The following is a 126,892-nucleotide window of genomic DNA, read 5'->3' as shown; positions in this document are numbered from 1 at the left end:
CACGGCATACAGCTCCTGACGGGTCACACAATAGTTCAGTTCGGCCCCGCTCAGGGTCCGGCTGGCGTATGCGATGACCCGTTCCATCCCATCCTGCACCTGCGACAACACGGCACCCAACTCACTGCTGCAGGCGTCGGTGTCCAGGATAAAATCTGTGGAAAAGTCAGGAAAAGCCAGGGTGGAGGTATGGGTGAGGTGGTCCTTGAGGGTGGTGAAGGCCATCTGGCAGGCCTCCGGCCAATGGTTAGGGTTCTTAGGGGAAGTGAGTTGGGTTAGGGGATGTGCAATCTCACTGAATCCCTTTACAAATCGATGATAATAAGTGGCTAGCCTCAGAAATGACCTGATCTCCATCAGGTTCCTTGGCCACGGCCATTCCACTATGGCACATGCCTTTTCCAGGTCGGTACATACCCCTGCCTCGCTGATGCCGTGTCCGAGGTACCCCACCTCGTGCTGCGCAATATAACACTTACGTGGTTTGAGCCTGAGATGGGCTGCTCGCAGTCGTTGGAACACCTCCCGTAACCTGGACCAGTGTTCAGACGGGGACCTACTGAACACTTATCACGTCATCCAGATAAATCAAGCACTGTTCCCACTGCAAGCCCCGCATCACCAACTCCATCAACCCGCTGGAACGTCGCAGGCGCTGTTAGTGAGTCCGAACGGAAGCACTCGGAACTCGAACAGTTCCATCAGGGTAGTAAATGCGGTCTTCCCCTGGACAATAGTTTTGGCCCCCACCAGTGCGTGGCGATCCGTGGCAGCTGACGCCGGAGACACCAGGATGGGTGAGTTCAGGCCGGGCTGTCACGAGGGAGGACCAATATCGCAGCGGAATCCGCATCTGGGCTGCCGGGGGAATGGAGACAGACTCACTGACCAGAGCCTGCACGAAGGGTACCCCCCGGCCGGCCCCCTCCGCCTTTAGGAAATGGAGATGAGTTCCCTGGACTTCCACCCGCCCATTGGCCAGATCGATTTTAATAGGCATTCGCCTCAGAAAGTCCGTCCCCAACAGGCAAGGTACGGGCAGCGTTGCGGAGACAAGGATGGGTCCTGCTACCGAAAGCTGTCCAATCTGTATCGGGGCTTTAACCTGGCCCAGGAACCCCGACCAGGACGGTGGAGCCCGGGGCCCGACACCGATGGCGCCCACCCCGAGGAGGCCCCCGGTGAGGTCGCGGTGTCGGGAGTGTGGATTTCCGGCCCGGCTGGTAGGCCGGGCGGGACGGCGTCACTCGCCTGGTTCCTGTCTGTGTTCGGCCCCGGCGGGTTCCAGGTGGAGTTGGCTGCCTCTGGCTCCGTGCGGCACCCCCTCGCCACATGGCTCCGGTTCAGACGCTGGAGGTCCGTTCCCAGCTGCCACGTAGGCAGCCTGCGGCGACGGTGCAGGTTCGGCGGTTGGCTTCGCTGGTCCTGGTAGCGCCGCGGTAATGGCCCGGCTGCTCCCCCCCACCACGCCAGCCACCTGGCCCATGGGTAGCGCCCGGCCCATGACCTGTTCATGGACTTGGAGGATCCGGGCGGCCCACAGCGAGGTACGTTCCTCCGGCGTCACCACCGGCATTACAACACTGGTGCGGCAAGCGTAGGCGATGAGGTGCTCGACCACGAGGTTCTCGAGCGCCTCATCAGCCAGGCGACGGAAAGCCCTCCTCGCCAACACGAGCAGCGCACCCCTGTAGGCTAAAGGGGACTCTCTAGCTCCCCGCTGGCGGTCCTGGAATTGTCTAAAGGCGCCCTCAGCTAGGCAGGCAGTAGATCTCCCCCAAAGCCTCGTAGGCCACCTGTAAGCGTGGTCTTGCTGTGCGTGGAAGGGAGGAGTAAGAGGTGAGCGCATCGTCGTCTAGAATGGATGGCAATCCTCGCAGCGCCTCTTCGTCCGACCACTCGAGAGCGTGGAAGGCAGCCTCGAATCGGCGGACGAACGCCTCCCAATCACCTCCCTCGGCAAATAAATTTCTCGACGGGCCCCAGCCGGCGCGCCCGTCCTGCCACCAGCTCCCCCCGTTGGGTGTTTAGCCCTGGCGGCTTTGGCGGTGGTGGCTGACGTGATAAGGCTGGTTGTGGCTCCTGCCCAGCTGGCTGGTCGGCCTCCGGGTCCCGTGGCACCTCCTCCCGTAGTACGAGTGGGAGAGGGGGTCCCGTTGCCGGCGGGCGGAAGGCCCGCCACAGTAGCTCCCTATTGGGGATAGGGAGCTGCTGCAGTAGCTTCTGGATTGCCCTCTCCACGCGGGCCATGCGGTCCTCCATGGGGTCCTCCATTGGGTCCGGGCCCCCTGCTGCTGCTCCTGGTAGCAGGCCCCGTTGTTGCCCTGGATGTGGAGGCTCCCTGGCCCCTGCTCCTCTTCTGTTGGCTCTCTTCCACGGAGGTTCTTCCTTGTAGCCATTGTCGATCCCACCGCTGCCACCAGATGTAAAGGAAGAGCCGACACAAGGTTGCAGGGGGTTCGTCTTTTATTCCTTCCTTCAGTCCACACTTGTCCCCAGCCGTCTCAATCCCATTCCCGCCAAGATCTTCCCTCTTCCCGCCCGTTCTCTCTTATATCTCCTTGCTTGCTCCTCCCCCTTCTCCTGTCACCGTCCCACTCCCCCTCCTTTTGGTGGGAATCCTTCCCGTGACATCCCTTACACATATATTATTATAAGAGCATGTTTGTTTACGTGTTTTTTTGCCACAAGTACGTGTGGTTAATCCATAATTGATGCCTTGCAAAATGTATCTATTTGGTGTTTGAATATCTTAACTGTTGTATTGCAATAAGGGGCGTCCATACATGATGTCACGCGATTTTGGACGATTTTCGACCCCCCCCCCCCCCCGTCGTCACACGGCGTCACAAAAAGTAAGACCCCCCCTGAAATATGACGTCACAAAGCTCTGTCTCCCCCCCCCCCCCCAAAAAATAAAACCATGCAATTGTCATTGTAGCGCGTATTGTCTATATTTATTTAAAGTTGCACATTTTTACGTGACGTCACATTTCTAACCCCCCCCCCTCGTCACACATCGTCACAAATGTCTGACTCCCCCCCCAGGTGCGTGACGTCATTTATGGACGGCACCTAAAGGGTAAACCCTATTATTTGTAATCATTCAGGTCGCTCGTGTAAGTGAATGTGACTATAATCCCCCAGTATATCGAGTTCTCATCTGGTGAATGAAATACCACGAAGCCAGGTGGATGAGGTTGCCGAGGAGGGGGAGGAGGAAAATGTGCGATACCTGTTAGCGGATCAAGCGGGGTGGAGGCCCCATCAGCATCATTATTGTTACCCAGGAAAGCTGCTTCACAATCTCTTTTCAAGGATCCTGCCAAGTTTTCGTAGTAGGAGGGTGGTGTTGCCACGTCATATCCCAGTTGAGTGATGTGCAAGTAAGATTTCAACTTTGAAATATTTGGCCAACATGAGTTACGTTTTTTTTATAGCCATGGGAGAAAACTGTAAACCCACGCAGAAAAGCCCCCCCCCCCCCCCGCCAAGTCGGGATGTGAACCCAGACCATTGTTGCTGTGAGGCGAGTGTTACCACTGTGTAGTGGAGTAACGCGCGTGGGGTTTTGCAAACAGTGTGTATGCACGTGTGAGCCGCGGAGAGTGAAGTCACATTAGGGCAAACAGGTGCGGTGAGAGAGTAACTAAGAGAGACGACCAATTAAGATGCATAGCGGTGATTGGCTCGCTGCAAATGCAGACACGGTGTAGGTCTCGGAGTCTGCAGATTGAGGCGATAGCAGCGGCAGCCACGTGCGAGAGGCGACGGGAGGACGCCAGCTTAATTAGGGCATTTAATGAGCAGGATAAATACGGCAACGTGTGAGGCAGGGGGTGGAGTTGGTTGAAGTGAAAAGAAGAGTGAACACAAGAGCTCGCTCGCCACACCTCCTCCTTTCCAGCGGTGATGGTTGACCCCCCCCCCCCACCGGAGGCAAGGGCGAGGTTGGAGACGTGAGAGTGGACAGGCTAGCAGTAGAGAGGCTAGCGGAATCCTAAGTGTGAGTGCGCGAAGACTAGCAATAGAGAAGCTAGCAGAGTATATAGCGGAAGGCTAGCAGTGGAGAAGCTAGCAGAATATATAGTGAAAGGCTAATAGTGGAGAAGCTAGCAGAGTATATAGTGATAGGCTAGTAGTGAAGAGGCTAGAAGAGATAGAGAGCGAGCGGAGCGTGGCAGACAGGCTAGCAGAGTGAGAGAGAGCAGGCTAGCAGTGTGAGAGAGAGCAGGCTAGCAGCGGAGAGGCTAGCAGAGTGAGAGAAAGCAGGCTAGCAGTGGAGAGGCTAGGAGTGTGAGAGCAGGCTAGCAGCGGAGAGGCTCTGAGAGAAAGCTGAGTGAGCTAAGCGAGCGGAGCGAAGCAGGCGAACAGCGCAAGCGAGAGAGTTGCGATGGAGTTACGTGGTGCTCAACGCGAGGAGTTATATTTGAATAAAAGTGACACAGGAGGAAAAAAGTTGTCCGCGTGAAATAACACCACTACAACTGCACATACACAACCCTTCTGCATTGGTCATGATGACCTTGAGATGCCAAACTATTTTTAATTATGAGTTCACCAACCTCATAATGGGATGTACCAAATAACTCAGTGCACTTCAAATTAGGGCATCACGGTGGTGATTAATGATTCAACAGGCAGCTGAAACACCCATTAAATAAAACATGGAAATTGTGTATTCAGTCAACACATTACAGTCCAAGTTAAGTTCAAGCACTCTCCTTTGCAAGACTGCAATATATTGACTTGTTCTTTCACCAATGTCAAATTATCCAACAGGCTAATGACAAAGCAACAAACGTCACACTGAGGAACGACACGAGAAAAATGTTTTAAAAAAATCCTTCAAGGGTCTATCCACAGAAAAGTTGATCTCGGTCGACTTTGCACACACGTTAAACATAAAACGTTGCCAAAGATGACAAGTGCAAATCCAAATGTAGTTTTTCTCCACAACGGAGAATGCTTTTTATTTTTTATTTTGGGTGGCTGTGTGGTGCCACGACCGCGGAGCCACTCCGCAAGCGCCGACACTCCCCCCCTACCCCCACTGCTGAACACACAGATGCCGTGCACACACACGTAGTGTCCCGGCGGGGGATCGCCTGGCACCACGGGTTTTCATCTGAAGGGCCCCTAGGTGGGAAGTCCCACGGTTTCCCGCTGCCAGATTGGCCGCCCCCCCCCCCCCAGGGCAAATTACATTGCGGCCCCCTCTAAATTGGCTTAAAATTGTATGGGCGCACAGAAGCTCACTGGGCTAGCCACAATGAGTCACTCACAGCACCGGGGAGGGGCCAGGGTGAAATATTAAGTGAATAGCACAATGAGGTCAGAGGGAAATCCCAGTGCACACCCGTGGGTGTGAATTCGCCAGCCGGGCGGCCTCCCAGATTAAACCGGCTGAGTCAGGGGTAAGGAATGCGGGCGCAGAGACAATGGGCCGGAAAATAGCGGAACGTAATGCTCTAGGTAACGGCAGCGAAACGTTTGAAAATCAAAAGGGAGGCGCACAACTGGCTGTGCTGGACGATGTAACGTAACTCTGGATTTTCGAAATCACAGGGTATAAATATGGGAGCTAAAAACGGTGAAGGGTCTTCTGATCTCCAGCCACTTGGGTGACCCAGACCAGCTCCCTGCCAGCCTGCCTCTTCGAGCCGCTCACAGCGTCCGTGAGATGCCAGCGAGTGCCGCCACGAGACAGCAATAGGCAAGGTTCTCTCTCATCTCCATCCCTCCGCCTCTCTTCGCGTGCGTGCGTGCGATGCCGTGAGAACGACTGCGAGGTTCGTAACAGGGCACATAAGTATTTGGGGAATTGGATACTGATCGGATAGGCTCTGCTCGCAGAATATTTCCTCCGGGCAGTGCAGAGTTTTTTAGCGGAGGTGGGGCTGGTAACATGCTAATTCATGTTAACTCCGCCCACACAGCGAAAAAGACGCGGTCCTCACTTGACAATTTGTTCATTCAAGCTCTGTCTTCTGGACAGACCTGTTTCTTCACCTGAAGGTCACTTGTGTTGTGGCCGAAACGTCGTGAGAATTTTATTGTTTTATTTTTATTATTTTATTTCCATTCTACGTGACTTTACCGAATCAAGAAGATGGGTCAGTTTGAATGTCGACATTTTGTGATGGATTCACATTAGCAGGATGGCTGTCTTGCACAGCCCACAAATCATGCTCCTCTTGAGCATCGGATTCGAAAGTCTCGCTGCTCTCAAGTCCTGGCTCAACGTTGTCAATTGACGAAGCTGCGGATGGCGCAGTCATATTGTTCATAGCGCTTTCTTGTACTGAGCATAGAAAGTTCAGAACCACTTTCTTCACTGCCACTGCCTCCTGCACATTGAAATCCTTGAAGCGTGGGTCAATCAGCGTCGCAGCAAGGAAGGGTGCCGAGGAACTGATATCAGAGAATCGACAGCACATTGCTGTAATGTTGAGCATGTTATTCAAATTTGAGAAGAGCGGGATTACAACAGAAATGCATGCATCATCAGCACAAATCTCCAGCGTTGCAGTTTAAAATGGTTCCCATTCTGCGATTGAGAGACTGTCGATCTGCACACTGTACAGATTAACCGCCTTGCGCTGTTCGACCAGCCGCTCCAGCATAAGATACGCACTATTCCATCTCGTATCGACGTCTTGCAGTAGGGAATGTTCTGGGGATTTAATCGTTTGCTGGTGTTCCACGAGATGACGGCAAGCCTGCTCACTATGCTTAAAGTGAGTAACAATCTTGCGAGCCTTCTTGACGACAGCTTCTACCGATGTCGGCGTGAACAGGGCATCACGCAGAACCAACTGTAATGTGTGGGAGGGACATGCAGCCAATATCAGTGATGCCTGCGAGTCTCATTGCCATTTTCATGTTGGCAGCATTGTCTCGCACTCTAACATTAATCTTCTCCGCAATCTCCCATTTCGTCATGGTTTCCATCATGCTCTTGTTTCAGCACCGTCACACTCAAGATAACTTTGCGCCACACAGCATCATGAATGATATGACCCGTGAAGCTGAGTAATGAGCATGATTTTGCTGGATTGCTCCATCTGTAATAAACGATATGCATGTGGCCTCCTGCAACAGATTTGTCACGTGTTTCACGACTTTGTCATGTGGCAGGCATCAGCGTTGTTCAGTAGTATTTTTCGCTTTTCACCTTATAGCGATGAGCACTGAGTGGATCACCAATGTTCAGTCTTTTGAATGCTTCACCTTAAACAACTGAGTAGGGTAACATGTGGACAACGATCAAGTCCATGATGCACTTATCAATTCGCTGAACTGAAACGTGGTCATCAGGCCAGACCATTCTGCTCTCGGCCATTGATGTCAAGGACGTCTGCACAAAATTTGGTAATGCATGTTTAGTCGCTTTCTCTTCTATCATCTTTTTCTCGGCACGCTCTGCTCTGTCGTTCATGGCCCTCTTGAGGTACGTACCATGGAGCTCCTTGTGGCAGCCTGCCAGTTGAACTTTCAAGTCTGAAACTGTTTGAAGTCTTGGCTTATCGCTGCCAAGTGATAACAGTTTGTTGCATTGTTTGCACTGCGCCTTGCTTGCATCAGAATCGACTTTAGTGAAGTAATCCCACACCGCATATTTCGACATTCTTCATGGTGATTAACTGCTCCGTTTATTAACTTTAATTTTCTACTTCACTCAGATTTGTAATTTCGTTATCACTAATTCGCTACGGAACTATTAACTAACTGAATATCAAGTCAGACTTCGAATCTCGGTATCAACCGGCGTGTAGACTGAAGCGAACGCAACACATAAGCCAAGGCGGGCAGGCGGCTGAGAACAGACAACAGAGGCACTTTGTTGTCTTCCCACCAAAGAGACTCCACCCACGGATGTAGATGCAGGCTGCCGTCTGTTGACCGGTCGTATATTCATCAGCAGACCATGGTTGCGGCTGTAACCTCGCTCCCAAGCTGCTGCTGCTGACGCGTGTGTTTGCAGCCAATCGCATAGGATTGCCTAGCGCGCTGACTGACCGGCTGATAGTCGTAGCACTAGCGTTATATTCTAAAAATAAATCTTCGGTTGACGACCGAAAGTCAATATCGGTTTCGGCCGAAAACGAAACCAAACCGAAAGTTAAAAATTGCCAACTTTCGGTGCTGAAACCGAATTTCGGTCGGCCTCTATTTTTCTACCTACGTGACTTTACCGAAAGAAGCAAAGCGTATGGATTCCTGCAGTCACGAAAACTTCAAATCAACATAGTTAAAACTTTTTCAGAAACCAAAAAATTATTTATTCTAGATTTAAAGCTTTCGTGACTGCTAGGATCCATACTCTTTGGGTCTATTGGGTAAAGTCACGTAGGTGAAAATAAAATAACAAAAAATCACGACGTTTCGGCCACAACACAAGCGGCCTTCATCAGGTGAAGGGGCGAGACTGTCTGGAGGACAGCGCTGGAGTGAGAAAAGCCACGCTTAGATCACGACCTTTAAGCTGTGTGAGAAGAAAACAAAGCGCCTTGACAAAGGAATTAGCATATAATTTAGCATTGAAATGGCTCATTGAAATAGCTAAGTTAAAGTATACACATCCGCAGAGGTACCCCTTGACAAAGGAATTAGCATAGAATTTAGCATTGAAATAGCTGAGTGATTAGCTTGTAACTGGTCACAGAAATAGCTATGTTAAAGTCAGAGCATATACATTCACCGAGGCACCTAGTACTCATCAAACAGGAGAATTTAGCGAAACACAACCACGCTCAGACAGCGGACCTTTAAACTGTGTGCGAGCAAACAAGGTGTTCTGACAAAGAAATTAGCATAAAAAATAGCATTTGATTGGCCGATTTTAGAAAAGAGGTGGTGTACGTGCCAGTGGACTTGCCGTTTGGCGCGGGGGGGGGGGGGGGAGAAGGGGGTGAGGGGGAGTTTACCTATTGATGGTGTGAAAAGGGAATTTATAAGAGCTGCGAAAGTTTGGGGTACCACTACTTGAAAAAATATACTGTACCATTGAAATTAGTTTAATGTTTAGTTCGATTTAGAACATCTTTCCAATGGTTGCTTAATTTGAAACCATCCTCTCAGTTGAAATTGTGTCTGTGTTTGTAGATCTGAATTGCTTCATGAACAAATCTCTGATAAAAGCCCGTGGGTTTGCAAAGAACCTTGGTATCGGAGAAAATTATATCGTGATCCCCCACGGCGTTGTAACAGTGATCAGCCACGGCAGAAGAATTTGTTTTGCCGTGTTTCAAATCTGATTTGTGCTCGCGAATTCGGTCAGAGACATGTCGCTTTGTCTCCCCGATATAGCAATCACCGCAGGTACAACTCAATTTGTAAACCCCGGGGTACTGTAAGTCAGGAATGACATCCTTCACGGATGGGATCAGATCACGAATTTTGTGTACTGTATTGAACCGGACCTGGATCTTGTGTTTGTTTAGAATTTTGGAAATCTTTTTAGTAACGCCTGCTATATATTGAAGTGTGATGGTTTTGACCGGAGTATCAAGTGGTTGTTTCTGTATGGAGGGAGAAACAGCTTGGCGGATGGTACGGTCAGAGTAACCATTCCTTTTGAGGGCCAGGTTTACATGTTTTAATTCACTGGTCAGGTTGTGTTGGTCTGAAATGCAATGAGTGACCAGTGAATTAAAACATGTACACCTGGCCCTCAAAAGGAATGGTTACTCTGACCGTACCATCCGCCAAGCTGTTTCTCCCTCCATACAGAAACAACCCCTTGATACTCCGGTCAAAACCATCACACTTCCATATATAGCAGGCGTTACTAAAAAGATTTCCAAAATTCTAAACAAACACAAGATCCAGGTCTGGTTCAATACAGTACACAAAATTCGTGATCTGATCCCATCCGTGAAGGATGTCATTCCTGACTTACAGTACCCCGGGGTTTACAAATTGAGTTGTGCCTGCGGTGATTGCTATATCGGGGAGACAAAGCGACATGTCTCTGACCGAATTCGCGAGCACAAATCAGATTTGAAACACGGCAAAACGAATTCTTCTGCCGTGGCTGATCACTGTTACAACGCCGTGGGGGATCACGATATAATTTTCTCCGATACCAAGGTTCTTTGCAAACCCACGGGCTTTTATCAGAGATTTGTTCATGAAGCAATTCAGATCTACAAACACAGACACAATTTCAACCGAGAGGATGGTTTCAAATTAAGCAACCATTGGAAAGATGTTCTAAATCGAACTAAACATTAAACTAATTTCAATGGTACAGTATATTTCTTCAAGTAGTGGTACCCCAAACTTTCGCAGCTCTTATAAATTCCCTTTTCACACCATCAATAGGTAAACTCCCCCTCCCCCCCTTCTCCCCCCCCCCCCCCGCGCCAAACGGCAAGTCCACCGGCACGTACACCACCTCTTTTCCAAAATCGGCCAATCAAATGCTATTTTTTATGCTAATTTCTTTGTCAGAACACCTTGTTTGCTCGCACACAGTTTAAAGGTCCGCTGTCTGAGCGTGGTTGTGTTTCGCTAAATTCTCCTGTTTGATGAGTACTAGGTGCCTCGGTGAATGTATATGCTCTGACTTTAGCTTGTAACTGGTCACAGAAATAGCTATGTCAATCACTCAGCTATTTCAATGCTAACTTCTATGCTAATTCCTTTGTCAAGGGGTACCTCTGCGGATGTGTATACTTTAACTTAGCTATTTCAATGCTAAATTATATGCTAATTCCTTTGTCAAGGCGCTTTGTTTTCTTCTCACACAGCTTAAAGGTCATGATCTAAGCGTGGCTTTTCTCACTCCAGCGCTATCCTCCAGACAGTCTCGTCCCTTCACCTGATGAAGGCCGCTTGTGTTGTGGCCGAAACGTCGTGATTTTTTGTTATTATATTTTCACCTACGTGACTTTACCCAATAGAACCAAAGAGTACGAAAAATTATTACATCTACATGTGAATACAGTGCATTCCCGTGAGCTCTTGCATATTCACATACGCTGTTTTGACCTTGTTCGAGCAACGTGTTTTAAATCGTCTAATGCAATATACAGCCGTCAATTAAAAAATACCACCATGGAAAAAAACGCTCCAAATACACTGCTCATCGGCACAATTGAAAGATACCCAATCAGATATTTTTTTTCCCATACAAAAAAGTTCCAACGGAAATCTGAAATTTACTCGAACCACACTGTAAGAAGTAAAACGCGATTCCAACGCAGAAAAAAACTCTGAATGGCACAAAACCTAGCTGGAATATGTACAGTATTTAAACATGCATTTGCATTCCCTAGATATCTACACTTCAACAAGTACACGAGTACCGTATGTGACACTGCAATCATTTTGCAGCATCGGCAAAAATAAACTCTGCACTTCAAAGCATAAAGTGCATTACGTAATCGACTTTGTACGTTGTTAAAAAGTCCTCACCATGTATTGGCAAGCTATGGCACAAGATCTGTGGCACTCAGACTACCCATGTTTTGATGGACAAATTACGACGGTAAAGCGTTATAGGTACAGCAATCCCTTGACAACGGTTTTGCCAACCGCGATTTCGAGTATCCACACATATTCCGTATACTGTTTTGCCAACCACAGTATACAGTTTTGCTTAACCACGGTTTGGTTTTCCGCTACCCACAATTTCAAATCTCCAGCCGTATTCAAGCAATCCACCACCAGTGGCACGTAAAGCGCGTGTACCCACCACTTTTGCCCGCATACAGTGCTTGCCTGCCTCGTTCAGTGTTGTGCAGCAGTATCTTCAAGCGTAGCAGTGCTGTCATTTATGCTTCATGAAAGTCTACCATACTTACTGTCAATGCCACTATTTTTTTTACCTTAATCATGGCCCCTAAGTGTCGAGCTGGTGAAGGTGAAGCGGTGAAGCGTAATGTGAAGAGGGCAAGGCAAGTGGTTTGTCTTTATATAAACAAGTTCTGAGGAGGGGAACAGTCCCGCATCCCTATAACCCCCTCCTCCACTAACATCATCATCGTCATTGTCGTTGATATCTGGACTTCACTACAGTATCAATATTAAAGGTAATTAAAAGTATTTTTGTTCACTATTATTAAAGTTATTTTGTTCATACAGTATAATATATATTTTCCACGTTGACTGAATGCATCGGATGCATAGTTAGGCTTCGATGAGTGTTAACCGTGGCCGCGGAACGTAACCCTCTATTTTCCATAAGCCTTTAGCCTTGTCAACCACGGTTTTATCAACCATGGGGATTTTTAAGAACCTAACCCCCGCGATTGGCGAGAAATTAATGTAGAGCATTATAAATAAAGCATAATCCATACAGCATTATACGTACACTTCCACCAAAGTGGAATTAAGCAGGGCACTTAATTCCCTTTACAGGCCAACTCAAATTTCCTGTCGTTGTAGTGATGATTTTGTGGTTTCAATTATTTAACCAGAGAATGCAATAGGTGCTGTCTCTCTTATTACAAGCACAATCAATTACAAACTAGCCGGATGCGATAGTGCGAGCTTGAAATCCGGCATTTTGGAGGGGAGGCAGGAGTGGATCACACAAAATTTGCCAGGCTCCCCAAGGCTACTGGGCTGCGAGGTGGCCAGGAGATAGCAGTACATCAAGTAGACTGAATCCATCTGTGTGAAGCTTTGAGTTTTATCCCCTCGTATGTGTGGGTTTACTCCAGATAATTTGTCTTCCTCCCATATGCCAAATAAGGAACTTCCTGAGTCTTAAAAACTGGCTCACTCAGTCGTTCCTGGGTAAACAAAGGGCAATGTTAATCATAACATCTTTCCAAGGTGCCAAGATAAAATCTTGCCATACGAACAAATACCTCGGCGTAAGTGGTGTGAGTCACACTTGTTCACATTCCGATTGATCATTTTAGGTACTGTATTTACCATAGAAGGCACATCACAATACAGATAAATTCGAATTTGTATCGAGGAAATGGTTAACTACTTCCTGTTTTTAAACGCGAGTGTGTACGAAAGTGGGGGAATATCAGTCGTGCACAGTTTTGTAACGGAGTTCTTGTTAAATAAAGACGTTTAAATATCTGAAAGATTTTTACACCTGGTTTATACATAAAGCTCCCACGTGTGTAATCCTTTTTATGGGGCGGGACAAGCTGCCTTGAGCAGCCCATGATGATTTTAATACTGGCAGCGAGCTATTCTCCTGCATCCTCAAAGGTGGAATTAATATCTACTGCGTTTTATTACCTCGTGTCTACTTTTTCAAAACATGGTTTAAATCTGAGCATTCCATGACCTTGTGAACTTGAACTTCTGTTTAAATGGTGGATGTCAGCTAGCTCCATTACATATGCACTTCTGCTAGAAATCTCGACGTTATTGTATTAACGTTGTGGGAATGGTTACACAAAAAGATTGTCGTCAGTACAATCTATGGTCCTCTTCAACCTTAAAGCAGAGTTTTCAATAATGCCACTCCCCTTTGTAGATGCAACAAAGCCACTTGCGTGTTTTTTTCACTGGAACACACGCAATTATCAATAAACGTATCTTGTCACATGCGATCATTCAACAAGCGTCCCCTGATATCGGCTGGCGGTGTTCAAGTTAGACGTTTGCCCCAAAACCTTACACTCGAGTTGAGATGCGAGTCCGCATCACTCGTCGGCCGTCACTCCCGGATCGCGGTCGCACCACATATGCATGTCGCAGCGAGCAGGCGGGCGGTGGGGCGCTACTGCGAGAACAACATGCGGTCTTCCAGCAGCACGGCATCGGAGTTCCCTGAGTCCATGCACTGCTGCACAGTCTCCAGCACCAGCAGCAGCCGGCGATCCATGGCGTGCAGGTGGGCCTCGTGCAGCACGGGGGCAATGGGGTCCTCGGCCAGCACCTTTGCCATGAGGGTTCCCAGCAGGCCCTTTCTCAGCAGGTTCAGCCGGTTCCACGTCGACAGCCGCACTCTAGCGAGCGCCGAACAAACGGAATAATTAGAAAATAGGCTCTTACATAGCCTCGCTTAGCTGCCTCGGCAACTCAAAGTGCTGTATATCACCCCCGGTGGCAGTTGTCCTGTGTGTGTGCAGCACAAAGTCACTAGGCACAGGCCTCAGACTGCCAGTAGGGGGCGATTTCGATGTGGAATCCCAATCAAGTGATTTGTCAGTAACTGCACATTTTTCGAATGACGTTGCACAGTCTTTAAATGTCCACTTTCAAGCAGATGGCACATATTTTACGGTTAATACACCCGAATTGTTTACCAGGACGGCCTGCCGGATTCAAACTGCATATCGGTGCAACAACCAGCGGCGAATGCGCTATGGCCAGGCCGTGTTGCCGGCCAAGGAGATCACGGGGATATTCCTCCATCAAGTTTACGGAAAATACAAACGACTTTCTAGTATTTTTCTGTTGAAACGACCAAAATATCGCGGTGCGTTGATGTTGAGTTCAGTGACGGGACGTCTGTAGCCACCAGTCACAGCAGGTGGCTTCACCATTCAGAACCTCATCGACGTTGGGTGGTCAAGGGTTAACAATGAGAATTTAGGCATGAAACTACCACATTCCCTGAGCCAAATAAAATACCAGTAATGTTGGGACAACTCCAACAACAGCGCCTACAGATGCTGATGGTAATTAGCTGCTGTCTAAATTAAAATCGTTCTGATTAAAATAATATATTTTGGAACATTCTAAATTCATATTCTTTGGGTCTTTCGGTAAAGCCACGTACATAGAAAAAATAAAAAAAATATCACGATGTTTCGATCGCAACACAAGCAATCGTCATCAGGTGAAAAAATAGCGAGAGAGCTGCTGAGGCAGGATGTTATAAAGCTTTGAGATGGGTATAGCGCAAGGGTCATAAGCGAAGTAGGGGGGCTAGTGAATACATTTGCATGTAAATGTAAGATCGGAGAGCTGAGCTACCTCCACGGCGACGAAGCTGCGGAGGTGGCCATTGTATTGTGTATAAGCGAAGTGGGCGGGGCTAGTGATGAAATTTGCAAGTAAATGTAAGATCGGAGAGCTGAGCTACCTCCACGATGACGAAGCTGCGGAGGTGGCCATTGTATTATGAGAGATAGCATGTCAATGTAATCGTAGAGCCACCACCACATCAAGGAAAATAAGCAACAATGGCTGTGTTAGTGAGACATTTAACCTATTAATGTAAAATACATTTAACCTGTTAATGTAACACTAGAGAGTCAAAAATAACTACTAAACATCACAGCCAGTTATGACTTAACCTGGTTAATAACGTCCTTCTCAGTTTGTACCCATCTTCTCGGTTGAAATTGTGTCTGTGTTTATATATCTGGATGGCTTCATGGACGAATCTTTGCTGATAGCCAGTGGGTTTGCAGAGTATCTTCGTTTTGGAAAAATCAATTGTGTGTGCCCACAGCATTAAAACAATGATCAGCCACGGCTGAGGTATTGGTCCTACCGTGTTTCAGATCTGCCTCATGTTCATAAACACGGACCGAGACATGTCACTTAGTTTCCTCAATGTAACTACTGACGCAGACGCAGCTTAGTTTGTAGACGCCGGGGTATTGCATGTCAGGGATCACATCCTTCACAGATGTAATCAGATCACGAATTTTATGGACTGTGTTGAATCGAACCTGGATCTTGTGTTTGCTCATGATTTTGGAAATATTTTGGTGACCCCTGCTATGTATGGCAAGGTGATGGTTTTGATTGGTTCCTCAGATGGTTATTTCCCAACGGTTGGGGTGATAGCTTTACAGATTGTGTAGTCTGAATATCCATTCATATTGAGAGCTTGGTGTACGTGTTCCAGTTCACTGGCTAGGTGGTGATGGTCAGAAATACATCGAGCTCTATGGTGTAGAGTTTTGATGAGGGAATTATTCTGGGATGGATGGTGGTGGGAGTCAGGTTTTAGGGAGGCATCCGTATGGGTGGCTTTCCTGTAGACAGAGTGTCCCATTGAGCCATCTGGTCTCTTTCAATTAAAACATCCAAGAATGGTAACTTGCCATCTTTTCCACCTCTGTAGTAAATTTGATGGCTGGGTATATGGAACATATCATCTGCGTACCTCTTCCAAAAGGACGTAGGGTGGATGCCTGGATGGCATCTGTCTCAAATTTTTCCATGAAAACATTGGTTACAACTGGAGATAAGGGAGAACCCATTGGGGTACCTTCAACTTGATTGTAGAATGTTCCATTCCAGGTGAAGTAAGTGTTGGTGAGGCAGTGTCTAACCAGGGCCGGTACATCAGCATTCAGTCCTTGTTGTACCAAATCTTCCATGATTCCAATGGTGTCAGGAACAGAAACTTTGGTAAACAAATATACTACATCAAAACTGACAGGCAAATCACCTGGAGATAGTGAGATGTCCTTAATTAAGGATACCAAGTGAGCTGAGTTAAGTACAGCTGAGGTGGTCTTACCAGTGAATGGTTGTAAGGTCTCAGACAGAAATCGGGCCAGTCCGTAGGTGGGTGAGTCAATGGTGGAGATGATAGGCCAAAGTGGTGTACCTTCTTTATGGATTTTTGGTAAGCCATAAAATCTGGGTAGTCTAGCAGTAGAGGGTTTTAAGGAAAGCCGCTTGGTTGGTTCGATAAAAGATGTCGAATCTGTGATGATATTGTTGGTTTTCGTAACCAGGCGGTTGGTGAGATCTTAATTGATTTTGGGAAAGCTACCATCATTAAGTAGGTCCTGAATTTTGTTGTTGTATGTGGTTTTGTCCATGATGACAGTGGCATTGCCCTTGTCGGCTGAGAGGATGACTATTCATCTCTTTTTTTTAGTTGAGAAAGCTCAAAGCGCTCACCCTTACTGATGTTGCTAATAGGTGTCTTAGCGTTTTTGAGGATTGCAGCGATTTTTTTTCTTGCCACGTCTGAAGGAATGTGTCCCAAACCCTTAAGGGCTACATCGACCTGGGCAAGATATCATCAACAGGGATGTGTTTAGGGGTGACTGCAAAATTCAATACTTTAGCTAGAATCAATTTTAGGCTGTCGAAAATTGCGCTGTTACTCTTGATAACAATATTGTCACCGTCTAACTTTTTAATGTGTGGATCTGGCTTCTTCTTGGACAGAAGGTTGAACTAGGAAATCAGGTTATCTTTGCATGTAGCTGACATTGAGGCGGCTGACGAGGCAGTCATGTTATCTACATGTTCCCAATCAGATGTAGACATTTTTTCTGTCAATGTTAGGTGTGACTGCAAGAGAGTCTTGCCTAAATTATCTAGTTCAAATCGGAGCAATCGTATTCTTTCTGAGATCAGGGCTAGGCCCGGCCTGAACAAGATCCGTTTAGCATTAGGATAAGTGACAGCAGCAGATGTCAGTGTGAAGGCGATCGGTGTTACCTTAGTGTCGCAGCATCTCTTCAGAAAAGTGAGTGACTCGATCAGATGAACCTTCTTGTCTCGAAGTTTGTTTAAAGATCTAATAGTTGAGTGAAAACCCTCCGCGTAGAGGCGGATAAATCTTGACTTAAAGCTTTCATGATTGCAGACATTCATATTCTTTGGGTCTTTCGGTAAAGCCACGTAGATAGAAAAATAATAAAAATATCATGACGTTTCGATTGCAACACAAGCAATACTATTTTTTCCAGGGGTGTACATAACTCCGCGACTGGGGTACCAATCAATCCGAAATCAGTGCTACTCCGCGATGTCGAAACGCATTGTCAAGATGAGTCGATTGCCGCATCGCCGACCATCAACAGGCTAAAAATGACTGCATCACGGACATTATGTGAGAGCCGGGGTACTATGGTACTCCGCGGTACCACCTTAAGGTTCATATTATGCTTCCTGTTTTGACAGAAATGTAATTCCTATATTCGATTAACAGTTATTTTGGTTAAAAGTAGTTTTTGTCGAACGGATTAACCGAGGGACTACTTATAGTAATGATGTTATATCTGCACAAAATAAACAAATATAAGTTTTTGTTAAGTTTATGATACATAAATCTTGACTTAAAGCTTTCGTGACTGCAGGAATTCATATTCTTTGGGTCTTTCGGTAAAGCCAAGTAGATAGAAAAATAATAAAATCAAAATCACGACGTTTCGATCACAAAACAAGCAAAAAGACCTGAAGACAATTGCTTGTGTTGCGATCGAAACGTCGTGATTTTGATTTTATTATTTTTTCTATCTTCGTGACTTTTACCAAATGACCCAAAGAAAATTATGATACATACTTACATGCAACATTGATAAAGCGGGGCAAGAATACTTCTTTCATCAAGATCAGGGTTTCCAAAACTGTAAATGTGAAAACCAAAACCAGAAAGCAGGACATTTTAGTTCACAGTTTTAAGTTTGAATTGACAGTTTTGATTTTCAGTTGAAATATTATCTAAAAAAAGATTGCCAAATATACCTTCAGCAATGTACTCAACACACACATTCGGACAATCAAGTTGCCAACCACTGAGCTGATATGAATTAATAATGTGAATAAGCAGGCAACACCACTTGCTTCCCATGCTGGTTTCCACACAGCCCCCTTCTCGGAGTGCATCTCATTAGCAGCAATGATTTACTGCAGGAAACACTGGATAGGTTTTGATATTTCGTGTCTCATCAGCAGTCAGGCCGGCTTAAACCAATGCTGTTGAACTGCCATATGTTTATTGGCAAGGACCCACTGTTAGATATGGTTTTTAGTTTGACGCGATACTGTATAACACACAAACACGAAATTATCATCAGTGTCCATACTCTTTGGTTCTTTCGGTATAGTCACGTAGGTAGAACACAATAAAAGATCACGACGTTTCGATCGCAACACAAGCGACCGTCATCAGGTGAGACAATCACAGAAGGGAAACTGATGTGATTACTGCTGTGAAACTGTTTCAGCAGTTTCCCTGCTGTGATTGTCTCACCTGATGATGGTCGCTTGTGTTGCGATCGAAACGTCGTGATCTATTTTTTTTCTACCTATGTGACTTTACCGAAATAAGCAAAGAGTATGGATTCCTGCAATCATGAAAGCTTCAAATCCAGATTATCATCAGTGTCATTGTGGAGATCACATGACAATATACATGGAGGCAATATGCTTCCTTTCCATAAGGCTTAATGTCTGCTTATTTATTTAGTTCCTTGGGCGCCACATTGGCGAGATGTTGACTACCTCTCCTGGTATACAGGAGGCCGTGGATTCAATCCTGTCCCTGATGTCTGCTCTATATTTGGAGTTTGCATGTTCTTTCCCCGGCGTCGCGTGGATTTTGCTCTGGTTCCTCCGGTTTTTTCCTCCATATTTAGAAACATGCATTACTCATAATTAATATATTTTTTGCGATATTAACTAGACATGCTTAGCGGACACAAGAAACCAACGTGTGGCGTGTGCCGGAGCATCGAGCCTACCTCTTGGCATTGTCCAGTAAGATGACCATGCTGGCACCGCCATCATCCTGGAAGCTCTCATAGTGGTGCCTGTCCGCGTTCCCCATGAGGAAGTCGAAGATGGCGGTGTCCACCACATCCAGGAGCCGAGGGCCCGTGTCGTACGGGGGCGTCTTCTTCACCGCCTCGCAGTAGTTGTTGTCGTACTCCCACCTAAACGTTCGACAGCGGCGACCACCAGCGCAGCAGCCCTCATGCGGGGCTCATCGACAAAGCAACGCCGGGCATGGGGAGTGGCGTCCCAAACAAGAACCCGCATGAAGACTCAATGAAGGAACAGCCTGTGTCTCTCTCTGCTGTCCCGATGGCAGTGGGCACCGCTCTCAACCGCATCCCAACAACAACACCACGTAGAGGAACGACATGTGGGGATATTTCCTCCATTAATTGAACGACCAAGGATTCACCCAGCTGCGAATGCGGCGAGGTGCAAACCATCAGCCGTGCATAAAACAATGACTGCCCAATAACAACGCGTGTGTTCTGGTGGAAAAATCTGAATGTCTTAAAACATTGAACATACAACTTGATTTGGTGCTTTCGTGACTGCAGGAATTACTCTTTGGTTTTTTCGGTAAAGTCACGTAGAAATAAGAAATAATAATAAAATAAAATTACATAATCGCATACGACGTTTCGATTGCAACGCAAGCAATCATCATCAGGTATAGAAGAGCTAAATTTAAGAGAGAGAGGAAACACAGAGAGATGGAGAAGCACATCAAATTGAACAAGATTTAGTAAAATTTGGAAACTATATAATGCAGCACAGAGGGTCGGTCAAAACACAATTAACGCATGGTCTGGCTGATTACGTTATTTCCCCCTCTATTTAAGGCTTTGACACAGAAGCATTGTTTCACTCTGTCCCATGTGTGTGTCTCTCTCTGTGTCTCTGTGCTGGCTCTCTCTGCTTGGATGTCTGTATATGTGTCTGTGATCTGTACTCTATCACTCTTAACCTATAATTTAGCAATCTTTGAAATAACGTAATCAGCCAGACCATGCGTTAATTGTGTTTTGACCGACCCTCTGTGCTGCATTATATTGTTTCCAAATTTTACTAAATCTTGTTCAATTTGATGTGCTTCTGCATCTCTCTGTGTTTCCTCTCTCTCTTAAATTTAGCTCTTCTATACCTGATGATGATTGCTTGCGTTGCAATCGAAACGTCGTATGCTATTATGTAATTTTCTTTTCTTATTATTTCTTATTTCTACGTGACTTTACCAAAAAAACCAAAGAGTAATTGAACATACAATTGTAGTGCCGGTCGCTGGCTTTTATCTGATGCCATACAAGAGAAGAAGGGTAAAGCTCGTTGTTTGGTCACCTGGCCAGTTTGCCTTCCCGGTAGGTGCGCCCCCACGGGTGGCGGTGCTTCTGCAGGGGCCAGGACTCTGGCAGCCACAATGTCACCGAGCCTTCCATCAGCTCACCATCAGCACACGCCGGCTCCGACTCGCGGCAGTAATAGCACTTCCCGTAGAAGCACGTGTTGTTTCCTGGAATGGCAGCACGAGACAGAATGTTAATTTTAGGTGTGATAGCCGCACTTCAGAATAAATGTCATCCTTCTAGAATAGGTCAGGTCAGGTTGGATTGCAATGTGAATGTGGGACTTTTCCCGCTATAAAAACCCATTCGCCCTGCAGTTCACGTTCACTGCTGTGTCCTTCATGTGGAAACACCGTAGCATACAGATAGGGACCAAGTCAAGTTTATTTGGTTAACCAGGTAGGAATTCAAGAGTGACTTGGATAGACGTGTTTGCGAGAGTGACCGGGGTCACTAACATGAAAAAAACGAAAACAAGGAATAAAAAATATAAAACATGAAACAAACATAAATAGCACAAAAGCAACTGCGTAGCCACAGGAGAAATAGAAAAAAACATGAATCAACGTTAGATTTAAAATTCCCTGTCACCAAGTCGGCTCAGGCAGATCATGCCCACGTGCGGTGTCCGGAGAGATGCCATGCCGGAGATCCATCCTCTACCGGCCCATTTCCACCACTGCCCCTCAAGCAATACCATATAACTCTACCGGGTTTGTTTTTAATTGTTCCCAGGTTGTTTTACTGTTAAGTCATCGACACAAACGATTCCCCCGTCACGACGAGAATGCGGGCCCTCCCCCAGCTCGTCCGCGGGTCACCTTGCGCCAGGAAGGTGGCGAGCAGCTGCTCGGTGGCCACGGCCCTCAGCTCGGAGTGCAGGTTCACGTGGCGGCCCACGACGAGTGGCGCACGGCGGAACCCTAAGATCCTGCGTGCGCGCAAAAAAATTAGCAAAGCCAACGACTTCCAGGCGCGTTCACCCTGGCTCGGGTCTTGTGTCCTCGCTCCATCCACTCCGCTGACGCAATGTGTGTATACGTTTAACCTCTGTCGTGTACGCACAGAAACTCTACAAGATGTTAAAATGTGTTACAAAAAAATCTGGTCAATCTCAGAACCGACCAGGTCAGCTCAGTGGTAGAGCGCGCGGCTTGCATTAGAAAGGTTGCGAGTTCAAATCCTGGTTTGGGAGTTGACTCAGCCCATCATCACTCTGGGGTTAATAAAATAAACACCACTTTATGAGGAAGTAAAGAGTGGTTGTCCTATTTTTAGACTTGTGCCCGCCAAAGGAATGTGGAACTTTCACCGCTGATTGCGGTCTGTAAACTGTAGGCGTAATTATGTGTATTTGTGCTGATGTGTCTGCATGTGTAACATGCTTGCCTGTCCAGGTGAAACGCTGCCACTTCAGCGTTGTGCCGGTCATAGCCTGCATACGGTTCTCCTTCCACAATATAGTCCCGGCTGTACCTAAAACAAACAGAGAACATTATATTCGTTATTCAAGTCCTTCTCATAGTACAATTGCTCTCGCGACGGAAGGCGCTTTGCTTACGCTTTGTAATCTTTACTAAACTTTTTCGCGACTACAGGAACTGGGAGAGAGTTCGAGACTAATTGCAGAGTGGCCGGCAGTGGGTTCTTCGTAGATGTGCTAGAAAACCGTGAATGTGAGCGGGTGGATGAGTAGATAGGTGAGAAGAGGGGACAGATACTAAGAACATGCGCAGGTAGGTCAGTGGAAGAGCAGATGGGTGAGTAGATGGGCCGGACACCACAAAACATCTTGATATCTTGGTCCGTGGGACATTTAATGTGGCGAGGGAGAAGGTGTTTAATGTGACAATTCAGATGACGCAAAGCAGCTTCATCACTCCGCCTGTTTGCCCAGGATAACCTAAACAAGTCTCCTTTTCAGGAGGATCATGTCAAGTTTTTGCAGTAGGTAGTGATGTATGATCCTAAATTGAGTAATATGCAGGCATAGCAGTAATAGGTTTTCACCCTTTTATCTGGCACCAAAACTGACACCTTTATACAAGGGATCATGTTTGCAATAACCACAACACAAGCAGTCAAAATGCAAACAAAAAGAGACAACTCTGACAATGATATGCACTGTCCTTGAAATTGATTGGTCCACACCCGAGACAGCTTTTCTTAGAGCCTAGTCTCCACTGGTGTTTGACCAGAAGACGCCAAAAGGCGTCATCAAGGACAGTGCATATCATTCGCAGAGTTGTCTCTTTTTGTTTGCATTTTGACTGCTTGTGTTGTGGTTATCGCAAACATGATCCCTTGTATAAAGGTGTCAGTTTTGGTGCCAGATAAAAGGGTAAAAACCTATTACTATATCTTGCTACTGGCAAAGGAGGTCTCATAGTGTAAATGCTTACCCCGAGCTCTCAATACTCTGACAGTGCGCTGTTTTTGAGTTGTATGCCTTTTGGCATCATCTGGTCCAACACCAGTGGAGACTAGGCTCTAAGAAAAGCCGTCTCGGGTGTGGACCAATCAATTTCAAGGACAGTGCATATCATTATCAGAGTTGTCTCTTTTTGTTTGCATTTTTTGACTGCTTGTGTTGTGGTTATTGCAAACATGATCCCTTGTATAAAGGTGTCAGTTTTGGTGCCAGATAAAAGGGTAAAAACCTATTGCTATATCTTGCTACTGGCAAAGGAGGTCTCATAGTGTAAATGCTTACCCTGAGCTCTCAATACTCTGATAGTGCGCTGTTTTTGAGTTGTACGCCTTTTAGCGTCATCTGGTCCAACACAAGTGGAGACTAGGCTCTAAGAAAAGCCGTCTCAGGTGTGGACCAATCAATTTCAAGGACAGTGCATATGATTATCAGAGTTGTCTCTTTTTGTTTGCATTTTTTGACTGCTTGTGTTGTGGTTATTACAAACATGATCCCTTGTATAAAGGTGTCAGTTTTGGTGCCAGATAAAAGGGTAAAAACCTATTACTATATCTTGCTACTTGCAAAGGAGGTCTCGGTGTAATATGCGGGCAATTCGTCAAATTTGAACAATGACACCAGCACACAATGGTCCTACTCTTGTAAGTAGCGCCATACGATCTTTAACATCAACTGTGGTGCGTTTTTTTTACGGTTAAACCGCTGTAATAACCAGAGTGGCCGATACAAAGTTATTGACACGACTGATAAAAGTCTAAAACTTCCAGCATGTAAGCAGGCTTACCGCTTGGGTTTAAAGACCACCTTCTGCCCTCCCTCAAGCAAAAACAAAGCCTTCAGCTGCGTTCCCCTATAGCCGATGTCGGCTTTCACGATGCGCTGCGTCGACATGGCACGAAGTACGGCTCCCAACTCTGGAACCAGCTCTGGATAGACTTCCCTGGGAAGCACCCATTGTGAGGCCACCTGCAAAACAAGGACACACCACCAACTCGAATCTGTAAGTTATGACACAAAAACCCCATCGTTGCAACACGCTTAGAATTCGTGTTGCCTTCAGGAAAGTGTAAATGGGGTGCCCAAAGTGTGAAGGTAAAGGTTCTCTCCATTATATGAGGGTCAAAAGGAGCATGGCAGCAGCAACCAATGATGGGCTGTACTGATGAGTCCTCGTCTAACAGTTGTGTCTCTGTTTCACTGCTGCCTAGTGGGTTGGCCACAATCTCAAATCCTTGAGTTGGTGGCCTAAACGACAACATGGCCACACAATCAGTTCTTCTAAGCTGGTGGTCTGGAAAAGGCCGACAGCTTTTTTACATGCAATGCTGCACAACGTGTGTGTTGTTAAACCTAGGATACACCACCACTACTGGATTATGGGACAGAGAACGGATGCTGATGTGGAATTAATACAGAGTGGACGAACGAAAGACAAAATTAGATGCAAGACAAATAGGATACAGGCCAAGAGAGTACAGTATGACAGCACAAAAGATGCAACAGTGCACAAATGCAGTACCAAAAGACAAGAAAATACCACTTAGATAAAAAAAAAACACCAAAGAATAGATTTGTCATACTCTTTGGTTCTTTCGGTAAAGTCACGTAGGTATAAAATAAAATAAATCACGACGTTTCGGGCGCAACACAAGCGTCCGTCATCAGGTGGGACAACCACAGTAAGAAACAACTGATGAAGTGGGCAAAAGGCTGCTGTAACAAGAGGCTATATATGTAAGAGAGGGGGGAGGAGCAACGGGGGAGTGATAGAGAGGGGGGTGGGTCCGGGGAGGGGAGTGCTGCGAGAATGTTAAGAGGACGAGCAGCCAAAAGAAGGATTAAAGGGCGAGCATGGAAAAATGCTGGGGGGGGGGGGTGGGGGGGAAAGTGAGCGGGGCTGGGAGTGGGAGGCTGAAGAAGCTGGAGATGTGAAAATGAAGGCAACACCATAAAACAGTTAAGGTTTTACCTGGTTAATAACATCCTTCCAATGATTGCTCAATTTATATCCATCTTCTCGGTTGAAGCTATGTCTATGTTTATATATTTGGATGGCTTCATGAACAAACCTTTGATAGTAACCCGAAGGTTTGCAGAGTACCTTGGTCTCAGAAAAAACAATATCATGAGAGCCCACGCCGTGGCTGACCATTGCTATAATGCTGTGGGCTCTCATAATGTGTGGATCTGGCTTCTTTTTTGACAGGAGGTTGAATTTAGCGATCAAGTTAACTTTATATTTGGTTGACATTAAATTAGCAGAGGAGACTGTTATGCTATCTACATGGTCCCAATCAGAAGTGGACATTTTATCTGTTAATATTAAGTGTGATTGTAAGAGAGTCTTGTCTAAATTATCAAGTTCAAATCGGAGCAATCTTATTCTCTCTGAGATTAGTGATAGACTGGCTTTAAACAAGATCAATCCCTCTTTTGTCTGCTCGTCCTCTAAACGTTCTCACAGCACTCCCCTCCCCCTACTCCACACCCCCTCTCTATCTCTCCCCCCTTGCCTCTCCCCCCTCTCTTACCTATATAGCCTCTTGTTACAGCAGCCTTTTGCCCACTTCAGCAATTGTTTTTTGCTGTGGTTGTCCCACCTGATGACGGACGCTTGTATTGCGCCCGAAACGTCATGATTAAATTTATTTTATTTTATACCTACATGACTTACCGAAAGAACCAAAGAGTATGGATCCCTGCAGTCACGAAAACTTCCAATCTAAATAGATTTGTCAGCCAGGAGACCAGCGTTGAATTTAGAGTTTCATGGATAATGCAGTGCCGGAGTACAAAATGCTAGCACAAGATATACAGTTCTACACATACGAAACTATGCACCTCGAATGCAAAGACACGCACAAGAGAATTATATTTCTATTCAGAGAACAGTCTCCAGCAAGCACAATAATATAAACTTCATTTTTAAAGAGCTCCCACAAAACACACTTGCAAATAATGATCGAGTGGGGGGTAAACGTGCTACTAGAATCGTAGTGCGCTCTTTCAAATCGTACCGAGTAGCACCCCAACATCTACCGACACATGGGTAGATGCCGTTCCAGACACGAGTGACAACTCAAAGAGGCCAGCGTATAATCTCAATTGCAAGAGTAAGCCGGGTCACACGTTATCCATCGCTCGTGGACGTGACTCGGCGGGCCCGCGGGAAAGTCGTACCTCCCATGGCGAGTGCAGCGGGCTGGGCAGGGTGGCGTGCATGTCCACAGCCGCCCCTCTCTGCAGAAAGCGGCGGAAGCTTTGCAGGTCTTGAGGGTTGGCCCAGGGGAAGTCGGCAGAGGGATCGGAGCTCTCCAGTATGAAAAGCTTCGTGAGGATAAAGGCCACCAGCAGAATGGCCAGCAAAGCCACGCGCTGCTTCAGCTTCATGACTTTCAGCTCTTGTAGAAGAAACTCGGCAGGAATTCTTCACTGCAGAGAGACGCTGGGAGGCGCGCGCGCTTTGACGTTCAGTATCTGGGCGGTGTGCTACCTTCTCGACTGACAGCTTGTATCACTCAACAGCTTGTACTTTCATATATATCGAGGGTTCTCACTTGCACTTATTAACCGGGCGATTTCCTGTTTTGCCGACGAGTAAAAAAACATTCCATGGCACACGCCACGTGTCGCTTAGCACGAGTTTAGCTGCATTAGATGTCACGCTTTGGCCGTTCGTTAAAAGAGTAATGTTAAAAATGTATATTATAGCTTAGTAGTTCACGGTTTGTACATTTCAGCTTAACTCACATACTTGTATTAAGTTATGTTCCAATCTCTAGGCGGCATTGAAGAGCCAATAGCTCCTTGAAGCTGCTGCTGAATTCTCCATGCTCTTCATCGATGGTCCTCATCCACTGCAACAACACAAGAGCTACCCAGCTAAATGGAGCGCTTCAGTCCTGTACAGACGAAGCAGTCAACCACACAACACAGGAATATGTGGTGCCACGACCGCGGAGCCACTCCGAGGCGCCACGATTCCCCCCCTACCCCGCCCTGAACGCACAGACGCCACGCACACATACACATAGTATCCCAGCGGAGGATCGCCTGGCACCACGGGTTTTCATCCGAAGGGCCCCTAGGTGGGAAGTCCCGCGGTTTCCCGGTGCCAGAAGATTGGCCGATCCTCCAGGACAAATCACATTGCAGCCCCCCCTAAATTGGCTTAAAATTGTATGGGCGCAATGAGTCACTCACAGCACCGGGGAGGGGCCAGGGTGAAATATTAAGCGAGCAGCGCAGACGATGAGGTCAGGGGGAAATCCTAGGGCACACTCGCGGGTGTGTATTCGCCAGCAGGGCGGCCTCCCAGATTAAACCGGCTGCGTCAGGGGTTAATGAATACGGGCGCAGAGATAATGGGCCGAAAAATTGCTAAGCGTAATGCTCCAGGTAAGAGCAGAGAAGCGTTTGAAGATCAAGATAGGCGCATGATTGGCTGCGCAGGATAACATAATGTAACCCTAGATTTTCGACATCACAGGGCATAAAAAGGGGAGCCGAAAACGGTTAAGGGAGTTCTGGTCTCCAGCCGCTTGGTGACCCAGATCGACTCATTGCCAGCCTGCCTCTTCGAGCCGCTCGCAGCGTCCATGAGACGCCAGCGAGTGCCGCCACGAGACAGCGATAGCAAGGTTCTCCCTCCATCTCCGTCCCTCCGCCTCTCTCCGCATCCGTGCGACGCCGTGAGAATGGCTGCGAGGTACGTAACAGGGCGCGTGAGTATCTGGGGAATTGGATAGTGATAGGATAGGCTCTGTTCGTAGAATATTTCCTCCAGGCAGTGCAGAGTTTTTGCCCTGCAAATAAAGACATTAGCACAGAGCTTCAGCGCAGTGTTTGTGATTCAAGTGTGCGTGTTCGCGCAGCCGCTTTAGAGCGAGTCTTAGCGCGGGTGCGGGGTAGCGAATAACCACCCGCCGGCGCGCGTATTCGCGCAGCCGTTTAACGCTAAGTCTTTGTGCGGACGCATATTAGAGTCTGATCGCCGGCAAGGGCGTGCGCGTGCTCGCCACCGCTGTAGTGTTAACGTTGGTGTACGGACGCGTGTGGAGTAACCCGGTGCGGTGAGCCAGCAATTTAGCGATGTCCCTGAGAGGGGGCGCTAACGCGGGGGGGCCGAGCACCCGGTCGGCGGGAACCCGGCGGGGGCCGATCGACGCGGTGGAGGAGGGAGTGGAGGAGGGCATGGAGGGGGCGGACATCACGCCCCACCTGCCCGGCCAAAGCGGTGGGGGACGCCGGCCCCCACAAATACAATGATCGGCGTTACAATAATTCACCGCCTCCTGTAATGGTGAGGAATCAGGGAAAACAACCCGGAATCGGAGAGCCTTGCAAACATTTCTGACCTCAACTTGGGCGGTGGGGGGGCTACCTGGGCGGTGGCTACCTGGGCGGTGGATGGGGGGCTACCTGGGTGGTGGATGGGGGGCTACCTGGGCGGTGGATGGGGGGCTACCTGGGGGGTGGGGGGCTGTGGCGGCTCGGCCATCGCGGGTCGCGGTCGAGCGTCCCCGGAGAGGAGTTGATTTGTTTAGAGATGTGAGCGCCTCAGAGGGTACGATTCAGCCTCGTCCGTAACGGTGATAATCCTCCCTACCCAGCCTGTTGACAAAAATGAGACGTGGCGCCTTTAACGCCTCGCGGGTCCCACGGCGCTGAGTGAACTCCCCACAGGCAGGACCGCCGCGGGCACGCCGCCCCCACGGTTATCATGGTGGTGGTGGTGATGATGATACTACGTTTATAGGGTGATGACGGCGATATGTCACTTTGACGATGGTGGTGGTGATTTGTCTTTGTGGTGACGGCGAGGGTCCGATGTCGGGTTGATGATGGTGCGGGTGGTGGTCACTGTGGATCCCCTCACAGCTGAGGCGCGCACCCACGCGCTCCTCGGAACTCGACACCACACCCCGTCCTTCCCAGCACTCACGGCTCGCCTGTCTCCTCTCCTTTCCCCGTCTCTCCTTTCTCTCCGTCGTCTTCTCCCCGTCTCCTCCTCTCTGTCTCCTCTCCCCTCGGCTCTCTCCTCCCCGCGCCGCCGCCTCCCCTCGCCCGGAGCCGGTGACGTGAGGCGCTCCCATTGGACGCGACGCGGTCACGTGTGCGAGGAGACGGGGGCAGAGGGACAAGGGGCGGGGAACCTAACACGTGACGTAGGGACACCTTTCGTGGCACATCTAGTGACACCTTTACACAGTGACACCTCTACACAGTGACACCTCCAGTTACACCTCTACAGTGACACCCCTACACAGTGACACCTCTAGTGACACCTCTACACAGTGACACCTCTTGTGACACCTCTACAGTGACATCTCGTAACACCTCTACAGTGACACCTCTAGTGACACCTTGGGACACCTCTAGTGACACTTCTACACAGTGACACCTCTACACAGTGACACCTCTTGTGACACCTCTACAGTGACACCTCTAGTAACACCTCTACACAGTGACACCTCTAGTGACACCTTGTGACACCTCTACAGTGACAACTCTACAGTGACACTTCTACACAGTGACACCTCTACCGACACCTCGTGACACCTCTAGTAACATATCTAGTGACACCTCTTGTGACACCTCTACAGTGACGCCTCGACACAGTAATACCTCTGGCACCTCTACATAGCGACACCTCTACAGTGACACCTCTAGTGACACCTTGTGACACCTCTACACAGTGACACCTCTTGTGACACCTCTACAGTGACACCTCTAGTGACACCTTGTGACACCTCTAGTGACAACTCTACAGTGACACTTCTACACAGTGACACCTCTACCGACACCTCGTGACACCTCTAGTAACATATCTAGTGACACCTCTTGTGACACCTCTACAGTGACGCCTCGACACAGTAATACCTCTGACACCTCTACATAGCGACACCTCTACAGTGACACCTCTATACAGTGACACCTCTACACAGTGACAACTCTACAGTGATACTTCTACACAGTGACACCTCTACCGACACCTCTTGTGACACCTCTACACACTGACACCTCTACACCATAACACCTTTACACAATGACACGTCTATAGTGACACCTCTAGTCACACCTCTAGCAACACCTAAACATAGCGACACCTCTACATAGTGACACATCTAAACAGTAACACCTCTATATAGTGAGCGACACATCGAGTGACAACTCGTGACACCCATAGTAACTCCGCTAGTGACACCTCTACAGTGTTTGGCATACCTAGAGTGACACCTCTGGTAATGTCTCCAAAGAAAATAGGATGCATTGCATAGTAAACATTGGTGGGTGATTGTTTTGTATTCCACCTCACGTCTCTAGCCCGGTTGTAGAATCACGCCTTTAATTTACGTCTCATTGCGTGAGGCGCTCCAAAGCAACTGGGAGCTCCATCACAAATCTTCATCCTCTTTCTCACCGAGGAGCACGCGTGGCAGTCCCTTGCTTTTCGCCCAGTGGTATCAACTCTGTACCCAACGGCGAAGTCCCTCACTGACACGGCTGCAGCAGCGCCCAAGTCAAGCTTATGACACCACTTCGATGACAAAATAAACGTGGGTGCCCACACCTCCTCCGTCAGCCCATGTTTTGTGCCACTTGATTTGATGAACGTGTCTTGCTCGAGACCTGTGAATCGGATGCGAGCACGTGCTTTGACAATAAACGCCTAGGAAGTGAGAAGAACTCAAGTGACGAGGTGGAGGCCTTTGCAAGAGCCTGGTCGACAAAAGCAAATCTAGTACAGTATACCGCAGCGGGGATGACAGCTGGTGTTGCCAACCATCTTTTTGTTGACCTGGACAACCCAGGAGGTGCCCACTGGGTTTGATGCACGGCGCTGCCGCCGGTATCTCGCGAGGTCCAGGATTCACCACCTTAACATGCCCAGGGTGTACCACTCCTGCCCACTCATTCCGGCACTCAACCCCGACACCACCGCTGCCCAATCCAGTGCATCAGCACAAAGGCCAATGTGTATTGCAGATTCAACAACATTGGCAGTTTTGTATATCGGTGGTCTACAATTATTTCTAAAGAGCCATTGCCCACTTATGTAGAATTGGCTATTATACAGTATTGTATCGAAATAGGACCCAAAGAGGGTCCTTGCCCATAAACATCTGCCAGTTAATCAGCATTGATACAAACCTGGCCTGCTGATGGGACAATGAATAGACACTGGTCTGGAGTTTGCTTGTGTTCATTCAACAGTGTTGAAATATGTACTCATAGGAGGCTGTATTGGCTGATGGGATATGTAAAAAAATATTTAAATTTTTACGTGGGACAGATATGGAGGCGTATTGCCTGCCCAGCTTGTTGCTATATCCTCATGATTATTTGGTGTCACCTATTTGGCACGCGTTTTGTGAACACTACCGTCACGGCAGTGTTGAGCAATTCTGTGATATGCGCCGTGTGCTCGAGTAGCCATTAGTGAATGCATTCAATTCAATGAAATCCACAACAAAGCAAGTACGGAGAGCTTTATTCATCATCGTTTAATAAGAGTACTCGATGTGCGGTGGGAGTTAAATCTTGTTAAATGCAGCAACATCCACGCTCTGGACCTGCAGAATAAAAACAAATCGAGAATTATTTAATAAAGCATTGCAACTGCACTACAAAGAGTCTTTCACCAATCAGCCGTATTTTCCATAAGTTCGACAGATTCGACTGGAATGGTGTAGGGCGGCCGGAGCGGGTGCAGCCATGGTGCGCGCGGAGAAAGCCGCCCACCAGAGCGGTTGCAGCCGTGGTGCACGAGGGGAAAGCCGCCCGTCCAGCTACATACGTGGTCCTCGAACTTGGTGATCTCCTCCTCCAAGATGTCCGTGCCAACCTTGTCGTCCTCCACCACGCACTGGATCTGCAGCTTCTTGATGCCGTAGCCGACGGGCAGCAGCTTGGAGGCACCCCAAAGCAGCCCGTCCATCGACACCGATCGCACCTTTGCCTCCAGCTCGGCCATGTCGGTCTCGTCATCCCACTGCCGGCATGCGCACAGCAACGGCATCACATTCGTGGACATGGGGGGGGCCCGCATCAACTGTGCGTCGCTAACACCGCAGGGACTTTACAAAAATAAACGAAGAATATACATAAGGCAACGTTTCTGGAAATGACACTTCTCTTCATTAGCTCGTCAACTATGAAGAGAATGGCCCACTGCCTGAACGAATAACAAAAAAATGCAATACATTAATCAATAACACTGACCTTAAAAGTAAAAAAGGTATACAATAGGCAACGTTTTCGGGTAATGGCCCTTAATACTTTTTGTAGCTCATCAGCTATGAATGACCCACTGCCTGAAACGTCACCTATTGTGCATATTTTTAGCTTTTAAGGCGAGTGTTGATTAATGTATTGCGTTTTTGTTGTTGTAATTCGTGCTTGTGCGCCACTGCAGCAGCATCAAATGGTTTGGATCACGGCAGTGGGTGCAAGTTCAAAAAGGTGGCCACAAATCCATGCTTATTCCACAAAAACCCACGACCCACATCACCGCATCCTCGTCATTAGTTATACAGCGTTACGCACCCTCCAATGTAACCCCAATTAATCCAAATTACATTTTCTTTGAAATTGGATTGGTTGAGCATGGGCCGTCATGCGAGAGTGGTCACACGAGGTGAAAAAAAATGTTCAACGAGCATGCATATGAGCAAACTCCTCCACTCAGCCACAAACGCCAACCAGGAAACCGTCACGTACAGGCTTGACATCCAGGACGATCGAAGACTTGGCTATCAGCACAGGCTTCTTAGCTTTCTTCTCAGAGTAGGCCTTGACCCGCTCTTCACGAAGCTTCTCTGCCTCCCCGTCATCTTCATCACTTCCAAACAGATCAATATCGTCGTCTTCTTCTTTTGCGTTACCATTCACTTCTTCCACCGCCTTCACCTGCATGGCACACAGAGCACAACGTCATTATAGTGGCCTGCTTCGGGCAGTCTCCATCTCTCTCAAATAATGCCACCCCCATTACACAGTGGAGCACAGCACTATTTGCCAGGAAGAAAACCACTCCATGCCATTTGGTAACCATTGCTGGGGCTAAGCAAAATGCGATATTTTTTCTGTAAAGGTCAAATACCTATAATAGAGGTTTTTGGGTTAGATCGCGTAAATATATAATTGTGATGTTTAGTAGTTATTTTCGACTCTCTGGTGTTACATTAACAGGTTAAATGTCTCACTAACAGCCACCGTTGCTCATTTTCCATGAAGTGGTGGTGGCTCTACGACCTTACATTGACATGCTATCTCTCACAATGCAATGGCCACCTCGTCGTCGTGGAGGTAGCTCGGCTCTCAGATCTTACATTTACATGCAAATTTCATCACTAGCCCCGCCCACTTTGTTTATGACGCTTGGACTACACCCATCTCAAACCTTTATAACATCCTGCCTCAGCAGCTCGATATTTTTTCACCTGATGACGATTGCTTGTGTTGCCTTCGAAACGTCGTGATATTTTTATTATTTTTTCTATCCACGTGGCTTTACCGAAAGACCCAAAGCATATGTGTCGTTAAAACCTGCCACCACCCGACAGCCAACTAGTAAGGGTTGTCACGTAAACAGAACATGCCAATTCGTCACTCGTACAGCACACCGGTGTGTTGGAGAGCCAAGCCACAACATTTACAAACCGAGTACGAGGTTTCACCAGTAATTACAACTAGCTTCATCAGGCGACAGCCAGATTTGTGGAGAAGTCTGTTTCGTTCCTAAAATAGAGGCATAGATGTGTTGACCACCCTTCTAGGCTCTTGCACACTGTGGGGGGGGGGGGGGGGTTACTGAGGCAACATACATTATGCATGTGCATTATGCGAGCCCTTTGAAATTGTCCTTCCTGTATATTGTTTATCAAAATAGCCCTACCAACGGTAATCCCTATTGAAGTATGCTGCCCTTTGTAGGCATGCATGTAAATGTATTATTTGATTATTTGCTTCCACGCAGCACTAAGACGGTAGAGCTATCCGAACTGTTAAAATTATTTTGATTACTTTCAATTTCGATAGATTCTAATTAGTTTTGGCCAGTAGTAGCTAGTTTTGCACAAAACTTCAACATTATCAAAATCAATTGAGTGTCCTTGTTGGCACGCGTGTTCTGCTACTGCTGACAGTTGCACTTGGGAGAATTGTATATTTCTCTGATGTTCTTTTAGTCTCGTGCTGATCATTCGTCCTGTTTGCCCAACATCACATTTACCACACTTTCAGTTAATCCTGTACACACCTTCTGTTGATAGTTTCGGTCATACACCTTTTGTACCAGATATACAATTCTGTATTTTATGTACCGTGCCAAATCTGACTCGGATGTTTTGTTTTTCCAAACATCTGGCAAGTTTATGGTGTTTTGATCGTTTTAATTACTTGGGCAGTTTCAATGCTCTTGTTATTTGATTTGGGTTTGGTATTCAATGCCCTGTTGATGTGTGCATCATTGTAACCGTTCATTTGCAGCACTTTTTTAACATGTTGAATTTCACTTCTCAGACTGTCCCCATCTGACACTTTGTAAGCTCAATGAATGAGCATCTTGATAAGAGCAGATTTCTATGTGGGGTGATGGTGTGATTCTGCATTCAGATAGGCATCAGTATAAATTTTCTTTCAGTAAACAGTGTTATTTTACCATTTCTACCCCGTCCGAGCAGAACATCCAGAAATGGTAGCGTTTTGTCAGTTTCCACTTCCATGGTGAACTGGATGGATGGGTTTTGCAAGTTGTTATGATTTAGAAATGCGTTCAGTGTCTTTGCCGTGTGGCCAGACCACCAATGTGTCATCCACATATCTAAACCAAGCAGATGGTTTTAGTGTGCTTGAAGATATTGCTTTTGTTTCAAAATCTTCCATGTACAAATTCGCTATCACAGGAGACAAAGGAGAGCCCATTGCTGCTCCATCCTTTTCTCTATAGACGTCACATTGCCACAATAAGTAGGTGTTCTTTAGACAGTGTTCAGCTCGTCTTGGGATATCTTTGGCTAAACCGTTGTTCGTTACCAGTGGAGTAATTTAATTGACTCGTTGACCGGAACCCTCGTGAACAGACAAGTCACACAAAACTTACAATAATATCATTAGGATTAAGCTTAATATCTTTAAATATATTTACGAGATGTTCAGAGTGATGAATGAAGAGGTCCTACCAATGTAGGGCTGTATTTGTTTCGTAACGTACGTGGCAGAGCCACGTACGTGGCAGAGCCACGTACAACTATGGGTCTTAATGGGACATCAGGTTTGTGAAATTTTGGTAGCCCATAAAGTCTTGGTGGTTTTGATGCCCTTGGTTTGATCAGGTATTGCTCTTCCTTGGAAATTGATGACTTGGCAATGATTGCCGCTGTTTTTCGTTCCAAGGTGCTGGTTGGGTCTCGTTTAATTTTAAGGTAGGTACCTTCAACGAGTAAATCTTTGAGTTTATTATCATAGTCCTCACGGGGCATCACAAGTCGATAGGCCCTTATCAGCAGCAAGAATTTGGATATCTTTATTTGCTCTTAATTATCTTAAGGCTTTTGCTTCACTGAAGTAAATTTGTTTTTGGCAATTACAATTACACAGCAATCAGCTAATAATGTATTTAACAAAACTAACACTACCCAAATTAACACATTTGCAAGAATAACAAACAACTCTCAACTAAAAATGAACATTTCAAACAAAACGGTTATCAACATGACTAGCAATATGGTTTCAGCCCTGTCTATAGGTCTTAACTTTGCTGTTGCCCCACGTACAATCCCTGTCAATGAGATCATTGCTGAAGTCGAATCAGCAGGTAGGCATCTCCCTTATCAAGCTGAGATGACTAGGCACAAGGTTGCCAAAATTAGAGAACAGCAAAGTACCAAAAACAAATATTAACTTCTTCTTGTGGCAAGGTGACTTCTATAAACAAAAGGATGGAGCAGCAATGGGCTCTCCTTTGTCTCCTGTGATAGCGAATTTGTACATGGAAGATTTTGAAACAAAAGCAATAGCTTCAAGCACACTAAAACCATCTGCTTGGTTTAGATATGTGGATGACACATTGGTGGTTTGGCCACACGGCAAAGATACACTGAACGCATTTCTAAATCATCTCAACTCGCAAAACCCAACCATCCAGTTCACCATCGAAGTGGAAGCTGACAGAACTCGACAATTTCTGGATATTCTGCTCGGATGGGGAAGAAATAGTAAAATAAAAGTGTTTACCGAAAGAAAATGCAATACTGACGCCTATCTGCATGCAGAGTCAACCCATCACCCCGCACAGAAATCTGCTCTTATCAAGATGCTCATTCATCGAACTAAGAAAGTGTCAGATGGGGACAGTCTGTGAAGTGATATTCAACATGTTAAAGCAGCGCTGCAAATGAACGGTTACAATGATGCACAAATCAACAGGGCATTGAATACCAAAACCAAATAACAAGAGCATTGAAACTGCCCAAGTAATTAAAACGATCAAAACACCATAAACTTGCCAGATGTTTGGAAAAACAAAACATCCGAGTCAGATTTGGCACGGTACATAAAATACAGAATTTAATATCTGGTACAAAAGGTGTATTACCGAAGCTATCAATAGAGGGTGTTTACAGGATTAACTGCACGTGTGGTAAATGCTATGTTGGGCAAACAGGACGAATGATTAGCACGAAACTAAAAGAACAGAGAAATATTAAATTATTTAAATGAACTGTCAGCAGTATCAGAATACACGTGCCAACAAGGACACTCAATTGATTTGATAATGTTGAAGTTTTGTGCAACATTAGCTACTACTGGCCAAGACTAATTAGATAATCTTTTGGAAATTGAAAGAAATCAAAATAACTTGAACCGTTCGGCTAGCTACCGTCTTAGTGCTGCGTGGAAGCGAATCATCAAATAATACATTATTTAAATGCATGCCTACAAAGGGCAGCATACTTTCAATAGGGATTACCATAGGTAGGGCTATTTTCATAAACACAATAGATAGGAAGGACAAGTTCAAAGGGCTCACATAGCGCACATGCATAATGTACGTTGCCTCAGTAATCCCCCCCCCCATCATTGTGCAAGAACACAGAAGGGTAGTAAACACATGTACGCCTCTATATAAGGAACGAAACAGGAATACTTCTCCAAAAATCTGGCTGTCGCCTGATGCAGCTAGTTGTAATTACTGGTGAAACGTCGTACTCAGTTTGTAAATGTTGTGGCTTGGCTCTCCAACACATCGGTGTGCTGTACGAGTGACGAATTGGCATGGTCTGTTTACGTTACAACCCTTACTAGGTCGGGTGGTGGCGTGTTGTAAAGACACATTAATATATTTACGCGATCTAACCCAAAAACCTCGATTATGGATGATAATGGTCGCGAAAGCCTACGTCTTAGGTCAAATACCATAGGTCCCTGTTTTTTCCCCACTCAGGATTCTCTAAATGATGACAATTCCTTTCGTTCGATGACCGACTAGAAAAAAAATGTATTATTACCAATGTGTGCACGTTTACCCAGGAAAGCCTCTGAGTCTCGACTCTTTTTCTTGAGGGCCCTGCCAAGTTTTCGCAGTCATGGGCGATGATTGCTAAGTATAAATTATAATCAAGCCATTTGCACGTAATTTTTCAAAATTTGGGAAAGTTTCACTTTTGATGCTGGCACCATGGCCTACTCCTTGCGAATCGCGTCACAGGATATTTTACATCCACTTAAGCGGACGGCATGTAGCATCTTTTTGCGATAAATGCACCCGCAGTTGCACACACGTGTAATGTTCATTACGTGGCTTCCATTATACAGATGCATCCGATGCAAGTTAATTAAATTCATGACGATTCGTTCTTATGTTCATCATAAAAAAAGACTTTCTTTTCAGTTAATTTCGTTATTACGTTTACAAGCCAAGCCGCATAGTTCTAACCACTGTACGTTCCACCATGCCCCTCCCCCACCCCCTCCCAGTCACCCCTCAATTCCACCCCCACCCTCCCAGGTCACCCCTTCATCCCACCCCCACCCTCCCAGTCACCCCTCCACCAACACGATGTGCAACGCAGTTGTACAATACGATGTTCTGCATTATGTTCAGGTTTTCTAAAACGCAAACCAAACGTACAGAGTTATGCCCGTAGTTTATTAGACTGCATGTCTAAGCTACACGAATTGTGATGATGCATGTGCAGTTCAAAAGTCAAGATCTTTGTGCACTGTGCGAGCACCGAACCGGTGGAGGAGGCCCCACGCTGCTGTGGTAGAGGTTGGCCCATACTCTAGTGTAGCGTGTAGGGAAATTGAATCCAGACCCTTCAGTGCCAAACTAGATTACTAAAACTATTTAAATATTTTATTTTACCAGGCAAGGCCCAATGAGCTATATAGCTCTTTTTCAGAAGTGACCTGGGCACAAAATGATAGCTCCACGAAGTGGCTTATCGCGTGGAAATTTAAATCGCAGCCAATTACTCCAAACAACACCCGGAGCTGCGACACTGTGGAGTCACCTGCGCTAGCTTGCAGGCAGTAGCAACGGGTGGGTTCCCTGCAGATCCCTTCTCCAACGTCGATAGCCGGGCCTCCACACGGGACAGAGCCTGCTGCAGAACTTGCAAATCTGTAAACAGAGCAGAGATTACATATTGCAGCAACCATCATCTCTATATGCATTTAATACAGAACGGGGCCCTTGCCGACAAAAATCTGCCAGTTCTCAAGCAGTGGTTCATCCAAGCCCTGACTACTGAGGAGACAATGAATGTTGAACCAATGCTGCTGTAATTATGCACTCCCAGGGAGGCCGTGTTGCGGATTGAATGTGAAAAAATATTTTCATTTTTACACAGAGGGACAGATATGGGAAGGTGGCGTGTTGGCCAATTATTTATTTTGTCAACAAGCGTTTGATTAAACAATTTCTCAAGTCAAGCCCTTGAATCTAACAAGAACCCAAATGACATTTCTCACTCTTTGCAAGAGCTAGAACTTTGTTAAATTGAAAGACAATGCCGCTCTTGAATAGGATGTGGTTCCAAGGTCTTAAAACATTCCCATTAAGAGCAGATGGGAGCCAATTGAACAGTTTGGTTCCTGCAACGTGGCTGTGGAAATAACCCCTCCCCCCTGCTCTCCCCAGCTCTGTTTGAACTGGCCAGCTGGCGAGTCCGAAAACCACAACCGTGTGAATGTGGCTGTCGAGTATAAAATAGCAACACGATTGTGCACGTCAAAACAGACGCAATTGTGCATCGTCTGAGGCGAAGTTTGTGAACTGACTGAAACGGAGGAACCCAACTGAGTGAGAGATGCACTTTCCTCTGTAATCACAAATGACAAGACTGCTAACTTACAGAGCACCAGTTACAGCAGGTGCTGAACCTTGCGACACATCAGTTAATGAGAAAAAAGTGCAGGCCGGAAAACAAATACATTTAAAAACACACAGTTATGGATTACATGTACAGAAGCACTCAGCCTTATCCAGATCACCATCTCAATAAAACGGAACATGTGGCCATTTTGTCATTTCTTTAGACCAACAATTTTAAGAGTTGAAAAATGTGGATATCGGTCCCCATAGCGTAGAGGTAAAAGCACTTTCCAAGTACCAGGTTTCCAGGGCCAGAGGGCAGCAGTGAGCATTAATGACTGTACAGGACTGTACTGATGAGTCCCAATATTTTCTCAACTCATTTGACCTACCGGTTTGGACAGCATGGCCACACATTCCATTCCTTTTGAGCTGGCGGTCTTGGACAAGGCTGTAGGATGAGGTTTTGCACATGAACCGCATCGATGCGTGTTGTTAAATCTAGCCGACAAAAGGAAAACCACCCACGTTTCTTCAGCTCCCGATTTTCCTGCTCCACCGCCTTGAGTCGAGGAAGCAGCTCGCCCCCCTCGGGTGCTGCCTGCAGAGCCTGCTGCGAGACAGCCCGCACTCCCGTGACCCTCTCACCCCCCCCTTTGCCCCCCACCGCACACACGCATGCCACCGACATGCTCCAAAACCCATCAGGATCGAGAAGGAAAATGACAGTTTTAGATTAAAAATGATCATCCTATGGGAAAACCTTTTAAAGTATAACCACCAGAAACACATACAGTAACAAAGCCAAATAAAACTGAATTTACAAAAAGTAAAAATCAAACACCCCACAAATATTAGGTCAGTCATCTGAAGGTGGATGGCCCTGCCAATCACCAACACAAACGACGACACCAGCTGATTCTCAAGGCCCCTAGGGCACGGGAAATGATTAGCAAACTAGGTTACCGTGGGTCAGTTATTCACTAACCCCAGCCAGAGACTTCTGGATGTTATTCCTTGCTCTCTGAATGTCTTGCAGAATTCCGCTTGATTCGGCATCCTGACCAAAACAAAACCAAATTTTAATGCCGGGTACCAGTTGCATGACGCAGTTTTAAATTTTAATTCACTCAGCAATGGCCCTACTTGTTCAGTGTTGAAATGCCAAAACTTACCCAACGTACGCAAAATGTAAACTGCAAATTACAAGTTAACTAAAACTGTATACATCAGCACAGAGGACGAGTAAAGCGATAGAATCATCTCGGCGACACGCAAACGATGGGTGGCTGGCTGTAGTAAATTAGTCCATCATCCCCTCCAGTCACTTTACATTGCTTGTGAACGGACAGTCATTAGCAATGCAAGATGGTTAACATTTTATCAATGTATATGTCCACGTTTCTATAATTTTTGGGAAAAAATTCTAATTGTCGCTGTGAATAATTTTGGAGTAAGCATGTATTCTTGTCCGACCTTACCTAATATAGCTCTAAACACCACACCAAAGTGTGCAGCATCGCAAATACAAAAGCTCTTAGCCTTGTGCAGACCACCAGCCCCAAAGAAACGGATGCGTGGCCATGTTGTCATTTTGGCCACCAACTCACAGCGTTGGGAAAATGTTTACTATTTTCCCTTTGGTTTTAATGGATGGCTGCATAAATTCTCACCAAATGCAAGTACCTTTTCATAGCCTGCAAAGGCTGGGCAGTGATTATGGACAGTCGGCAAGACTTTACAGAATCTGACGTTTGGATTGGCACGAACTAAAGGTCTCACGATTGGCTGTTAAAACGTCCGCAGACGGGATCACTGCGGCTGGAGACGCATCGTCTTGGGATAGATCTTTCCTTACCCTTAAGGGGTTAGATGACAAGACTAGAAGGGCTCGTGGGTCACCAACACGACGCTGTGATAACAAGTGTGCAATCGGTGACAGAGCCGTTGCAGCAGCCCTGATCATGAGGCCAGCACACTACTCTACCTGGTTGCTCTGCGAGGCTAGCTGCTGCTGGTACTGGCATTCCGCGTCATCATAACGGAACTTGTCCACCCAAACGCTTTCTTGTAGTTGTGGAACGGCTGCCATGGTTCTGTCACGCAGCACACAAACAAAGATCAATATCCATCCATACGTGCAAAACAAGGATGACCATTTTACTCAAGGCAAGTTAACTATTTGTAAACCCGATCATGTAAAATGAGTACGCAGTAAAAGGAAAACTAAAACGCAAGACGGAACCCTCACGATGCGCACATCGACACATTTGGGGATGACAAGCATGCTCCAAGCGATGACGCACGCACAACTCAATGGAGCATCAACGCCACAAAACAAAGAAAACAAATGTAACCGTTTCGTCAAAGTTCGCACACACCTACAAATGACAAAGAAAAATCTTAGAAAATTTAGGACAAAACATATCAGATAGTCACTATATAAAAAGAGGTCTTACACTAGGTTTTTCCGATATTACATCGCTGCTAATCAGGATTTAGTGTGTACACACATGTTCTGCATGGGTGTTCACTCGGCCTGGCCAAGTTCAGCGACTACAATGACATACGGCGGCTGCTGCTGCGCCGGGGGCATCGTGGTGGTCGTGGTGGTTGTGGTGGCGACACCGAGGCCCTGATGGGATGCAGCGACGCCACATGGAGATGTCTGCAGCTGGAGGGGGACGCTACCAATAAACTTTTTTTTTGCACCACCAAGAGTCTTCCGATTCAGTGAGATCGAATCTGAACCTTCACAGATCACTCCTTTGAATGCAGACCCTCTTATTTGAACTGAAAATGGCTTTGGAACGAAATCCATTTCATTCGTTGCCCGTTTGGATGCCTTGATTTGCTTCTGTCGTTTGGACTTCTTCGTTTTAGCACCACCAACTGAAGCCTGTGCTCTCTGCCAAGCCTTCAAGTGTTCAGTTGCTTCCCTCTCATAGTAACGCACCTCGGCATCATGGTACTGTGCATTTTGCAACCAGATGTTTTCCAAAGCCGCATATTTTGCAGCATCATGGTGTTCACCGGCAGCTGCTTTTGGTGTCTGCACGGGGGAACTGCGAGGTTTTTTACCATCAGGAGAGCCACTCTTGACTTCGTGCACACGCTCATGCTCCACGTACTTCTGAACATAAAAAGCCACTTCCGCTTTCTCGTACATAAACTTGTCCACCCAGAAACTGACTGCCTCCACAATTCCTGGTATCATTGCACGCGCAGGGTATGGCTGGGTGTCCGCCATGTTGGTGTCAATGCTCAAAGTGCCCGAAAAGCCTTCGGGACGTCTTGGTGGCGAGATATTATCCAGGTCGTCTACCACAGCTTGCGAACCATCGTCAGCCAAGATGGGCCGGAGGGGAACTGTTCGAGGCCTGGAGATATCTTCACCCGCAAGCCGGCAGGCCATTCTTTTTTTATACAGCTCAAAGTGGCACTCTGCATCGTGGTACCTCCAGCTGTCGAGCCAGACGGTCTCAAACCGAGCGATGACAACTGGAGGGAGCCATTTTGCACTGTCCACCATTTTACCACGCAGGCGATTTTTATTGTTTTGCTTGCGTTTCTTCTTGTGGTCTTCACTAGGTACTGCCGCGTCATTATTAGACGCCGAGCCAAACAGCGAGGTCTCTTTCTTTTGGACGGAAGTAGCTACTTTAGCGAGAATGTCGATTGCGCCGTGTTCACCGTCCGGCTGCGTGTTGGTACGAGTTAAACCCACAAATACAGCCAGACGCCCACACGCTTTTTCCTCTTCCCACATCTTTTCTGAATCATCGTATTTATACTTATCCATCCAGGTCGCGTCGAGCAGCAGCGGATGCCTCCGGATCTTCATCCTCCATCGTGCACAGCAAGGGGAATGAAAATGCACTCAGCATCACATGTTCAGCAGTAATCATGCCAATCTACAAGACTGATCCACCACACCACACAGCTCAAGCAGGTCTGCCTATCCTACACACGTAGCCCAACCTGAACCCACACAGAGAAGGAGAAGTCGCCAGGCCAGCACGAAAAGCAGTGGAACACAGCAGAGGCAGTCTCGGTGTGGCTGTGCGGGGCGGATAGGGAGTGGAGGGGACGATGCACAAAAGTCACGGCGCAGAAACAGTAAGAAAGTGCTGTGTTGGACAATGTCCAAGCAGAGTAAAACCAGAACAGACTGCAGCTTTAATGTTGTTTTGACAGTGCACTTGCTCCAATACCTGAAGGGACACTTCAGCCCTGATACCACACAGCCATACCTCACAGCAGCAGTGGCATGAAATTGTGGATTCGGAAGCATTTTACGGGACACAACAGGTTAATAAAAACACTGCCGTCTATCCCTATAGTAACTACACCTCTGGAGCACTCAAACATGAAACACCAGGGCTGGGGCACTGAACCTCGCTTGTATATCTCCACAGAAATCTCCGACCGTACCTCAAGACTCTGTTGGTAGCATCATAAATTGGGATGACTCGTGAATTATATTCATGAATTGAAGTGGGAAGGAACCGATATGCCCAGAGAACCCCCCCCACCCACGCACAGGTGGGTTTACAACCCATGTTGTACTTCCATCTCCTGGTCACCTGGCAGCCCAGAAGGTTTCAGTTTCATAGAATTTGATTTGAAGCTTTCGTGACTGCAGGAATCGACACTCTTCGGTTCTTTCGGTAAAGTCACATAGGTAGAAAACATAATAGATCACGACGTTTCAATCGCAACACAAGCAACCGTCATCAGGTGTGAAACAAACACAGCAGGAGGACTGCTGTCGTAGGAGAAAGAGCTGCTGCAACAAGAGTTGACAGAGGATTTCGGTGGGCCCAACCCAAGGGTAAGTGGGCGGAGCTAGAGAAGGAATTTGTACGTAAATGTGAGAGATTAGCATGTCAATGTGATACGGCCCAGCCACCGGAGGCATGCTAATGAGACTATTAGCATGTCAATGTCAGAGCCGGGCAACAGGAACAAAAAACCCCCAAGAGCAAGAAGTACACATGATGAGAGGGAGACAGAAAGAGACACACACAGAGTCAGAAATAACAGCTGACATAGGTAGGTAGGATGGGATTTTCTCCGACGACAGCAGTCCTCCTGCTGTTTGTTTCACACCTGATGATGGTTGCTTGTGTGGCGATCAAAACGTCGTGATCTATTATTTTTTCTACCTACGTGACTTTACCGAAAGAACCAAAGAGTATGAGTATAGTTTCATAGATATGAATGAGGATCCAGCAACCAGTGCCTTCCACGCACCGAATCACAGGCACATGCCATACACGTGTGCCGCATTGCACGTATACTCTCAAAAGTATCCAGATCACCAGCTCAAAAGCACTGCATGTGCAGCCATTTTGTCAGTTCTTTTTGAGCCAGTGGTCTGGATAAGGTCAAGAGCTTTGTGCATACAATGCTGCCACCTATGCATATGTTGTTAAATGTAGATGTACTTAAACCAGGCCTTTAAGCTTCATTTACACGCAGTGGATATTTATTTGAAAAAAATCATAAACCTCCCTTGTAAGACTCATTTTCCGTTTGGCCATAGTGAAACAAAAAAAATCACATTGATCAAAAACTTAAAAGGAAAATTTATATAACTAGCTTGTTTGCTGGTCCAAGGACGGGTGTATTTTGCAGTAAATCTGAAATATTCATCAGCTCATGATTATTAATGAGGGGGGGGGGGGTTGCCCCATGTGGAGTGACATCACCCGCTCATGGTCATTAAGGGTGGATTTTTACACTAAACGCAAAGGTCGACCTGAATTAAATAATTGATTACGCAAAGTGACTTCAAATTTGACGTTTCTTTACAGAAAGTGACGGTAAACAATAAATCTACGCAGCAGTGCTACCTCCATGCGTGACGTCACTGCAAAAGAGGTCCCCCCTCATTAATATTCATGTCCGCGTGGAAATTTACACTAACGCACAAGGTCGCGCACTCAATATGCCGCACCCCTCCCCAATAACCATGAGGGGGTGACATCACTCCACATGCCGCACCCCTCCCCTCAATAATGAGCGTGTGACGTCACCCCACATGGGGCAACCCCCCCCTCCTCATTAATAATGAGCTGAACATTTTTCTATTGAATAATTCAGATTTACTGCAATATACACCTGCCCTTAGAAGAGCAAACAAGCTAGTTATATGATACTAGCGGGAAGTACCCGGCGTTGCCTGGGCGAAAAAGACACACACAGACTCACACACACCGACTTACACACCAATCCTCGATGATGCCACAGCTAGAGCAATTTTCTCCCTCTGGCAAAGCTTAGCGAGGAGCAGGTTGAGAACAAAGGTCTTCCCAGTACCACCAGGTGCATCAAGGAAAAAAAATGCCTCCATTTTTAGTCTCAATGTCTTCCAAGATTTTCTTGTAGGCTTCTCTTTGTGCATCCATCAGCTTTGGTTCATTTTCCTCAATAAATTACAGAAGCTATAAACCATCATAGGATATTTCACATAGGATCTCTTAAGCAAGGGCATGCATGTTGTCCCTGAAGGGGGGTTGGTAGTTCCATAGACGTGAGGTCTTTTCCACCAATAGAGTGCAGTTTGTCCTCAAGGAGGATGAGGGCCTGTTTGAAGATGACATCAGAAAAGTTGACGTCGAGGTTTGGATTTTCTCGTACAGCTCTGTGGAGGTGGCACCTACAGCAGTGCATACCGACTTTGGTGGTACCTGATTTCACTACAGCAGTGCATACTCTGTGGTGGAACCTATGCCTACAGCAGTGCATAGTGACTGTGGTGGTACCTGCTTTCACAACAGCAGTGCATACTGTGTTGGTACCTGCTATGACTACAGCAGTGCATACCGACTGTGTTGGTACCTGCTATGACTACAGGAGTGCATACCAACTGTGGTGGTACTTGCTTTCACTACTGCAGTGGATACTGTGGTGGCACCTGCTATAATTAGAGCAGTGCATACTGTGGTGGTACCGATGATTACAGCAGTGGATACTGACTGTGGTGGTACTGCTATGATTAGAGTAGTGCATACTGACTGTGGTGGTACCTGCTATCACTACAGTAGTACATGTCGACTCTATAGCAGTATATATCGACTCTATAGCATAAACTACTCGACTGACAGAGTGCCGTGGTGAGGCCTAGTCCCATGCAAAGCCCCCGGCTTCACCTAGATTGCCCAGCCGGCCGAGGCTGGGGGCTGGGCCGCTACCCCCCCCCCCCCCCCTCCTGCACTACAATAATACTATCCAAGCGTTATAATATTAGTATCTACCGACCCTATAATAGTAAGTGCACACATTAGGGTGGGGGGGAGGAGAGAGAAGAGGACATTACACTTTGATTAAATTACCTCAGCGTTGCGTGTATTTTTTTTGCATTTTGAACGCGAAGGAGAAATCCCCCTCCACCGATGACGCGCGCGCGTTGCCAGGGGCAACCCCCGGCAGCTTGAGCGGGGCCGGGAAATAATTAAATAAAAATCACACTCAATCGTTAATTTTTCTACTTCAAAGTTTACGGATGGGAAAATGGAATAGCCTACTCCCGCCGCGGGGCTTAGGGCGTACTGCCTGGCAAATGATTTTTGACGTAAACCCATTGTTTTATATATTTTTATTATTTTGTTTCCCTTCTACGTGACTTTACCGAAAGAACCAAGAATATAAATCCCTGCAGTCACGAAAGCTTTAATTCAAAAAGTAAATCCCACCCGTTTGAGAGCCAAATCCCTCGTAAGCGCGCGTACGCAGACGGACAGACAAAGAATGACGTTTATAGGTAAGATAGGTGACATGGGCAATGGCAGGTGGAGAGGCCAGAGAGATGAGGTAAAATTTTGCTCACCGTGGTGAGTTTTCATCGGGGCGCATGAACCACTGCTAACATAGTCACCAAAAAACTTGGTTAAACCTGCGGCTCCGTTATAAATGTGGTTACAGAGACGTGATGCTCTGTGCCCCACTGTGCAATCAGCTGAAAGAGGACATCAACAGCTAACAGCTGGGCTTGTAATGTCGGGTGGCCTAGATGTTAAATATAGCTTCGACAGTTGTGCGTTCGTTACGCGAGGCACCGGGAAGGTAGGTGGGAAAACCCAGCACATGCCTATGCACGTCATTACACACGCGACACTGCCACGCACGCATACATACACTTACATACACATTTAATAAGCACTCATTAATACCGATTTTATTTAAATCATCTTCTCAATCTACTGCTGGTTGAGAGGCGTGTTTGCAGCATGCGGACCAAATAAACGAGCCTGCTAAACCAGAGCCGGTCAGCCACTGCTCCCATTCACACTGGCAATCATCTAAACCAGGCTGTCAACAGGAATCTGTGAAGTCTACGAGCCCAAGTAAACATTGGTACTTAGGTGCCAACATTTAAAAAATCGTATCAATGTATAAAGATGTAATGGGTTCAACCGAGTCACAGACGTAGACTTGGAGGCAACACTTTTATTCAATTCCAACACACGGGGTAACTTTCCCCTTAACAGAATAACAACCTATGGTGGTGACCACCAGGCTAACTACACTAGTTACAACGTAACTGCTATTACGGACCGGGACCAACAACTTCGGCCCGGGTCCACGTGTTGGAGACTCGTTGAATGGAGAATGTAGATGAAGGGTTTCTTCCAGGATGAACAACCCTGGTCCCTCTCGGGACCCAGCTTATATTCTGTGGCGTGGCTGGCTCCTCGGGAAGGCTCTGGGTCCCAATCACGTGACCACCCCTAGCCCCCTCTTGGCGCCCCTTTGTCAACTTAACTGATCACATGTCCTCCTGGGTCAACCAGTGTCATGGCCTAACATAACCCCATCCTTCGGCCGGCACCCACACACCCTGTCCTGTAGGGTCGGCACTGCACGCAAACCATGGTACCATCTAGCGTTCACCAGGCCCCTCTAGGGGCGGTACTACACCCACACCATTGTGATATCTGCGATGTCACTACACCGCACGCCGTGCCTCTCTAGGGCTGGCACTGCACCCAGCACGATGACATCCAGCGATGTCACTATAAAGATAATGAAATAATTCTATAACCACACTCATTTCAAATGGTTACAACATAATTCACATTCCTTGGCGACAGAAAAAATGGAACCACAAAAGTGATGGGCCCCCCAGCTGGCACAAGCGAGACATCTGGTCAGGGCACACGGACTATATAAGGTGTTCCTGTAATCACAAATACCACGTGGCCCAAAACAAAAACAGATATGGATCATATGAAAAAGCCCTAATTGCATTAATCAATAACACTGTGGCCTTCAAAGGAAAAATATAATAGGTGATGTTTTGGGCAATGGCCCTTCCCGAATTAATGGTTCATAGTATTGAATCATTGCAATGGGTACGAAAACATACATTTAACGTTCCCTGCAATCACAATTGTCGTGTTTGTGTGGTGATTGGAGTTTGCATGTTCTCCCCGTGGTCACGTGGATTTTTCTCCTGGTCCTTTGGATTTTTCCCTTAATATTTAGAATCAACGTGCGTTCAGAATATTTGGTTGCTATAAATTTTAAAGTGATATAAGCCACTTGAGCTATAGTTTCTAGCCAGGTTGCTTCTGAAAAATAGCGATATAGCTCAGTAGGCCTTACCTGGTAAAAACATTTAAATCGTGGCCATGCAACCCAAACAACTGCCCATATAGTAAACCACTGGATTCTGCACTCCTTCAATGGAGCAGAAAAAATCAACGCTCTCCTGAAATCCTCTGGTCATGGGCTAGCAAATCTCAATATTGGCATTTAGGGCCCGAACGTATTGTTGCCATCATGCGCAACAACACGGTGGTTGTTCGTCACTGCGTTTGTTATAATGCGTTGTGTTCGTCACGATGCGCTGAATCTCTACCCTGGGTGCCAGGCTGAGGTCAGGGAGCAATCTTTGACAATGTTTCTTCAAAGTATTAAGGGCTGGGATAGGTCAAGATAAATCGGAGATAAATAACATCCATTTTCTGTGCTTAAACAAGAAACTCTGCAATCATGCTACATGTTGCGTGCAGTATTTATATTTCAAACGACACTTCAGATGTGTTTGTTAAGATGGGTTTCGCTGGTCATTTACATATCTGATTGTGGTCTTCAGACATTGGGGGCGTCGCGGTGGCGAGATGCTAACTGCCTCGCCTGGTATACAGGTTGTCGGTTCTATCCCGACCCTGACGCCTGTATACTCTGCGTTCAGAGTATGTGGCTGCTATAAATTTCCACATGATCAGCCACTTCGTTGAGCCATCAATTGTGACCAGGTCACTTCTGAAAACGAGCTATATAGCTCAGTAGGCCTTACCTGGTAAAATAAAAAAAAATAGCTTGTAGTTTTAGTTTCACTGAACCACCACAGAGCCCATTCAGGGCCACGTCTGCATCACGCGTTGAGAAGCAGTAGCAGCTTTCCCTGTTAACACCTGGAATTTCATCTCTTCAAACCAGTCTTTGGCTACTCTCCCATCTAAAATCACAATGTGATGCCTAGCTGTCGATTCTTTAGAACTTACCTACATATTGCAATTAACATCAAGGACCCTCTTCTTGGTTCTTTCGGTAAAGGCACGTAGAGTGGAAACAAAATAATAAAGATAATAATAAAACATAATAAAATAAAATTCTCACGACGTTTCAGCCACAACACAAGCAGCCTTCTTCAGGTGAATGAACAGGACTGTCCAGAAGACAGCGCTCGAATGAACATTGCCAAGCATGGATCGCGTCTTTTAAGCTGTGTGGGCGGAATTAACATATGAACTAGCATGTTACCCAGCACCACCACCGGATCAGAGGAGGGTGGAGGCTGGGCGGAAAGAAGGTAAAAGAGCAGCCAAGGTGCGCTGCTGTGTCCTTTGTTGCGTTGTAACTCTGTTATAAACTGGACTACTATGCAGTACAATATACCTTCCAATCTAAACTACATGGTATAATATCATATCCATAGACAAAATTCCACCTTTGAATTATACAATGCGTTACTATACACTACCCTATACTTTAGACTATAAAGTTTTAGACTTGTAACATTACACTGTCTTATTCTATCAACCCTACTATATACCAGAATACTGTTTATTCACTATACAATTACAATACTATATATTGCCTTATGAATTATGTTAAACATTACACTGTTATACTATTTATTATGATACAAATGCTATAAACTATACTATTGACTGACGTGTGATAGGTACTACTAGGCAGTGCCAGCGAATGGACTGTAGTCTGAAGGTCACCGTAAAATACAATCAGTTAAGAACCGAAATGGTTTATAACATCTTTCCAATGGTTACTAAGCCAGAATCCATCTTCTCGGTTGAAATTGTCTCTGTGTTTGTATATGTGGATGGCCTCATGAACGAATCTCTCATGGTAGCCGGATGGCTTGCAGAGAACCTCTGTCTTGAAGAAGTCAATGTCATGTGAGCCCACTGAATTATAACAGTGATCTGCCACGGCTGAGTTAGTCCTACCGTGTTTCAAGTCTGCTTTATGTTCACGGATGCGGTCCGAGATATGTCGTTTGGTTTCTCCAATGTAGCTGCTACCACAGAGGCAACTTAGTTTGTAAATGCCCGGGTACTGTATGTCTGGAACCACATCTTTTACAGATGGAACCAGATCACGGATTTTATGTACTGTGTTGAATCGGACCTGGATCTTGTGTTTATTCAGGATTTTGGAGATATTTTTTCGTGGCCCCCGCAATGTAGGGCAAGGTGATGGTTTTGAATGGCTCCTCAAGAGGATCCTTTTTCATGGTTGGAGTGATGGCTTTGCGGATTGTGTAGTCGGAGTAACCATTAGCCTTGAGAGCTTGGTGTACGTGCTTGAGTTCAATGGCAATGTGTTCCTGGTCGGAAATGCATTGGGCTCTATGGTATAGAGTCTTGATGAGGGAGTTCTTCTGGGATGGATGGTGGTGGGAATCCGGTTTTAAGTAAGCATCTTTATGGGTAGCTTTCCTGTAGACAGAATGGCTCATTGAACCATCAGGTCTCCTTTTAATTAGTACATCCAAAAAGGGTAGCTTGCCATCTTTTTCGACTTCCATGGTAAATCTGATGGCTGGGTGTGTGGAATTGATGAGGTCGAAGAATTGGTCGAGAGCAGGCCGGCCATGTGGCCAGATGACAAAAGTGTCATCCATGTACCTCTTCCACAAGGTCGGGCATAGAGTGGCAGTCTGGATGGCGTCAGTTTCAAATTTCTCCATGAACACGTTAGCTACCACCGGAGGGGGGGGGAGCCCATTGGGGTGCCCTCAGTTTGTAAAAAGTTCCATTCCAGGTGAAGTATGTTGGTTAAGCAGTGTCTCAGCAGGGGGGGGGGGGTACATCAATATGCAGTCCTTGATGAACCAAGTCTTCAATGATTGCGATGGTGTCAAGAACAGGAACTTTTCGATTTAAAGCTTTCGTGACTGCAAGGATTCATCTTCAACGCGTGATGCAGACGTGCGGATTGTGTAGTCGGAGTAACCATTAGCTCCGAGAGCCTGGTGTACGTGGTTGAGTTCACCATGAGATTCGTTCATGAGGCCATCCACATATACAGAGACAATTTCAACCGAGAAGATGGATTCTGGCTTAGTAACCATTGGAAAGATGTTTTAAACCATTTCGGTTCTTAATTAATTGTATTTTACGAGGACCTTCAGACAGCAGCTCTTTCGCTGGCACTGACTCTTAATACCTCTCACACCACGATTAATGGTATAGTTTATAACATGGAGTATAACAGCGCCTCACAGCTGTTTCTCCCCTCCTTCCTCCTCCGCTCCGACCATGGATGGACTCGTCCGTCTGAACGGGGCTCGTAACTGTCCGTGGTGCTGAAGTGGAAGGTAAGAATCCACCCGTTTTTTCACCATATAACATTGTGATATAACATTGAGGTAGTTTATATTTTAGTTTTTATTGGTTTACTATATGGTATTCATTATAGTGTAGTGTATACCCAGTTAATGTTAATAGCTCAGCTTATTGAAGAATATATTGAGTACATTTATTATATTGATGTGATTTAGAATTTGGTTTTTCACATCGGTTTACTGTATGACAGTTGAGTTGTTGCAGCCCCCTTTGGCGTCCATGTACGAGGTGCCTCTGTGGATGTGTAGGCCTTTACTTTAACATCCATTTCTGTGACCAGTCACAAGCTAATCCCTCAGCTATTTGATATGCAAACCCCCTTTTGTCAAGGTGCCTCACTTCTCCCAACCAGCTTAAAAGTCGCATGGGATCTTAACATTGTTCATTGAAGCTCTGTCGTCCCGACAGGCCTGTTCCTTTCACCTGAAGACGGTCGCTTTGCGTTGTGGCCGAAACGTCGTGAGAAGTTTATTGTGTTATTTTATTATTTTATTCTCATTCTACATCACTTTACCGACAGAACCAAAGAAGTACAGGAACTTTGGTGAATAAGGAAACCTCATCAAAGCCGACAAGTCAGTCATCTGGGGGCAGTGAAATACCCTTGATTGTCGATACCAGGTGAGTAGAGTTTAGTACCGCAGAGGTGGTTTTTCCAGTGAAAGGTCGTAGGATATCAGAAAACGAGCCAGTTTGTAGGTGGGGGATTTGATAGTGGAGACGATGGGACGAAGGTGTGGTTCCAGACATACAGTACCCGGGCGTTTACAAACTAAGTTGTCTCTGTGGTAGCAGCTACATTGGAGAAACCAAACGACATATCTCGGACCGCATCCGCGAACATAAAGCAGACTTGAAACACGGTAAGACTAACTCCTCAGCCGTGGCAGATCACTGTTATAATTCAGTGGGCTCACATGACATTGACTTCTCCAAGACAGAGGTTCTCTGCAAGCCATCCAGCTACCATGAGAGATTCGTTCATGAGGCCATCCACATATACAGAGACAATTTCAACCGAGAAGATGGATTCTGGCTTAGTAACCATTGGAAAGTTGTTATAAACCATTTCGGTTCTTAACGGATTGTATTTTACGGTGATCTTCAGACTGCAGTCCATTCGCTGGTAATGCCTCTTTTTACCTTTCACACGTTGGTCAATGGTATGGTTTATAGCATGTGATATAACATTGTAATGTTTAACATAATTCATAAAGCAAAATATAGTATCGTAATTGTATAGTGAATATACAGTATTCTGGTATATAGTAGGGTTGATAGAATAAGACAGTGTAATGTTATAAGTATAATACTTTATAGTCTAAAGTATAGGGTAGTGTATAGTAACGCATTGTATAATTCAAAGGTGGAATTTTGTCTATGGATATGATATTATACCATGTAGTTTAGATTGGAAGGTATAACATTGTACTGCATAGTAGTCCAGTTTATAACAGAGGTTACAACGCAACACAGCAGCGCACCTTGGCTGCTCTTTTACCTTCCCTTTCTTTCCGCCCAGCCTCCACCCTCCTGCGATCCGGTGGTAGTGCTGGGTAACATGCTAATTCATGTTAATTCCGCCCACACAGCTTAAAAGACGCGATCCATGCTTGGCAATGTTCAGTCGAGCGCTGTCTTCTGGACAGTCCTGTTCATTCACCTGAAGAAGGCTGCTTGTGTTGTGGCCGAAACGTCGTGATAATTTTACGTTATGTTTTATTATCATCTTTATTATTTTGTTTCCACTCTACGTGACTTTACCGAAAGAACCAAGAAGATGAATCCCTGCAGTCACGAACGCTTTAAATCGAAATCAAGGACCCTTTTTCTGTATTTGTATAATAATCGCTCAACATCTGTCCGTAAATTAAATTTTACTCTTACAGTCAGTGTAAAACTAAGCTTGTCCGAGCAGATGTAAGGCCATGATCTCCCAGTGCAATCATCACCTGGCAAAGATATCCGACTGCCCCCCAATTGACTCAAGCTGCCCCCCTACCCCCATCTGGTGGATGACAGGGCACACGTGACTGCCTGACGTCCCGTTTTCTGCGCATTAACAAAATATTGGTGGCTTCCAATCCGACGTGAGAGGTGGACGAACCAGAGAGCCCCCTGAGGCTGTGTTCTCTTCTGCTCAGGAGCGTGTTCAGCGACTGGCTGGCCGACTGGTAATCATGAACCAGTACTAGTCCTGGTCCATCCATAATCAACGAGTGTCTAGAACTCGGCCTACCCCAGCCATAATCAACTAGTGATTGCTATAGTACTAGGCCTATCCTACACTTACAATCAGCAGATGCATGTGTACAGCCTGCTCAGCACGCAGAGGGAGAACGCACGTGGACATTTCAATCCGTTGACCCTCTTCCCGTGGTCGCTCGTGGCGAATGCGTCGCCGACACCTTGAGTGTTGCTCTGAAACAGTCCTCGAGGGGAATTATGGAGGGATTTCTGTTTGCGCAACATTTTCGATGTCTCATTGCAGTTGTTTTGCTCCCCATTGTATTTGTCCATTACTGTACAGTACTTTAGTGTCTTCGCTTTCATTTTGGTGATCCAGGTCACGCTTGTAAGAAACATTTAAATCAAATAAACTCGACACGATCCGTGTACCAGGCCTACTACTGCCTCTGCTAAATGATCGCCAGTCTCGGGTCGAGACCGGTCCTCAGTGTGCCCTCGTACATTTACGCAGCTGGTAAATTGGCAGACGGGCCAGTTAAGAGCAAGAGGCACACGTAAGCAAGAGCCTTCCCGTCTGCTTAGTAGCAACTGTACGTGGCGTGTGACTGGACGTCTCGACGAGCCCACTAGGCCCGTGCGACGAGCGAACACGCCAGCTGCCTTCACACGCAAACTCATGCGCCACTTGTGAGTCTCTCCCTCACGAACGAGGATTTCAGACTCACGCGGCACTCACAGCCGAGTCCCACGAAGACTCGCAACTGCGAGGCTCGCACCGAGCACCACACCCACACAGCACACCCCCCACAAGCTTCACAGCGCGGCGACACACCCGAGGTCCAGGGGGGGGGGGGACTACACCGCCTCCCGGCCCCCCAGTGACAGCGCCACGTGTCTCCACTCGTCCTCCTCGTGTCTCACCCCACCACTCACGGCCTGGCTGTGTCTGTGTCTCCCCCCACCCCGAACTAATCACGACCCGACTGTGTCTCTGTGCCCCCCCCAACACTACTCACGGCCTGGCTGCTCCCCCCCACACTACTCACGGCCCGGCCGTGTCTCTCACCCCCACACTACTCACGGCCTAGCTGTGTCTCTCACCCCCACACTACTCACGGCCTGGCTGTGTCTCTCACCCCCACACTACTCACGGCCCGGCTGTGACTGTCTCTCACCCCCCACACTACTCACGGCCCGGCTGTGTCTAACCCCCCACACAACTCACGGCCCGGCTGTGTCTCACCCCCCACACTACTCACGGCACGGCTGTGTCTCACCCCCCACACTACTCACGGCACGGCCCGGCTGTGTCTCACCCCCCACACTACTCACGGCACGGCTGTGTCTCACCCCCCACACTACTCACGGCACGGCTGTCTCACCCCCCACACTACTCACGGCACGGCTGCCTCTCACCCCCCACACTACTCACGGCACGGCTGTCTCTCACCCACCACACTACTCACGGCCCGGCTGTGTCTCTCACCCACCACACTACTCACGGCACGGCTGTCTCTCACCCACCACACTACTCACGGCACGGCTGTCTCTCACCCACCACACTACTCACGGCACGGCTGTCTCTCACCCACCACACTACTCACGGCACGGCTGTCTCTCACCCACCACACTACTCACGGCCCGGCTGTGTCCCTCTCACCCCCACACTACTCACGGCCCGGCTGTGTCTCTCACCCACCACACTACTCACGGCACGGCTGGCTCTCACCCACCACACTACTCACGGCACGGCTGTCTCACCCACCACACTACTCACGGCACGGCTGTCTCTCACCCACCACACTACTCACGGCCCGGCTGTGTCTCTCTCACCCCCACACTACTCACGGCACGGCTGTCTCTCACCCACCACACTACTCACGGCACGGCTGTCTCTCACCCCCACACTACTCACGGCCCGGCTGTGTCTCACCCCCCACACAACTCACGGCCCGGCTGTGTCTCACCCCCCACACTACTCACGGCACGGCTGTGTCTCACCCCCCACACTACTCACGGCACGGCTGTCTCTCACCCACCACACTACTCACGGCACGGCTGTCTCTCACCCACCACACTACTCACGGCCCGGCTGTGTCTCTCTCACCCCCACACTACTCACGGCCCGGCTGTGTCTCTCACCCACCACACTACTCACGGCACGGCTGTCTCTCACCCACCACACTACTCACGGCACGGCTGTGTCTCTCACCCACCACACTACTCACGGCACGGCTGTGTCTCTCACCCACCACACTACTCACGGCACGGCTGTCTCTCACCCACCACACTACTCACGGCACGGCTGTCTCTCACCCACCACACTACTCACGGCACGGCTGTCTCTCACCCACCACACTACTCACGGCACGGCTGTCTCTCACCCACCACACTACTCACGGCACGGCTGTGTCTCCGCTGTCTCCTCCGCGTGTCGCTGGGAAAGGAGCGCGTGACGCAGCGCGAGCCCAGACAGCCTCACGTCGCGCGCTCTTATTGGCCGTGTCACGCCACGTGGGGCGCAAAGGGGTGGCTCGTGACGTCACGCGGGGAGCGATCCCCCTCCACCTACCCGCCCCCTCCCCCGTGCTCAGCGTCTGGATGCGAGGTAAAGAAGTCAGCTTCGTTGACAGTGGTTGCCACCACAAATTACCGTAACACATACAAGAGCATAGGCCTCAACACATGCCGTGCCATGAACACTGCGGCCCTCACAACAGAAAAAAACGACAAACGGGAAGAAGTTTCCTGCCAATGTGGTCCTTGTTCGTAGCAGAGAAGAGGTCTAGGAAGATGAATCGCACAAGACTCGGCCCGCAATTACTGACTCAGGATAATGCGGCCCGCGAACACCGCAACGGCATTGGCGAATCCCGCGGCCTCCTGTCTCTTCTCTCTCTTGCCCCCGTACCCCTACAGTCCCGCAGCAGCAGCAGCAGGAGCTTGGCGGTGTGTGCTGTCGGTTGGTGTCGCCGTCGCCGCCGCTCTCGTTGTGGCCGCATCGTGTCGTCGCCCTGCGATTCACGTTCGGGGCCGTGACACGCGGCCACAGAGGCGGTCCGGCAGCGGTGCAGCTGGTGACTATAATCAACCACCAACATCACAAACACCATCATCACAACATTGTCACCAACATTACGACCAACATCACAACATCATCACCACCAATATCTTCACTACCAACATAATTAACACAATCATCACCAACATCATCACCACCAACATCATTACAAACATCATTACATCTAGTTTAACACGTAGGCTTTCGCGACCAATATTATTCATAATAAAGGTTTTTGGGTTAGATCGCGTTTATTTATAAATGTGTCGTAACCCTCCACCACCCGACACGGCCAATCAGCAAAAAAAGGTGTCACGTTGACAAAAGGCTAAAGTAGTGAATTATTTGTCTTTTGTCAACGTGACACCTTTTTTTGCTGATTGGCCGTGTCGGGTGGTGGAGGGTTACGATACATTTAGAAATAAACGCGATCTAACCCAAAAACCTTTATTATGAATCATTACATCTAGATTATTAAAGACAAAGATGCCTCATATAGCCTTAACAGACTGTTGGGACAAGTGCTGTTAGCAAGCACCTATGATCACCATCACCACCACATAAAAATCACCGCCATCACTAAATCAACAAGATCACCGCCAACATCGCATCACCACCAACATCACAACCATCACCAACAGCATCAGCATCACCATAATCACCGTCATCATCAACATCACCAACATCAACAAAATCGCCAACATCAAAATCACCACATCATCACCACTATATAAATAGCATGCCATCACCACATAGACATGACCATACCATCACCAACATCACCAATATCACTACATCAACATCACTACGCCATCACAAACATCAATATCACAAACCTACTCTCGCACATGAACATCACAATGCCATAATCACTACACCATCATCACACATGAACATCACTACGCCACCACATAACCCAAACAACATCACATCACCATGCCATCACCCCAACAACATCACCATTCCGGAATATTACCAAACTAACATTAACATCACCACACCAACACAACTCTCCTGTGATCCCTCTGTCATGTACCCAGCTAACCACTTCTATTGGGCGCAAATGAGCCATTGGGGGCTGATGGTCTTGTGTAAACGTTCTTGTATTTATCATGTTTAAGGACAGAGATATGAAGGAGACATCGTGTGTTTATTGAGAACTCTGGACCATTCTGCTTTCTTTAACATTAGTACCTACCACCCTTTTGCTGTGGGTTACTCCAATAGGTAGTGTTCAACGCTCAGTGGGCTGTAAGACGGAATTTGAAATATAAGTGCTTGCTGAAACCTAACACGTCAAGCCTTTGTTGTATATGCCGGGTCTTTATAATTTAATAAAAATGATAAAAATTAAATGAAATGTGTAAAATTGCGTAACTATCTGAAATCATGTTAATTGGTGTAATTATGCGCATAAATTATGCTAATCAAGGTGTAACCATGTAAAGTTATGCGCTTGCATGCGATTATGCTAATGCATCCGTTATGATAATTAGGCCTTGCCTCATTCTCGAGGGTAGTATTATCAATCGGGATCATACAATTAATTGTATGAAGTTATGCAGGTGTGCTGTAAGTATGCTAGATTAAGCTCGGCTTCGTTGTCTAGGTTCGTATTATCAATCGGTATAATACAATTATTCTCGCTTTAACATTTACTGATTATGTCTTAGTGTTTTTATATCAGGTCTCCAAATTCAAATCTCACCGCAGGATACAGTTCTGATAATTACGATTATTATGCATGAACTTAGGAAGGCACCACTCAGACACTTCTGTGTTAAGCAATTTTAATTTCTAAACAAATCCTTAACACTCTAATATTCAAACTCTTATGCTTGAAATTGTCAACACTACTCCTGGAGATGTTCTCCTCATGGATCCATACATTTAACCCTCAATAATCACGTTCGTTAACTGGGTAACAACAATTGATTAATTCCTCAGAGTAACACGAGCATATACGGCGATAGGGACAAAGAGTCTTTAAAAATTCATGCAATTATATTCATACGAAGGCAATAAAGAAACATGTCCCGAAGGCAAAAGTATACGGCAATGAATTCTTGGGCAAGATTACGTAATTAACTAAATGTTGGAACAATGGTGTGCGGCAGTATGCCTGCTTCAGCAAATACTCATCAATTGGCTAAGGCTTCAATAAATTTGCGGGCAGATTCTGTGATCAAAAGAAATATTTCAACACAATATTCTCCCGGTGAGTGTGTAGATTCGTAACTTAGGTTTCTAAATGTTTAGTTTAGTTTTCCCTCAATACTCTGATAGTGCGCTGTTTTTGAGTTGTACGCCTTTTGGCGTCTTCTGATCCAACACCAATGGAGACTAGGCTCTGAGAAAACCTGTCTCGGGTGTGGACCAATCAATTTCAAGGACAGTGCATATTATTATCAGAGTTGTCTTTTTTGTTTGCATTTTGACTGCTTGTGTTGTGGTTATTGCAAACATGATGCCTTGAATAAAGGTGTCAGTTTTTGTGCCAGTTAAAAGGGTGAAACCTATTCCTATATCTTGTTACTGGCAAAGGAGGTCTCATAATTTAAATGCTCACCCCGAGCCCTCAGTACTCTGATAGTGCGCTGTTTTTGAGTTGTACACCTTTTGGCGTCTTCTGGTCCAACACCAATGGAGACTAGGCTCTAAGAAAAGCTGTCTCGGGTGTGGACCAATTAAATTCAAGGACAGTGCATATTATTATCAGAGTTGTCTTTTTTGTTTGCATTTTGACTGCTTGTGTTGTGGTTATTGCAAACATGATGCCTTGAATAAAGGTGTCAGTTTTTGTGCCAGTTAAAAGGGTAAAACCTATTCCTGTGGATGTGTCCTTGATCAATTATTTGCGTCAAGCAGACGCAAGGTGATTTGTTGTAATGTGTGGAAGTGTGCGTATCATACGGACAGCTTGGTTCTTCTTTCTCACGGGCGGCCGCAGTTCTGTCCACAGCTGGTTGGAAGAGTTGGCACGACGCTCGCCGTCGGTGCGCGATGATCTCGTCGTCAGGTAGCACCCGCAGCTCGTCCACTGGCAGCTGACACCCTTGCTTGGTGACGCTGGTGATGCTGCAGCGTGCTCTCTCCTACTCCGTCTCTCTGGCGGTGTTGATTGCGCGTGCAGCTGGTTCTCTGCGATGCTGGCTTGGTTGATGCTTGGCGCTTTCCGCCCTTTCTCGAGGTTGATTGCTTGGTGCTGCTCGCCAGTTCTACTCGAGCTCTTCGGTGACTGATCGCCCTCGGTGGCTGGCTGTTATCTTCGGTGGTTGGCCATCTTCCGTAGTTGATCGCCGTCCTCTGCCGCTGGTAGCTGTGATAGCGATGTATGGCTCGTGTCTCTCTTTTTATGCCAAAATTTCTTCCTCTGGCTCGCCTTCTCACAAAGGACCGGAACTTCCTTTGATTTCGCTCTGTGCTGTGGGCGGGGGGGAGGAGGGGTGGGTGGGGGGGGGTGGGGGGGATGTACGTGTGTCCGTGTGTGTGTGCTCTGATTTATTAAGCCATCTGTTACATCTCACCCTGGCTTGATTCCTGTCCCCCTCCTCAAGCCATCTTTTCATCCATGGCACAATCAGGTACCCCACATTGCTACACCCTGGTTTATTATGGTCATAAGAATTCTCTAGCTGGGTTTTTCTTTCCCTCTTCCCTCTTGGTGTGACATTCTTTTGCCTCTCGCAAAGGGGTGTGTTGAGGCTTTTGAAGTTAAACACTTTATTTTACCTTTTATAGCTTGATACCGTACCACTTTGTAGTTATGATTCTGTACGTGACTCAAGGTATGTTTGTAGCAGTTTATAGTACTTTCATCGTGGTGTTTGATTTTTATTTTATGGGCAGATGCCCTCTGCCTGCGTATGCAAATTCTATCACGTGCTGCTGGAAGACAAAGGTGGTTGGGAGACTCTCTTTCTCTCTGGGATACATTTTATGTTGGTTATGTAAGTTTGACCTATTTTTGCCTCATCTCTTCTGGATAACCCTCAATTTAATACTTCATAATTATTATTTGGTTTATGTTTCCTAAGATTCGTGATTTAACATCGTCATCACCACGTGTTCATAGGGTTTATTAACTTTCGTCCCCCCATCTGTATCCAGGGATTCGTGCTGTTATACTCGAGTGATATTTTGATGTCCTAAGGTTAGAGTTATAATTCTAGATTTGAAGCTTTCGTGACTGCAAGGATTCATACTCTTTGGTTTTATTCGGTAAAGTCACGTAGGTAAAATAAAATAAAAGAAAACAATTAAATCACGACGTTTCGGAGACAACACAAGCTTCCGTCTTCAGGTGGAATAGTCACAACAGAAAATCTGTGTTGAGTACACAGCTCTGAGACGATCGGGTTTATATCTAGGTTAAGGGGGGGGAGGAGTCAGAAAGGGGGGCGTGGTTGGGTGGGAGGGCTGAGTCAAGCCGCCTTTTGTTAAGCTGCAGGGGGTTCGGGTGAAAGGCTGTGGTGGGCTACCAAACGTGAAGAGGTTAAGGGGGGGGGAGGAGTCAGAGAGGGGGCATGGGTGGGTGGGAGGGTTGAGTCAAGCCGCCTTTTGTTAAGCTGCAGGGGGTTCGGGTGGAAGGCGGATCCTCGTCTACGCACTGGGTCATAGATTTGGCAGCATTAAATCCCTCAGTGTTGAATATTCTCCAAACTTCCGAATCACTGCCAGGCTCAGTTGTTTGAAATAATTCCTAACCTTATATGGTAACGACTTTACCCATGATACAGAATGTTCATGTAAACTTCTTTTCAGCAGACTCGCTTTCTCATCCTTTTTCCTCAGACCTCTGATCATTGCCTTCGCTTCTGCTGTTGTGATATGAGTGTGTATGTCTCTGTTCCTATTGTGTGGATCAAAATAGGGAATTCTGACGAGAGCTTTGTCCATCAATTTCAGTCTTTCTACTGAATGAGTATTCGTAAAGTTGGTCGTCGTCAGAGGAGTCAGTGTCAGATGAGCTATCACTCCAACTGTGGCGCTGTTTAACATAACTTCTGTAGTGTATTTTGCGCATGTAACGTGGGTGAACTTTGCTTGGTGATTCCTGCTTGTCCCCTGGCTTTTGCTTATGTGGTGAGTGTCTTTGAGCTCGGCTTTCCTGTTGCTGCCCACTCTGTGTATGGTGTTTGCTAGGTGTAACGCTTGCGTTCTGAGGTCCTTGTTTGATGTTTGATTTATATTTGTTTTGTGCCTCGTGCCTGCCGTGATGTTTGTGTCGGTCGTCTGTGGTGCGGATTGTTTTGTGTTGGTGCTTTTTGCGTAGCATGCGTCTCTCTGGTGAGCTGTCCTTGCGATCTGTGCTGTGTCGGTTGTGTTTGAGTGGTGTGTGTCTCTCTGGTGAGCTGTCTCTGCTGTGCTGCTCGTGTTGCCAAGGTTCCGCCCTTTTTGGCGCTATCAGTACAGAATATCCTGGCGACTTTGTTTTAATATCTTGTCTCTCTGACTTCGGGGTTGTCAGTCCCACTTGTTTCCTGCTGCATCTGTATTTCTCCATCCCTTCTCTCGAATTGCAAGGGGGTTTCTTTGTCAAAGTTACTTTGATTGATAACCATACTTTGTGTGTGGTCTGTTCCTGTACTACGTTCACATACCCAAGAATGTGGTGTACTGCTACCTTCGTATTTGTTCTGTGAATCAACGTCTGTGAGTTTCGCTGGTGCCGCTAGCACCGATTTCTTCTCCCTTACGAGGGTGTGAAGCCATATTACCTCGTTTATCAGAGACAGTTTCTCGCCCGTTTCTTTTTCGAATTTTTCCTCATTCCATAATCTCTGTCTGTCTGCCTGTGTGAGAGGGTATGAGTCCAGTCTCACTATTTATGTAGTTTTTACATCGTGTTCACTTTCGTCACATTTTATCAAGTCCTTAAGTAGTTCCCCTCGATATGTCTTAATGTCATCGATACGGCTCCCCTCCCATGTGTCTCCCTGGTTTGTCTGCTCTTTAGCAGACCGGCCTGTACGTTTTAATACGAGTTCCCAATATCCCGCAATCCACTCAAAAATTCCTCTTAATCCTAGCATCTCTGGTATTCTACTTCAGAGTGCATATCAAAACAATTGTATCACAGAATGCAGTCAGTTCGACTCGAGCAAATCATCTTAATCCAACTGTCTTCGTTATACTCTGCTACTTTGGTATTTCCCCTCAGAGTGCATTTTTAAAGTTTTTTTTCGGTAAAGTCACGTAGGTAAAATAAAATAAAATATATGAAAACAACTAAATTAAATCACGACGTTTCGGAGGCAACACAAGCTTCCGTCTTCAGGTGGAACAGACACAGCAAAAATTAGCTGTATCAAGTGAACAACTCTGGGACACACGAGATTATATGCAGGTTAAGGGGGGTGGAGGAGCCAGGAAGGGACGTGGGTGGGGAGGGGGGGGCTAAGTTAAGCCGCCTTTTGTTATTCTGCAGGGGGTTCTGGGGGAGGCGGTGGTGTACTTGCACGTAAAACCACCTTTTGTTATGCTGCAGGGGGTTCGGGGGGAGGGTGATGGCGTGCTGCACGAGAGCGAGTACAATCCTGGTAGAAACGGAAATGGCTGTATAATTATAAGCCAGCTAAAGTTTGACTTGGTTGATGACATATTTCCAAAAGTTGCTAATTTAAAACCATCTTCTCGGTTGAAGTTGTGTCTATGTTTGTATATCTGGATGGCTTCATGGACAAATCTTTGGTAATAACCGGGAGGTTTGCATAGTACTTTGGTATCAGAGAAAATGTCATGAGAACCCGCTGTGTTGAAGCAATGATCAGCCACGGCCGAAGAATTCGTTCTGCCGTGTTTCAAATCTGATTTGTGCTCGCGAATTTGGTCAGAAATATGTCGTTTCGTTTCCCCGATAGAGCAGTCACCACAGGTACAACTCAATTTGTAAACACCGGGGTACTGTAAGTCAGGAATGACATCCTTTACGGATGGGATCAGATGACGGATTTTGTGTACTGTATTGAACCAGACCTGGATCTTGTGTTTGTTTAGAATTTTGGAAATCTTTTTGGTAACGCCTGCTGTGTATGGCAGTGTGATGGTTTTGATCGGAGTATCAGGTGTGTTGTATATGTTGGTTATGAAAATTAGATGGACATAATAAAAATTAAATGTAATTTGGAATTTGCATAATTATCCTAAATTATGTTAATTCTAGAGATAATCGTATGCAAGTGTGTGTGGTTATGCTAATGCAAGCCGTTATGATAATCAGGCTTGTTGACGAGGGTCGTATCCAATCGGGATGAGACAATTAATCGTATGCAGTTATGCAGGTACTGTGACCATGTCAGATTAAACTCTGCTTCGTTGTTTAGCGATCGGTATAATACAATTATTCTCGCTTTAAGATTTACTGAGTGTATGTGTATTTATGTCAGGTCTCCAAATTCAGATCTCAACGGAGGATACAGCTCTTATGCATGTGTTAATCAATTTTATTTTCTAACTAAACTTTAACTCTAAAAGATGCAACTCTCAATCTTGGAATTTCAACACAGTATCAACACAGTATCATCACGACTGCGTTGTTTCACTTTGATAACGGCACATGTGATTCCTTCCCCCGTGTAACGCGAGCTCAGTTGGTGAGAAAGAGAGTCATTAAAAACATGCATTCGCTATTCTAAAAAAAAACCTTAACTTTATAATATGCAAATTCGTATACTTGAAAATTGCCCACACAGTACCGCATCCATTCATAGACCTTCAAGTCAATTCTTATCACGTTGTTTCACTTTGGATATCAGAGCAATTAATTTTTATGCAGTGTAACACGAGCACATGCGGCCATTATGAACGAAAGGTACTTAAAGATTATATGATGATATTCATACTAAAAGGCAATCAAAACAGTTATTATTCCCAAAGGCACAAATATATCAATAGATCCATCGGCAAGATTATATGATTGCAGAAATGGCTTGGAGTGAGGGTGTGCGATGGGGTGCGCGCTTTCCCCTGAGATCCTTATCTTGGGCCAACTTTTAATTAATTGTGGACCAGATTGTCTGATAAGGAAACCGGTTGGATCTGTTGGTAATTTATGCGATTAGAAGTACAACCCAAAACAAAAGAATTAAGGAGGAAAAAATATTACTATACTTATAAACGACAGATGGTCATCACTTGGTCTGTCGCGATGCTTTTACAGCCACTGATGGTTCACGTCTTGAGGATTAGGCTTTAGTTAATGACTTGTGTGTGTTTTGAGTGGTGGATTATGTGGAGTAGGCCAGTGTTCGGAATTCATTCTTTGCGTCAAGCAGACGCCTGGTTTGTCGTGCGGTGGGGGGGCAGTGCATCATATGTATGGTTGATTCTCCTTCCACAGTAGTTGATTTGGCCCTCACTAGTTGACGGAGTGGTGCGGTGCTGTAGGTGCGGTGACCCGTCGGTAGATGGTGATCACAGCTCGCTAGTAGCAGCTGTCTTGGTGCTCGTCGTTGGCGCCCTCTCTGTCGGTAGATGGCGCTCACAGCTTGCTGCAGCTGTTGGTGATGGTGGTGCGCTGTCGGCGCTCTCTGGTGGCTGATGCTGGGATTCTCGTCAGCTTCTTCTGATGATGTTGAATTCGCATGACCTAGCACGTAGCTAAGTAGCGAGTCTCGCCATTCTGGCGAGTCGTAGAGACTCCTGCGTCGGTAGGGTTGGTCTTCTGATGGTCGCCGTCTTCTTCTGCTGCTGATGAGGAGCTGCTGGTTGCCGAGCTGGTCCGCTGGTTGATGAGCTGATTCAATGCTCATGGGCCCCTCTTTTTATGACAATCTCTCCCCTTGGCTCCTCCTCCTTACGAGGGCGGAGCTCCCTTTGATCTAGCTGTGTGTCATGGGGTTGGGGTGTGCGTGTCTGTATGTGTGTGCATGTGTGTGTCATTTATGGCATAGTTCGTTCGTTGGCTTCCTCGAGCCATAAACCAACAAAAGGAAACAGATGCTTCAAAATCGTCCCGAAGGCGTCCCTCTGTCTGCGTTATACAATCTGGAGGGAGGGGCGATTTTCCCCCCCTCTATGACATTTTCCGACACACAAAGGATTTTAAGGTTTTTAAAGTTAACATTTATTCAATCATAGTTTTTGGTACCGTACCACTCGCAGTTAGGATTTTGTCTGTGAATCCTGGTATCTGCTTTTTATTTTCACGAGGATATGAGCGTATGCATATTCTTATCACGTACTGCTGGAAGACAAAGGCGGTTGGGAGACTCTCTTTCTCTCTGGGATACATTTTATGTTGGTTATGTAAGTTTGGCCTATTTCGCCTCATCTCTTCTGGATAACCCTCAATTTAATACTTCATAATTATTATTTGGTTTATGTTTCCTAAGATTCGTGATTTAACATTGTCATCACCACGTGTTCATAGGGTTTATTAACTTTCGTCCCCCTGTCTGTATCCAGGGATCCGTGCTGTTATACTCAAGTTATATTTTGATGTCCTGAGGTTAGAGGTATAGCTAAGTTTCAGTTAAGCTTCTTGACCGCTGGAATTCATATTCCTTGGTTTTTGTAAAGTCACGTAGATGGCAAGAGGTAATAGAATTTAAGGTGAATAACATTAGTATTAATATATGTTTGAGAAGTAATAACCCACTATGTAGATTGTAGTCTGGTTTTTAATCGTAGTGAGTGTGTTGACAGTCTATGATGTTGACTCATTTTTGTTGCTAAGTTCTGAACTTTAACTGTTGTATTAAGAGAAACGAAAAGGAAAATTATTGTAGAATTCGCCTGTTCCTTCGTGGTGCCTGGTTGTCTGTGCTCTTAAAACGGGGGCCTTTGAGGCTACGTAGATATCCCCCCTTCTCTTTTGTTTTGGGTTGTATTACCTTATATGGCTTATCTCCGGCTCTGTTTGTGTGTAAGGGGAGGGGGGTTCACCTCACCCCCTTTGGCCTCCAAGCGACACCACGGTTGATTAAAAAAAAAATATATTGGCAAAATCATTCTTAATATCAATTTTGGAAAAAGGCCTATATATACAACACCTTACCGGCCCTACCGGTGTGCACTGCAGTAGCGCTTTGTACCGATGCTATGTACCCGTGATGTGTACCTGTGCATTGTCTCCCCACCCTACAACATACAAGCGGTGACCCAGTAGTTGGCGCTGCACTATGAAGCCGGCAAAGACCTGAGTTCAATCTCCGATCACGATCAATAACGGCGACAGCGAATATTTAAAGTGGGCCTGGGCCTTCTCCAGGGTCCACTCAGTCATAAATGAGTACCTGGTGCGGTGGTGGATAAACATCAGCACTGGAGAGACAAAGGCTGCCAGGCGTGGTGCTGGCCAGCCACCTCTTCGTGCGCTGTGCTGGCCTTCATCGGTGCTCACTAACAAAGCTTTCCCCAACAGTGTTAAAGGCTGATTATTTTATTATGATTTAAATTTATTTGCCCATGAAAATCTCACTGAGTCTCAAAACACTTTTGGGAGGGTCCTGTCAAGATTTAGAAGTAGGCAATGTCGCTGCTGCGTGAAATCCCAGTTTATTAAATTGCAGATAATTTTTCAGCATTCGGAATGTTTGGCCAATATCAATTATATTGAATGTATGTTTTTTATTAGCTATAGGAGGAAACCGGAAAACCTGGAGGAAATCCATGCAGAACAGGGGGAGAACATACACACTCTACACAGAAAGGCGGCCAAGTTGGGAATCGAACCCAGGCACTTCTTGCTGTGAGGCACAAGTGTCACCAGCGTGTCATCCTGCCGCGCAATGATGGAGTGACATTCGTGCATTGTTACACGCTTGTGTGTGAGTGCGTGGTCCGTAGGGGTGAAGTATGTCGGCTGACGGAGCGCCTTGCTGCCGTATGCTGGTGACGGGAGGCTCGGGCCTCGTGGGCAGTGCCCTCACTCACATCGTGAGCACCGAGGAGCGGAGGCCCAACGAGACCTGGACCTTCGTGTCCTCAAGGGACGCAGATCTGAGGTGCTCCACACTCACTCACTAACTCACTCGCATGCAACTTTGCTTAAGATCAAATTTTATCATTGTACCCGGCAAGGTGGCTCAGCGCTAGAGTGGCTCGTAATCTGGAGGTTGAGAGTTCGAATCCTGGTTGGGAGTTCAGTTAGCCCAATTTTCCTCTGGAATTGATCATGAGAACCACTTTGTGCGCTTTTCCAATGGAGAGACTTGCCCCACTATAGGAATGTGGAATTTCCACCACTGACTCAGGGAGCCCCATTCCACCCAGATAATTCCCAAACTTGGATTAAAATTTCTTGTATATTGAGAGAGCTGTGGACCTAATCTCCCATAATGCGCATGACCCTGTCAGATGTCAAGCTAAGCAGGTTTTGAGCCTCGGTAGTGCTTGGATGGGTGACCACCAAGCGTAAAAAAACCACGGGTGCAGTCGTGGTGCATGTGGGCAGTCCAGAGCAGTGCAGCAAAATCCACTTGTTCTGCACTACGCCCACCTTCGCAAACCCACACCGACCAAAGAAGCGAAGAGTGGTCAGATAACCGTCACTGCCTGCACCACGGCATAGGGAGGCCCTCATCATCCAGCAAGCCACATGGTGGGAACACGTTCCCGCCGGTGTTGTAATAACGGCCGTGCGGTGTGGTGTGCCCGACTGCCCCGCAGGAGTGTGGGAGAGACGCGGGCCCTCTTCGAGGCCCACAGGCCCACACACGTCGTCCACCTCGCTGCCATGGTCGGGGGGCTCTTCAGAAACATGCAGCACAACCTAGACTTCCTGGTGAGCACATAGCACCACACCTTGCGTCGCACATCTTTGTCAGGGCGTTTCAAGGGTGTGATCACTTCGCTGCTGGGTGAAGGTCTCCCCAAGCTGCCACCACCTTTCATGGTCCTGCGGTATAACAATCCACCGAGCGCCAGCACACGAGCTGATTTCGTCGCTCCGTCTCCGCGGCGTAAATCCTCTCGGGCGCATTTCTCAACATTTGCTGTGAATAGGCCTATTATATTTTACTGTTTCTAAGATGACAGCATTATCGATTAATTTGTTGATTTTTTTTGTTACTTTTGCTTGTGCACCACTGTCAATGTAGCAGCAGCAGCATCGCCAAGTGACTGGTTTTATTTTGCAGAGGACAAACATCCAGATTAACGACAACGTGCTTCACTGCGCGTACGAGTGCGGCGTGAAGAAGGTGGTGTCCTGCCTCTCCACCTGCATATTCCCCGACAAGACGAGCTACCCCATCGATGAGACCATGGCACGTACTGGGCCCCATGACCATCACTCGTTGCGTTCGACCCCTTTTCTAAACTTCGTTGGTTATGTAGCGCAGTACCCCTTACACTGGCCATATGTGGGCTTCTCAGAGTGGGTGGGGTGGGTAGAGTATGGAAGCAGGGCTTGATTAGAATCCTGGGTAGTGGGGCTAGGTTCACGGTTCAGGATCATAATATTTATTTATACTGGAGGAATCCGATAAGCTACGAAGCCTTTTTTCACAGATGTCCACCAGGGGCGGGTAAGAACGTTACAAAAATACTGTGGGTGTATTAATCGTAAAAATATGCGCCGTCTGCTTCGCAGTGGACGTGAAAGATCCCGTGACATTCGAAACGAGTAGGCCATTGGTGTGGTCGTAATGTGAACCACAAAAATATTTAATTTGGATTCCACGTAGCAAGATCATCCCTACTGGCACACTACATGCGTCTCTGAAACATAGTACCTTTGTGATAGCCCTGCACTATAATGGAGCAAATTTCAAACGTACAAAATTCGTATGTTATTATCAGTGGTGTAAGAGTTTTGGGCAGCGGTGTTACAGTCTAGACAAATCTGGTCATGCTTCTTGCCGCTGGACTGCAGTAGGAATGTAACCCTGATTGACTCAGAATCGAAAGTGTTTTGAGGGATATTCAGTTTTTTGCATCAGGTGGCACATCACTGTTTTCTAAAATCAACTCCCTGTCTGTGCTTCCATCAGGACTTTGGGCCCAGAGTGGTACCACCATAGGAGGAATGGGGGGGGGGGTGAGGAGGAGGGCAAGCAATAGACTTCATCTCCCCTCTAAACATTCCTGCAGACCGGGACATAGGAGCCAATTGACTTAGTTTAATATAAGACTAGGACTGGCTGCGCATTTCCCATGGGATCCATGGACAGGGTGGGTAAGGGGGAGGCGTGACGTCAGTGTGACGCACAAACCAGGCTCGGTGTAGGTGATGTCATTACGTAGATGTCCACGTCAGTGTCATCACAACTGCGCACTTCACCACCCACACACCAGGCAGCCAGGAAGCCAGCTAGCAAAACCTTTATCGAATATAGTATGAAATGTATTTATTATCACCACGTGCTTTTGGCTGTTAATATGTATAGCAAATCACAAATGTGGGAAATAAGATCACTATCGCCTTGCTCGACAGAGCAACGCCAACGCCATGGAGGTTCCTAAACCGCGAATCTGAGGCAGGCATTGAAGCCTGTAATGTTTTCAGTCAAACTAAGTTGTTTTCTAAGTTGTGATGCCATCTAAGCTGAAGGCAGCACAAAAAGTGGATTGATCACAATCCGTTTCCATCTGTATGAGGATTGTGTTGCCCCCCTCGCAATCAAAGTTTTTGTCTGTGTGGCAAGGTTTCCCCCCACATCTATAGACACTCATGAATGGTTGAAAACATTTTAATATTTTGAGGACCGCAGAGCTCGGACAGTCATTGGTAGTGCCGGCTCATCACTTGGCTGCTGCCTTTCTGTATGGCTTTGATTCCTCCTCTTGCCTCTTAGTCAATCTGTCTTTACAAGCGCGAGTGACAAACTGTGCTGCCAATTATGTCACTATTATTATTGTAAAATGGTAGCACAGCTACGGTGAGGTCCTGTGCTTCCCTTGCCCAAGTCTCCTTCACAAACGACCTCTTTGTTTCTCCCGGGTGGCGAGGGGCCCTGACACGTTTGTCTGGGTCGTGGTGCAGGTTCATGACGGGCCTCCCCACCCATCCAACTTCGGGTACTCATACGCCAAGCGACTGATTGACATCCAGAACAGGTGACTTCCGTGCGTGCGGGTGCCAGGAGACAACACATTCCCTTTGCTGCCCTGCCCAACCTTCAGGCCTCCACATTGCAATCAAATATTAACATATCGAGATTAGAGGCCGATCGAAACTGAATTTCTGTTTTCGGCCAAAACCGAAACCAGACCGAAAGTAAAAAATTTACTTTCGGCCGAAACCGAAGCCGAAACCGAAAGTTTAACTACACTTTCGACTGAGACCGAAACAGAAAGGTATATAACCGAAGTTACCAAACACAAGATTTATGAAATATGTCATGATGCAATGCTACTTTTATTAAAAATAAATGTAGAACTAATCATTCAGGGCCTGCAGTAAGAGTCGCTAAATATAAAATCTTTAGGTGTTACTTAGTAATTATATCCAAACAAACGAATGTTGTAGTTAAGAAACAACAGTTTTTCCGCATTCAGCCAGACAGGCTGCCGTCTGTTGACCAGTCGTATATACATTAGCAGACCATGGTTGCGGCTGTAACCTCGCTCCCAAGTTGCTGCTGACGTATGTGTGTTTGCAGCCTATCGCATAGGATTGCCTAGCGCCGACTGACCGGCCGATAGGCAGAGCGATAGACGTAGCACTAGCATTATATTCTAAAAATATATCTTCGGTTGACGAATGACGACCGAAAGTCAATATCAGTTTCGGCTGAAACCGAAACCAAACTGAAAGTAAAAAATTGACTTTCGGCCGAAACCGAAAGTAAACCGAAAGTTAAAAATTGACTTTCGGCCAAAACCGAAAGTATGCCGAAAGAGGCCATTTGCCAACTTTCGGTGCTGAAACTGAAAAATAATTTAGTTCGGCTTCTAATCGAGATGTCACCATGGCCACACTGTTACCATGGCCAAAGCAGTGTGGTGGTGACTGAACACTGCATACATTTGCATGGTCTACCATGGCTTTGGCCATGATGATAGTAGAAGGCTTCATAGCTTTTGTATCTAACCTATAAAACTATTTTTTTGTCTGTCTGTCCATCTGTCTGTCTGTGTACGCTCGCTTGCGAGGGATTTGGCTCTCTAACAGCGGGGTTTACGTAGAAAAAAATTGCCGGGCGACACGCCCTAAGCCCCGTGTTTGGCATAGGCTATTCCGTTTTGCCATCCATCACCTTTAAAGTGGTTTAATTAACGATTTAGTGCAATGTATCTTTATTTATTTACTTACTTTTGCCGCCCGACTCGCTACTGCGCATGCGTGAAACGTCGACACGAGTTGCCCCTGGCAACGCGCTCACGCCGGCGCTGCAGGGTGGACGCCATTTCTCATTCGCATTCAAAATGCAAAAAATTCACAAGCAACGCTGAGGTAAATTCATCAAAGTGTCACGCCCTCTTTTCTCCCCCTCCACCCCAATGTGTGTACTAACTATTATAGGCTCGGTAAATACTAAAATTATAGCGATTAAATAGTATTGTAGCGCGGGGGGGGGGGGGGGGTAGCGGCCCAGCCATGGCCGGCCGGGCAATGTGGGCAAGGCCGGGGGCTCTGCACGGGACTAGGCCTTGTCACGGCACTCTGTCAGGCGAGTACTTTGTGCTATAGAGTCGATATATACTGCTACTAGTGGGAAAATATATATTTTAAAACGTCTGAAAACTTAAAAACATAACATACAAATGAAAAGATAGCTCATTAATTTAAAATAAAATAAAACCTGAGCGCGCCAAGAATCGATTCTTTAAATTGCGCAAAGGAATTGAAGGTTGTTGATTTCTTTAGAATCATCTTGAAGCGATGACGCGCAACAGAAACATCCTGGATAAACCAGCAAATCTTTTAAAAAAACATTACAACGCTGTGCTCAAATCCCAGTGTGATGCAAGTCAAACAATAACAACCATAAGATAGATTAACCATATGTTTTCTAAATAGCCAAAATACAGCTATAAAAAAAGTAATCATAGGAACTGTAATTCTCATTTAACAATAAACGATATAAATAACATGTATGACCAAACTAGCAGCCATAGCTGGCAGTATGACACTCCCAGTGTATGATGTGTGAGTCAGTGGTAGTGTGAGTGAGTGTATGTGTGAATTAGTGTATGATGAGTGAATGGGTCAGTGGTTGTGTGAGTGAGTGTATGATGTGTGAGTGAGTCATCATATGATGAGTGAGTGTATGATGAGTGAATTAGTGTATGATGAGTGAATGGGTCAGCATGTACTACTGTAGTGAAAGCTGTAATCATACAGGAACCACCATAGTCATTATGCACTGCTGTAGTCATAGCAGGATACCACCACAGTCAGCATGCAATGCTGTAGTCATAGCAGGATACCACTACAGTCAGCATGCACTGCTGTTGTCATAGCATTATACCACCACAGTCAGTACGCAATGCTGTAGTCATGGCAGGATACCACCACAGTCAGCATGCACTGCTGTTGTCATAGCAGGATACCACCACAGTCAGCATGCAATACTGTAGTCATAGCAGGATACCACCACAGTCAGCATGCAATGCTGTAATCATAGCAGGAACCACCATAGTCGGTATGCACTGCTGTAGTCATAGCAGGATACCACCACAGTCAGCATCCAATGCTGTTGTCATAGCAGGATACCACCACAGTCAGCATGCAATGCTGTAGTCATAGCAGGATACCACCACAGTCAGCATGCACTGCTGTTGTCATAGCAGGATACCACCACAGTCATTATGCAATGGGGTAGTCATAGCAGGATACCACCACAGTCAGCATGCAATGCTGTTGTCATAGCAGGATACCACCACAGTCAGCATGCAATGCTGTAGTCATAGCAGGATACCACCACGGTCAGCATGCAATGCTGTAGTCATAGCAGGATACCACCACAGTCAGCATGCACTGCTGTTGTCATAGCAGGATACCACTACAGTCATTATGCAATGGGGTAGTCATAGCAGGATACTACCACAGTCAGCATGCACTGCTGTTGTCATAGCAGGATACCACCACAGTCAGCATGCAATGCTGTAGTCATAGCAGGATACCACCACAGTCAGCACGCAATGCTGTAGTCATGGAAGGATACCACCACAGTCAGCATGCACTGCTGTTGTCATAGCAGGATACCACCACAGTCAGCATGCAATACTGTAGTCATAGCAGGATACCACCACAGTCAGCATGCAATGCTGTAATCATAGCAGGAACCACCATAGTCGGTATGCACTGCTGTAGTCATAGCAGGATACCACCACAGTCAGCATCCAATGCTGTTGTCATAGCAGGATACCACCACAGTCAGCATGCAATGCTGTAGTCATAGCAGGATACCACCACAGTCAGCATGCACTGCTGTTGTCATAGCAGGATACCACCACAGTCATTATGCAATGGGGTAGTCATAGCAGGATACCACCACAGTCAGCATGCAATGCTGTTGTCATAGCAGGATACCACCACAGTCAGCATGCAATGCTGTAGTCATAGCAGGATACCACCACGGTCAGCATGCAATGCTGTAGTCATAGCAGGATACCACCACAGTCAGCATGCACTGCTGTTGTCATAGCAGGATACCACCACAGTCATTATGCAATGGGGTAGTCATAGCAGGATACTACCACAGTCAGCATGCACTGCTGTTGTCATAGCAGGATACCACCACAGTCAGCATGCAATGCTGTAGTCATAGCAGGATACCACCACAGTCAGCACGCAATGCTGTAGTCATGGAAGGATACCACCACAGTCAGCATGCACTGCTGTTGTCATAGCAGGATACCACCACAGTCAGCATGCAATACTGTAGTCATAGCAGGATACCACCACAGTCAGCATGCAATGCTGTAATCATAGCAGGAACCACCATAGTCGGTATGCACTGCTGTAGTCATAGCAGGATACCACCACAGTCAGCATCCAATGCTGTTGTCATAGCAAGATACCACCACAGTCAGCATGCAATGCTGTAGTCATAGCAGGATACCACCACGGTCAGCATGCAATGCAGGATACCACCACAGTCAGCATGCACTGCTGTTGTCATAGCAGGATACCACCACAGTCATTATGCAAAGGGGTAGTCATAGCAGGATACCACCACAGTCAGCATGCACTGCTGTTGTCATAGCAGGATACCACCACAGTCAGCATGCAATGCTGTAGTCATAGCAGGATACCACCACAGTCAGCATGCAATGCTGTAGTCATAGCAGGAACCACCATAGTCGGTATGCACTGCTGTAGTCATAGCAGGATACCACCACAGTCAACATTCACTGCTGTAGTCATAGCAGGATACCACCACAGTCAGCATGCAATGCTGTAGTCATAGCAGGATACCACCACAGTCAGCATGCAATGCTGTAGTCATAGCAGGATACCACCACAGTCAGCATGCACTGCTGTTGTCATAGCAGGATACCACCACAGTCATTATGCAATGGGGTAGTCATAGCAGGATACTACCACAGTCAGCATGCACTGCTGTTGTCATAGCAGGATACCACCACAGTCAGCATGCAATGCTGTAGTCATAGCAGGATACCACCACAGTCAGCACGCAATGCTGTAGTCATGGAAGGATACCACCACAGTCATTATGCAATGGGGTAGTCATAGCAGGATACCACGACAGTCAGCATGCAATGCTGTTGTCATAGCAGGATACCACCACAGTCAGCATGCAATGCTGTAGTCATAGCAGGATACCACCACGGTCAGCATGCAATGCTGTAGTCATAGCAGGATACCACCACAGTCAGCATGCACTGCTGTTGTCATAGCAGGATACCACCACAGTCATTATGCAATGGGGTAGTCATAGCAGGATACTACCACAGTCAGCATGCACTGCTGTTGTCATAGCAGGATACCACCACAGTCAGCATGCAATGCTGTAGTCATAGCAGGATACCACCACAGTCAGCACGCAATGCTGTAGTCATGGAAGGATACCACCACAGTCAGCATGCACTGCTGTTGTCATAGCAGGATACCACCACAGTCAGCATGCAATACTGTAGTCATAGCAGGATACCACCACAGTCAGCATGCAATGCTGTAATCATAGCAGGAACCACCATAGTCGGTATGCACTGCTGTAGTCATAGCAGGATACCACCACAGTCAGCATCCAATGCTGTTGTCATAGCAAGATACCACCACAGTCAGCATGCAATGCTGTAGTCATAGCAGGATACCACCACGGTCAGCATGCAATGCAGGATACCACCACAGTCAGCATGCACTGCTGTTGTCATAGCAGGATACCACCACAGTCATTATGCAAAGGGGTAGTCATAGCAGGATACCACCACAGTCAGCATGCACTGCTGTTGTCATAGCAGGATACCACCACAGTCAGCATGCAATGCTGTAGTCATAGCAGGATACCACCACAGTCAGCATGCAATGCTGTAGTCATAGCAGGAACCACCATAGTCGGTATGCACTGCTGTAGTCATAGCAGGACACCACCACAGTCAGCATGCAATGCTGTAGTCATAGCAGGAACCACCATAGTCGGTATGCACTGCTGTAGTCATAGCAGGATACCACCACAGTCAACATTCACTGCTGTAGTCATAGCAGGATACCACCACAGTCAGCATGCAATGCTGTAGTCATAGCAGGATACCACCACAGTCAGCATGCAATGCTGTAGTCATAGCAGGATACCACCACAGTCAGCATGCACTGCTGTTGTCATAGCAGGATACCACCACAGTCATTATGCAATGGGGTAGTCATAGCAGGATACCACCACAGTCAGCATGCACTGCTGTTGTCATAGCAGGATACCACCACAGTCAGCATGCAATACTGTAGTCATAGCAGGATACCACCACAGTCAGCATGCAATGCTGTAATCATAGCAGGAACCACCATAGTCGGTATGCACTGCTGTAGTCATAGCAGGATACCACCACAGTCAGCATCCAATGCTGTTGTCATAGCAGGATACCACCACAGTCAGCATGCAATGCTGTAGTCATAGCAGGATACCACCACAGTCAGCATGCACTGCTGTTGTCATAGCAGGATACCACCACAGTCATTATGCAATGGGGTAGTCATAGCAGGATACCACCACAGTCAGCATGCAATGCTGTTGTCATAGCAGGATACCACCACAGTCAGCATGCAATGCTGTAGTCATAGCAGGATACCACCACGGTCAGCATGCAATGCTGTAGTCATAGCAGGATACCACCACAGTCAGCATGCACTGCTGTTGTCATAGCAGGATACCACCACAGTCATTATGCAATGGGGTAGTCATAGCAGGATACTACCACAGTCAGCATGCACTGCTGTTGTCATAGCAGGATACCACCACAGTCAGCATGCAATGCTGTAGTCATAGCAGGATACCACCACAGTCAGCACGCAATGCTGTAGTCATGGAAGGATACCACCACAGTCAGCATGCACTGCTGTTGTCATAGCAGGATACCACCACAGTCAGCATGCAATACTGTAGTCATAGCAGGATACCACCACAGTCAGCATGCAATGCTGTAATCATAGCAGGAACCACCATAGTCGGTATGCACTGCTGTAGTCATAGCAGGATACCACCACAGTCAGCATCCAATGCTGTTGTCATAGCAGGATACCACCACAGTCAGCATGCAATGCTGTAGTCATAGCAGGATACCACCACAGTCAGCATGCACTGCTGTTGTCATAGCAGGATACCACCACAGTCATTATGCAATGGGGTAGTCATAGCAGGATACCACCACAGTCAGCATGCAATGCTGTTGTCATAGCAGGATACCACCACAGTCAGCATGCAATGCTGTAGTCATAGCAGGATACCACCACGGTCAGCATGCAATGCTGTAGTCATAGCAGGATACCACCACAGTCAGCATGCACTGCTGTTGTCATAGCAGGATACCACCACAGTCATTATGCAATGGGGTAGTCATAGCAGGATACTACCACAGTCAGCATGCACTGCTGTTGTCATAGCAGGATACCACCACAGTCAGCATGCAATGCTGTAGTCATAGCAGGATACCACCACAGTCAGCACGCAATGCTGTAGTCATGGAAGGATACCACCACAGTCAGCATGCACTGCTGTTGTCATAGCAGGATACCACCACAGTCAGCATGCAATACTGTAGTCATAGCAGGATACCACCACAGTCAGCATGCAATGCTGTAATCATAGCAGGAACCACCATAGTCGGTATGCACTGCTGTAGTCATAGCAGGATACCACCACAGTCAGCATCCAATGCTGTTGTCATAGCAAGATACCACCACAGTCAGCATGCAATGCTGTAGTCATAGCAGGATACCACCACGGTCAGCATGCAATGCAGGATACCACCACAGTCAGCATGCACTGCTGTTGTCATAGCAGGATACCACCACAGTCATTATGCAAAGGGGTAGTCATAGCAGGATACCACCACAGTCAGCATGCACTGCTGTTGTCATAGCAGGATACCACCACAGTCAGCATGCAATGCTGTAGTCATAGCAGGATACCACCACAGTCAGCATGCAATGCTGTAGTCATAGCAGGAACCACCATAGTCGGTATGCACTGCTGTAGTCATAGCAGGATACCACCACAGTCAACATTCACTGCTGTAGTCATAGCAGGATACCACCACAGTCAGCATGCAATGCTGTAGTCATAGCAGGATACCACCACAGTCAGCATGCAATGCTGTAGTCATAGCAGGATACCACCACAGTCAGCATGCACTGCTGTTGTCATAGCAGGATACCACCACAGTCATTATGCAATGGGGTAGTCATAGCAGGATACTACCACAGTCAGCATGCACTGCTGTTGTCATAGCAGGATACCACCACAGTCAGCATGCAATGCTGTAGTCATAGCAGGATACCACCACAGTCAGCACGCAATGCTGTAGTCATGGAAGGATACCACCACAGTCATTATGCAATGGGGTAGTCATAGCAGGATACCACGACAGTCAGCATGCAATGCTGTTGTCATAGCAGGATACCACCACAGTCAGCATGCAATGCTGTAGTCATAGCAGGATACCACCACGGTCAGCATGCAATGCTGTAGTCATAGCAGGATACCACCACAGTCAGCATGCACTGCTGTTGTCATAGCAGGATACCACCACAGTCATTATGCAATGGGGTAGTCATAGCAGGATACTACCACAGTCAGCATGCACTGCTGTTGTCATAGCAGGATACCACCACAGTCAGCATGCAATGCTGTAGTCATAGCAGGATACCACCACAGTCAGCACGCAATGCTGTAGTCATGGAAGGATACCACCACAGTCAGCATGCACTGCTGTTGTCATAGCAGGATACCACCACAGTCAGCATGCAATACTGTAGTCATAGCAGGATACCACCACAGTCAGCATGCAATGCTGTAATCATAGCAGGAACCACCATAGTCGGTATGCACTGCTGTAGTCATAGCAGGATACCACCACAGTCAGCATCCAATGCTGTTGTCATAGCAAGATACCACCACAGTCAGCATGCAATGCTGTAGTCATAGCAGGATACCACCACGGTCAGCATGCAATGCAGGATACCACCACAGTCAGCATGCACTGCTGTTGTCATAGCAGGATACCACCACAGTCATTATGCAAAGGGGTAGTCATAGCAGGATACCACCACAGTCAGCATGCACTGCTGTTGTCATAGCAGGATACCACCACAGTCAGCATGCAATGCTGTAGTCATAGCAGGATACCACCACAGTCAGCATGCAATGCTGTAGTCATAGCAGGAACCACCATAGTCGGTATGCACTGCTGTAGTCATAGCAGGACACCACCACAGTCAGCATGCAATGCTGTAGTCATAGCAGGAACCACCATAGTCGGTATGCACTGCTGTAGTCATAGCAGGATACCACCACAGTCAACATTCACTGCTGTAGTCATAGCAGGATACCACCACAGTCAGCATGCAATGCTGTAGTCATAGCAGGATACCACCACAGTCAGCATGCAATGCTGTAGTCATAGCAGGATACCACCACAGTCAGCATGCACTGCTGTTGTCATAGCAGGATACCACCACAGTCATTATGCAATGGGGTAGTCATAGCAGGATACCACCACAGTCAGCATGCACTGCTGTTGTCATAGCAGGATACCACCACAGTCAGCATGCAATACTGTAGTCATAGCAGGATACCACCACAGTCAGCATGCAATGCTGTAATCATAGCAGGAACCACCATAGTCGGTATGCACTGCTGTAGTCATAGCAGGATACCACCACAGTCAGCATCCAATGCTGTTGTCATAGCAGGATACCACCACAGTCAGCATGCAATGCTGTAGTCATAGCAGGATACCACCACGGTCAGCATGCAATGCTGTACTCATAGCAGGATACCACCACAGTCAGCATGCACTGCTGTTGTCATAGCAGGATACCACCACAGTCAGCATGCAATGCTGTAGTCATAGCAGGATACCACCACAGTCAGCATGCAATGCTGTAGTCATAGCAGGAACCACCATAGTCGGTATGCACTGCTGTAGTCATAGCAGGATACCACCACAGTCAGCATGCAATGCTGTAGTCATAGCAGGATACCAACACAGTCAGCATGCAATGATGTAGTCATAGCAGGATACCACCACAGTCAGCATTCACTGCTGTAGTCATAGCAGCTACCACCACAGTCAACATGCAATGCTGTAGTCATAGCAGGATACCACCACAGTCAGCATGCAATGCTGTAGTCATAGCAGGATACCACCACAGTCAGCATGCAATGCTGTAGTCATAGCAGGAACCACCATAGTCGGTATGCACTGCTGTAGTCATAGCAGGATACCACCACAGTCAGCATGCAATGCTGTAGTCATAGCAGGATACCACCACAGTCAGCATGCAATGCTGTAGTCATAGCAGGAACCACCATAGTCGGTATGCACTGCTGTAGTCATAGCAGGATACCACCACAGTCAAGATTCACTGCTGTAGTCATAGCAGGATACCACCACAGTCAGCATGCAATGCTGTAGTCATAGCAGGATACCACCACAGTCAGCATGCAATGATGTAGTCATAGCAGGATACCACCACAGTCAGCATTCACTGCTGTAGTCATAGCAGCTACCACCACAGTCAACATGCAATGCTGTAGTCATAGCAGGATACCACCACAGTCAGCATGCAATGCTGTAGTCATAGCAGGATACGTCCACAGTCAGCATGCAATGCTGCAGTCATAGCAGGATACCACCACAGTCAGTATGCAATGCTGTAGTCATAGCAGGATACTACCACAGTCAGCATGCAATGCTGTAGTCATAGCAGGATACCACCACAGTCAGCATGCAATGCTGTAGTCATAGCAGGAACCACCATAGTCGGTATGCACTGCTGTAGTCATAGCAGGATACCACCACAGTCAGCATGCAATGCTGTAGTCATAGCAGGATACCACCACAGTCAGCATGCAATGCTGTAGTCATAGGAGGAACCACCATAGTCGGTATGCACTGCTGTAGTCATAGCAGGATACCACCACAGTCAACATTCACTGCTGTAGTCATAGCAGAATACCACCACAGTCAGCATGCAATGCTGTAGTCATAGCAGGATACCACCACAGTCAGCATGCAATGATGTAGTCATAGCAGGATACCACCATAGTCAGCATTCACTGCTGTAGTCATAGCAGATACCACCACAGTCAACATGCAATGCTGTAGTCATAGCAGGATACCACCACAGTCAGCATGCAATGCTGTAGTCATAGCAGGATACGTCCACAGTCATCATGCAATGCTGTAGTCATAGCAGTATACCACCACAGTCAGTATGCAATGCTGTAGTCATAGCAGGTTACCACCACAGTCAGCGTGCAATGATGTATTCATAGCAGGATACCACCACAGTCAGCATTCACTGCTGTAGTCATAGCAGGATACCACCACAGTCAGCATTCACTGCTGTAGTCATAGCAGCTACCACCACAGTCAACATGCAATGCTGTAGTCATAGCAGGATACCACCACAGTCAGCATGCAATGCTGTAGTCATAGCAGGATACGTCCACAGTCAGCATGCAATGCTGTAGTCATAGCAGTATACCACCACAGTCAGTATGCAATGCTGTAGTCATAGCAGGATACCACCACAGTCAGCGTGCAATGATGTAGTCATAGCAGGATAACACCACATTCAGCATTCACTGCTGTAGTCATAGCAGAATACCACCATAGTCAGCATTTAACATTCACTGCTGTAGTCAAAGCAGGATACCACCACAGTCAGCATGCAATGCTGTAGTCATAGCAGGATACCACCACAGTCAGCATGCACTGCTGTTGTCATAGCAGGATACCACCACAGTCAGCATGCAATGCTGTAGTCATAGCAGAATACTACCACAGTCAGTATGCAATGCTGTAGTCATAGCAGGATACGTCCACAGTCAGCATGCAATTCTGTCATCATAGCAGGATACCACCACAGTCAGCATGCAATGATGTAGTCAAAGCAGGATACCACCACAGTCAGCTGGCAATGCTGTAGTCATAGTAGGATACCACCACAGTCAGCATTCACTGCTGTAGTCATAGCAGCTACCACCACAGTCAGCATGCAATGATGTAGTCATAGCAGGATACGTCCACAGTCAGCATGCAATTCTGTCGTCATAGCAGGGTACCACTACAGTCAGCATTCACTGCTGCAGAATACCACCACAGTCAGCATTCAGCATTCACTGCTGTAGTCATAGCAGGATACCACCACAGTCAGCATGCAATGATGTAGTCATAGCAGGATACCACCACAGTCAGCTGGCAATGCTGTAGTCATAGCAGGATACCACCACAGTCAGCATGCAATGATGTAGTCATAGCAGGATACCACCACAGTCAGCTGGCAATGCTGTAGTCATAGGATACCACCACAGTCAGCATTCACTGCTGTAGTCATAGCAGCTACCACCACAGTCAGCATGCAATGCTGTAGTCATAGCAGGATACCACCACAGTCAGCCTGCAATGCTGTAGTCATAGCAGGATACGTCCACAGTCAGCATGCAATTCTGTCGTCATAGCAGGATACCACCACAGTCAGCATGCAATGATGTAGTCATAGCAGGATACCACCACAGTCAGCTGGCAATGCTGTAGTCATAGCAGGATACCACCACAGTCAGCATTCACTGCTGTAGTCATAGCAGGATACCACTAAAGTCAGTATGCAATGCTGTAGTCATAGCAGGATACTACTACAGTCAGCATGCAATGCTGTAGTGAAAGCAGGATACCACCACAGTCAGCATGCAATGCTGTAGTCATAGCAGGATACCACCACAGTCAGCATGCAATGCTGTAGTCATAGCAGCTACCACCACAGTCAGCATGCAATGCTGTAGTCATAGCAGGATACGTCCTCAGTCAGCATGCAATTCTGTCGTCATAGCAGGATACCACCACAGTCAGCATGCAATGATGTAGTCATAGCAGGATACCACCACAGTCAGCTGGCAATGCTGTAGTCATAGTAGGACACCACCACAGTCAGCATTCACTGCTGTAGTCATAGCAGCTACCACCACAGTCAGCATGCAATGATGTAGTTATAGCAGGATACCACCACAGTCAGCATGCAATGCTGTAGTCATAGCAGGATACGTCCACAGTCAGCATGCAATTCTGTCGTCATAGCAGGATAGCACTACAGTCAGTATGCAATGCTGTAGTCATAGCAGGATACCACCACAGTCAGCATGCAATGATGTAGTCATAGCAGGTTACCACCACAGTCAGCATTCACTGCTGTAGTCATAGCAGAATACCACCATAGTCAGCATTCAGCATTCACTGCTGTAGTCATAGCAGGATGCCACCACAGTCAGCATTCACTGCTGCAGAATACCACCACAGTCAGCATTCAGCATTCACTGCTGTAGTCATAGCAGGATACCACCACAGTCAGCATGCAATGATGTAGTCATAGCAGGATACCACCACAGTCAGCTGGCAATGCTGTAGTCATAGCAGGATACCACCACAGTCAGCATGCAATGATGTAGTCATAGCAGGATACCACCACAGTCAGCTGGCAATGCTGTAGTCATAGGATACCACCACAGTCAGCATTCACTGCTGTAGTCATAGCAGCTACCACCACAGTCAGCATGCAATGCTGTAGTCATAGCAGGATACCACCACAGTCAGCCTGCAATGCTGTAGTCATAGCAGGATACGTCCACAGTCAGCATGCAATTCTGTCGTCATAGCAGGATACCACCACAGTCAGCATGCAATTATGTAGTCATAGCAGGATACCACCACAGTCAGCTGGCAATGCTGTAGTCATAGCAGGATACCACCACAGTCAGCATTCACTGCTGTAGTCATAGCAGGATACCACTAAAGTCAGTATGCAATGCTGTAGTCATAGCAGGATACTACTACAGTCAGCATGCAATGCTGTAGTGAAAGCAGGATACCACCACAGTCAGCATGCAATGCTGTAGTCATAGCAGGATACCACCACAGTCAGCATGCAATGCTGTAGTCATAGCAGCTACCACCACAGTCAGCATGCAATGCTGTAGTCATAGCAGGATACGTCCTCAGTCAGCATGCAATTCTGTCGTCATAGCAGGATACCACCACAGTCAGCATGCAATGATGTAGTCATAGCAGGATACCACCACAGTCAGCTGGCAATGCTGTAGTCATAGTAGGACACCACCACAGTCAGCATTCACTGCTGTAGTCATAGCAGCTACCACCACAGTCAGCATGCAATGATGTAGTTATAGCAGGATACCACCACAGTCAGCATGCAATGCTGTAGTCATAGCAGGATACGTCCACAGTCAGCATGCAATTCTGTCGTCATAGCAGGATAGCACTACAGTCAGTATGCAATGCTGTAGTCATAGCAGGATACCACCACAGTCAGCATGCAATGATGTAGTCATAGCAGGTTACCACCACAGTCAGCATTCACTGCTGTAGTCATAGCAGAATACCACCATAGTCAGCATTCAGCATTCACTGCTGTAGTCATAGCAGGATGCCACCACAGTCATCATGCAATGATGTAGTCATAGCAGGATACCACCACAGTCAGCTGGCAATGCTGTAGTCATAGCAGGATACCACCACAGTCAGCATTCACTGCTGTATTCATAGCAGGATACCACCACAGTCAGCATGCAATGCTATAGTCATAGCAGGGTACCACCACAGTCAGCATGCAATGATGTAGTCATAGCAGGATACCACCACAGTCAGCTGGCAATGCTGTAGTCATAGTAGGATACCACCACAGTCAGCATTCACTGCTGTAGTCATAGCAGGATACATCCACAGTCAGCATGCAATTCTGTCGTCATAGCAGGATACCACTACAGTCAGTATGCAATGCTGTAGTCATAGCAGGATACCACCACAGTCAGCATGCAATGATGTAGTCATAGTAGGATACCACCACAGTCAGCATTCACTGCTGTAGTCATAGCAGAATACCACCACAGTCAGCATTCAGCATTCACTGTTGTAGTCATAGCATCATACCACTACAGTCAGTATGCAATGCTGTAGTCATAGCAGGATACCACCACAGTCAGCATGCGGTGCTGTAGTCATAGCAGGATACCACCACAGTCAGCATTCAGCATTCACTGCTGTAGTCATAGCAGCATACCACTACAGTCAGTATGCAATGCTGTAGTCATAGCAGGATACTACCACAGTCAGCATGCGGTGCTGTAGTTAAAGCAGGATACCACCACAGTCAGCATGCAATGCTGTAGTCATAGCAGGATACCACCAAAGTCAGCATGCACTGCTGTTGTCATAGCAGGATACCACCACAGTCAGCATGCAATGCTGTAGTCATAGCAGGATACCACCACAGTCAGCTGGCAATGCTGTAGTCATAGGATACCACCACAGTCAGCTGGCAATGCTGTAGTCATAGCAGGATACTACCACAGTCAGCATTCACTGCTGTAGTCATAGCAGGATACCACTAAAGTCAGTATGCAATACTGTAGTCATAGCAGGATACTACTACAGTCAGCATGCAATGCTGTAGTGAAAGCAGGATACCACCACAGTCAGCATGCAATGCTGTAGTCATAGCAGGATACCACCACAGTCAGCATGCAATGCTGTAGTCATAGCAGCTACCACCACAGTCAGCATGCAATGCTGTAGTCATAGCAGGATACGTCCTCAGTCAGCATGCAATTCTGTCGTCATAGCAGGATACCACCACAGTCAGCATGCAATGATGTAGTCATAGCAGGATACCACCACAGTCAGCTGGCAATGCTGTAGTCATAGCAGGATACCACCACAGTCAGCATGCAATGATGTAGTCATAGCAGGATACCACCACAGTCAGCTGGCAATGCTGTTGTCATAACAGGATACCACCACAGTCAGCATTCACTGCTGTAGTCATAACAGGATACCACTAAAGTCAGTATGCAATGCTGTAGTCATAGCAGGATACTACCACAGTCAGCATGCAATGCTGTAATGAAAGCAGGATACCACCACAGTCAGCATGCAATGATGTAGTCATAGCAGGTTACCACCATAGTCAGCATTCACTGCTGTAGTCATAGCAGAATACCACCATAGTCAGCATTCAGCATTCACTGCTGTAGTCATAGCAGGATGCCACCACAGTCATCATGCAATGATGTAGTCATAGCAGGATACCACCACAGTCAGCTGGCAATGCTGTAGTCATAGCAGGATACCACCACAGTCAGCATTCACTGCTGTATTCATAGCAGGATACCACCACAGTCAGCATGCAATGCTGTAGTCATAGCAGGGTACCACCACAGTCAGCATGCAATGATGTAGTCATAGCAGGATACCACCACAGTCAGCTGGCAATGCTGTAGTCATAGTAGGATACCACCACAGTCAGCATTCACTGCTGTAGTCATAGCAGGATACATCCACAGTCAGCATTCAATTCTGTCGTCATAGCAGGATACCACTACAGTCAGTATGCAATGCTGTAGTCATAGCAGGATACCACCACAGTCAGCATGCAATGATGTAGTCATAGTAGGATACCACCACAGTCAGCATTCACTGCTGTAGTCATAGCAGAATACCACCACAGTCAGCATTCAGCATTCACTGTTGTAGTCATAGCATCATACCACTACAGTCAGTATGCAATGCTGTAGTCATAGCAGGATACCACCACAGTCAGCATGCGGTGCTGTAGTCATAGCAGGATACCACCACAGTCAGCATTCAGCATTCACTGCTGTAGTCATAGCAGCATACCACTACAGTCAGTATGCAATGCTGTAGTCATAGCAGGATACTACCACAGTCAGCATGCGGTGCTGTAGTTAAAGCAGGATACCACCACAGTCAGCATGCAATGCTGTAGTCATAGCAGGATACCACCAAAGTCAGCATGCACTGCTGTTGTCATAGCAGGATACCACCACAGTCAGCATGCACTGCTGTTGTCATAGCAGGATACCACCACAGTCAGTATGCAATGCTGTAGTCATAGCAGGATACCACCACAGTCAGCATGCAATGCTGTAGTCATAGCAGGATACCACCACAGTCAGCATGCAATGCTGTAATCATAGCAGGATACCACCACAGTCAGCATGCAATGATGTAGTCATAGCAGGATACCACCACAGTCAGCTGGCAATGCTGTTGTCATAACAGGATACCACCACAGTCAGCATTCACTGCTGTAGTCATAACAGGATACCACTAAAGTCAGTATGCAATGCTGTAGTCATAGCAGGATACTACCACAGTCAGCATGCAATGCTGTAATGAAAGCAGGATACCACCACAGTCAGCATGCAATGATGTAGTCATAGCAGGATACCACCACAGTCAGCTGGCAATGCTGTTGTCATAACAGGATACCACCACAGTCAGCATTCACTGCTGTAGTCATAACAGGGTACCACTAAAGTCAGTATGCAATGCTGTAGTCATAGCAGGATACCACCACAGTCAGCATGCGGTGCTGTAGTCATAGCAGGATACCACCACAGTCAGCATTCAGCATTCACTGCTGTAGTCATAGCAGCATACCACTACAGTCAGTATGCAATGCTGTAGTCATAGCAGGATACTACCACAGTCAGCATGCGGTGCTGTAGTTAAAGCAGGATACCACCACAGTCAGCATGCAATGCTGTAGTCATAGCAGGATACCACCAAAGTCAGCATGCACTGCTGTTGTCATAGCAGGATACCACCACAGTCAGCATGCACTGCTGTTGTCATAGCAGGATACCACCACAGTCAGTATGCAATGCTGTAGTCATAGCAGGATACCACCACAGTCAGCATGCAATGCTGTAGTCATAGCAGGATACCACCACAGTCAGCATGCAATGCTGTAATCATAGCAGGATACCACCACAGTCAGCATGCAATGATGTAGTCATAGCAGGATACCACCACAGTCAGCTGGCAATGCTGTTGTCATAACAGGATACCACCACAGTCAGCATTCACTGCTGTAGTCATAACAGGATACCACTAAAGTCAGTATGCAATGCTGTAGTCATAGCAGGATACTACCACAGTCAGCATGCAATGCTATAATGAAAGCAGGATACCACCACAGTCAGCATGCAATGCTGTAGTCATAGCAGGTACCACCACAGTCAGCATGCAATGCTGTAGTCATAGCAGGTACCACCACAGTCAGTATGCACTGCTGTAATCATAGTAGATACTGTTATCCAGTTGGTAGATCATGCCATATAGAGTTATTAGATACCAAAACAGTCAGTGTATACCACTACTGTCAAAAATACTACTATACAGTCAGTAGATACTACTACTGTCAGTAGCTACTAGAGTCAGTAGATACTACTATAGAGTGAGTAGATACTGCTATAGAGTTTGATAGATACCACTATAGTAAGTTGATAGTCATTACTACAGTCACTAAATTCTACTAAACAGTCAGTAGCTACTACTGGCTCAGTAGATACTCCTGTAGAGTCAGTAGATACAACTACAGAGTCAAGAGAGACTACTTACTCTGTTGTATCTAGGGTGTGTAGGTATATACACCTACGTGGGGGTAAAGATATTTTTTGAGAGGGGGGGGGGTCGACAATTTTCATAAACCTTTTAGATCAACTATTTACTCCCACTTTCTATAACTTTTTGGACTTGTGCAAGCCTCTTATAATTTTGTTGGTGGAGAAATGGACAAACGGCCCACCGGGCTTTCACAATACCTTAGTGTCTGTGTATGTATATGTAAGGTTTTTCAGAGAAGCTTTGAAATATATTTTTCACCTGGGCAACGCCGGGTACTTCCCGCTTGTCTTACCTATAAATTGAAATTTTCGTCTGTGTGTCTGTGTGTGTATGTGACCAGCTATTAATAGCTGCTCAGTCAGAGGAGTTGGAGACGCTGCTGCTGAGACTGGAGCGTGCCACTAAGAGGTGGGGCCTTACCATCAGCCCCACCAAAACTAAGCACCTGCCTGGGTATTTTGTACCATTGGACACTCCACCCCCACAACTGCCGATCGGTGATGGGGCAGTTGTGGAGAGAGTGGAGAGTTTCCCATACCTGGGCAGTGTGCTTATGACCGGCTCCAGTTTAACAGCAGAGGTCTCACTCCGAATCAGTCGAGCGGCAATATCATTTCATCGGTTGCGTAACGCTGTGTGAAAGCTACCTGGTCTGTCGCTCCGCACCAAGCTTCAGGTCTTCTCGGCCACAGTCATTCCCTCCCTTCTCTACGCTTGCGAAACGTGGACCCCCCTAATGGAACATCTTCGCCGGTTAGAAACATTTAGGCTGGCCTGCCTACGATCCATCCTGGGTTTAACCAGACTGGATTGTGTGAGGAGCTCACAAATCCTTGAAAGATCTGGGCAAGGTCCCATCGGTGAGCTCCTCCGGCAGGCAAGGCTGCGATGGCTGGGTCATGTAGCCCGCATGCCCAGCCACCGCATGCCGAAACAGCTTTTGTTTGGCCGGATTGAGGGGGCAAAGCGGGCGCGGCACGGGCTAGAGAAGAGATGGAGTGATGTGGTACGGGAGGACGTGGAGCTGAGTGGACTTGTCGATGACTGGTACCAGCGGTGTCAAGATCGGCCTCTGTGGAGGAGGCTCGTGAAGGATGCTACTGGGCAGTTGGAGGTAGTCGCCCTCCAACAACAACGGAGGGCGGAGGAGCGACGCTCACAACAACGAGCGGAGCGCCGGGTGGCCAAAGCACAGCAGGTTGGCACAGTAGGGGGGCACAGGTGGTGCATCAGCCAGTCATCTCAGTCAGTCGACCCGTGGCACCTGGGTCTGCCCCGTGACCTCCTGCCAGCGGGCGTTCGACACTTCACGTGGCCTCAGGGTGCACATAGCCTGGCACAAGCGTCGTGGTGACGTCACCGCCACTTAGTGGCGAATGGCGGTTGTTGTTGTTGTATGTGACCAAAACTTGCGAAGGATTTGGCTCGCAAACCGTGGGGTTTACGTTTTAAAAAAAGTGCCCAGGTAGCACGCCATAAGCCCCGTGCTGAGCCAGCACTATTCCCATTTCGCTTCCGTCACCTTTAAAGTAGTTTAATTAGCGATTCAGTGCTGTATTCGGTTATTTCTTACACAGCGCATGCTCGACTCTACCAACTCACACGCGTTCAGTGGGGGGGAGGGCCCCTACCAAGTCACATGCATTCGGTGGGGGTGAGGGGGGAATGATCTTTTGTGTGGACACTGGGCAAGGTAATACACAGATTTACAGCTCCCTTCAAATATTTATTACCTTAACTGTTTACTCATTACAAATTGCCTTTTATAGGTTAGACTAGCGGGAAGTACCCGGAATTGCCCGGGCGAAAAATTAAACAACAACCGCCATTCACCACTAAGTGGTGGTGACGTCACCACGACGCTTGTGCCTAGCTATGTGCACCTTGAGGCCACGTGAAGTGTCAAACGCCTGCCCGCAGGAGGTCACGGAGCAGAGCCAGGTGCCATGGGTCAACTGACTGAGATGACCAAGATGAGTGGCTGATGCACCACTTGTGCCCCCTACTGTGCCAACTTGCTGTGCTTTAGCCACCCGGCGCTCTGCTCGTTGTTGTGAGCGTCGCTCTTCCGGCCTCTGTTGTTGTTGGAGGGCGATTGCCTCCAACTTCCCAGTAGCGTCCTTCACGAGCCTCCTCCACAGAGGCCGATCTTGACACCGCTGGTACCAGTCATCGGCAAGTCCACTCAGCTCCACATCCTCCTGTACCACGTCACTCAATCTCTTCTCTTGCCCGTGCCGCGCCCGTTTAGCCCCCTCGATCCGGCCGAACAAAAGCTGTTTGGGCATGCAGGCTACATGGCCCAGCCAACGCAGCCTTGCCTGCCGGAGGTGCTCACCGATGGGACTTTGTCCAGATCTTTCGAGGATTTGTGAGCTCCTCACACAATCCAGCCTGGTTAAACCCAGGATTGATCGTAGGCAGGCCAGCCCAAATGTTTCTAACCGGCGAAGGTGTTCCATTAGGGGGGTCCACGTTACGCAAGCTTAGAGGAGGGAGGGAATTACTGTGGCCGAGAAGACGCGAAGCTTCGTGCGTAGCGACAGACCAGGTAGCTTCCACACAGTGTTACGCAATTGATGAAAAGATAATGCTGCTCGACTGATTCGGAGTGAGACCTCTGCTGTTAAACTGGAGCCGGTCATGAGCACACTGCCCAGGTATGGGAAACTCTCTACTCTCTCCACAACTGCCCTAACACCAAATAGGAGTTGTGGGGGTGGAGTGTCCGATGGTACAAAATACCCAGGCAGGTGCTTCGTTTTGGTGGGGCATGATGGTAAGTTCCTACCTCTTAGTGGCAAGATCCAGGTTCAGCAGCAGCGCCTCCAACTCCTCATCTGAGTGAGCTGCAATTACCAGGTCGTCGGCATACATAACGTGGTTGACCAATAGGGAGCCATCCCTTGACCGCACCCGGGCATCGATCAGCCTCCCATTGTATCTGTACCAGATGGAAATTCCTCCAGTACAGCTACTGAAGGCTTCACGAACTACGTCGTCGAAATAGATGTTAAATAATGTTGGAGCCAGAGGACATCCCTGTTGCACCCCAAGGTGTACATGGAATGGCTCTGGCTCCCAGCCACGTAGTTTTACCCGGGCCCGATCACCATCATGAAGGTCCTTAATGAGCGTGAGCAGAGGGTCAGGGACTCCGAAAGCACGAAGAACAACCCAGAGCCCAGGCCTACTGATGGTATCGTAGGCCTTGACCAGGTCAATGAAGCAGAGATGTAGGTCTTGTTGGAATTCCCTACACCTCTGCTGTAGCAGACAGACAGAAAATATGGCATCTGTGCAGGACCACCCTTTCCTGAAACCGCATTGGGGCTCCGCAAGCCTCTCCTCAGCGTGCCTAGCAAGGCGATGTTGAATAATCCTTGCCAGGACCTTTCCCGGCACACTGAGGAGTGAGATGCCCCTATAGTTGTTACAGTCTGTGCGGTCCCCCTTCTTAAAGAGGGGGACCACCAGGGCATCCTTCCAATCCTGCGGAACCCGTCCAGTGGCCCAGACTGTTGTTATGATGTTATGTAGGGCAGCCTGCGCACAAATGCCACTCTCCCTCAGCATTTCGCTTGGGAGATCATCTCTGCCCAGTGCCTTTCCTGGTCTCAGACTCTGGATCGCCTTCAGTACTTCCTCAACGGATGGCACCTCAGCCAGCCACTCACAGGGGGTGACTTCCCTCCAATATTTGAGGCACCGCAGCCTCAGCAGGGTCATCCTCACTTTGTCCCATGATGTTTTCCAGGCTGAGGGATTCCCCCTCCCCCAGGACCTCACAGAAATGCTCAGCAAATCTGCAAACCTGTTCCTGGGGGTCAGAGATTGTATCACCGTTCTTTCCCGTAATGATGGTAATAGGTGTGGCGCTGCAGGTTACTTTTTTGATCGAGTTAAATAGGGATTTGTGATTGCGGGCCATTGAGGCAGACTCCATCTCCTCAGCAACCCACGACCACCACCCATCTTTGCGAAGGCTGCGGTAAGCCTCCTCATTCTCTGACGTGGGATGCTGTAGCTGATGAGAGTGGGCCTGTCGCGTATTCTCAACCATCCTGAACACCCCCTCTGTCAGCCAGGGTCTCTGGGGGGGTCTGGACCGCATACCCAAAGCAGCCATTGCAGCTGCATGAGTCACAGTCCTAAACCTTGCCCATTTACCCTCGACATCAGGAGGGGTGGGGGACGATGCCAACCCCAGTCGCATGCGATGATGAAATTCTCGCTTGCAACTTCCATCAGCTAGCTGAGACCAGGCCACCTTAGGTTTGAATGGGGTCCTGGGTGTACACCCACCACCGGAGTGGAAGAATGGCAGGCGCATCTTACAAATGATAAGTCGATGGTCAGAGGGCAGATCAGCTCCACGGTAGGTCCTGGTGTCAAGGACATTCGCTCGCATCCGCTGGTCCGTCACTATGTAGTCCAGCAGATGTTCTTGCTTGGACCCGGCATGCATCCATGATGTTATGTGGATGCGCCGATGCCGGAACAGCGTATTGGTAATTACAAGCTCATGGGCTGCACAAAATTCTAGCAGCCTCCTACCATTGTTATTGAGCTGATCTGGCCCATGCCTTCCAATCACTCCAGACCAGGTGCCAGCATCATGACCAACTCGGGCATTGATGTCACCCAACAAGATGACTATCCTGAGGGGCCACTTTAGCCAGCACCTGTGACAGGAGGTCATAGAAGGCATCTGACTCATCGGCCTTGCCTGCATCCCTCCACGGATGTTGTCTTTGGTGGGGGCATAAGTAACCACAACCACCACTCATCGCCTCCGGTTGATGGGAAGGCGAGCCCAAAGTAGCCTGGGGCTTACAGCTTCCCACACCTCACCGCCACGCTCCCACGTCCCCTTCATTATTTTGTTCAGAAGAAGAGCAACACCCTGTTGTTTGGCAGTCTCCTGCCCCGAGTAGAGGACTGTCCACCCCTCATGGTGGTAGGAGCCAGAGCCGGACCTCCTGAATGCCACCAGAGATCCAGGCGGCACCGGTCCAGCTCCTGACAGAGGAGTGGCAGCCTCTCCTTCGCGGTGAGCATTCGAACATTCCACGTGGCCACACGTAGTGGCTTTTTGTTGTTTCTGGAGGAGCCCCGAGGATAAAGATTCAATCTCCTGGCAGACACACATTGACCCACACACACAAACACATAGACTTACACACACACATATATGTACTCACACACACCGACATCGACTTTAGATGCACAGACATGGAATTACACACACATATGTACATACACACATACAACAACTCACACACACATCGACTCACACACACACATACATAGACTTACAGACACAGCGACCTACACACACTTATGGACTTACACACGCGGACCCACGCACACATCGATTTAAACACACCAACATCGACTCACACACACATACATAGACTTACACATACAACGCCCTACACACACATATGGACTCACACACACAGACATCGACTTTAGATACACACGCATGGAGTTACACACACAAATATCGACGTACACACATACAGCCACTCACACACACACAAAAACAAAGATCCCCCGTGTAGCCTTAACAAACTGTAGGGGCAAGTGCTGTTAGCGAGCACCTATGAAGGCCGGAACGGTACACTAGGGGGTGGGTGGCCAGCACCACGCCCGACCGCCTTTGTCTCCCTAGTGGCAATGTTTACACACTGCACCAGGTACTCATTTTAGGCTGAGTCGACCTAGGGGAGGCCCGGGACCGGTTCAGATAATCGTCACTGGTGTTGGCCGTGAGGGGGAATCGAACCCGGGTCGTCAGGTTTATGGCGCAGCGCGCTAACCGCTACACCACCGCTCCCCACACACACAGCCACTCACACACACACACACATCGACTCACACAGACACATCGACTCACACACACACATTGACGCAGACACGCACATCGAGTCACACGCACACATGGACTTAGATACACAGACTATTATTTCTAAATTTAGTAACCTATTTGTTAAATATTAGTTGTGTACAAACACACACCACGCACACACATTGACTAACACACACACATCGACTGACTCACAGACATATCAACTCACGCACACACACATGGACTCGCACACACATCGACTGATACACACACACGGACGTACACACACATACACATCGTGGCAGACATGCACATGGACTCACACGCACACAAGGACTTAGACACAATAATAGATAATATTCACCAAGTACATTTAGAAATTTGAGTTATCAGCACACAAACAAAAAGATAGTAATATTTCCAAGGTGATTATTAAAATAATAGGTTTCTATGTACGTGAGTTGAGCGAAAGAAGCAAGAAATAGAAATATTAGTTGTCTGATCACAAACATTAATAAACGACAACTGCACAAAATCGCCAAATAAAGTACTTTAAAGTTGACGGTATGGAAAACGGAATAGCGCTGGCTCACCACGGGGCTTATGGCATGGTACCTGGCTACTTTTTTTTTTAAAGTAAACCCCACGGTTTGTGAGCCAAATCCTTCGCAAGTTGCGTCCACACACAGATGGACAGACAGACAGACAAAAAATTATGTTTCTAGTTTAGATTTTATTATGACAGTAACACGATTTTTCTCCCCGACTACTAAGTGCTACTTTTAAATTGATACATTCAAAATGCCTATTATTCCCCACTATCTTTGCTTTAGCGACCACGTCTTTATGTGAGGGCATGTCACTTATGCACACGTTTTCTCTTTGAAAATAGGTACATTTCTAAATATCACTGTTCTGCTCACAAAAAACAGGTTTGAGGGGAAGAATAGCCTTTTTCTGTACTCTTGAGGCATAAGCAGTCACGTAATATCACTTACTGCACAGGGGCAAACCAATAAATATACTCATTGCTATTACGTCTTCATTCTATCCTATTTACACTTGCCGCCTCAGTATGGGGGTTGAGCAGTGACGTTATGTCAATTACGTTTGTCACGAAAACTTCAAATCTAGATTGAACCACCTCTACGGGAAAGATTTCCACACTTCTGTTAGAGCTTTTAACAGACAACGGGATAAGAAGGCGCAACTAATCGAGTCGCTAACGGTCCTCAAGAGATGCCATGTGTTGTATATGTGGGTTGTGTGAAAATTTTATGAAAATAATAAAAAAAAAATGAAATTTGAAGTTTGCATAATATATCTGAAATTATGTTAATGTGTGCAATTATGCATATAAATTATGCTAATTCGAGATATAATCGTATTAATTTATGTGAGTGGGTGTGGTTATGTTAATGACAGCCTTTATGATAATCAGACCCCGCCTCGTTGACGAGGGTCGGTTATCAATCGGGATAATAGAATTAATCGTATGCAGTTATGCTAGTGTGATGCGGTATGCCAGGGTCAACGCGGCTTCGCTGTTTAGTGTGTTTATATTTTAGGTCACCAAGTTCATATCTCAACGCAGCACCAGTTCTTATGCATAGATTTCAAGAAAGAATCACACGACCACTTCTGCATTAATCAATTTATTTCTAATTAAACCTTAACTCTAAAAGATGCAACTTTCGGCTTGGAATTACAACACAGTATCAACACAGTCTCATCAATGACTGGGTTGTTTCACTTTGACAACAGCACCTGTGGTTAATTCCGCCGCGTAACGCGAGCTCGGTTGGTGAGAGAGAGAGAGAGTCGTTAAAACATGCATATGCTAATCTAAATAAAAACCTTAACTTTATAATAAATGATTACACTTGAATTGTTCACGCAGTACTGCACTCATTATTGATCATATGCAACCCTTATCACGTTAGCACATTGGGTCACGGAACAGTAGAGTATTCTGTAGAGTACACGGGTACGTGCGGCGATCAGTAATGAAAGGTACTTAAAGATTATATGATGATATTCATACGAAAAGGCGATCAAAACAGTTATTATTCCCAAAGGCACAAATATATCAACATATCCATCGGACAGATTATATGATTACCGAAATGGCTTAGAGTGAGGGTGTGCGGTGGGGAGCGCTCTCTCCCCTGATATCCTTATCTTGGGCCAACGTTTAATTAATTATGGGCCAGTTTGCCTGATAAGGAAGCCAGTTGGATACGCTATTCCCCCACGTGAGCGTAGCTCCATGGCAAAGGGGTCAAGGATTAATTTGTATTGATGGATCGGTTGGTAATTTATGCAATTATAAGTACAGCCCAAAACAAAATATTAAGGAGGAAAATTATGAATATACTTATAAACGACGGACTGTTATCACCCGATTTGTAGCGATGCTTCCACGGCCACAGATGGTTCACGTTTTGGATTGACTTTTGGTTCCTGACTCGTGTATAGTGAGGGATATAAATTGGGTTGAATAGTCAGTGTTCGGAGTTGATTCTTTGCGTCAAACAGACGCCTGGTTTGTCGTGTGGTGGGGGGCAGTGCGCGTCATACGTATCAGTCGATTCTTCTGTCACCGTGGTTGATTCGGTTCGGCTGACGTAGGTTGGTGAGCCGACACGCTGTTGTAGTTGCGATGGCCCGTCGGTAGATGGCGCACGCAGCTCGCTGGTAGCGTGCGGTGGTGTCGCTGGCTGTTGACACCGGTTGTTGTAGTTGCGATGACCTGTCGGTAGATAGCGCACGCAGCTCGCTGGTAGCGTGCGGTGGTGTCGCTGGCTGTTGATATACGTTCGTTGCAATGCTACTTTTGATGATGTCGACTCGCACCACGTAGCCTCGTCTCTAAACAGCGACCCTCACCACTCCGGCGGGCGGCAGAGACCTCCTCCGCGTCGACAAGAGGCCGATCCCACGCAGGGATGAGCCGAGCTGGCAAGCTCAGCTGAGCTGATGAGCTCCTTGCTGATGAGCTGAGCCGAGCTGGTGAACTCAGCTGATGAGCTGAGCTCCGCTGATGCTGATCCCCGATGAGCTGATGAACTCAGCTGATGAGCTCAGCTGAGCTCCTGGCGGTAGCTCAGCTGAGTTCCGGACGAACTCAGCTGAGTTTCTGACGAACTGAGGTTTCAATGCTGTAGTGTCCTCTTTTATGCCAAAATCCCTCCTCTTGACTCCTCCCCACAGGGTGGAGCTTTTGATTTAGCTGTGTGTCGTGGTCTGGAGTGTGTGTCCGTATGTGCGTCCGTTCGTATGTGTGTCCTTGTGTGCGTCATTTACGGCACAGCTCTGTTGCCCTCCTCTTTCCACAAACCATAACAACAGGTGTTACAAATCGTCTCACAGACGTCTCTGTCTGTGTTGCACATCCTGGAGGGAGGGGCGATATTCCCTCCGGTGCGACCTTCCCTGTGAGTCCACGTTCGTTAAGGTTTTTTTTAAGTTAACATTTTATTCCACCATAGTCTTACAGTTATGATTCTGTATGTGGCTCGAGGTCGGTTGTGTTAGTTTCCCATCGTGGTGTTTGATTTTATTTCAAGGGAAGGTGCTCTCTTTAGCGTATGCATATTCTTATCATGTGCTGCAGGAAGACAAAGGTGGCCAGGAGACTCTTTTTCCTTGGCCCCCGGTTTAACATCGCTCAAGTATCATGTAGTTTTATGTTCGACCAGGTTGTGATTCACCCCGCTATCCGGGCCTCGTCATTTTAAGGTGAATAGTATTAGTATCAATGTTCGGTGTGACTGTCTTGTAATTTCTTTAACTTACTTTGTTTGCTTAGGTCTGCTGATGCCTTCGTTAGCAAGGAATTTCAAGGCATCTCTCTCTCTGCTCCCTCCTCTCGGCCTGCCCGTGTGGTGTGTTATCCTAGCTGTGGTGGGGGAGCGTTATCTACGTTTTCCCAGCCTTGTGAACGCAGGTGCTGAAATAATTGCTTGGCATCTGTCCGCTCTCTCACGCTACGATTTAGACAAAGGCGCCTCTGCTTCTCTTCCATTGCCCTTGAGTCAACACTGCCCTATTATTCGCCTATGTCCTGAAGTTAGAGAATTCGTTTTGACTGTAGTAAAATTCTGTGTTTGTCATACGCTTTGGTCAGGTTGTACAGAAACGTATTAAAAATGAATTAACATTCAGTATTGGATTAGCAAATGGGCAATGGTTCATTGATGTAGCTCATAACCTTGTCTCCAATTGGAACGAGCGCGAGGATCGATAATTTTAGCCTACTCCTGTTGTTGAATTTCGAACTTTAACGTTACTTTAAAAACAATGCAGGATAAATGGTTGAGCTTTTTGACTTAACTATGGCTGTGGCTAACGCGAACTCTCTCCTCTCTGCCTGCATGGGTGACGTGTGCGTCATTCATTAGGCTTTATCTCTCCCTTGAGCAAGGTTGCGATAATTCCGCCATCCTGGCCCTCCTTCAGTTCTCATTACTTATCAACACCTGGTGTTTTGCTGGTGCTGACTTTTGCATGTTTTCTTTATTTATTTCTCTAAAAAAATATATGTATCGGCAAATTTCTTGTTAATATTAATGATGGAAAAAGGGGGCCATATACAACACGTGACAACAAGGTAATACCTATCGCATTTACACTCACTTCTGCTGCTGTCACTTCTTCTAACGCTAAACAGATCTTGTTTAAAGCTAGCCTATCACTGATCTCAGAGAGAATAATATTGCTCCGATTTGAACTGGATAATTTAGACAAGACTGTTACAATCACACCTAATATTAACAGAAAAAATGTCCACTTCTGATTGGGACCGTGTAGATAACATGACAGTCTCCTCTGTTAATTCAATGTCAACCCAAATGTAAAGCTAACTTGATCGCTAAATTCAACCTCCAGTCAAAAAATAAGCCAGATCCACACGTTAAAAAAATCAATCAGAGTAACATCCAAATTTCTGACAGCCTAAAATCGGTACTAGCTAAAGGGTTGAATTTTGCAGTTACCCATAAACATTTCCCAGTGGAGGATATAATCTCCCAGGTCAACGTAGTCCTCAAAGGCTTGGGACACATCCCGACAGACGTTGCTAGAGCTGAAATTGCCACCATCCTTAAAAATGCTAAGAAACCCATTAGTAACATCCTTTCGGCCGACAAGGGCAATGCCACTGTCATCATGGATTAAACCACATACAACAACAAAATCCAGGACCTTCTCAATGATGGTAGCTACTCCAAAATCAATAAAGATCCTACTAACAGCCTGACTACAAAAAACAACAATATCATTTCCAGTTGGACTTCTCTAATCGAACCAGTCAAACGGCTCTCCCTAAAACCTTCGGCTGCTAGACCACCCAGATTCTATCGGCTTCCTAAGATCCATAAAGAAGGCACTCCACTTCGGCCCATCGTGTCCACAATCAACTCACCTACCTACAAACTGGCCAGTTTTCTGTCTGATACCTTGCTTCCTTTCACTGGCAAGACTACCTCAGCAGTACATAACTCAGCTCACTTGGTTTCTCTAATCAAGGACATTTCACTGTCCCCAGATGATTGTCTCGTCAGCTTTGATGTGGTTTCTCTGTTCACCAAGGTTCCAGTACCTGACACCATAGCAATAATTGAAGACTGGTTAGGCACTGCCTTACCAACACTTACTTCACCTGGAATACTTTCTACAAACAAAATGAGGGTACCCCCATGGGTTCCCCCTTGTCACCAGTGATAGCGAATGTTTTCATGGAGAAATTTTAAACAGATGCCATCCAGACATCCACCCTACGTCCTTCCTTATGGAAGAGATATGTGGATGACAATTCTAGATTTGAAGCTTTCGTGACTGCAAGGATCCATACTCTTTGGTTCTATTCGGTAAAGTCACGTAAAAGTATAAAACAACAAAAAATAAAAAAAATAAAAATTCACGACGTTTTGGCCACAACACAAGTGGCCTTCATCAGGTGAAGGGACCAGACTGTCTCGAGGACAGCGCTGGAGTGAACACAGCCAAGCTCAGACCGCGACCTTTAAGCTTGTGTGAGAGGAATTGAGGTGCCTTGACAAAGGAATTAGCAGAAAAATTAGCATTTAGACTGGCGAGGTGGGGAGGGGGAGTTTACATATTGATGGTGTGAAAAGGGAATTTAAGCAGCTGTGAAAGTTTGGGATGCCACTACTTGAAAAAATATACTGTACCATTGAAAATTAGTTTAATGTTTGGTTCGATTTAGAACATCTTTCCAATGGTTGCTTAATTTGAAACCATCTTCTCGGTTGGAATTGTGTCTGTGTTTGTAAATCTGAATTGCGTCGTGAACAAATCTCTGATAAAAACCCGTGGGTTTGCAAAGAACCTTGGTATCGGAGAAAATTATATCGTGATCACCCACAGCGTTGTAACAGTGATCAGCTACGGCAGAAGAATTCGTTCTGCCGTGTTTCAAATCTGATTTGTGCTCGCGAATTCGGTCAGAGACATGTCGTTTCGTCTCCCCGATATAGCAGTCACCACAGGTGCAGATCAATCTGTAAACTCCGGGGTACTGTAAGTCAGGAATGACATCCTTTACGGAAGGGATCAGGTCACGGATTTTGTGTACTGTATTGAACCGGACCAGGATCTTGTGTTTGTTTAGAATTTTGGAGATCTTTTTAGTAACGCCTGCTATATATGGCAGTGTGATAGTTTTGATCGGAGTATCAAGTGGTTGTTTCTGTATGGAGGGAGAAACAGCTTGGCGGATGGTACGGTCAGAGTATCCATTCCTTTTGAGGGCCAGATGCACATGTTTTAATTCACTGGTCAGGTGGTGTTGGTCCGAAATGCAATGAGCCCTGTGGTATAACGTTTTGATGAGAGGATTCTTTTGCGTGGGTGGTGGTGGGAATCAGGTTTCAAGTAGAAATCTGTGTGGGCGGGTTTCCTGTAGACAGAATGTCCCAATGAGCCATCAGGTCTCCTCTCAAACAGAACATCCAAGAATGGCAGCTTGTCATCTTTCTCCACTTCCATGGTGAATTTGATGGCGGGGTGTCTGGAATTAATGTGGTCTAGGAAAAGGTTCAAAGTCGGGAGGCCATGTGGACAAATGACGAAAGTGTCGTCTACATATCTCTTCCACAGGGAAGGTCTGAGGGTGGAAGTCTGGATGGCGTCTGATTCAAATTTCTCCATGAAAATATTGGCTATCACTGGTGACAAGGGGGATCCCATGGGGGTACCCTCATTTTGTTTGTAGAAGGAGCCATTCCAAGTAAAGTAGGTATTGTTGAGGCAGTGCCTAACCAGTGCAGGTGTATCGGGGTCTAGTCCATGTTGGACCAAATTTTCAATTATTTCAATGGTATGAGGTACTGGGACCTTGGTGAACAAAGAGACCACATCGAAGCTGACAAGGATATCATCAGGGGACAGTACAACGTATTTGACCATAGAGACCAATTGGGCTGAGTTAAGTACTGCTGAGGCGGTCTTGCCAGTGAAAGGCAGCAAGGTATCTGACAGAAAACGGGCTAGTCTATAGGTAGGGGAGTTGATCGTGGATACAATGGGTCGTAGTGGGGTGCCTTCTTTATGAATCTTGGGAAGACCATTGAATCTAGGGGGTTTTGCAGCAGAAGGTTTTAGAGAGGGATGTTTAGTTGGGTCGATTAGGGAGGTCGAACTTGTGATGATCTTGTTAGTTTTTTTATCGCTAGTCTATTAGTAGGGTCATTTTTTATTTTGAGTAACTTCCATCGTTGAGCAGATTCTGGATTTTGTTGTTCTATGAATCTTTATCCATAATTACAGTAGCGTTGCCTTTATCGGCTGAGAGGATGACTATGTCACGTCTGTTTTTTTTTAAATTCGCGAGTTCAGAGCGTTCAGTACTGGCTAGGGGGCTAAATTTTGCTGTCACCCCAAAACACATACCAGTAGATGATATCATCTCTCAGGTCGATGTTGCCCTCAAAGGCGTAGGACACATCCAAGCAGACGTTGTGAGATCTGACATAGCCACTATTCTTAAGAATGCTAAGAAACCCATTAGCAACATCAGCAAAAATGAACGCTCTGAACTCGCGAATTTAAAAAACAGACGTGACATAGTCATCTTCTCAGCCGATAAAGGCAACGCTACTGTATTTGTATTGTTTTATATATATTTTATTATTTTATTGTTTCCCTTCAACGTGACTTTACCGAAAGAACTAAGACTAACGCTACTGTAATTATGGATAAAGATTCATACAACTACAAAATCCAGAATCTGCTCAACGATGGAAGTTACTCAAAAATTAAAAATGACCCTACTAAAAGTTCGACCTCCCTAATCGACCCACCTAAACGTCCCTCCCTAAAACCTTCTGCTGCAAGACCCCCTAGATTCTATGGTCTTCCCAAGATTCATAAAGAGGGCACCCTACTACGACCCATCGTATCTGCGATCAACTCCCCTACCTATAGACTAGCCCATTTTCTGTCAGATACCTTACTGCCTTTCACTGGCAAGACCGCCTCAGCAGTACTTAACTCAGCCCAATTGGTCTCTATGGTCAAAGACGTTGTACTGTCCCCTGAGGTTATCCTTGTCAGCTTCGATGTAGTCTTTTTGTTCACCAAGGTCCCAGTACCTGATACCATTGAAATAACTGAAAATTTGGTCCAACATGGACTAGACCCCGATACACCTGCACTGGTTAGGCACTGCCTCAACAATACCTACTTTACTTGGAATGGCTCCTTCTACAAACAAAATGAGGGTACCCCCATGGGATCCCCCTTGTCACCTTTGATAGCCAATATTTTCATGGAGAAATTTGAATCAGACGCCATCCAGACTTCCACCCTCAGACTTTCCTTGTGGAAGAGATATGTAGACGACACTTTCGTCAGTTGGCCACATGGCCTCCCGGCTTTGAACCTTTTCCTAGACCACATTAATTCCAGACACCCCGCCATCAAATTCACCATGGAAGTGGAGAAAGATGGCAAGTTGCCATTCTTGAATGTTCTGTTTGAGAGGAGACCTGATGGCTCATTGGGACATTGTCTACAGGAAACCCACCCACACAGATTCCTACTTGAAACCTGATTCCCACCACCACCCAACACAAAATAATTATCTCATCAAAACGTTATACCACAGGGCTCATTGCATTTCGGACCAACACCACCTGACCAGTGAATTAAAACATGTACACCTGACCCTCAAAAGGAATGGTTACTCTGACCGTACCATCCGCCAAGCTGTTTCTCCCTCCATACAGAAACAACCACTTGATACTCCGATCAAAACTATCACACTGCCATATATAGCAGGCGTTACTAAAAAGATCTCCAAAATTCTAAACAAACACAAGATCCTGGTCCGGTTCAATACAGTACACAAAATCCGTGACCTGATCCCTTCCGTAAAGGATGTCATTCCTGACTTACAGTACCCCGGAGTTTACAGATTGATCTGCACCTGTGGTGAGTGCTATATCGGGGACACGAAACGACATGTCTCTGACCGAATTCGCGAGCACAAATCAGATTTGAAACACGGCAGAACGAATTCTTCTGCCGTAGCTGATCACTGTTACAACGCTGTGGGTGATCACGATATAATTTTCTCCGATATCAAGGTTCTTTGTAAACCCACGGGTTTTTATCAGAGATTTGTTCACGAGGCAATTCAGATTTACAAACACAGACACAATTTCAACCGAGAAGATGGTTTCAAATTAAGCAACCATTGGAAAGATGTTCTAAATCGAACCAAACATTAAACTAATTTTCAATGGTACAGTATATTTTTTCAAGTAGTGGTATCCCAAACCTTCACAGCTGCTTAAATTCCCTTTTCACACCATCAATATGTAAACTCCCCCTCCCCCCCTCGCTGGTCTGCACATGTTCACCCCCTCTACACCGTTCATCATGCTAAGTCCGCCAATTAAATGCAAATTTTTATGCTTATTCCTTTGTCAAGGCACCTTAATTCCTCTTGCACAAGCTTAAAGGTCGCGGTCTGAGCTTGGCTGTGTTCACTCCAGCGCTGTCCTCGAGACAGTTTGGACCCTTCACCTGATGAAGGCCACTTGTGTTGTGGCCGAAACGTCGTGAATTTTTATTTTTTATTTTTTGTTGTTTTATACTTTTATGTGACTTTACCGAATAGAACCAAAGAGTATGTGAATGACACTTTCGTCATTTAGCCACATGGCCTGCCAGCATTGAACCAATTTCTCAACCACATTAACTCCATACACCCATTTATCAAATTCACCATGGAAGTGGAGTCACGAAAACTTCAGATCTAGATTGGTGCGCATCTGCTCATAGTTACAGGTAGGTTACGTTCATTTTGTATTCATTCACTTTCATTTATTTGCCACTTTTGCTCGCAGCAAATGTTTTCACCAAAATGTCGGAACACCCTTGTGGTCGCTCCTAATTACTTACTTATTATACACATGTGCATTTCCCCTCTCCCTTACTTCTTTTGCTAAAGTCACATATATAGAAAACGATTATTTACAAACTTATTTAGTCTATATAAAAGTTAGTGTGTACGTCCATGTGTGCGTGTGAGTCCATATATGTGTGTGCGTTGCATCTGTGCGAGTCCGTGTGTGTGTGCATCAATGTGTGTGTGAGTCAATGTATGTGTGTGACAGTCGCTGTGTTTGTGTACGTCCATGTGTGTGTGCAGTGTGTGTTTAAGTCGATGTGTGTGTTAGACGATCTGTGTGTGTGTGTCCATGTGTGTCAGTCAATGTGTGTGTACGTCGAAATGTGTGTCTGCGTGAGTCCATGTGCATTTGTAAGTCGACGTGTGTGTAAGTCGATGTGTTTGTGTGTGGGTCGATGTGTGTCAGTCGATGTGTGTGTGTGTGAGTCGATATGTGTGTGTGTGTGAGTCCATGTGTGTGTAAGTCGATATGTTTGTGTGTGTGGGTCGATGTGTGTGTGTGTGTAAGTCGATGTGTGTGTGTGTGAGTAGCTGTATGTCTGTGTGTGTGCTAGTCAATGTGTGTGTGTGTCCATGTATTTGTGTGTGTGTAAGTCGATGTATGTGTGTGTGTGCGTCAATATGTGTGTGTAAGTCCATATGAGTGTGTAAGTCGATGTGTGTGTGTGAGTCGCTGTGTGTGTGTGTCCGTCTGCTACAGCAGAGGTGTAGTGAATTCCAACAAGACCTACGTCTCTGCTTTATTGACCTGGGCAAGGCCTATGATACCATCAGCAGGCTTGGGTTCTGGGTTGTTCTTCGTGCTTTCGGAGTCACTGACCCTCTGCTCACGATCATTAAGGACCTTCATGATGGTGAGCGGGGCCAGGTAAAACTACGTGGTCGGGAGTCGGAGCCATTACCTGTTCACCTTGGGGTGTCACAGGGATATCCTCTGGCTCCCACATTATTTAACATTTATTTCGACCACGTAGTTCGTGAAGCCTTCAATAGCTGTACTGGAGGAATTTCCATCTGGTACAGATACAATGGGAGGCTGATCGATGCCCTGGTAAGGTCAAGGGATGGCTCCCTATTGCTCAACCATTTTACATATGCCGATGGTCTGGTAATTGCTGCTCACTCAGAGGAGGAGTTGGAGGCACTGCTGCTGAAACTGGAGCTTACCACTAAGAGGTGGGGCCTTACCATCAGCCCCACCAAAACTAAGCACTTGCCTGGGTACTATCGGACACTCCACCCCCACAACTCCCATTTGGTGTTAGGGCAGTTGCGGAGAGAGTGGAGAGTTTCCCATGCCTGGGAAGTGTGCTCATGACCAGCTCCGGTTTAACAGCAGAGGTCTCACTCCGAATCAGTTGAGCGGCATTATCTTTTCATCGGTTGCGTAACGCTGTGTGGAAGCTACCTGGTCTGTCACTCCACACGAAGCTTCAGGTCTTCTCGGCCACAGTCATTCCCTCCCTTCTCTACGCTTGCAAAACGTGGACGCCCCCTAATGGAACATCTTCGCCGGTTAGAAACATTTAGGCTGGCCTGCCTATGATCCATCCTGGGTTTAATCAGGCTGGATTGTGTGAGGAGCTCACAAATCCTTGAAAGATCTGGACAAAGTCCCATCGGTGAGCTCCTCCGGCAGGCAAGGCTACGTTGGCTGGGCCATGTAGCCCGCATGCCCAGCCACCGCATGCCTCTAAACAGCTTTTGTTCGGCTGGATCGAGGGGGCTAAATGGGCGCGGCACGGGTTAGAGAAGAGATGGAGTGATGTGGTACAGGAGGATGTGGAGCTGAGTGGACTTGCCGATGTCTGGTACCAGCAGTGACAAGATTGGCCTCTGTGGAGGAGGCTCGTGAAGGACGTGACTGGGCAGTTGGAGGCAGTCGCCCTCCAACAACAACGGAGGGCGGAAGAGCGACGCTCACAACAACGAGCGGAGCGCCGGGTGGCTAAGACACAGCAAGTTGGCACAGTAGAGGGCACAGGTGGTGCATCAGCCAGTCATCTCAGTCATCTCACTCAGTCGACCCGTGGCACTTGGGTCTGCCCCGTGACCTCATGCCAGCGGGCGTTTGACACTTCACGTGGCCTCAAGGTGCACATGGCCTGGCACAAGCATCGTGGTGACGTCACCACCACTCAGTGGCGAATGGCGGTTGTTGTTGTTGTTAGTCTATGTGTGTGTGCAAGTCGATGTGTGTGTAACTCCATGTGTGTGTGTGTGAGTCGATGTGTGTGTAACTCAATGTGTGTGTGTGTGTGAGTCGATGTGTGTGTGTAACTCCATGTGTGTGTGTGTACGTAGATGTCTGTATGTTTGAGTCCATGTGTGTGTGTGTTTGGAAGTTGATGTCTGTGTGTGTATAAGTCACTGTGTGTATAAGTCAATGTGTGTGTGTCTTTTTCGCTCAGGTAACGCCGGGTACTTCCCGCTAGTATGCATATAAAACACTTTGGGTTTCTTCCTTAACATTGGTGAGATGTGAAATGTATAGTTTTTACCTTTAAGGATGCTTGCTCATTCAGGACCTTGGTAACAGAACTTGTGGGTGCCGATTTTAAGTGTTCCTTACATGACGCAGTGCTTTGTCATGCTGCTGCTGTTGGGCCACAGTGGCGGCAGCGGTGGTGATGGTTGGAAGCCGTTGCCTGTTGCTGTGATCCTGCGTGGGCTCAGGGCTGTGTCGGTTTCTGCTGCAGGGGCTACTGGGAGCAGCATGGCTGCAGGTTCACCTCCGTCATCCCCACCAATGTGTTCGGACCTCACGACAACTTCAACATAGAGGATGGACATGTGCTTCCCAGTCTGATCCACAAGGTTTATCTGGCAAAACGTGAGCAAACGTAGACTTTTTTGTTCATTGCATCTCTATACGGTTCCTGTTAACTACACAGTTTGAATTTGAGTCAAAGCTGAGCCTGAATTGCATAGTCATTCAGGACACAGGCCTCAATGTCTCTCCCCTCCCTTGTGATGTCGTACACTTGTCACACATGAGAGAGAGATGCCACTGCCAAGTGGCTGTAGACCGTGCAAATGCATCCAGTGTTCAGCCATCACCACACCGCAGGGCACAGCACTTCTCTTCCTGCACCTTCTCTCGCACTGCTCCACCTTGGAATTCCCTCCCATCGCCTTTTTTCCCAAGCTCTGATAATACCCTTAAGTCGATTCACAAAATTCCAGAACTCTGATCTATTCCAACTTTGATAGTGCCATTTCCTGCTGGTCACTTGACACTTTGGGCCTTTGCTCAGCAACTGTGTAAAATAAAAAAATACTATATTCTTTGGCTCAATCGGCAAAAGCCACGTAGGTAAAAAAAATAATATCACAACGTTTCGATCGCAACACAAGCAATCATATTCAGGTGAAAAAAGAGGGGTAAATCTGCCGAGGCAGGCTCTTTATAAAGGTTTAGAGATGGGCGGGGCAGTTAATGTTAATGTAGGAGAGGTCTCCCTAATCTGCAGTAGGTCTACACCAATCAAAGAGCTGTTTACAAATGGTTTAGAGATGGGCAGGGCAGCTAATGCCCATGTGGGATAGGTACTACGGAGCTGTGGGGGGTGGCCATTGTATTGTGAGAGATTTGCATGTTAATGTAAGAAATTTGCTTGTAAATGTAAGCTCGGCGAGAGCTCGGACAGTGCAGTGGCTACATGGAGGTGGAAAAGAATGGCAAGCCGCCATTTAGTAACACAGCTAACGGTGGCTGTGTTATTGAATGTAGCTCAGAGAGTCGAAAATAACTGCTAACATAGGTAGGTAGGATAGGAACATCACAGCCAGTTATGACCTAAACTGGTTAATAACGTCCTTCCAATGATTGCTCAGTTTGTACCCATCTTCTCAGTTTAAATTGTGACTGTGTTTATATATCTGGATGGCTTCATGAACAAATCTTTTTGGCAAAATAAATTTCGTGTGTGCCCACAGCGTTAAAATAATGATCAGTCATGAAAAAATACTGCTTTGCAATCACCTGGCACTCCACTTTGTTTGCCTAGACATTATTCTTACCATAGCAGGCAGTCAACTTGACTAGGCAACCAGAAATATTGGCCAATCCTGGTGAAAGCCTATTACTGCATCCCATTTATTAAATTTCTCGCATCTATCGCCTTGTATTTTTTGGTCCAAAAATCCAAATGACACGATGTTAATCACCCCACTGGAAGCGTCGCCCTCGCATTTTTCCGTGAGTATCGTTAATATCCTTATTCGTCCCTAGCACACATTGCGAACGACATATCCACCTCATTACTACACTGAGAAGTTTTACAAACGTCACACGTGCCCCGACATTGGCGGAACCTGGATTCGAACCCAGAAATCTTGGCAGAACAGGCTCGTTGAGCCACCGGTCACCTCCACCACATTGAGAATTTTTCACAGTCTGGGCAGGCTTACCTCAATAATCGTTTGGGTTTGGTTCTTTAAAACCTGAAGGTAAAGCAAAAAAGCGTACTCTACAGGGTGGTCCAGTTGTCTTGTGACCCCAATTTAATTCTCTAAAACATAATATATTCAAAGCAAGGTTTATCTAAAACAGAAATGATAATTTGTAAAGGGCATAGGGACCATCCTGCACATCAAAAAAATATTATCTGACCCAAAAACTTTCTAAAATAACACTTTTCAACACAACTAAGATACTTTCAAGCGGAAATATGGAGAATAATAACTAGACAGGTGATTAAAAAGCAAATAGTTTACACAGTAATTGACTGAGCAGAAACTGGTGGAGGGGCTGTCGGAGTGTCTACCTCCCCCTGTGGGTCATCAAATGTAATACATGTATATTGAGGTACACCGGTAGTGAGAAATGTTTACTTAATTGAATGCACGTTTTGCATCTTGTGTGAATTTCAGAATTCAACAGAAACCGTAATGCGGTGGTCATGTGTGTAACCAGCCGCATGACTCGGCGTTAGAGCGAGCGGCTCAGAACGTTGCGAGTTCAAATCCTGATTCAAATTTAACTCAGCCCATCATCTCTCAGAAGTCGATAAATAAGTACCACTTTGTGGAAAAGCCAACAGTGATTGTACATAGTTGCACCACTGACTCTGCGTGGCTGTAAACAGGAGATGAGCACTGGTTTTTCCATGCCCGTTTGAACGGAGCTCATTCTGCCATGTTTGTGCGTGCATGTGTGTGCTCTTCACCAAGCTCTGTGCTGTCTGTATTCGCTAGGGGATGAGACCTCTCTGCAGGTCTGGGGCACTGGTTCTCCCAGGAGACAGTTCATTTACTCACTGGTGAGTATGTGCAATTTTTGCCGTGCGTAAAACGCATCTTGATATCGAACTAGATAGGTTTACGCCATATGAATGGAAGTCACGTGTGCCGTCACTATTTTTTGTATATCCTCCTGATTGGCTCAGTCTGGGTAGCATATTGTGATGTGATTTACACGTCATGCCATAATTAGCGGCTACAACATGGTGATGTGTGGAAGGCAGGCAGGAGAGGGGCAAAGGGAGGGCGAGAATAACAACACCGAGCGGCAGCCATAAAAGGCTAAGCGCCCAAGGGAACATCCACCATTGGAGATGGAGTGATGAAATCGGCTCGTGTGCAGGTACTGGGCGAATTATTGCATCACCGGACCGTGAGCGTCTGCGGCGACTTTGGGAGGCCTTCATCCAGCAGTGGCTAGATCAGTGGTTCTTAACCTTGTTGGAGGTACCGAACCCCACCAGTTTCATATGCGCATTCACCGAACCCCTCTTTAGTGAAAAATAAAATGTGATTTTTTTCAAATTCAAGACATAGATATGTTTTTTACTGGTACACAAAATGAGCCGTGCATGAACATTACCTTGTTCAAAGAATAAAACCAACACAATGCATAAACTCACAACAAATTACATACCTGGAAATCAATGTGACTTCTGCTGTTGCCTTTGAGAGATCAGTTCAGATATGCGTGACTTCACCTTGGCAAGTGCCACTCTCATGTCATTTTCACAGCAAAGTCTGTTCCTTTTCTTCGTTTTTATGTCCAGCATCCTCGAAAAGGATTGCTCACAAAGATATGTTGTAACAAATGGTATAAAAAAATCCAGGGCTTTCTTAGCAATAACTGGATACTTGTTCATTTGTCGACACCAAAACGTTGAGAGCGTTGTTGTTCCGAAGAGTTGCTGTTGAACCTGGCTCTGCTGAATTTCAATGATTTCGTCGAGGAATTCATCATTGACATCTGCTGTTTCAACAGCAAACGTGAACGGCTGTCTCACCCATGCTGGATATGACTCTCTTGTAGGGAAATATCCGTCGAGAGACTTTGCAAGCTCATCTAAGTGCGTGGCAATTGTTTGCTTCAGTTCCGTGGATACAGAAATATCTCCGATTCCAGACACATCTTCGATCTTACTTGCACAGTCGTCCAGAAGCGGGAAGTTTGCGAAGTTATTGTTCTCTGTTCGTCGTTTCCATAACGGTAGCTTTTTTTTAAAAGCCTTCAGGTGTTCTTCCGCTTCCATGATATTGACTCCACCACCCTGCATCTGCTGATTGAGATAATTGAGAGCTGCGAATATATCAGCCATGTACGCTAAAATGAGAATGAACTCAGGATTTTTGAAGCAATCTGCATGGCAGTGTTGGTGCTCTTGCAAAAACAGGGCTAATTCCACACGCATGGCAAAAACACAATTCAGCACCTGTCCCCGGGATAACCACCGAATATTAGAATGGAGCAGAAGTACCTCAAATTCAGAGCCCATTTCTTTACACAGCTCACTGAAGATGCGGTGCCTCAGAGCATTTTTTCGCACATAGTTCACACATTCCACCACAGTTTTTAATACTTCTGTCATTTTTGGAGGTAAGGTTTTTGTTGCCAACGCATGCCTGTGCAGAATACAATGCGTCACAATGATGTGTGGTGCATCGGCCTTTACTAGCGCACCAAAACCAGACTTTCTTCCCAGCATGACTGGAGCTCCGTCCGTACAAACTGCAGAAACCATATCCCATGAAAGATTGTTGTCTCTGAAGAAGTCATCCACAAGCTTCTTCACATCGGCTGCCTTCGTTGTTGTTGTAAGAGGCTTACAAAATAAAAACTCTTCTTTTATCATGTCGTCTTTCACATAGCGTACAAAAACAGCAAGCTGGCTTAGATCAGAAACGTCTGTGGTTTCGTCGAGTTGAAGGCTGAATTTTGCCGGGCTTGAAATCAGATCCGCGACTACTTGAGCCAAGATGTCTTTACTCATGTCTTATATTCTGTCACTGACGGTGTCATTTGAAAGGAGAATTTGGGATAATTTACCTCCGGCCGCTGTTCCGAGTATCAGATTCGCCATCTTTAATGCAGCTGGTTTCACAAGTGTTTCACCAATGGTGTGTGGCTTGCCCTGCTTTGCGATCAGGTAAGCAACTTCGTACGATGCTGTCAGGATCGGTTTGTTAACAGGTACAAATCCAAGAGCAGGCAGAGTGGCCCTTTCATCGAATCTGGCTCTCTTCACCCTGAATTCAGCAAGTGTTGTGTTCTTGTATTCCCCGTCTCCATGCAGCTTCAAGAAGTGTTCCTTTAGTTTTGCCGGTGCAAGACTAGAGTTGCTCAACTTGGCGTTGCAAATCATGCAGATAGGACGCTCACTCCCATCACGTTCCATGATACATGAGAATCCATGTTGTACATATTCGTCCGACCACTTTCTTCTTTTGCCCGACATAGTTAGTATGGATAAAATATTAAAGAAATCACACGACGTACGACAACAACAGTCACACGTTGACTACTGAGTACGCACTAAATTCCCCGCAGCGCTGATTGGCCAAGCAGTGTAGCATGATCATCTGCAGCCAGTGATGGCCAAGCGGGCCGTGTGTGTCATCACAAATTTACACAATAATTCAAGTGTGTCCGGACCTCCGCGGCGGGGGCTCTGCCGAACCCCTGAGATCGACTCACCGAACCCCTGGGGTTCGATCGAACCCAGGTTAAGAACCACTGGGCTAGATCATCGCTGATGATGATGTACTCCTCCAATAGGATTTTCAGTGTGTGTCATGTGCTCATCGGTTTGCAGTCTAGTAATACCCCGATTTGCGCCCTCCTGCTCTGTGTACTTTCGCTACAACGTACTCAACTTATTGATACCCAATCCCACATTTCGTACTTTGGTACCTCGCCATAACGTACTCGAAATTTACCAACTTTACCACTCAGACCCAACATTTTTTACGCTGCACGGTAACATTGAGGCACCAGATGGCGCCCAAGCCTGAGCGTTCCCGACTAAAATGTGTACAAGTACAATGTTAATATTTTTTTCCCCACATACTGTATTTAACACGACTATTTGTATACAAGTGTAAACTATTCTTTTTGGATGATAAACTAATAATACATATAGTATAATAGACAAGGTAATATTTCTTAATATATCAATAATATACGCGTACTATTTCACACCGAGATGGTTGTACATTATAGATGCACAATGGGTTACAGTGCTTCCTCTGTTTAGCTTCTGTACCACGTTACGATCCACCATCCCATCTCTTTGCTTCGATTCATATTCTGGTTTTCAGGAATACATCCTGGGCTCGTACCTCTAACAGCATGAACAAAAACATAATGTAATATAGTGAAAACCGGTTTGCCGATTGTTCTTGAACAGCCCTGGTTATAAAAGAGCCGTGATGCACGTGTACCCCAGGATCTCGCGAGGCTGTTCATCTGGGTGCTGCGCGAGTACGAGGAGAGGGAGCCCATTATCCTCTCTGGTAACACTGACCCTGCGACATACATTTGCAAACCACATTTCTCCTGGATAATTCAGATAACCACGAGTTGGGTAATTATGTGTGGGGGGGCGGGGCAATTAAATTAAAATATTGCTTCAATACCGATCAAAGGAGACACGCGAGCTACTCTGTATCATAGGCAGCAGGGCAGTGGTAACACACTCGTGCCTCACAGCAAGAAGCACTTGGCTTCGATTCCTGACTCGGGCACCTTTCTAAGTGGAGTTTGGATGTTCTCCCCATTTGAGCTTCCTCTGGGTTTTCCGGTTTCCATCCATTGCTAAAACAATGTAACTGGTTCATAATAAAGGTTTTTGGGTTAGATCACGTAAGTATAAATGTGTCGCAACCCTCCACCACCCAACATGGCCAATCAGTAAGAAAAGTGTCACGTTAACAAAATGCCAATTAGTTACTTCTTCAGCTCACCGGTTTGAAGAGTGAATCCACATTTACAATTTGAGTACGACGTTTTGCTGGACATTACATCCAGCATTTTCGGGCGATTTGCCAGAATTGTGAAGCCATCCACCTGCTTCCGGTCTTAAATAGTGCAGGACGACGTCATCATTGAACCCCATCAGGTTTCGAGATCAGAGGCGGAGGTGGGGGGGGTATTGTAATTATATAATAGATTAGTAATCAGTTAATTAGTTTGTGATTTCTCTATAAGGAATTGTAATATGTATTGTGCATTACTTAATAATACGCTTCCAGGCTACACTAAGCCTGTAGCTATCAGAGCGGTTAAAATTATTTGTATTTCTCTCAATTTTGATGGGTTCTCTAATTAGTCTTGGCCAATAATAATTAGTTTTACATAACACTGCAACGTTATTAAAATAAATTGAGTGTCCTTGTTGGCAAGCATGTTCTGCCACTGCCGATAGTTGTGTTTGAGATAATTTAATGTTCCTTTGGTATTCTTTTAGTATTACGCTGTTACGTCCTGTCTGTTCAATATAGCATTTACCGCATAAGCAATTGATCCGATATACACCTTCTGTTCATAACTTAAGTAATTCATCTTTAGTACAAGACACTAGTTTTTTTAATTTTGTGTACCGTACCAAATCTTACTTTAATGTTTTGCTTTTGCAAAACATTAAAGTAAGATGTGGGCTAATTTTAATTGTTTTGATAATTATCTGATCACTTTCAGCAGTATTGTTGTTCGGTCTTGGTTTGGCATTCAATGCTCTGTTAATTTGAGCATTACTGTAGCCATTCAGTTGTAGTGCTTCTTTAACATGTTAAATCTCTCTCCTTAGACTTTCACCATCTGACACTGTTTTTGCCCGATGTATGAGCGTCTTGATGAAAGAGGATTTCTGTGCTGGGTGATGATGCGAATCTGCATTCAGATAGGCATCAGTGTGCGTTCCCTTTTGGTAAATGCTGTGTTATTTTACCATTTAGTCTGCGCCCAAGCAAAATATCTAGGAAGGGGAGTGTGTTGTTCACCTCCATTTCCATGGTGAACTGGATGGCTGGGTTTTGTGCATTGAGATGATTTAAAATTAAGTATATCTTTACCATGTGGCCAGACAAGCAAAGTATCATCGACATATCTGTACCAAAAGATGGTTTTAATGTACTAGAGGCAAGTGCTTTTGTTTCAAAGTTTTCCATGTGTAATGAGAGAGCACCACCTAGGGGGTGACAAGGGGTATCTGCATGGCCACTACTGGGTAATCGGAATCCAATCCGAAGCGGGGATTCCATCTAGGACAAAGGTAACGGGCAGAGCTAGAGAGAATGTATGGGAACCATCGAGATGGTTCCACGAGGGGGTGTGGCTGGAGCTTTGCTCCGCCAAAACGAATATAAGCAGAGGCAGGATGGGACCCGTGGTCGGTGTGGGAAGCCTCGGGTCCGAACTGCATCGCCGCTCAAACTTTCCTCGCTGACGACCACGTGGTGGACTCCCAGCGAAGCAGCCTCTCTTCCTGGCGCGCCGCAGCCAGCGGCGGGATCGGAAAGAGAGGCGTGCCACGACACTGGCCAGAGAACGGCTCGTCAACAGCAGTAGAGAGAGGGAAATTACCCAGAGTGAGATAGAGAGCGGAGCTGTGCAGAAGTTCTATTAATAAAAAGACACCAGTCAACAGTCGTCGTGGAAGTCGTTTATTACACATGTATAGATTTGCTATAGCAGGAGATAAAGGAGAGCCCATTGTTGCTCCTTCCTTTTGTTTCAAGAAATCACCTCTCCATAAGAAATGTGTTATTTAGACAATGGTCAGATAGTTTTGAAATATCTTCTGGCAAACCTGTCTTCTTTACTAGTGTATCTAGTGATTTAAGTGACTCGTTAACTGGAACCTTAGTGCAGCCTGGAAGCATATTATTAAGTAATACACAATACATATTACAATTCCTTATAGAGGAATCACATCCCAATTAACTGATTACTAATCTATTATATAATTACAATACCACCTCCGCCTCTGATCTCGAAACCTGATGGGGTTTAATTATGACGTCGTCCAGCACTATTTAAGACCGGAATAATACTGGTCGCAAAAGTCTACGTGTTAAACTGAATGTAACTGGTTTTGGCCAAAATATTCCAATGATGAAAATTTACCAACAAATTACTCAATTGGGATTACATGCAGCAATATTGCCCCCTACTGTGGAAAATGTGGCAGGAACCTCCTGTTCTGAGAGGTACCGGTGAGGCACAGCGTCGTGTTCCGGCCCATTCCACCACTTCCCACAAGTGTGTGTCATGTGAGGCATCGTGCTCGTGTATGGGGATCTTATGTGTATGTGTGTGCGTGTTTAGTTGGGGAACTACGCGAACAGCACTTGCCCCAACAGTCTGTTAAGGCTTTACGGGGATTATTTTTCTTTTAGTTGGGGAAGAGGATGAGGTGTCCATCAAAGAAGCAGCTGAAGCCATTGTCAAGGCCATGGACTTCAAGGGAAACGTCATCGTATCCTCTGATGCGCTGGTTCTTGGACCACTTCTGATCCTCCAGGCCATGGGGAATGGGCCACAGATCTGTTGCAGATATGATTATTTTTTATAAAGCACCAGATTTGTTTATTTTTTTACTGGAAAGTTAGTTTGAAATGTAAGCACAATGATATTCAATACACAGGATCTCGACATAGTTGCTACATGTAAAGTGCACATAGTTTGATTCATACCATCTGGCCAGAGAACCCTGACTAGTTGCATTCTGCCTGAGATGCAAACCTAGATTTAATCAAAGCAATCAATCACTCTCAGTACTATTTACAGTCAATGACAGTCTGTTAACGGATAAATAATGTGTACGGGCTCAGATAAATTACAAAAAAGATATGTATGATGACGGAAAAACATCACCGGCATGCAAGCCCAACAGAGGTTGCGTGAATGAAAATCAGCCAAAACTCGCCGTCATATTTTTAAAGGCTGCTGGGGTGATTCCGTAGAGTCTTAAGGCAGTTATGTGTAAACATACGACCATGCTGCTTTCGGGCTATGCAGAATCATTATCAGCCATTATCTATCTGCTGCTGGATGTATGCCTTATGTTGTCACCATCCCACACAGTCAAGTGCTGCCACCATCCATTTCACTCCTGCACGCGAACTGAAAATGACACCATCTGTTGAGCATTTGATTTCCAGAGGCCAAACCTTTACAGATTTTGCTCAGTTTGATACAAGCAAATCGGATGGGCAGTTCAAGAAAACGGCCAACAATGCAAAGCTACGAAAATACCTGCCGGACTTCAGGTTCACACCTTTCCACCAAGGTAAGCAGAGTCTTCGTTTCTATCTACAGTGGTAATCAGATATTCATCGTTATCACCATCTGCCATGGTCTATCAACTGTTGGATGAAGGCCTTCCCACGCAATAACCAGCGATATCACAATCCATTACTGGATATCTTTATAGCTCATCGGGTTCCTCCAGTGTCCATTATTTGGCTGCCATTCCATCATAAAGCTCACCCACCGGTTGTCATCCTTCCTAGTGAGACTCGTCCTGCTCAAGCCTGCTCTGCTTTCTCAAGTCAAAATAATGTCCCTGTTTGCCCTGGTCCCCTGGTTCATATGCTCCTGTTACTGTCAATGGAATTCTGAAACATCCATCTATCCCATGTATTACTATTCATACATTTTCAGCTTTTCCCCATTTTTTTCAAATCAGTATCCATGCTTCTGATTGAACATGTTTTCCTTGGGTTACATTGGCATGTAGCTTTTCATTGTTGAATTCTGCTTACATCCTGACACTCGGCCACCATGCTCAATAATGGAGAGTAGTGTTGGGATTGAGGGCTCCAGTTCTGTAATTTTCATGAAGAGATCACCCACGCAGTGACAGGTATTAGGATGTGAATTATTCAGAAGAATTCTGCAAATGTTCTTTCATGGGCGGCGATGGTCGTGATGGGGAAACAGGACATCCATAGTTGGTACCTTAGAGATTTCACACGGTGAAATTGTAAACTTCTAATTTGATTGCATCCAAGGCATATGTATTATAATTTTGCTTGTTTAACCAGGAATGCCTTACTGAGTCTTAAGATTGTTCAGGAGTAGGGGACAATGTTGCCACGTGTAATCCCAATTGAGTTACAGCTGTTCCCTCATTATAAGGAACCAATTGTGGACCAAAAAATGTTCACTATCAAGGTGTTCACTGGAACAGGGTTAATGACAATCTGAACTGGGCCTTTAACGAAACACATGGGAACATTAATGCATCATCACTGTGTACGTATAATTGTGTACATGCACGGGTCTCCTTGTCACATAAAAAAATTAAAAATTATACATGGTACGTGTGTACAGTATTCACTATAAAGTACAATGTATGGTGGAGCGCAGCTTGTGATTGCCTGCGCTGTCACGTTCCAGCTGTGATGGAGACGTGCAGCTGGTTTGTGCAGAACTACGAGTCTGCACGCAAGTGAGGGCGTCTGGGCTTCGCGGGCACCACCACGGACAGACGGAAGGGGCCTTTGTCTCTTTGTGCAGGGTCAACCACTGCAGCCACACATACAGACACGGGGCATACAGGGAACATTGCAGCTACGTGATGTAGGGTGGCTAGGGTCTCTACCTCTTCCACTGTTTACCAAACCAAGACAGACTTCTCCATCAGCCTCAGTCTATCAAAACAGTGCTGTCTACCGGAATAAAATTCAGCACACAATTCCTGCCACCTGAACACAGGGTCATATCTGGACAGTTGCTAACCCCAAGTGTGGCGAGTTTACTTTGTGTTTGTGGAGCATAACACTGCTGAAGTGTGTAGGGTGGACATTAATTGTAAAACAGAATCTATAAAGAGTGCTAAAAAAATAACGTATTATCGTGCATCTTGGAAGCGGTATTTTGAATATGAAGATTTAATGTGTTTTTGGGAATCGTCTGGCAATAAATTCTTGCAGGACTGTTATCGTTGCAATATTTGTGGAGCATGTAATGATCGAGTGTGATGCTGGTTTGGTGTAAGGTATAAGCTATGTCAATACAGCTGATTGCTTTGCTGTTTTAGGCGTTGGTGTCTGGGGCTGCATGGATTTTAGCAAGCCAAATTTCCAAGTTGACTTCAGGTCGGGGATGGTGTTAATATGTAGTGTTTTTATTTTTCTCCTGTGTCACTTTCCTCCTCGCGCTCAACACCCTGTAACTCTGCCGTAACTCTCCCGCTTGCGCTGCTCGCCTGCTTCGCTCCCCTCGCTTCGCTCATTCCGCTCTCTCTTTCCTATCCTCTCAACTGCTTGCCTGCTCTCGCTCTCACTCTCCTAGCTTCTCCACTGCTTGCCTGCTCCCTCTCTCTCACTCTCCTCCTAGCCTCTCCACTGCTTGCCTGTTCTCTCTCACTCTCCTAGCCTCTCTACTACCAGCCTCCCTGCAATGCTCCGCTCTCTCTGCTGCTGGCCTATTACTACACACTCTGCTAGCTTCTCCACTGCTAGCCTCTCACTATATCTTCTGCTAGCTTCTCCACTGCTAGCCTTCAGCTATATACTCTGCTAGCTTCTCCACTGCTAGCCTTCCGCTATATACTCTGCCAGCTTCTCCGCTGCTAGCCTTCCGCTATATACTCTGCCAGCTTCTCCGCTGCTAGCCTTCCGCTATGTACTCTGCTTGCCTCTCTACTGCTAGTCTTCGCGCACTCACACTTAGGATTCCGCTAGCCTTTCTACTGCTAGTCTTCGCGCAATCACACTTAGGATTCCGCTAGCCTTTCTACTGCTAGTCTTTGCGCAATCACACTTAGGATTCCACTAGCCTCTCTACTGCTAGCTTGTCTGCCCTCACTTCTCCAACCTCGCCGTTGCCTCCAGTGGGGGATCAGCCATCCTCTGTCTTCACTCCGACAAACTCATCTCTCTGCCTCACACGCTCCCGTATTTATCCTCCTCATTAACTGCTCTAATTAAGCTGGCGTCCTCCCGTCGCCTCACGCCCGTGGCTTCCGCTGCTAATCGCCTCAATCTCCCGCGTACATTTGCAGCCAGCCAATCACAGCTATGCATCTTAATTGACCGTCTCCGTCTCGTTGCTTTCTCTCGCAGCACCTGTTCGCCCTAACGTGACCTCACTGTCCATAACTCTCACATGCGTGCACACCGTTTGCAAACCCCCGCGCGCGTTACTCCACTACATCACGGTTAGCCGTCCCGGCTAACCGTATATACAACAAATAAATGCGCGAATCTGTGACACAGGTTATAACAACAATAACACAACAACAACAATAAATATGCATATATGTACAAGTGTGTGCAATGCAGTCCATCTCTCCGATTGCTCAATGAAAAACAGTTCTCCGGGAGCGGGTTCCTGCCGCCGGTCCGTCGCCACGAACTGGGTCCCGCCCAGCCGGAGGAAGAGACGGCTCAGCGCTCGACAAGGAGCCGTGTCTCTTCCCCAATGAACTGTGAGCCTCCCGTGGGTCACGGTCGCGCCAAAACGATCAACCCGGTTGCGGCTGTTCCTCCAACTTAGACTCCGGTGGCCAGCCGGTCGGCTCGCCTTGCCTTAGTCGTCGTGAACCTGTGGGTGTAAGGGGACAAGACCTCTGAGGTGTGTCTGCTTGGGGCGGCGTGACAGGCTCGTCGGACGCATCTGACACAGGCCGCTTCGGGACGGGAGATGACGATCGTAAATCGGTGGCTCAAACCTCTTTAGCCGTGACGGGTACACATATCACCGGCGTCACCCGAATTGAATACGCACGCACTGGGATCGACGAACATCAACGACCTCTACTGGCCCTTGACACGGGCGATGTAGTTTGGGTGACGTGCCGACCGGCACCATGGGGCAATGGAGCCATGCCTTGTCACCTTAACGCCACGGTTCACGTGGAGTTTGCTTACCCCGCAAGCGCTCGTTGGCCACCTGACGCCGTGCTGAATTACTTAAGGAGGCCTCACGAGCCTTCCTCAATCGCTCAAGGGTCACCTGCATGGGAACCGGTACGGCCGACGCCTTACCCGGCGGACGCACGCCAAATTTCACCAACGCCGGAGCCTCCAGATCCCGCCCATACATCAAATAGAAGGGTGAGTACCCCATCGAGGCGTGTGGGGCCAATCTATAGGTGGCCAGAACGCTCGGGATGTGCAAATCCCAGTCGGTTTGTGCCGCATTAACTTGTTGACACAACATGGATGTCAAGGTTTGATGTAAGCGCTCAACCATCCCGTCTGTGGGTGGTACAGGGAAGTCCCAATCTTTTTAGTGCCGAGTGAATCACACTCCTCCTTTAACAGCTTCGATGAAAAATTTTGATTTGAAGCTTTCGTGACTGCAGGAATCCATACTCTTTGGTTCTTTCGGTAAAGTCACGTAGGTAGAAAAATAAAACAAAATGGGTCCAAACTGAGCAATCATTGGAAGGACGTTATTAACCAGGTACAGTCTTAACTGACTGTGATGTTTCCATCCTACCTGCCTATGTCAGCTGTTATTTCCGACTCTGTTTCTCTCTCTGTGCCTCTCTCTTAGATCTCTCACATGTCCTTTGGATTGCACTCTCATACTCACATGTCCTTTGGATTGCACTCTCATGCTCAGATGTCCTTTGGATTGCACTCTCATGCTCAGATGTCCTTTGGATTGCACTCTCATGCTCACATGCCCTTTGGATTGCATTCTCATGCTCACATGTCCTTTGGATTGCACTCTCATGGTACTAATCTCTCATTAACACTGCTGTTGTGCGCATCTGCGGGAATGATACTCTTATGCGGCGACGGAAGCTCATTCATGCTAATCTCTCTCTCCCTAGTCTCCTCCATTAACACAACTGACGTCCTTGCGTCCGTGGATGGAATTCCTTTCCAGCTCAGACCCCGCTTGCTTGCTCATCGCCACATATATGACAGCTCTCTCGCTGGTTCAGCAGTTCCACTGCTGGATTATTTTTTCCGCCTGAGGACGACCACTTGTGCGATCAAAACGTGAGTTTCGATGAAAAATGTTTACCTAGGTCAGCGAGTAACTGCTCTGGTGCACTCTTGTCCAGCACATACCCCTGCAGAAAGGCTTCGGTTATGGATGCCGCCGTTGGTCGCTCGAAAACAATGTCATCCAAATAAATAAGGCACGATTCCCATTGCAATCCCGACAAAACCAGTTCCATAAGGTGCTGAAAGGTGGCCGGTGTGGAGTGGAGTCCCATCGCAAGGACATTGAAGTGATACAACCCCTGTGGCATACGAAAAGCCTTTTTTGGTTTTGACTCCTCATCCAAAGGCAATTGCCAAAATCCCGACAAAAGATCGAGGGTCGAGAAGAAATGCGCACCGGACAAGGCGTCCAAAGAATCATCCATGCGCGGAAGCGGGAATGAATCCGCCACAGAAACCTTATTAAAAATCGCAACGAGCCATCACGCTTTTTGACTGATACAATGGGTGCCCCCCAAGGGCTGATGGAGGGGGAGACTGTCTTTGGCCAACATCTCGTCCCCCGTCTTCTGAATGCAATCTTTTTCATGCGGGCTCATCCTGTGGGAGGTCAATCGAATCGAGGGCACAGTCCCTGTGTCAATATGATGCTGTAATAGGATTGTCCAGCCTATATCGTATTTGGCGTTACTGAAAACTTACTTTCACTCATGCAAAAGCCGGCGAAGTCGCGCCCGCTGATCGGATGTCAATTCCCGATTTCCTCACAACCGCCGCAGCCACTCGGGCTCAGCGGCTAACCATAGCCTGCACAACAGCATTGATCGTGGTATACTTCGTAGATGTTTTCAAGAAATTTAGACGCTGTCCCGATGGCATCTCAATACAGCCCTTATCCAGCTGAATGTTAAGGGGCATCCTGCGCAAGAAATCCACGCCCAATAAGCACGGTACGGCCAAAGTCGTGGAAACCAACACAAGGCCATGCATGCATACATCCCCTATTTGTATCGTAGCAATCATGTGACCCACAATTCTGAGACTACCACCATTAATTTTGCCGCAATACATGGCCCGTCCACCTGCTCCAGTGGCTGGGGTGAGGCCAGCAACGATTAAAAAGTCAGCAGCAAAATGAGGGTAGCCGAAGCACCCGTGTCGATTACCACTCGGACCTCTACTCCCTGAATAAGCGCCATAACGTCCGCTAAACCTGGCGTGGCACCGAACGCCCGATACGCCAAAGCATACCATTTACTATCATACAACCCGTCGGGATGAGCGGTTACAGGGCAACACAGCACGGATGCACTCATCCGTGCTGTGTTGCCCTGAATGAAACAGCCATGTGCATGATGCGTAGCGACTCGCCTGTGGTCCTCAGAATGAGGAGAAGTTGACGTCATAGGTCGCAGGAGCTCCCGGCGGACCGCCAACGCGCAGCCGGCAGTTCCTGGCGATGTGGCCCATCCGCCTGCAGTTGTAGCATCCGTGCGAGGCATAGCCCCTCGGCGGTCCGCGACGTGGTGGCCACCCTCCCGGTGACCGACCACCTTGCATCTTCACACGTCGTGGACTTGAATTCAGGGCTGCGTATGTGGTGCCACCGCAGCGGAGCAGCTCAGCCGGCGCTACCCTCTCCTCGTACCCCCCCCCCCCCCCCACTAAACACTCGCATGCACCCCCGTAGGGTCTCGAGGAGGGATCACCTGGTACGATGGGTTTTCACCCGAGGACCCCGCTAGCAGGGACGTTCCACGGTTTCCCCGGATCAGGAAATTGGCCGAGCCCCCCAGACCGAAAAGGGGGCGTAGAGCTTTACAGGCCGGCCGCGATGAAGCATACCCAACACGGGGGGATGGGACCTTCAGCCAGTACCCAGCGGCAGAGTAAACAGTGGGGTGGGAGGGAAAAGCCCCTAGGCAGATAAGAGTTGACTTAAGTTGGAGGGAGCGAGGGGATTATCGATGAATCAACGGCGAGGACCGCAGGCACAGAGACAATGGGAAGGGGGGGGGACGCGACCCCCCCCCTTCCCCCCCCAACGGCCAGAGCACTCAAAACGGCCGCAGAGGATTCGATTGGATGCGCAGGATGACGTCATATGACCCGGGGGTTAAGGGGCTTTGGGGACATAAGGGGGCCGGAGGGCGCGGATTAGATCAGAGTTCTTCTGGAGTGGGAGAGAACGCCAGCCGCCCTCAGTGTCCGTGGGACGCCTGCAGGGTGCAGCTGAAAACGATTGCCCGGGCAAAGTCTCCGAGGCGGGCATCTTCCCCAACCCCCATCGTGCAGCTGGAAAGGTGGGTCAGTATGGGGGGAAGGGGCCGATTCAGTCCAGCTCGCAGTCAGCTCGAGCTTGGAGGATAGATGCACTCTGCGACGGCTAGGTGATAGGAGATTAGGCACGGTCCAAAGGGTGCTGGCTGGAGGGGGCCATAAACAGGGGGTCACTATTCGCTCTGGGAAATAAATCTTAGCACAGACTGATGTTTGACGCGTGGTGCATGTGTGTGTATGAAGAGCGGTGGGACAGCGATCGGCGTACGACGGTGTGTGGGTGACTTTAATCAGTATATGCACGACGTGCGGGCACATACAAATAAATAATTAAATAGAGTGACGCGAGCGTAGCGCGCAGATTAATTAATTGATTCCGAGCGCCGTTGGCTTGTTGACACAACGGCTTAGTAGAAATAATTAATTAACTTTGAACAGCCGCGAGCTGCGAGTCACACCATTACGTTATCACGCGGTTAGGACGCGCCAGGAGGGGGAGGAGGTGATTGATTACTCCCCCCCCCCCCCAATGGCGGGTGGGGGGGGAGGGCATTGGCCCCCACCTAATAGGGAGTGGGGAGGGGGGCATTAGCCCCCACACGTATCCCCGTGTTGCCGTCGCCGGCCATCGAGTCCCCTTTCACCGTCGTGCACGATATCGCAGCTGGCTCTTCCCTGAGGCCCAGATGCGCTTGAATGTTCTTCACAATTTGGAGGGACGAGAGGTCGTCGGCGGCTGCGACGGAGAGGATGACCCCCAACTCTTTTGCCACCGCCAATAGCCGTTCCAAGGCGAGCGAGTCGAGAACTGCCCGAACCATGGAAGGTTAGGCCGCCCGCCCGAGGGCTAACAGAGCGTTGCGGAATGCCAGGGGTGACTCCGTGCCTCCCCGCTTTCTGAGCTGGAACTTCCTTTCGGATGGTCGACGGTGGTTCTTAAATTGCCGCCATTGCAGCACAGGCACTGGCGAGTGTCAATCGATCGGCCTCGGGGATGGAGTAGAAGGCAGCCAACGAGTCATCATGGAGGGACCTCGGCAGGGCCCGCAATGCCTCGTGCTCCAACCAGTTGATGGAGCGATACGCTGCTTTGAAGCGGAGATGAAATGTCGTCCAGTCGCCCTCGGTCGCGGAGAATGTGCGGACCTGCGGCAGCCGGCGCAATAGAGCTGAACAACACCATCAGCGGAGTAGATGCAGACTCCGACGCGACCACTGCAACTGCGGGTCCCATGCCCGCTCACTCGGACGCTACCAAATGTGTTTTTATTTCACGCAGACTTATTCTCCTGTCACTTTTTATTGAACAGAACTCCTCGCGTTCAACACCCCGTAACTACCGCCGTAACTCTCTCGCTTCCGCTGCTCGTCTGCGTCGCTCACTCCGCTCTACTGCTAGTCTGCTCTCTCTCTCACTCTCCAAGCCTCTCCACTGCTAGCCTGCTCTCTGTCACTCTCCTAGCCTCTCCACTGCTTGCCTGCTCTCTCACTCTCCTAGCCTCTC

The 126,892-nt window shown here is 47.0% G+C and overlaps 3 protein-coding genes across 25 annotated transcripts; 1 reads left to right on the top strand and 2 right to left on the bottom strand.

Moving 5' to 3' along the window:
• Positions 1-11,104: 11,104 nt before the first annotated feature.
• Positions 11,105-29,261, bottom strand: FAM20B (FAM20B glycosaminoglycan xylosylkinase). Of its 3 annotated transcripts, none has more exons than XM_032959166.2 (9): positions 29,126-29,261; positions 26,362-26,626; positions 23,966-24,147; positions 22,140-22,226; positions 21,572-21,681; positions 20,746-20,917; positions 19,374-19,565; positions 18,198-18,257; positions 11,105-13,931 (listed from the first exon to the last, which is right to left on the bottom strand). In XM_032959166.2, exons 2-9 carry the CDS (start codon positions 26,569-26,571, stop codon positions 13,703-13,705), a joined length of 1,242 nt encoding a protein of 413 aa, XP_032815057.1. In that variant the 5' UTR covers positions 26,572-26,626; positions 29,126-29,261; the 3' UTR covers positions 11,105-13,702. The 3 variants fall into 3 exon arrangements, with proteins under 3 accessions (XP_032815057.1, XP_032815055.1, XP_032815058.1); XM_032959164.2 differs by lacking the exon at positions 29,126-29,261 and adding an exon at positions 26,936-28,613; XM_032959167.2 differs by lacking the exons at positions 18,198-18,257; positions 29,126-29,261 and having other exon boundaries at positions 26,362-28,615.
• Positions 29,262-31,659: 2,398 nt separating this feature from the next.
• On the bottom strand, positions 31,660-57,110 carry EEF1D (eukaryotic translation elongation factor 1 delta). Of its 19 annotated transcripts, none has more exons than XM_032959145.2 (8): positions 56,980-57,110; positions 41,493-41,601; positions 40,494-40,565; positions 40,034-40,118; positions 38,703-38,812; positions 32,905-33,093; positions 31,982-32,176; positions 31,660-31,757 (listed from the first exon to the last, which is right to left on the bottom strand). In XM_032959145.2, the coding sequence occupies exons 2-8, from the start codon at positions 41,595-41,597 to the stop codon at positions 31,719-31,721; spliced, it is 795 nt and encodes a 264-aa protein (XP_032815036.1). In that variant the 5' UTR covers positions 41,598-41,601; positions 56,980-57,110; the 3' UTR covers positions 31,660-31,718. The 19 variants fall into 19 exon arrangements, with proteins under 19 accessions (XP_032815036.1, XP_032815038.1, XP_032815045.1 ...); XM_032959147.2 differs by having other exon boundaries at positions 40,034-40,115; positions 56,980-57,109; XM_032959154.2 differs by having other exon boundaries at positions 40,034-40,115; positions 56,968-57,021.
• A 160-nt stretch (positions 57,111-57,270) lies between these two features.
• On the top strand, positions 57,271-120,140 carry GFUS (GDP-L-fucose synthase). 3 transcript variants are annotated; one of them, XM_076068678.1, is made up of 11 exons: positions 57,271-57,656; positions 68,432-68,589; positions 69,254-69,368; positions 69,724-69,852; positions 71,571-71,644; positions 108,654-108,787; positions 111,154-111,218; positions 114,642-114,708; positions 117,592-117,671; positions 118,385-118,484; positions 119,597-120,140. In XM_076068678.1, exons 2-11 carry the CDS (start codon positions 68,441-68,443, stop codon positions 119,650-119,652), a joined length of 969 nt encoding a protein of 322 aa, XP_075924793.1. In that variant the 5' UTR covers positions 57,271-57,656; positions 68,432-68,440; the 3' UTR covers positions 119,653-120,140. The 3 variants fall into 3 exon arrangements, with proteins under 3 accessions (XP_075924793.1, XP_075924792.1, XP_075924794.1); XM_076068677.1 differs by having other exon boundaries at positions 68,418-68,589; XM_076068679.1 differs by lacking the exon at positions 117,592-117,671 and having other exon boundaries at positions 68,418-68,589; positions 118,374-118,484.
• The last annotated feature ends 6,752 nt before the right edge of the window (positions 120,141-126,892 follow it).

The sequence above is a fragment of the Petromyzon marinus genome, chromosome 22 (genome assembly GCF_048934315.1).
Source record: "Petromyzon marinus isolate PM22_M1 ecotype Great Lakes invasive population chromosome 22, UKy_Petmar_22M1.pri1.0, whole genome shotgun sequence".
Lineage (NCBI taxonomy): Eukaryota > Metazoa > Chordata > Hyperoartia > Petromyzontiformes > Petromyzontidae > Petromyzon > Petromyzon marinus.
The sequence above is the reverse complement of the archived record's forward strand: the minus strand, read 5'-3'. Positions and strand labels throughout refer to the sequence as shown.

Bases quoted from the DNA above. Each gene is read 5' to 3' on its own strand.
- FAM20B (XM_032959166.2), bottom strand. From the start codon at position 26,571: ATGAAGCTGAAGCAGCGCGTGGCTTTGCTGGCCATTCTGCTGGTGGCC. The intron at 20,918-21,571 runs GTGACCCGCGGA...CTGCCATTCCAG, and splicing joins CGCCACCTTCCTGGCGCAAG to GAAACAACACGTGCTTCTAC. The intron at 19,566-20,745 runs GTGACCAAACAA...TCGAACGTTTAG, and splicing joins CGGGAAGGCAAACTGGCCAG to GTGGGAGTACGACAACAACT.
- EEF1D (XM_032959141.2), bottom strand. From the start codon at position 43,274: ATGTGGGAAGAGGAAAAAGCGTGTGGGCGTCTGGCTGTATTTGTGGGT. The intron at 38,813-40,033 runs GTGGGTGGTTTT...CTCTGTTTACAG, and splicing joins AAATCGGGAGCTGAAGAAAC to ATTTGCAAGTTCTGCAGCAG. The intron at 31,758-31,981 runs GTATGTAGCTGG...TTTATTCTGCAG, and splicing joins TCACCAAGTTCGAGGACCAC to GTCCAGAGCGTGGATGTTGC.
- GFUS (XM_076068678.1), top strand. From the start codon at position 68,441: ATGTCGGCTGACGGAGCGCCTTGCTGCCGTATGCTGGTGACGGGAGGC. The intron at 114,709-117,591 runs GTAACACTGACC...TTTTTCTTTTAG, and splicing joins GGAGCCCATTATCCTCTCTG to TTGGGGAAGAGGATGAGGTG. The intron at 117,672-118,384 runs GTATCCTCTGAT...GATTTTGCTCAG, and splicing joins ACTTCAAGGGAAACGTCATC to TTTGATACAAGCAAATCGGA.